At 36.7% G+C, this 107,538-nt stretch overlaps 7 protein-coding genes across 14 annotated transcripts; 4 read left to right on the top strand and 3 right to left on the bottom strand.

Annotated features, from left to right (window-relative positions):
• Positions 1–4,865: 4,865 nt before the first annotated feature.
• LOC124309020 (uncharacterized) lies at positions 4,866–12,667 on the top strand. The gene is made up of 4 exons (XM_046772238.1): positions 4,866–4,889; positions 8,081–8,316; positions 8,997–10,143; positions 12,365–12,667. Exons 2-4 carry the CDS (start codon positions 8,117–8,119, stop codon positions 12,665–12,667), a joined length of 1,650 nt encoding a protein of 549 aa, XP_046628194.1. The 5' UTR covers positions 4,866–4,889; positions 8,081–8,116.
• A 1,274-nt stretch (positions 12,668–13,941) lies between these two features.
• LOC124308955 (tyramine receptor 1-like) lies at positions 13,942–48,261 on the top strand. The gene is made up of 7 exons (XM_046772149.1): positions 13,942–14,341; positions 39,085–39,368; positions 40,114–40,251; positions 43,194–43,306; positions 44,058–44,391; positions 45,261–45,570; positions 46,617–48,261. Exons 2-7 carry the CDS (start codon positions 39,192–39,194, stop codon positions 46,790–46,792), a joined length of 1,248 nt encoding a protein of 415 aa, XP_046628105.1. The 5' UTR covers positions 13,942–14,341; positions 39,085–39,191; the 3' UTR covers positions 46,793–48,261.
• Positions 48,262–51,592: 3,331 nt separating this feature from the next.
• LOC124309361 (dedicator of cytokinesis protein 1) lies at positions 51,593–69,348 on the top strand. 7 transcript variants are annotated; one of them, XM_046772956.1, is made up of 23 exons: positions 51,593–51,756; positions 52,890–53,131; positions 53,249–53,994; positions 54,168–54,318; positions 54,473–54,643; positions 54,742–55,122; positions 55,215–55,430; positions 56,051–56,373; positions 56,739–57,087; positions 58,008–58,106; positions 58,412–58,602; positions 58,774–59,124; positions 59,391–59,667; positions 59,781–60,028; positions 60,371–60,502; positions 60,577–60,856; positions 60,951–61,174; positions 61,319–61,630; positions 61,749–62,058; positions 62,321–62,430; positions 63,003–63,128; positions 64,730–64,985; positions 65,465–69,348. In XM_046772956.1, exons 1-23 carry the CDS (start codon positions 51,714–51,716, stop codon positions 65,927–65,929), a joined length of 6,003 nt encoding a protein of 2,000 aa, XP_046628912.1. In that variant the 5' UTR covers positions 51,593–51,713; the 3' UTR covers positions 65,930–69,348. The 7 variants fall into 7 exon arrangements, with proteins under 7 accessions (XP_046628912.1, XP_046628911.1, XP_046628916.1 ...); XM_046772955.1 differs by having other exon boundaries at positions 54,165–54,318; XM_046772960.1 differs by lacking the exon at positions 65,465–69,348 and adding an exon at positions 64,186–64,215 and having other exon boundaries at positions 54,165–54,318; positions 64,730–64,865.
• LOC124309364 (protein ATP6V1FNB-like) lies at positions 66,496–68,136 on the bottom strand. The gene is made up of 3 exons (XM_046772966.1): positions 67,867–68,136; positions 67,507–67,664; positions 66,496–67,414 (listed from the first exon to the last, which is right to left on the bottom strand). The coding sequence occupies exons 1-3, from the start codon at positions 68,134–68,136 to the stop codon at positions 67,183–67,185; spliced, it is 660 nt and encodes a 219-aa protein (XP_046628922.1). The 3' UTR covers positions 66,496–67,182.
• On the bottom strand, positions 68,472–79,052 carry LOC124309363 (mitoferrin-1). 2 transcript variants are annotated; one of them, XM_046772965.1, is made up of 6 exons: positions 78,155–78,295; positions 77,906–78,084; positions 75,281–75,563; positions 74,797–75,021; positions 74,507–74,717; positions 68,472–72,961 (listed from the first exon to the last, which is right to left on the bottom strand). In XM_046772965.1, the coding sequence occupies exons 3-6, from the start codon at positions 75,555–75,557 to the stop codon at positions 72,769–72,771; spliced, it is 906 nt and encodes a 301-aa protein (XP_046628921.1). In that variant the 5' UTR covers positions 75,558–75,563; positions 77,906–78,084; positions 78,155–78,295; the 3' UTR covers positions 68,472–72,768. The 2 variants fall into 2 exon arrangements, with proteins under 2 accessions (XP_046628921.1, XP_046628920.1); XM_046772964.1 differs by lacking the exon at positions 77,906–78,084 and having other exon boundaries at positions 78,155–79,052.
• Positions 79,053–83,727: 4,675 nt separating this feature from the next.
• Positions 83,728–90,768, bottom strand: LOC124309362 (biorientation of chromosomes in cell division protein 1-like 1). The gene is made up of 3 exons (XM_046772963.1): positions 90,455–90,768; positions 86,172–90,022; positions 83,728–85,633 (listed from the first exon to the last, which is right to left on the bottom strand). Exons 1-3 carry the CDS (start codon positions 90,587–90,589, stop codon positions 85,531–85,533), a joined length of 4,089 nt encoding a protein of 1,362 aa, XP_046628919.1. The 5' UTR covers positions 90,590–90,768; the 3' UTR covers positions 83,728–85,530.
• An 893-nt stretch (positions 90,769–91,661) lies between these two features.
• On the top strand, positions 91,662–96,882 carry LOC124308977 (uncharacterized). Its single transcript, XM_046772177.1, has 8 exons — positions 91,662–91,816; positions 91,991–92,134; positions 92,657–93,282; positions 93,579–93,802; positions 94,150–94,291; positions 94,920–95,034; positions 95,681–96,154; positions 96,326–96,882. Exons 1-8 carry the CDS (start codon positions 91,806–91,808, stop codon positions 96,483–96,485), a joined length of 1,896 nt encoding a protein of 631 aa, XP_046628133.1. The 5' UTR covers positions 91,662–91,805; the 3' UTR covers positions 96,486–96,882.
• The last annotated feature ends 10,656 nt before the right edge of the window (positions 96,883–107,538 follow it).

Genomic DNA, 107,538 nt, shown 5'->3' with positions numbered 1-107,538 from the left:
ATCTTTCGTCGTTCAGAAAAGTGATTTAAATCTGTTCTGAGCGTCGTGCGGCATCAATTGTTTCCGAGCGATCGGAGTGAAGCTGCGTGCTTTCAGTATCGGTTCAACATCCAAACCGTGTCGTTCGTGTTGTGTCGCGTTGTTTGATCAGCGTATTTCCACCATACTCATCTGTGAATGATACACGAAGAGCAGAGCGTTTGTAGCATGAAGAAGAACCGAGTTGCTGAAATAAATCATCCCGCGAACGTTGAAGGTCAATTTCGTGTCCCGAGTTTTCATTGTTTTGTGTAACTTCGGATTGCAGCGATGTCTATTTTTTTCTCTGTGCGTCGAGCGTCCATTTTATTATTGTTTTGGCTGATCTTCGGCAAATGCGCAGTTGCATCGTTAGCAAGTTTATTCGGTCGTTTCAAACAGACAGCTACAGTACGAGAAGTGAGTGTAGAATCGAGTGTTAGTGAGGTGCGGATTTTTGGGTTATAAAAGGTTAGTGAAGGTCTGAATTATGTGAAAAGTGCGTCGCTTCGCCAATCAACCTGAGAGATGCTACAAGAACTGTTACGTGTGAAAGTTTGGAGCAGCCCAAAGTCGAGGTAACGATACTTACTTTAATTATCGATAGATAATTCAAGTTGGTGCATTTAAAGCCGAAATTTTGTTCTTGCATAACATGGAATGCATTAATATGAAACTAGACAACAGTGATAACTAATTTGAAGACTGAAAAAGCCGATTTACTAAATTAATTCAAGCGTTTTGTTTTCTTTTTCACAGATTTAAGCAGAGACTTCCGAGTAACTTTTCTATGTCTCGGCAACGTGGTGAGTTTGCACGTATTTAGGTTACGGGTATTTCCCTGGTATTTCCCTGTCACGTGGCGTGGCGGTAACAATTTTTACACAAATCATCGATTTCCTAGCTGCATGGATAGGTTCATTCGCTATCGCAACGTGCTTGACTTTCAGTCGAATAATTTTTTTTCACAATTAAATAACCGTAGCTTACTTGAAGTTAGAAATTTTACACGTTGCTAAAAGTGGAATGAGCATCGCGACAGGTATCCATCGCTTACTCGGCACTCGCGAGATCGAATTGCGTTTTGCAATTGATGTAATAATCTACGTTTGAATTTACCGATGATGTCGTTCAAGCGGTGGGTTCACCTGAGGTTTTAACGTATTCAATTATCCACATTATTGTTAAATCGATAAAATTCCAAAGTCTGGCACAACGTAACGTAATCAAATTGCATCTTGTATTACATGTCATTTTCAATCTTTCAACATTCAACAAGTATCGATCAAAGCTTTTCTTTCTTAGCTCGCTTAGAAAAATGCCAATTGGTATATAGGATGTTTTTAATCAATTTTACAAAAGGTTGATGTACCGATAGTCTGCCAACATTTGCTAAAATAATACATACGATATTAGGGTTGGCGGAAAACAACCGCAATGCTGTATTCTGAGTAGGCAGACTACGATACAAAAACATTTTGCTCCCAACAGGTAAACAACGAAAATGTAAGTCAGTGACCACGGCGCGAATGACGAAGAATGACGTGTGTTGGAAAGAATGGAGAATCGTTTAGATCGAATATAGGTAACCGGGCAGGTATAGGTGGACGTTTTGGGATCCGTCGCGGGCTTTATGCATGTGTGTGTGAGAGTCTCTCTTTTCCGTTGGGTGGTTTCGTTGGGAAACAGTGAAGGGTAGGAAGGTCGCGATGTACCGCGATGTTGCTAACTTTTGCAATCCACAGCGTCAAACGATCACAGAAATTTATTTCCCAAAAGATTCGGTATTCGAGTCGCTCGACCGATTTTAAGCATTTGAATATTAACTAGATTGAATTTTCCATTTCTTGTCACTCTTCAGACAATCTTCAATCGTTATTCAATACAATTATTCAGCCATTGCCGATCACTATTCCATTCAATTGATCTCTGTGATCGTCTGAATGGGCAAAACGCGTCTCTGGACCATCCATCGCGTTCCGTGGTACGCTGGATGGGGAGAGATTCTGAGCTCGAAGACTTCGCGTCGAAGAGGAACGCCGACCGTCACGCCACACAATAATGCATGCCTTCCAACCTCCTTCCCGATTTCGATTCGATTTGTAATCTGAGAACAACAATCCGCATAGCAATGTATCAAATTCAAAAAGATGCAGATGTGGATTGGGTTTCTACAGAATTTCTGGGACAAGTCTCAGATAATACAATTTTTTTGACGGTTTGATCTGTCGCGCCTTATTGCGCGTAGATTAATCACGAGAATTGGACGCTGCTTTTGGCGCGTCGATTTTACAAACAGTATACAAAAGAGTTACGCACTTTCGATGTGCTGATTTTTCGGCTCTTCGGTCAATTTTTTGACGAATAATAAAGTTTTCAAGTTCAACGCTGCCTTTTGCGCGTGGACTTGATACCTTTCAGTTATGAGAGAGAGCGCGGCCTTTGAAAACCGCCGCTCAACGCGCAGGAACAAAAATCTCGGTAGTGTACACTGATAGTAGAAAATCTTGGCGTACGTATCTTTGAAATAATATCTGACATTTACAGAAATAATCGTTTAACTGATCGCATTACTCTCTGTTTCAGGGCAACAAAATCAATTTTTTTTTAACAAATGCACTCAAAACTATAGAATGTTCAGTCGAAAATGATATTCACTTTGATAACTCAAAGCGGAAAGAGACGTCGATTCAAAAAATTTAGAATCTTCTTTCATTCATCCATACAATTAATAATCGAAGCAACGAATATTAAAGCGAATATCATGTTGGACTCGACCCATTTTTTCTCACTGTGTAAACTTATGTGATTGTGCTAACCATGCCTTAGTCTGTTTCAGCTAATAAAACTTTTTTTCTCTTTCAGGTAATCAAACTTTCTGTCTCTTTCAGCCAATCGAACTTTCTGTCTGTTTCAGCTAATCAAACCTTTTGTCTGTTTCAGCTAATCAAACTTTTTCAATGTTTCAGCTAGTCAAACTTTCTGTCTCTTTCAGCCAATCGAACTTTCTGTCTGTTTCAGCTAATCAAACCTTTTGTCTGTTTCAGCTAATCAAACTTTTTCAATGTTTCAGCTAGTCAAACTTTCCGTCTCTTTCAGTTAATCAAATCTTTTGTCCGTTTCAACTAATTAATTTGTCTCTTTATTCGTTGATTATATTTTTTACTCATCTAAGCTAAGTGTATTTTTGTCTGTGTCGGTATATGTCACTAATTATACTTTCATCTGTTTCAGGTAACCGAGTTTTATTGACTATACTGAAAAATTAACGTCAGTCATCTTGCTTCTACCGATGCATAGACTTAGCGATGTAGTTCAGAATCGTCATGATCAAAAAGTGCAGTAAAATTTATTCAGCTGTAGTTTTCTTACCATAATTAACATGTGAAAAAAAGTCATCTGCAATTTTTCGAAGAACGTAATATCGATCTTGCAACTATTCTCCGTGGAGTAGGCCTACCGGGGATACCACGTAAAAAAAAAACGCGCCGGGTGCTCTACCGCTTGCGGTGGTGTGGAAACGAGCGTAGGCGAACTTATTTTCACCGGTCAAATACTAAAATATCGTAGTTTTTTGAATGACAATTTTATTCGCGCGTAAGTTTAACTCATTATAGCGCTAATAAACATATGTACAGAAATTACATAAGGTACATATAGGAACAACTGTATATCTCCATCTCTTGTCGATCCGATGGAGTTGGATCGACATCGCTGACTTTGGCCCAAATGAATTTGCGTAGTTGAAAAGTATTCGGCGTCCATACGGGGTTGCACGAAAATTTCAGTCTGTTACCGTTCGTCATTTCATAGCTGCAACAATATTCGACTCTGCATTATCTGGGCACACACGGTGAGCGATGATAACATCAGTTCTTGTCGTCTTTACGTACCGACCGCCTGCCGGATTGATTTTCGCGTGCAAGTTGAAACTCAGAGGGCGTCGCTTGGCTATGAATTTATCTCGTTAATTTTCGATCACATAAACTCCGACAAGGCTATCAGTCTTTATGTATCTTCAGTCAAAAAATTCTGTAACGGTTTTACGAATTGAGAATGTAAGGAGTGTGCTGATTCGTGTTTTTTATAATTTTTATTATTTTTTTGCGAAAGGAGAGCAAACACTTTTCCGTTTTGTTAAAGACGATATCGTACATCGAAAAACATTTTAATATTGTGTGTTTTCTTAACGTAAAACATTTTGCGCTATTCAACGCAAAATCAATTTGTGAGGTTTACTCTAATTTTTTAGTTTTTTTAGTTTTAAACAAGGCTTTAACGTCAATTGATTCTTGCAGGAGCATTAAATTTTCGCAACGGTTGCAAGAAAATCTAGCAACAGCGATCGTAATGATAAAGAATAGCAACGAAAACTAGACTTTCCGGTAACGGCTAGAAAACTAATTTTCATTTTCTACCTAGAACAATATTTTTCGATTGCGGTAAAAAATGAAAATAATTAAGGACCGAACGGTAACCGGAAATAAAAATTTCTCTCCGTGAACTGGTTTTAATTACCGTTTTTAAAAATAGTCTAATTTCAAAGACGAATCACAGGCAAATATTAAGTAATGATGTATTAGACACGATTTTATAAGGACCAAAAAACAGCGTTGAGAACAAATTTTTGGACGAAAGATTTGCAAGGATCAAATATCAAACACGATAACGACATTGGAAGGTAATTAGAAGACAGAAAATATTTTTTAGCTTTATACGACGTTTTGGAGATAAAAAAATTGAATTTGATTTTTCAGGATAACACGAATGGGAGTGTAGAACATGGTTACTCGACGACCGACGATATATGGATATACAATTTGGAGGGATTGCTCTGAAGATACGTAGGGGATGCTAAAATTCTGAGGAAGGTAATTGCAGAAAACTATTTTACCGAATCTATAATATTTAACGTATATTTATGTGTTATCCAGCTACGCTGTGAAGCAGTTTGAAAATTCAGGCTTTGTAGAAATTGTGAAGCGTAAATTCTTACATGTCAAGAATGCAGTTATGTAGATAAAAAATAAATAGAGCATAAGGAATAGGTATAAACAATATTAGTAGGTGTCGTATATATTAAGGGGGAATTGAAAAACTCTGAAATGCTTCACTTTAATGTCAGAGACGTATTTTTTCTCCTACCGTTGAAAATATTTTTACAACTCCCAAGAGAATCGACTATATAAATAGATTAACCCTTCCAACGCGGGTGAATCGAGATTTTCGCCAAAGTAAAATCTAGAAAAACAATCTTCTTGTCCAATGCTTTTCGGGGTCACGAAAGTCGATTCTAACCTCACGGCAATGCCGTTGAGATGCAAAATAGAAAAGCCAACATTGTGATGTAACAAATATAACCGTGTTTTCGCTTTCACTACGTCATCGAGGGTAAATTAACACATGCGAAAAAACGATCATTTTTGCGATTACTCGATATTTGTAACAACTGCGATCAATCGGATAAAAAAGTTAAATCGCCCCTCATTTACTTCGGGTGTATAACAAAGGAAACAAACATCATTTCAGGGGGTTGATATTACCCGCAAAATAGGGCGGCATTCAAACGATGTAAAGAAAAAAAATTGCTACGATTGTTTTCACCCCTTCGACAGTCCCGCCAAGTTTAATTAAAATCGAACTTGCACTGCCTCCGTTAGTTGATTATTTCCATTGCGCACATTTACAGAATTTTCGAGGCTTCGGTAATTACTGTTCAACAACTTTTCACGTTAAATAATTGAACTCGAATTGTGATTAATTGACGAATTGTGTGAGTCGACGCGAAATTATTAACATTGCTCACTGATCTGTGTTTCAATTTTTTAAATGCCATATTTATATCATTGAGTTAGTGTGACGTGTGAGGAGCATGAAAAAAAAATATACAATATAAATACGTGACCTCCGTCGTATTCGTGGGGAGGGGAGGGGGGGGGGGGGGGGGGGGGATAAATTCGCATAAAAATTCAAAGCATACCGTCGGAAACGTATTCAGTTCAATTTACACTTTGCGAACACTCGAACATTGCATTCAATATTTATTCAAATGAGATTGAAAAACGTCAAGTATGGACATATATGTGTATAACGTTCATGAAAACTTACAACCCTTGAGTTATAAGAATTTCTCTAGAATTTTTAAGAGTGCAAAGCACTCACGAACAAAGCTATAATTATCATAATTTTACTAATCGAGTATCGAATCTTTGTAACGATGTTCAACTTCTTCAAAAACAGCGAATCACAGTGACATCTTGTTTAACTTACAGATCCGCGATTTTTTTACACGACATTTATCATATTAATCGGTTTAAATATTGTAATATATATGTGCAAAATATAACATAATATCTTCGGGAAAAGAAAACCCTGCCATGCGTATAATATGAACGTAATTTCATGCCGTTCGTCATCAAACACACGAAATATCTCCGCACGAGAAGTTACAAGCAAAAGTTTATCCTGGAGGCGGTGGCTTTGTAAATAATATGATTCGAAACTCTGGCGAACCGGTTAGTTTCTCAACCGTATGTAATCAATCGTTAATTTATCGTTTGAGAGACGCACCAGCTGTTGAGGCTTTTCGATATTCTCCTTAGTCAACTTCAAACTTGCCCTATCTTGTACATTCTAAATAATCTGCTTCAATTTATTTCTTTATACATATGTAAACTAGGGTGTTTCAAAAAAAAAAAATTGTCTTTTTTTCTTCTTTCAGACCTGGTCCGTTATTATTTTCCAATAAAATTCACTCGTTCAAAAATTATTCAACACGTAAAGGTATTTAAGGTCCTTAAATAACTTTTAAGCGAGTGAATTTATCAGAAAACAATACGAGACTTTTTTTGGTAGGAAGCAAGGAGCATCCAGCTGATTGCTTTTCATCTAAATGCATGCAATATGGGGTCAAAGTTTTCCTTTTACTATGAGCTTTCCTTACACCAAAACCATCAAACGAGTTTTCTCAACTTGAAAGAAATAACTTGTGCGAATGTTGACACTAGGTTATACAAACATATGTAAGTACATATATATACAGATTATTATGTTTACTCCTTCACTCTTCGACGTATGATAAAACCCATAGTTTGTTTGTGTGTGTGTGTGTGTGTGTGTGTACGCGAAAGAAGTAGCAGGAAAAAATACCGCTATTCAAAATATCATTTTAAATGCGGCAATCTCTTGTGTCGTAACTTTCGCACGGTCTGACAATGAATCGAAAGTTAAGAAAAGAGAGTAAAGGAAAAAAAAACCGTTCGGAAAATGTCCAGCAGTGTTAATTGTACAAATGATATATAGTGATACATACTATGTGACAATAGAATTCTAAAAAAAAAAAAAAGCCAAGGTGTCATCAAATTGGGAAATTTTTTTTTTTTTCTATAACGTTGTATTCGGATTCTAATTCTTCTATGCTTATTCCATTCGTGTTTATTATAATAATACAAGGGATTAGCCACTCGAGTAGTCATTGCGTAATCATAAAAAAAAACGTTTGCAATCAAACAGTAATTTTCCCAATTGTAATCATTTTCAATAATATCGTAGTTATTGTGATTACAGAAAAAAATAGAAATAATATTAATAATAATAACAACATGCACCAAAAATGTCTATAATATTTAGAGCATACAACGACCGAATTTGGAATAAAGACTGCTGTTAGCAAAGCATTTAATGTTCTCATTTCGCTTCCCGTTGTCAGCTAGACAAAAAGAGTATGCACTATACTTTGGTATACATTATTTGACGTTTAAAAAAAAAAAAAAGATCACCGATGATTACAGATGATTACATATAATTGCTTTTTTTGTAATCACGGCAGTCGTGAAATTTCTCTGTAGTCTGCACGTACTGAGTGAAATGTGCATATTTGAAAGGTGAAATCTTTTTAGTGTAGGTTTTAGGTTCTGGAAAACTTTGGAAACGTCGTGGAATTTTTTTTTCAAAAAATTTTCTGCCCCTCTGTCCTTGTTATAATCATTGGCGCAAAGGTCACTGCTGGATGTACGCATATTTACTTTATTCGAATCTTTTGACTCTCACATTCCTTCGTCAGGTTTTACAAGAGTCTGATACAACGGACTGCAGTTGCATGGAGTTGTACAGTAGAAACAGCCGGTATCGTCAGGCACCGCGGGCTCCAGTTCGCCGAGAACACCAAAGTCAGCCACGCATAAATAACAACTGCGCAAGGTGTCGGAAAAGGAAACCAGGAAACCCTAAAATCCCGCAGCACTGTCCCTCTTGTCTTTGTCCTCCCGACGTCGTCAGATCATCGTCCGGCGGAATGAGGTAACAACACCCGACTCAGAACTCTCCGAAGTCTCAGAGATGTCTGATATACATCCTATAATCCGAAAAGACGTCTTTAAACATTTTCATCAAAGAAATGGGCCAAAAGAACATATCGATAAAACGATGAATTTAACGTTATCCGACGTCTCTGAGCTGTCATGGAAAAGATATTTTTAAGACATCCAACCTTTGAATCCAACAGCTTATAAATAACACCCCTGTAGGCAGGAAAAAACTGAAAGTTATCGACAATATCTCCGGAATATGACCGACGTCTCATTTTATGACGGCCAATATATAGCTCGATGATGTCCAAAAGACGTTCTTGGTAACTTTTGGGCGTGAAAAATGAGGACGTTTATCATCTTCAGACAGCATAAAACTGAATGTCGACGAATTGATGCATGTATGATCTATTTGTCGACATGGAAAAGATAACTTGGATATCTTTAGTTCGACAAGATGTACATGAGGACTTTTAGATGTCAAAAATAAAAAAAAATAAAATGGGTTAAAAGACGTCATCTAGACGTGATCTTGACGATATTCAGTTTTGTTTCTACTGTTTGGTTAGACATTTCGTTTCGACACCTTTTCGACAACTTTCAGTTTCGTGCTGTCCAAACAGTGAATAACGATCATATCAATATCGTATACGAAAATTTGAAATTTCGCAGGGGAGTCGAAGACATGGACGAGGTCCTTGCGAGGTTCGAGGAACTTGCCCGTGACCCCCGGGAATTCGGAGGTCCTGTGATCCAGCAACCAAGCGGAAGACCGACGACCAACTCTGTGCAGGGTGTGAAAAACTGCGTCCGACTTCATCCGAAGAAGCCGATGAGTAGCCTGGCGGTTCGTCAACAGCGGAAAAGCGAGCAGGACCAGATGCTCAATGTCCTTTATCACGACCTGATGAGCTCGGGTTTGGCGAACGAGGAAACGACCCGGGCAGCCTGTGCCAAGTATCAAACTCCCATCAAGAGTCTCCGACAAAGGCCAAATCGTCGAGTGGAAAGGAGCAGAGTTGATCAGAGTAACCACGAGGTTACGGACCTGGACAGCGACGCCGTGCTTCGGTATTTCCGGGACTACAATACCCCGAAGGGACGATCAGTGGGAGTCTCGATCCAGAAGGAGGACGAGGTCGGGTCGAAGGAGATGGACCTTGAGGACGAGGAGCAGCAAAGGCAGTTGGAGAAGGACAATAGAGAGCTTAACGAGCTCAGCAAAGAAGTCCGCCAATTCGAGATGGAGAAGGGTGGTGATACACAGTGGGAGAAAAGACGTCCCGGTGAGGACGGAGACCAACTGAAACGTAGGGTTAGTTTTCTGCCGAGTAAACTTCCGGCCACAACGCAGAATTGCGAGGTCATCGGGAACCAGGACGCCAGGAGCAGGAGTCCTTCGGGCGATCATGGGGCTGATGGTGGTAACGTACAGCGCAAGTCGACGTCCTTGATTACTCAAGGCAACGACGAGGAATCAGGGGAGAATTTAATGGGCCCTGAGGATTACGGCAAGATCCAATCTCGAGAATCCAGCTTGTCCCGGGATCTCAAGGATATTTTATACCCTGATCCTACCTACGGTAGGTGCCTCGCAACTCCGACAACTCGGACCTCCAAGAACAACGATGGGCAGGTCATTGAGGCTAACGAAACTAGGACTGGTCTGTCTCAGAGCAACAAAACTACACCTGGGAATACAAAGAAGTTGGTCTATGCTGGGGGTGACCTTGACTTACATGCCAGCAAAAGCTACATCGTTGATCTGATCGACAGAGCTTTGAGCAGGGAACTCGGCACTGCTATCGAAGAGAGAAAGGTTTGTTGATCAATTTCGTCGTTGCGGATCAGGGATTTGGATTTTGACTACTGGTTGGGGTGGATTATCGTTGTAAACTGTCATGATGAAAAACTGGATTTGATTATACCAAATTTGATGCTACAATTGCTATAGATTAGAGTGGTTTTTAATTTTTTACTTGGTCGCTTTCCAAATTGATTCGAAATTAATAAATTGAAGTCCAAACCCTTGCGCAAGGGTTGTAAGGTTTGCTGTTTAAAATACACGCGTTTTTACTGCAGTTTCATTATATGAATATTTCGCCGCAGGAACAATTTGTTGCAAAAAAAAAATCGATCCTTTGAGAAATTGCAGTGAACACTGATTACTATGTTCAATAAAAATATCAGCATCGATTTTAGAGCATTTTATGTCTGCTGTACCCACCTCGAATGCGATTTTTTTTTTGGTGGTTTTTTTGTTGCAAATTTCACTAATTGAGACCTAATTTAACACATTCGAATTTAAAGACGTCGACAAAATCGTAATCTCTCTGAGGATATTGATATTGTTTAAATCGAACGAATCTCTATCAAGTTCAACTTGATCACCTTTGTGCAGTAGGGTAGCCTCGGACATTTGTTTTATAATTTTCTGTCTCGACGATTTTCTTTTTTTACGATAAACGATACAGCTACGATATATGTTCTAAACCTGATTTACATTCCCCACATAGTATAAATGACTAGCACCTCATTGAGCGGGGCGAGTTTCATTTGGATGCGAATATACAGCTTAAATAACATTCTCTGTATAATACAATTTACGCGAATCGCTAAAAAGTACACGAAGACAAATGAGGGTCGAAATAATACAGCGGGACTCGCTATAAATCTTATTACAATTGTGACACATGATGAATTTTCGCATTAACTGATACATTCCAGACGCGTGGTGGTAAATTCTCTTACGCGAGTTCTCTCTCTCTCCTCTTTCTTTCTCTCTCTCACTCTCTCTCTTCGTGTAAGTAAAAAAAAAAGGACTTCGCAAGAAACGGCTGTGACTACATGTTGCGTATGTATGTACATGTATATCAAGTACCGGACTTATCATCGTTGGAAACAACCAATGTGCTTCACAGTATTCACTCCTCCTCCTCCTCCTCCATATGATACATCGTAATTCTGGGAATATCTGGCTTAATTACATATTTCCCGAAACCGAAACGTGCGTACAATGAAAAACAGTCCGCTGGGTATCTTCAATCACCATTCGAACACGTCTATACAGGGTCTTTCCAAGTAAATATCGCAGTATGTTGGGTTGCTTAACAGTAAGGCGAACAAATATCGGTAAAACAGATCTACCGAATCGTTATCACTTTAGTCGAGACACACAATCAATCGAGGACTTTGAGTGTTTCAGTTAATTTTTTTTTATAGATTTTAGGTATGCATTTCTTACATCTTTTAGGGTAGATTTGTCCCATTAGATACTCATTTAAATGTATCAGGGATGCACAGAGTGCAAATTTAATAGAGTGTAAAACGGTGAAACTTCATCGCGCGTAAGGTTTCTTAGTTGAATATTTGTAGCATAGCATACGGATTTTTCCGTCACAATCTACTTGTAAGTGTCCACAAATTTTCATAGGATCTTTTCAACAGATTTATTTTGAAAGAAAACACATCATATTTTTCAATGATGACAAAAAATGAACCGTTTTTCAACATAAAATTTAAGGTATCTCACTGGTGAGAATTTCGACAAAGCTCTGTTCTATGTAAAAATTTCAGGCCAAGTGGTCAGACACTGTGGGAGAAACCTTGCACGCAAGTTTGAAAAATCAAAAGTAAAGAAAAATACGTTCAGACTTTAAATTGTCAAATAATTGCAGTACGCAGGCTCATCAAAATTAACGGTCTTCGACCCTCAAAAATTTGTTTAGAGCCAAAATCGATACGGGCTCATTCAGAGAAGGGATGAAAATGCAAAAAAAAAAAACTGAAATCCAATTTTTTTTTTTTTGCCATAAATGCCTCCTTAAACATGCGACCTACCGATAACTCGGTAGATCTGTTTTACCGATATTTGTTTCCCTCGGTGGTAGGCAACCCAACATACCGATGTGTTTATTCGCAAACACCCTGTAATGCTATATACAGCTCACACTATGCAAACACGCATGCAGACCAGACACGCCTAGATAAGATTAATTAAATCAAGCACTCTCTCGGGTTTATTAATTTGATCTGATTAGGTGGAAAGCGTCGCACGTCCGAGTCAGTCGGAGAAAGAAATTTGCGTTGAAATAGCGCGGGCTCTTCAGGGTGACTGCTGCAGTATAACTTACGCCCAAAATTGCAACGCGCCCGAATACGTAAGGCATCTGAAATTACTGCGGTGGGATTATCTTAACCACATTCAGGACGAGCTGAGGAAACTGCAAAACCTCGAAAGGATCTTGGATTCTTATTCGCCCAGACAATCGCTTCCTCTTTCACAGTCTTCTCAAGCCTCTTCTTCGACCGAACAAAAGAAACACCATCAAAACATTATATGATTCGTATGTCATTTTGTAAATCTTGTACGTTATAAAATTTATTTTTTATACGTATATCAAACCAGTTTTATGGTCGAACATATAGCGATGTATAAATTTATTACATTATAGACAAAAGTATCGGTCTGTTGACGTGTGTAATTGTATGGTTATAAATTCGGAATAGGAAAGGAAGGAGCTCAAAATTGATTTAATAGTTTTTTCTAATTCATTCAAACACAAAATTTACAGTTCAATCATTGTTGAGTGTTAAAATATCATGCTTGTATTATTGCAAGATTGTTTACACGTTCCATTCTTGTAAATGTTCAACGCGTAACGATCGATGTGATTTTCAGAAACGGAAAAAAACTCGTGAGAATTTTGACAGGTTGGTTAGTCAAAAATCGACACCTACTCAATTTCTGCAAAATCACCCCTTGACATGCATTAATGGCAGATAAAAAAAAAAAAACAAATAAATAAATAATACCTGTCGCTTAGTTTTTAGTCTGCTATAACGTATTAAAAAATAAATCAAATCTGAGATATCCCTTCCTTGTGATTGCGAAATTTCAAAAAATCTTGAAAATAAAACCCACCCTAATTTACACGTGAACCGCGATGCGAGCAGCAGCGTCATCACAATCGCGCAGATATATTCGTACCGTACGCGTAAAACGCAAGGCGAATAATGCCAGCCGGTCCACCAGGGGGTTGTTTCTGTCTTTCTGGGGGATGTTCAGTCGGCGCGTGACTCTCGCCGCGAGAGGACGTCACCGTTCTAAATCGATTCTTACCACGATCGTAACGTCGTTTTTTTTTTGAAATCGAGGCCACGCACCGTTTTCAAATATTCAAATTTTCACCCTCGAAGCCGAAAAAAATCCTCAAAATCAACTCTTCTTTTTTTTTTTTTTTCCTTGTATGTTTGCGCGCCTCTCCTTCCACTTTGCAAATTTAAAAAAGAACGATTATAACAGAAAATTCAGAGTAAACGAGAGGAAAAAAAAACGTAAAAAAAATCGAAAGAAAATCTTTTTGGAAAATCAACCCTCTCCCCCACCATGCATTTTTGAAAATACCTTAGGTTTTTTTGGTAACCTATCTCGTATCGTTCTCTCGACCGTTGAAAGATTAACTGAGAAAAATTAACGATAAATCGATGGGGTAAATTTATTTGCCATCGGGGGGTGAAATTTTGTAGGGCAGTGAATTTATGGTGTGATATACATACGTATACATATACATGTATATATATATATGTATATTTAACTAACCGTTCGTAAAAATATATCTTGATACTCGGCGTGTTTACCACATCGATTTCCACCACTGTTATTACAATTCGCTACCGAGTTTGAAAAGGGCTGAAAACATTACTCGTAGATATAATGCACGATCCATCGTGGGGGTGACTGGAAGGGATTTATCGGGTAGAGTTTGGATCGCATTCCCGCATTCGGTGTGTACCGATAATAAAGACGGTATATATCACTGATACATAGAAGATGCTCCGAGGGTTCAGCAGATCGTAAGTAAATCACAGCTGCCAAGAGCAGCCGAAAAACATCCTCGGTTATTATCCCGCGCTTCGGCTCCGATCAAAATGTTTCTGCATGCAAGGGCGAAAGAGATAACGGCGAAAAAATCCTCGACAGACTTTCGGATCGCGGGACGACGTGAATAATTTTTGTAAGTATATTTGTATATATATATATATATATATGTATATAATATACATATTAGGGTGAGCGAAAAAAACTAACCTGTCGAAAAAAAAATTCTCCCGCTTGGAAAGATTTTTAGATCAATTTTAAAAGGTGTCGCTGGCGATTTGAAATTTCTCATTTAAATAACGCGCAAAAAAAAATTTTTTTTTCATTAAAAATGCTGTAACTATTGAAGCGTTTGCCATAAAAAAAATTTTCAAGGCATACTCTTGTAGGGTGTTAAGTTTTCTGAAAAAAAGATTACCGAGTTGATTTTCTAGATTGAAAAATTCGGATACTTGCGGACCGTGAAAGTCGAAGAAAAGCAGAAATATGCAGTATAGCGTTAATACAAAATTATATATGTTTGGTAGAAAAGTTTTTTACAATCCAAACTGAAACTTATTTCTCGATCATTTTTAAGTTTTCGTTTCTTGCCGTCCAAAGATGTCGTGGGAAACAAATTTCGTTTCTCTACAATGTTATGGCAAAATTGGCAAAATTATTATTATAACGGTTTGGGTATTGTTCGTGTTGTATAAAAATATATGGCAGAAGTTACTGTTTAGGGTAATTGTAACTGTTAATATAGTAAATTTTCTGGTTATTGCAGAATTAAATTTGTTTTCGCAGTATAGTTTATTAAATTTTTTCTTAGCCAAACAAGTTCGTTGACAAATGAAATTCCTTGTTTACTTTGTCGTCGAAATTGATAGATAATATGTAAGTATGGTGGCAATTTTTTTTGACTCTTTTAATTCAAGAATTTAATGTACAAAACTTACAGGTGCTTAAGTGAGTTTCATTGTTACGTATCACTATTGGACAATGTGACGTAATTATACGTTAGTCTAAAACCGGGCATAACTCTTCTGATTTATGAAATTTTCAAAATCGAATAACAGTTTGCAATTACAAACGATCAATACGATCTTACGAAATATCTGATAAAAAGAAAGATCAAAAACGAATCCGATTATCGAAATACTTACAGGAAAATATCTTGACCGTGATTATAATGAAAAAAAAAAAACAAAACAAGAACAACGAGGCGTAGCAAATTTTCCACTTACAGGCATAAAACTGACTTTCATTTTGTATCCATAAACGATATCTACCGATTGTGGAAAAACTTGACAGTAATTAAGTATCAAATAATAAAAAAAAGTAGATATTTCGCTCTCTCGATTTACACACGCACCTTAAATTACATCCAATAATTATTATTATCTTTATCGAAAAAAAGAAAGGATAATTTACGAGGCCGGCGGGCATTTGACTTACAAATATTGCAAATAACGACCGGGGATCGTAATATCTCATTCCGTTATATCGGGTTTTAAGCTCCCCCAAGTTACACTTTCGAAACCCTGACAACGCTTTTTGCTTCTCGTATAATAAACGAGAAATGACAGTACGTTTCTATTGAACTGAAGCTTGCTCGACCGAAATTTTGGTGTCATTTTCTACACAGATTTTTTAACCGTGCACTGAGAAAAAAAAAAAAAAAGAAACGTCCTCGAAACGTGTGAAAAAAAGAAAATTGCACAACATTCAAAGGCGCGTAATTTATTACGGAATATATTGCAGTTACTTAGAAATTAAACTATAAATAACAGTTACAGAACTAATATTATATGTAAATTTGAATGATACTTGATAATCTTTCGTTAAATATCTCTATTTTTTTTTTACCGCAGGACAGAGAAGGAAAATTTTTTTGCTTACTCGGTCAATCGATTGTCATACGATGCGTAATAAATAAATTCATTAGAATGAAATTTGAGGTTGATTCGCCTCCGTATCGAAAATCGTATTACCAAAAGTATTTGGGATCAAGCATTCAGCCATAAAAGCTTACTACCCTCAATTTTTACATATATTTCGAGAAAATCCCATTTACGTTTTATATAGAAGTGGATTCTCATATACGATTCAAGTATGATTGTCGGGCATCGTCCCCCGCAATATTCTCTGACTCTCTCATACATGATTTCATTTGGTAGGAAAAATCGTGAAACGTATTTCCGTATATTATAAAATATCATCGTTATACAGTCGGTGCGAAAATTTTGATTGTCGCTGTAAAAACAAAAAAAAAAAAAAACATACCGCCGTATTCGTAATACCGTTTACCCAAATCCTTTATACAACAGTTTCTTAACAATATTATAATATAAAATTTAGAATAATTTTAAAACTTGGATACGAACATACTGCTAAATATTTCAATTATACAGAAGCTCGACTGGAATTTCAAATTTTTGTGAAAATTATTATGACAATTAATTCGTATTAACATTTTTCCGTCTGTTGGTGGATTTTTTTTTTTTATTTGTTTATTTATTTTTTTTTTCTGTTTCATCGACGTTTCACGGATCATTTTTTTCATCCATGAAATAAAATACATATTTTTTTAACGATTGAACTTTTACAGTAGTGAATGTATAGCGGAAAGCGTTTTAATACGATGAAAATTGAAGACGGTGATGCATCTCTGATATCGTAATAATGTTGTAGGCGAAATGGGTAAACTTTGCGCCCCATAACTTTGATAAATGAAGACACAGGAAACACCTTGGGACCTTGGCGCGATAAAGGATCGCGAATTTGACGTTATATCAATTTAGCGGTAACTGGCTGGTTTGTTTTCATAGAAAGTTGCACGCGCTTGGTTCTAGGATTACAGAACTCGAGAGGCAAGTTTCTACATTCCGAACTACTTAATCGAACTTTCAGATCGTGTATAAATTCTTTTTCTTTTTTCCCATTTTTACTTTCCATTCTTTTAGCGAAGAACGAAAAACGGCTGCAACGAGTCGGAAGTTCAGATTAGATTCGTCGATAAAAAGAGTAACTTCCTTATCACCGAGAGAAATTTCTTACAGTTATAGTGCCGCTGTTACGAAGTTCCGAAACATTGCGATTTTTCATCACGAGCGGAAAAATAAAGTTCTTTGTAGAAAATGAAAATTTGCGTCAGTCTTTATAAACGTATTCAGATGATCTAAAGGCGTTTTTTGCTGTTCTTTTTTTACAACTATATCTCAACTGTTGCGTATAAAAAAAAATTAATTTTCAAGCATTAAAAAATTCAGTGAACTAAAAGAAAAATATGTTATGTAGCAATTATGATTGAAAGAAATACAATATTGACAACTATAAATACACCGAAGAATAGTTACCATAATTTTTTGTAATTACAACAATTTCCGAACTTTTATTTCAATCGTCTTAATAGAATTCCAGTTTCTTTTAATTTTCTACCTTCGTGTCATGTCAAATTTTCTCTTCTCCCAAATTTTGGTCCCATGAAAATGTATTCATGTTGTTTAGGTTGTAGATTATACCTCACACAGAGAGAGAGAGAGAGAGAGAGAGAGAGAGATGTGAATACAATAGAATTGAATTGATTCGCCAAGAGGCAAGGGTCCCTGGTGGCCAGAGATGCGGAGTCGGATTCAGATTGATTCGTTGTATTACATTCTTGAATACATACAAGTCCTGAAAGCATACGTGCACAGTTGCATAGATATGTGAAAGATAAATGTGGAATTGTGAATTAAAAAAAATAAAACTGTAGGTATCGACGAATATTAAGTAGTAAATATTTGGATATTTATCCACTGTAGAAAACAATTGTTTAAGAAATGTGTGAAACAATCTTGAACAATATTGAAAGAATTTTATCAATGAAGAAAAATTTTTTATTTCGATCTCACACTGAGAAAAATTTCATTTGTTACAGCAAAGATTGTGGTAAAAAAAATGTAAATAGTCAAGGACTGAGCGGTAACCGGAACTAAAAATTTCTCTCGGTGAAATTTTTCTTTTTTTTTTTTTTTTTGTCACACTGGAACGAAAGATTTATTAGAAATTTTTTTCCACCTGAATTAAGAAATTGACAATCATTTATTAACATTCTTTTAAAACGTTGTCCGTTGAAAATATGTACAAAAGTGTTTAAACCTCGTGAGAAAGTAAAGAACGAATCAGACTTGATTCACTTTTTTCGACTCTTTCGCGTCGAGATATCAGATAAAGTTTTACCTCCACGAGACAATTTTTAAATAACAATGAAACTCGCTTCGCTTTATCTACACCGACGCGACACGATTCCTTAATTGTTTCTCGATGTTGTAATTCAGCCCGAAGTGTGGCTGATTTTCTTTGTGGATATCCCGAGGGACGGGAAAATAGAAATTAATTGGAAGATAGTGACAGAGGAAAGGCGTATCACGATACTTGGAAATTAAGTTAACCGAAGCGCGTGAGAGAACTACGAATCTCGATAGATTAGCTTCTCGGCTCCTACTTTTTTCCATCGATGATAAATACGCGACGAGCATCCATAAAATTATATTTCAAATTTCAATTAGCGTTAAAGAAAAATTAAATTCAAAACTCCGTAGTAATCAAGCTGATTCGATGCCCTTTTATTATACCATTATTGAATCGATTTGATTAAACGTTAAAAATCTGTACAGTTGTCAGTAATAATTAATCACTGTTTAAAGTTTATATAGTCTTCGATGTATTTGAGTGTATGGTTTAAAACGGAGCACTCTGTATATTTGCCTCTATTTGAAAATATCGCAGATAATTTTCTGCCCTAAAAAATAATAAAAAACTTTCACTGAAAATAAGCTAATCTAATTTCGCAATATATACGAGTAGGTATCTATATATCCACTTATGCATTATATATATGTTTTTTTCCCACCACTTGATAATCGCGTTCAAGGGTTTTAATTACCCCCCCATATACGTTGGATAAAAAGTAAAAATTTTTGTTTTTTTTTGGTAATTTATTTTTCTTTTCAAACGATTTTCTCTGTATCCACGCGCTGCAAGCTCGACTTATTTAAGTTATACCAGTTAGAAAAATGTGCGCGTTGGCTACTTGGGGAAAATAAATTCAATTAATGCTACCTGTGTGTGTGTGAAATTCTTTTCGCTCTCAAGCCACAACGCGTACAAGTTTCAGCCGCGTGCGGGAGGATTTAAAAAAAGGCCGTATATATTTTTTTTTTTTAGCTCTTCCTGTTTTTTTTTTTTTCTACCTGAAACAGTCTGCAGATATGTACATTATACACGCAATATATATGTATTACATGCATATACATTTATGCTAATCACATTGTTTTTATCGATAGCTTGATACTGCGAAACTTTTTCGTAGCTTTTTCAATTTTTTTTTCTTTTTTTTTTTTATTTTTCAAATTCTCTTCGCTTCTTACACTCGCTCCGTTCAGGGAAAATGTTAACGGTTTTTAAAGATAATCTAGCACCACTCTCGCAAGTATTAATTTTCTTCACCTTCTCGCGCTCTTAATTCTCTCTCTCTCTCGTTCTATGCCACTCAGAATCGTGGGAAAAAAAAAAGAAATTTTAGTAGCTAACCTGAACCAACCCTTTGAGACACACACAGTTATTGTGCGCCGAGTCTAATTTTATAACAAGATAATATTCCAGGGGTTTTTTTTTGGGACGCTTATTACGAATCTTAAATTGGATTTTGAAAATTTAAGATGGTGGAGTCAATATGGCGGACAAAAATTTCTAATTTGATCGAATAAGGTCTAAAAATTCTATGCAAGGGATTTCAGGGCCGCTGATTGGATTCACGATACTAAATTTTTTAAATCTGATTGCAGATTCGTAATCAGCGATCCCAAAAATTTCTGGACAGACTTTTTTATCCGGATTCGATCGTATTTGAAATTTTTGTTCGCCATATCGGATCTGCCATCTCGAATTTTTTATATCCGATTTCAGATGCGTAATCAGCTATCCCAAAAAACTTATAATTCATGTAAAACATGTATATAACTTTCTCGGAAATGAAATATTCCTTGAAATTTCACAATTTTTTTCATTCAACTTGTTTCTAACAATAATAATGTACATTATATCGCAATAATGACTCTCGAATATTGAAAAGGCATTAGTATACTGTCAGAAATAGGAAAAATCCGCAAAGAAACATGTTGAAAAGTTTTCTAAATACACAAAAAAATTGATATAAAGTTCTAGTAGCTTAAAGATGAGTTCGTTTAAATACATCGTCTGGTGTTGAAAGCTAAACAAAAAAAAAACCGACACTTGACAATTTTCTGTTGTTATTGTCTATAAACATCGACAAAATTCTTTTCTCAGATTAGATTCCAATCGTTTGTTTCTAAAAATTAATTTTCTATATTCGTGACGTACGGATTTCGCGATGATGAATCGTTATTTATTTTTATTTTTTGTTTCGTATTCAGTTCCTGCAGACGGAGAAAGAGAAACAAAAAAAAAAAAAAAAAAATACGGTCAACTTTTTTATATCCTCATCCGAGTGGAAGATTTGCAATCTGAAATCCGTATGTGAAATATTGTACAAACCGGAGAGATATGTATCGTAATTATCCATATTTCTCATTTTTCCCGTTTCACTGTGTCCTCATTTTACTCCTTTTTTTTGGTCCTGCGCCACTTGAATGCAAACGCACAGAGAGATAGAAAGAGAGAAAGAAAGAAAGAAAGAAATTAAACCTGCATAGCATAGTTTGTGATAAAACTTCGATTCAAACGGGTCGTCGAAGATGATAGTGAGAAAAAAAAAAAATAGAAATACCAATCGAACTATTCTTATCTTTAATTTCTTTCAGATTAATCCAAATTCGATGATTATATTTATCATATAATTTGTATCTGTTCCTATAATTTTTATAAAAAATTTCCATTCGAAAATACCGTTACGTGTTTTTTTGAATTTGAAATATTAATAAACATCTCCGAAATCCCAAAATAATCGCAGCATCGAGCGGCAGTTATCTCTCTCACCCATTATTTTTACAACATGCAATCGTAAAGCAGGAGCTTAAGTTCTTTATGGCTCTCTTATCCTTGCAGAAGCAATGTGTTCAGTAATATTGTAGACGTTACGTGTATTATGGGGCGTATGGAAGATCGTCGGAACTCGTCCGTGCATGTATAAAAATGTGATGGAAACACAACAGAAAACAAGCAACTCGGAATAAAGGTTCAAGCCAGAATGATTCGAACCCGAAACGAAAATCTTCATAGCAGCTGGTATACGAAAATTTTTGCACAAATGAAAAATGAGAATTGTTCAGTACAACAAAAAAAAACACATACACACACATTTTTTCTATGAAATTATTCGTAAAAAAAAATGTTGAAGTTTTCTCTGGATTTCAAAATTTTATTTATCTTATATATTTTTTTTTTATTCTTTTCTTTAATCTACGATCAACCAAAAATTCTTGAAAGAAATCCGAGCAATTTAATGAACAAGTTATGTATAGAAAGAATTTGGGAGTATTCTGAAAAATTTCACCGAGTTCTGGAAATTTGGAATTATTAGGATATACGTGAAAATTGCAGAAGACGTAAATAATTGAGAGAAATATATTCACCGGGGTTGTCTGCGTTATTTATTTATGTATTCTGGTAGCTTTATTCCGGTGGTTCATAAGCCCGAATCTCGAGTTTCTCTGACTCTTTTTTGCAAAAGGGATCTTCTTTTTCTATATGTAGTAAAGATGAAACGAGGTAGGTTACATTATAATATACCTCGTGTAAAAAAAAAATTTCAAAGAGGTTGCTTGGTTGGAAGTCAATGCATTTTGTTCATTTTATCACGATACAGTCGTACGTTTTTTCAGCTATCAAATTTATATATTCCAAGGATGTGAAAAAATATCTTTAAAAATATGAAAGCAGAAAATACTGAAGTCATACGTAAAAGTTGACGATATCGCTGTGATTTGCTTCGAATCATTTGAACATAAAAAAAAAATGGTTAGCATAGATTTTTAATTTCATATTTTATATAAAAAAAAATTTCACAACTTGCGAATAAAGACATTTGATAACACAATGAACAACCGTGAGAATATAACCATTTGGGGTGAACAATAATTTGCAATTTGACCCGTAATCCCCTGGGTTTTCACCATGTGCAGTGTTTCGACAGTATAATTGAACCGATTTCATTGCGTGCCCACGTAATCTCGTCCACGTGTTTCATTATCCATTGTGTGACTCTCGACGGCTTTCCCTTCGCGTGAATCATTCAAAACGTTGTTTTTTCTTTTTTTTTTTTTTTTTCTTTTCTTTTTCCCTCAAGTATATTCCACTCTTATTCCCACTTGGTTGTAAAGAATACGAATATTTTTTATTTCCAAGCATTCAAGTAAAGCACGTGATAATACCATGATAATTTTACGTATAACGTGGAAGGTAATTTTTTCGCTTTCGTAAATTCCTTTTCGCAAATAACGCAGTATGTTCGGTTGCCTGCCGCTAAGGGGACCAAATATCGGTAAAACAGACGTACCGAATTATCGGCAAGTAGCTCTTTTAAAGTTCACGCGAGTCAGATTGAACTACTCGTGTTGCCAAGTTGTGTGAATTTGGTCAAGCAGTTATTTCATTTTTTTGTAAACTATGCTGAAGCGTTCAGTGATTTCATTCCGGAGTCACGATAAAGTTGTTGTACGACTTGACTTGACCCAAGTGATCCTGACTCGGTAGTTCTGTTTTACCGATATTTATTACCCTCAGAAATAGGCAACCCAACATACCGCGGTGTTTACTTGGAAACACCCTGTAGAGCGGAGAAATTTCGTTTCGAAACTAATAACTTTTCGACACGAAAATACCACCGAGTGAAAAGTTTACGGAAGTCGGAAAAATCCGTCCCTTCGACCGATAAATACATGATACTTTCATTCTTTTATATTCCTTCGACACGGGGAGGATTAACTCATTCTTCTTGAGATCAATATCGTAGCTGTGAAAAGGCATTGAAAGTCTGTATATATTGAGTCTCATATATCAGTCTGCCAGTAAGGCGAGAGAGAAATAGAAACAGATAGAGATAAAGAGAAAGAAAAAAGAAAATAAATGAATAAATAAACCGAACGACGCTTGAAGCACAAAAAAAAAAAAAATTATCTCCTCGTCGTGACGATGGTATAAATTTTGGAAATTCACATGTGTGAGTAATAATAATCGAGTGGAGTGTTCTTGCATCCTATCTCTAAATCCCAACGGAGTTGTCGCGGCTACGCAAATAAAGAAAAAACAAAGCGTGTTGTGTAGAGCGAGCTAGAGGAGAGGGAGAGAGAGAGAGAGAGAGCTGTGTGTTGTTGGTTCATTTGTAGAAAACATGGGGAGGGGAATTAGGTGTGAAAAAGTCCTTTCCACGTCTCATTAACAGGAATGCGAAATTGTTGCGAGTCGGTTGGAAAGCGCAGAATATTCGGAGTTTCGTGTTATCTCGTATCCAATTCGTCGTCTGCCTCGGCTGCGGAGAGAAAGAATCGAGCGGAATTCTGGAGGGGGAAGAAGGAGGGCTTTTGCCACTTGAGAATATAACAGATCTGATGCTGTCAGGCCAAACCACCGGCAGGAAAATGGTGAAAACAGCATTTTCACCCTCAATTAGAAAACGAGTCTCCTTCTTCGCTCAGACGTGAATTACAATATTTATATATATATATATATATATATATATATACATTATATGTTTCAGTTTCATATATATATATATATATTATGTACAATTTTATTCTCCAAAGCTCTGTTCGGTTTAACAAGATTTGACTTTTCTCATTCATACTGCTTAAAAGACATTCATCATCTCATGAAATTAAAACCGAATCAGCTGAATATCGTGATTTCGGTGGAAATTTATTATATCCTTATTCGTAAAGAAGCTGCTTCGACTTATACCACGAGGAATCATCTATCTGGGAAATAAAAAGATACCACGAAATAGTAAGCGTCATATCAGATCACGCCAAATTGTGTTTCTGATCAGATTTCTAATATATATCTAATACAAAGATAATAACTCTTATCGTAGCTACTATATGTGATACGTCAACCCTTCCGCTTCAAACCGGGGTCGAAATGAGCTCACACCATCTGAGATCTAAAATAATCTGATTTTATTCAAGATACGCAATGAAATATTGTGAAAAATCGAAATTTGAACCCTTTCCGTTCGTTTGCTTATTTAATGTGGAAAGAAAAAGGGCGAGTTTGCTCGGTCGGTAAGGGTAGGAGTACTAAAAAACCTTAACCCGAAAATACCTTCAATAGAATGAAACGAGTATTTATCGCAGAGGACGGGACTCGAAAGTATGAGCGATTCATTCGAGTCTGAAAACAATCACTTCACGTGAGAGATTTGTTCGAGTGAATATCTAATCGTCGATAATTCAACAGCCGGGCGTCTATATATACAAGTACAGATATTTTGCGGCGGTATTAATTCGGGGTTCGCGTGAACTTCGCACGGTTAACTACAGGTTGTAACAGATCGTACAGAGCCAAATGAGCTTTGGCGGTAGGGTAACAAATACGGGTTCAGCTCCAGAGCCTCGTAACAACGTCGGAGTTTCCCCGAATCCGAGATAAGCGGTTATACGATCGGGCTGCATGTATAAAAAAAAATCCGTTGAGCCTCGCATTTGCCGATGTTACGAATACATGGGCTGCAGGATACATAGACGTAATTTGTACTCGACCACGATACCGTATATCTCCATACCGGGAGAATCTCGTGAAACTTGAAAATCAACCGCGCATGCGCGAGATTTATCGTCTCTTCGTTCCAGGCTGGCCAACCCGAGTTTTCAGCTGTCAAACTGTTTCTGCCGGCGATGCAGTTGATACGAATTTTCGAGGTTAGAATCTTAAATAATTGAGGTAGCGACTCGGAAAGGTTTGGGAAGCGTTTCTTGTCGGGTCGGAAAGTTGATTCTTCAAAGAACGGTCGGAATTCAATGCTTATCCTCTTTGAAAATTAAAACGTACACATTTTTCGTACGTTGGCCGGCCTGCATCGCGGACAAGAATATCGCTGCGGGAAGATTTCGCCGACCAATGAGATTTAATTATTTGACGCATGCGCGGTTGATTTTCAAGTTTCCAGAGATTTTCCCGGTATAGGCGTACGGGTGTTACACCTACACACATAGCCTGAATCTTTTTTGCCGAACCAATTCGAAACGGTATAATATAGGTTAAAAAAAAAAAAAAAAATACTATACCTCCAATAAATATAAAGGAGACTGCCATTTCCGAGAGTGGCTATTTGTTTAGATAAAATTTGTTGACTCAAGACACGTCGGGCAGCTTCTCAGACGCTGCCTGTGCCAGCCCCCTTTTAAAAGAGAAACACCTATTTCTTAGGCTTCAAACTCAACGTCTCGCGCATACCAAGAGGTTATGCTTCCAACTTCGATGGTTCGCCATCTGGATCTTTGTATATTCATCGTACGCACGAGGCTTACAGTTATTGTTCTTGAGGTGTAGATACTGACCCGTGTTTTTTCAAAATGTATAGGAAAAGTTTACGTAATCAGAGTTTGAGCAGAGGGTTAACTGCGAACACGGGGATAACCTCCATGCGGCTGATTCTGATCAAATATTGAGAAATTATGTTTGCGAAAGAGAAGTGACTTTAACCTGATTTTATTTGATTCTCAGGTTGTGTTGTCCTTCATTTCGCATTTGGACCGTGGGAACTCCAAAGAATTTCCGATACGATGTAGAGTCAACAGTGATGAACTGCTACTGCTTTTGGAGCTATTTCAACCATGCCAACTTCTTTGTAATCACAAGTTTGAGAGTCGGTCCAAGAAAATGTCACACTTGATGTATCGGATTATCAATCATCTCGCAAATACAAGACTGGATCAATGTATAGCCATTACATCCTTAAGGATCAGTCGCGTTGATAATCCGAGGCTATAAGAACATTATTGAGCATAGCTAAGAGGTGGGATTTTCTTTGCCTGCAGCTGGCTAACATCCGAGGTATCAATCGGAGCTTTTTACCCGCATCCAGTCGGGTGGGAAGGAGTTCTCAGGGGTCGCGGGAATAGCCAACCATAAGAAGGGATGACGGACCGTTCGGCGTTATTCGAAGGCGAAGAAAGCGATTTTTCTATTCGGCTTAAACGCGTCGGGGGAAAAGAGTCCTTACTTTTGCACTCGCTAATAATCGTGCCCAATTAAGGGTGGTGGTACAGCTTTGGCGGTACAAAATCATGCCTATTTTTAGGAGTGTTTTTTTTTTTTTTTTTTCTAACGAATACACTTGGAACAATTTGCGTTTCAAGGCTTTGTTACTTATAGTTTCAAGAATGTTTTGAAATTTTTTCATTGAAATTAATTAGAAAATGGTTCCTCGGTCAATTTTTATCCGATCTACTTGAAATTTTGACACAATCTTTGAAACTTGTTTGTCGATTCCAGCTCGGGCACTGAGAGAAATTTTTTGTTTAATTAGCAATGCTGCTGGATGAGTAGGTGCGTTATAATTTAGTGCGGAAATTGCGAACGTATCTTTCAAATTGCAGTGCTAACAATATTGCAACACAGGCTCATACGATGCAGCTGTTAATGCTCCCGTTCAAAATGACTGATCAAAGTGTGGTTTTACATCCATTCATACCCGGGTCCTCGGGTGAAACATTCCTACCGAACCCTGCGGTTGCAATAACGAAGGGAAACCGGCAGCCTCGAGAGAACAAGTAGCAAATACCGACGCACCCATGTTAGGACCTCCAATTTCACATATTAAAATCGCTCAGTACTCGAGCCAAGTTGCCCGAAACGGATCGAATTTCAGCTCGAGATCCGGGCAACAAGGTTGCTTCCAAAAGTTTCGAAATTGGACCGTTCTAATTTGATTCTGAATCCTTTCGATCCTTGGCCTGATGAGGTCCAAACTCGTTACATTGGATTCTCCTCTTTTTTGCATTAAGAATGAATGAGATGTAACGTCTGAATCAAGAGTTGGGATATTAAGAAAAAATTGGGTAAAAGAAATCTCGAGCGGTCAAGAGTCGAAATTTAGCGCCTACTTTAATCTACGGCTTTAAGATAGTTGAGTGGGTTCTACTTCCATGCAATATTAGACCCCAAGTTTGACGCTAAAAACGTCGAAAATTTCCATATTCACCAAATTTAGGCTCAAAGTAGGGTCTGTTTAGAACCTCCTATAATCCTGCAGAAGTAGTGCTGTTCAATGTAATTATAAGTTTTTGAACTTTGCATTCATATTAACTTGAAGCTACTCTCGTTAAAAGGTTTTTTGTGTTCGTAAGAACGTTGAATAGATACAGTCGAACTGCTTTGCTTGGTTTTCAAATGTTATTGAAAATTGTCAAAATTCTGTCTAAACGGTTCTTGGATTATTCAGTGTGAACACTCCAATGTTGCTGTAATAATACATCTATAGAGGAGGATACAATAAATTGAATAGCGTCAAAACAAGTTCAATCGTTTACTGAAAACTTTGAACTAGAGTTTGGTACTTTAATTTTCAGGAGTTGGAGGTTCAATTTAAGGTTTGTTCTTAAATTTTTAAGAGTTAAAGGGTCCTTGTTCCTTTTTCATGGTGATGGAAAGTATCGCGTGTTTTGAGCACAGTACAAAAGGTGTTCGCAAATAATTATATTTGTGCGTTATAACCATACTATGACGTACAATTCCACGAATGTTCTTCAGACAATTCGCAGGGATCTGAGAAATGAGCAAAATGAGTTTCCGGTAACAGCTAGATAACTAATTTTCATTTTCTACCTAGAACTATATTTTTCGATCGTGGTAAAACAATAAAAATAGTTAAGGACTGAGCGTTAACCGGAATTAAAAATTTCTCTCAGTGTAGAGTTTAATATTTATTTATATTCATTACTCTTCACAACTATCGGCCCAAATTTCGCATTTCTGGATATTTTTGAAACGTTTTTTCTTGGCAGACTCATTTATCTTTAAAACCGATCGTCGCATATCTCGCGAATAAAAAAAGTGATGTACCGAAAAAAAGTTTTTTTGCGCAGGAATTACGTATATATTGCAAATCTTTCGAGGCTGTGGAAATGGAAGTTTTACCTCGCCTCCAAGTTTTTTTCTTCCATTCGAGCCGCAGTCTAATCGTAAGACTCGACTTCTGTCGGGCATGATGCTTTTACCTCGATCTCTGTGCAGTTTTGCCAACTCTCCCCGAACAACTCGAAATAGGTCTGCGGTTCTCGGCAAGGGTGTCGGTTATGTGGCGGTTCGCAGATCTTTCTCCGTCTCTTGTTAAAGAACGCACGTCGAACCCTTTTCCAAGTTTTGTGTAAAGCCTAATTTCCGGCGGTCTTTTTTTTGCGGGCAATTTAGGCAGCTTCAACTTCTCGAATCCCTTTGAACAAGGATTGACGAATCGAAATAAGCTGCTCAGGACAAGTCGATTATCTTATTCCGCAGTCCGAAGTTGGGGTCGAAATTTCAGATCATCGATTCGAAGTTTGATATATGCGACATAATTGTTCCCTAGATTTAAGAAACGATTTGAAAAACTTCCGACGAATTTCAACTCTGGAATCTTGAACACAGTTGTATTTTATAACGACTTTTAGGAGATCGCGTAATTGGACCGTTTCTTGAACGGCAAAAAGGGTATCGTATTCTCCTCAGACAAATAACAAAATCTCGACTGGGGTTTAAAGTTTCGGGAATGTAGTTATTGAGATCCTTGATGAAAAGTTGAGAGTTTTCACGTGGGCGTTTATTCATAGGTCGGTAAATCTGGCGAACTGGATGGAAGGTATAAATTACGGAAGAGCCGGTTCAGCGGAAAATGTATCTCTAGAAAATTTCTTCGGTCCCTCAACGCAATCGTATTTTTGTAGAATTTCACACGATAAAAAGGGTTTGAACGAATGTATTAAAAATCTTCAATTCAGGCAATTTTATGGATTAAATCGTGATACGTGGAGAAGGTTATAAATTTTTTTTTAATGAGAATTTTATCGCGACAGTTCGATCAATTACGACGCGTTGAATTTTCCTTTTTCAACCAGATTCGGTTATGCTTGTTTTTTCGCGAGAACAGCTTTCTGGAAAATTGTTCGGCGATCGTTTTCCTAACGGATGGCGATCCACGCTCTTACCACACTCAACTGACGAAGGACAATTTATCATTTCCGCGTACATATTATACGACATCGGAATGAAAACGACGCTGTGGAATGTGTACAACAACAGTGATTAATTGTGGAAATACGAACGTATTGCGTGATTACCTTCCGAAACCGAGATTGTCATAATTTCAACTCACCGCGAAACGTTTGACTTTGGTTTATCAATCTTCCATGAGAAGATACGCGTATCCATGAAATTTAGATTTTTAAATTATCTACATCAAAACCGAACGAGATGTGAACTCGGATGTGAAGAATGTCCGACAAGTCGTACACTCTGAAAGAAATCGACAATTTCATCAAACATTTCTTACACCGAAAAACCGAAAGTTATTTTTCAACGCGTTTTGATTAAGGGGTTAATCGCTGTGTAAAAGTGGCGAACACCGACTACGATTACGTGGAGGATTACAAGGATTACAAGCATTACCAAACACTGCAAGGATTACACGTAGATAAAATGGATTGCTAAGATATTGCCGGGATTTCGAAGAGATTACAAGAATTACAAAAATTCTAAAGACAGCCAAGATTACAAATATTACCAAAAAGATCGCAAGGATTGCTTAAAAAATTGCTTAAAAAGATTGCAAGGATTACACGAATTGTAAAGAGATTACAATAATTACAAAAATTCCAGACACGGCAAAGATTATAAATATTACCAAAAAGATCGCAAAGATTACACCAAGATCACACGGATTGTAAAAAGATTACAAGAATTACAAAGGTTTCAGAGACAGAAAAGATTAGCAAAAGACTGCAAGGATTGTACGAAGATTCACGGATTGCCAAGAGATTACAAGTGATTACAAATATTACAATGATTTCAAGGATTGTGAAGATAGCAGGACGGATACAAAGAGAGTTGTAAGGTGACGAACGATTACGAGGGATTACAAGCGATTACAAAAATTACACGAAGCATCTGCATCAGATTACAAGAACGGTTACGCCCTTGGTCCTGATGTTACGCTGAAATTATTGTAATATCCTGATATCCTTGAGGTCTGTCGTGTGGATAAAATTGAACACGTGTTTGTCATATTTCGAAACGATACGGCAAACGGATGGTAAAAATTGTCCATCTCGCTCCTGCAGCCGTGTTTGGCAATCCGGTATTATTGCCTGAGGCAAGTCACGAAAGCTATGCGGGATTCGTTTGAGGAAGAATCGAGCGGCGAGGTGGAAATTTAAATTCGACGATTAGTCGTCGTAAAATGTGCCCGAAACGAGGACGGTAGTTTAAAGCATTAAATCCGGGTATCAAATTTCATTGGTAAGCCATAAGCGACAGGCGTGAAATCAAATTTAGCACAGAAATATCCCTGTTGGGGGTTTTTTCTTTTTTCTTGAAGGGTAAATTTTTTAACTTCCTTTCGAACTTCTGTAATGTGCTTCTGAAGTGCGTCGTTACAAATTTCTGGGTATATAGTCGACCTCATTTCTTTGTAAATGTATGGGACGTAGTACACTCAGGTTCAAAAATGGTTGAAACGAAAATGTGGCAAAGCAATTTGGTTCCAAACGCGTCACTGAAACTAATTTATTAACACTTGTAACTAAAAATGTCTCTTCACGATACCGGTACAAAATTTTGGAACCTGAAATTTAACTTGAAACATTCTCGTTACGTTGAAAAAATTTGAAAATTCATATTATTCTACCATTTTTTTTTTTTTTTTTTTTTTACCGAAAAATGTATATTCCTTGTTTCATTCTAGCGAGAAATAGCTGATTTTATTCGTCAAAATTGTTTTTTTTTTTCAATCACAAGTTTAACATCTGTAAATTATTAAGAACGCATCCGTCGTTTTTTTTTTTTTTTTTGCTGATTTCGTAATTGAATTTTTCGCAAATCGTCTGTGAGTTTTAGGTGTTAGATAGCAATAATTTGCATTCGCTTCTTGCTGATTCATCGCGACTTTATCGTCCCTGAATTATGACGCTTTTATGCGTACCGGATTTTCGTTTTTCTCATCCGACAAGCTGAGGGAAAAATCTGTCTGATTTTCAAACGATTTGTAGTACAGAAATAAATTCATGAGTCAAACGAGATGTATTTTTCGCTTATCAAATCGTATAAACTGCATGAATTTTTTCAGTGAAATCAAATTTCTGCAGTGTCTTCGTTGATAAAAACTGTTTTGCACTTGAGATTCGGTGTTTTAAACGTTTATGGCTCGTTACAGTGACTTTTGAAATTTCAAAATTACAACTCGGATAATTTCCTCTTGGGCTTCGAAAAATCAAGTTACGATAGAGCGAAGTAAAAAATCAGAATAACCATGATTCCGAACGTAAAAATATCGAAAATCGAAAACAAAGAAAGCTCAAAGTGGCGACGTTTCACCGAACCAGAAATCCACAGAGCTGAAAATCTTCGATCATTCAGAATTTCCATGTTTCAGATGTTGAAATTTTCTCATTTTTGCCCTTTCGGAACTTTGAGCTTCGGGATTCAGAACACTCGAAACGTTGATGTTTCGTGAGAGTAGAATTTTTTTTACCCTAACTTTAGCCTCCAAAAAATTCGTAATTACCCGCTTTCGAAACTTTTCAAATTCGGAATTTTCAACCCCTCAACCTATGATCCTCGGATTCTCTGCCAACGGCATCAATTCCACAGAATTTTCGGTGCTAGCGAAAGCGACAAAAGAACGAAACTTTTATGTGTTTTTTTTCCGAAAATAAAAACTCCAACGTCAAAATCTAGCCATGTACAATTTTTATTTCCGGTTACCGCTCAGTCCTTGACTATTATCATTTTTTACCAAGATCGACAAAATATTGTTCTAGGTAGAAAATGAAAATTAGTTATCTACCTGTTACCGGAAAATCTAGTATCCGTTACTATTCTTTCTCATTACGATTGCTGTTGCTATATTTTCTCGCAACCGTTGCGAAAATTTAACGCTCGTGCAATAATAAATTGACGTTAAAGCCTTGTTTAGCTAAAAAAGTAGAGTAAACTTCGCAAACTGATTTTGCGTTGCAATGACCAAAAAATGATCGACGATAGCGCAAAATGTTTACGCGTGCCTAGTTTTTCGTAACTCCAACAATATTCAAACAGTTTTTTTTTTCACCCAATTTTTCTCGTTACTATCGCAAATGAAATTCTTCTCAGCCTACACGTACAGAACAGGATTGCATCGCACAATCCTCGGATTACTCGCAGCTCCGAGTTACACTCTTTTCACCGCACGACTATGTAGAGCAGCATTACAATCACCCTCGTCCCCCTTGATGCATCTAAAGGGAATGGTAGCAGCAGACAACGAGGTAGACAGGCGTGTCATCCCCCAGAGGATTATTCCGACTGGATATCATTGCGGCGAAAAATTTTTTACCGTCCTCTTCACGTATATCCCGGCGAACGATATGCAATATTTTCTCCTTCCTCCCTCTTTTTTTTTTTCTCCGTCTTTGTCTCTTCGTTTCCTTATTTCTTTCTTCATTTTCGGCATGTGGCACCCTGATTTATACACGCTCAGGGTGAAACGTGTCGCGGACGGACGCGGGTATTAAATTCGAATCTAAGCCCCTTCTCTGCGGAGTACAAAGTCCTTTTCGTAATAGAAAAGCTCGAAATTTACGCCAGTCCTTTCTGCAAGCTCTTCTCCGCCATCGATCTCGATTTTACAATCGTGCGCGGATACGTGGATGAAAGAATATTTGATCGCTCAATTTTTCAAGGATTTTTTGTATCGGATTCAATGTCTGAACGGAGAACATGTAATTCTGAAATATCTACACTGTTTAAAGAAATTATCACTGAAATCAATCGACAAGTTAAACCGAATCTTCTTCGTGTAGAACGAATATTTAGACGCCTTCATTTTCAACGAAAATATCGAAAGTCATTATATGTATTATATCACACAAGACCGCATAGCGGTGCAAAAATTGAAATGCGGTAATGTTATGCGAAATAAAAATGGAAAAAATAGTTGACATTTTTTTTTATCTAATTATAAGAATCCGTTCGTTCTCAAAGTTATAAAAAAAAAAATAACGTAAACTTATAGTATTTTCAATCCACACGCAACTTATCAAAATTTGATTTGTTTAATAAATACCCATTAAATTAATTCGCTACGAAAATATTGAAATAAATTAAGAAACATGTTGTATTATTACAGTAAACAAGATGTTGAATAATAAGTGAAAATTTGTTTTTAACCCACTTTATTCGTAAACGCGTGTGTTTTTAAATTACCATAAATTTCGCAACGAAGGTACAACGAAATCCGTTAAAATTAGCACATCTTTTTAGCCAGTGCGTTTTATACGTACATGTATATATATATATAATACAAGTACAAGCGCGAGGTACGCAAGAAATTAATTTAATGAAATACCTGAAACTCGCGCATATATATGTAATAAAAAAAAAATATATATATATACATATTTCAACGACATGCTTCAGTGGCATAATAATTATAATCCGTGAATAGCAAAGGCAAGAGAATTTCAGCATCCCCGATAATTCGCGAGCGAAAAATATAGCAACCTGAACCGTTTTTTTTTTTTCTTGTTTTGCTTAATTTTTCTTTTTTCTCTTTCTTTCTATCCGTGCAATGAAAGTGCAATTTCATCAGTGAAATGGATACACGAGACGGCTAATTACAGTTAGCGAACAGCTACGAGAGCTTGTTTATTATTTCCTCATGTATCGGTGTGAAATTGAAAAGTCAATGACTTCGTAGGGGGTTTAAATAAGAGCGGCGAATTATTGGACGAACGATTTGAAGTGAAAATTTCGATTGAAAAAACTGAAAGTAACGAAGGAAATGTTTTATCAAATGTTGGGAATTTAATCTAGTTTAGAATAAAAATTAATTTCGATACACGAATTTTGTATTTTGAATAATTTCCGATTAATAAGAAAATTTCAGAGTGAAATTAGATTAAACGGTTATTTTCTTTTGTTGGAAAAAACGTAACACGTCAGTTTCGGTTTTATTGGATTAAATTAACTCACTTTGGCAAACGATAAAGTAATATTTTCAAAGTTATCAACGACCGAATGTTCTTTGTTCAAATGAATTTTCTGTTGCTAAGTATTTTTCAACAATTTTGAGGAGAGATTTTTCAGAAAAAAGTGTCACAACGTTCGTAGAAACCAGAACGGTATTTTGGATTTTAAGTAAAATATTCTATTTCCTCAGACATTTATTCTAAATAACAATGAAACAATTTTCAGTTTCGCATTTAAATCACTTTACATTAAAAATAATAATCAACCACAGGTGAACAGAAAAAAATGTTGTCGTTTTTTTTTTCGACTTTAAAATTTAAATAAATAAATTTTGATTCTATTAATCGAATAATATAACAATAATCTCCATACGTTACTTATAAAGTTTACCTTCGTCCCTTCGCGCAGTTATATAGAATCAAAATTTATTTATTCAAATATAAACTCAAAAAGAAAAATCCTGGACAATCCGTGACGAACTCTTGAAGCGAGAAGCGAATAATCGTTACACGAATGCAGAGCATGATTCGTATGCACGTGATGCATCTGTAATCAGTCGAATGCAGCCCCTCAGTTGCGGGGATGAATATGTTGAATAAAGCTCCATTCAAATGAATATGCTCTGCATCTACACATATGATTATTATTATCGGTACCAGTGTCGATGATATGTATATAATATATATACACGTATAGAAAGCTCGTACCGCGTATCTGCGTACAAGTCTGTTCACACATGCTCAACCAAACGCTTGAAAACTTCGCAGAATTTTTTCCGATCATTATCAATGCCGGTAAAATTATCACCCGATACCCGGGAACTTGTGCAGGAGATTTTGAATCTGTTTTGAAATATTTAATGGATTCGAATTTGAAACCGTTTTTTTTGTGTGATTTTTATTCGACAATTAATTTGAATCCGGAATCGATAACTTTTTGTCAATTTTGTTACCAGATAAACGGACATTGAGTATTTATCAAGCTGGTTTTGTAATTGTAAACTACGAAGATCTGTCCTGAAAAATGATAATAGAATATATTTGGATTGTAAAGAAATGTAGATATTGATACTTTGTTCACAAATGGCATGAAATTTTTTTTTTTAAATTTACTACTTCTATCAAATTTTCAACAAATTTTTAAGCGTTGTCTAAGTTTTTTGTTTTTTTAAGATAATTGATTTGAAGTATCGAATTTTGGCCATAACCAATCGACTTGTAAGATTGAAAGGTAGTAAAAGCTCGCTACGTGTTCGTCAATCTTTCATTCACTCTACTAGATACGCTGAGTTAAATTAAGTTGAAACAATACCGATCAGATGTTTAAAATCGATACAAATGTTCACCGATGATCGGCAATGAATTATCTATATCATGGAATAAACTCTTCGGGGTGGAAATGCGAAAAAAAAGTATGTATTCTTATTGTATAGAAAGTTGACTCAAATCTCGTATCACTTATATACATATATACATATAAAGGTTTATGAGTTGGAAACGTCACGTATAATGCACAAGAATAAAAAGTTGCGGAGTGAGTGTATCGCAGATATAAAAAAGTACATAGAAGTATCGACTATCGGATTCTCTTCGATTCCTAAGCCGTGTAGAAAGAATAACGAAACGAAAGAAGAAAGAGGGGGGGGGGGGGGGGGGGGAAACGGAAAGAAAAAAGAAAAGAAAAGTCAACACCCACTCAAAAATGTGTCGAAGCTACTTTGCCAGTATTGCCAAATCCCTGCAAAAGAGATGAGTCGAAGCAGTCAGCGAAAATGAAGACTCAATTTCGCCCGGCGTTGCCTCGGGCGCTGAAACTGTACGAGAGTCATCCGGTATTGACCCATCGGTGAATTTGCCATTCCTCGTCGCATATCCCAGGTCCTGCAGGATCCAGGCTACGAAGCCGAATGTTGTCAACGAACTTCGAGAGCCGGTTAACGGCCTCTCGGAACCCGCGAATATCACTCGAACATATCGGCACATCTTGTTCTTGAATCGAGCGTTATTAGCTCGGTCGGTAAAGGGGCTTCCTGCAGCAGAAATTATACGACGCTACAGCTGTAGCCGATTTTCTAGAAACCAACGCTGACGATGTGAAGTCAAGTAAGAAAGCTTGTGAATTTAGATACGGCACAACTATCACCGATGTACTTGAATTTGTTTGTTTATTCGACTACATGTTATTTTAGTTCAACGAGGGTTTAACATTAATTTATCGCTACGCCAACCGCGATAAAAAAGAATACTAACGAATTCTATATTTTCTGCCGTTACAGCTAATTTAAGTAGGTACGTACAAACCCGGTTTTGGATACAGATTCCTAAACCGAGTTCTTACCGACACTTAGCCAAGACACAAACCTTTTTCTAGAATTTTCGACGTTGGTTGATATTCTGACTCTGTTTTACTTCATCGATCGTCGGATCATTTGAGAAATGGGATTGTCTACCTATTCAGATACAAATCTAGTTTCCACTTTGTACCAAGAACAAAATTTTCCGTTTAATAACCCCGGTTATAGAAATTTCTCCCGGCAATGATGTAGACTCAAAAAACTGCCAGGGTTGAATTTACATTGCGGGGAAAAAACGTCGATGTTCAAACTGGTTTTATCCGTTATTGCAGCTTATATTTTCTTTCCTCCATTTCGATGGCAGAAAGAGGAGCTTTGAACTTCTTCGACAGTAACGTTTGTCACGATATTCCGTAAATCTGATCGAGATACCTTCTGTGTACACCTGATGTACATTAGAAATATATATATATATAGATACATGATGTACGGTGACGCTGTCGGTGTTGTACTTTCGTGTTGATATTCCCTCTGGATTCCCGTGTCATATCGTCGTAAGCCGCGTGACGGGTGTAAAATTCTCCTGGGAGTGTGCCGAGCAAGGCAAAAATACAAAGCAACGTATCCAAGTTACCCTGGATGTCGATCTAAGAATCGGGACAAAAATTTTCGCATTACAATTCTATTCGCGTATTTTCCAGTTTCACGGAAACAAAGCTGTTCGACAGATAGAAAAACCAACATTTTTCCTCGATCGAATTTTCCGGATTATATTCCTGCTCAGAATTTGTACAATTTTCCTGTTTGCACGCTTGATTTAGAGTCAACGACTGGGTCGTTGCCCTGCACGAATTGGACATTTAAAAACAGTCAGCATCAGAGTTAAGGGTTCATTCTTCCTGAATGAAGATTAAATTTCTGCAGGAGTTGAACTGCTGTGATGGTGGACGATATTTTTTCTGCCCGAGGTATCGAACGGGTATTAAAAATCATGCAATTCCCATGACGGGTCGAACCGCATCTCTACCTATAGGGCATTCCACGTAGAATAGACCAGGGTTTGACCCTTTTGTAAATTTGAATAAAAAACTTTTAGCATCTAATTTTGGAAATTTTTGTTTCAAGATCTCAAATAAGATTAGACTCAAAAGCCAACCGAGTCTGGGTCTACGATTAAAAATTTCTTCATCTGACAAAAATTGTATGATAATTTTTTCAAATTTTCTAATTTTACAAATATCATGAATGAAACAAATTTATTGAAAAACGAGTGAAGAAAAACTTTATTGCTTTTTAGTATCGGAACGACAATATGAAAAATTATAGACAAAATCCGAGAGGTCGAGGGCCAGGTCCTGGTCGATTTGGCACGGAATTCCCTATACGTGAAACTTGACGTTTTTTCGTACGTTCGCTTATAACTCCAAAACTGCCGAACAGATTTTGATTATTTTTCTTTCTGTGAATAGCTACAACGTCTGGCCAGGTTTTAGGCTACATTTCGTTACAACCAGATCAATAGTTTTGGGAGACAGAAAAACGATATTTCTAACGATAAGCCAAGTCTAAACGGTATGACACACTTGACTCTTAAAGACACAGGAAAATTATGTTGAAAACTTTTCAATGTCTCGATGACCTCTAGAAAAAAGTCCAATAATTTTGCCTGAAGAAGCAGTTAAAATTATTCACAGACTGCCAGTATCGTATAATGCGACTTTCAATTTGAGGATTTTTCTTTATCGCGGTGAAGTTTTACCGCAGCGCATAAACTTCCGGCGAAGTTTAAGTCTCGCAATTTTCTCTCTTCTTCTGAAAACCGCTGTCTTATAATCTTGCACGTAACCATTAAGGATAATTTTTCATTCAGTCTTTTCGAAACTGCAGTGGATCATATTCGTGTCGATATTTCGAACCGTTCGAATCCACGTAAAAGTCGTCTGTATCGATTAAAAAAGAAGGAAAAAAAGACAGCCTTTAAACAGAAATTTTCCTGTCAAGTCAAGTTTTTTCGGTAAATATGCTTTTTTTCTGTTTTACTCTGCGACGTGATGTGTGATTACTGTGAATGCACGTTTATCGGTTTACTAAACATAAAAAAAAATGTTCCAGTATAATTTAAACAAATTTTTCCAATGCTAATCTTTTAGTGATTCGTGATCCTCTTATTCGTCTTCTTCTTCTTCTTGTTTCTTCTTTCTTCTTATATCGGTAATTAGCGTAAAGAAAAACAAGCAAAAAAACTTCGTATAATTTAAAAAGAAATCATCATACGTAGAATGCAACTCAAAATCAGCCCTCATTTAAAACTGAACATCCTTACAAAAAGTTTCGCTTGATTTCCTTTTTTTTTTCTTTTTTTTTTTTTTTTTGCAGATATTTTGGAGGTGAATTTTATCACAAGAATTTTCGAGTAATAACGAGCGCTCTTTTCGTCATTCCAGATAATGAAGGAACCCTGAACGAGTTCCTGCAATCGCAGGAAATTCAACGCCGCCCGATAAAATTACGGGCTCCAGAAACGTGACGCGACCTACAGTTGAGATTTAAAATGGCAAGCCCGGCAGCAACGGCGGCCACATCCGGTTCCATCTGGACAACTGCAACCTACAGTACGAATAATAATTTCGTTCCAACTAGCGGGAAAAATCTCACGAACGAATACACGCCTCTTTGGACGGATTTGCTGCAGGCCGCTGTATTCTCCGTGCTCATATTTGTCACAATTGTAAGCTACGTGATTGAATTTAGGTGGAAAATACTGTTAAACCAACGAGCCATTGACTAATTTTTTTATTGACACTGCGTCTGGAAAATTCGTTTAAGAACTTGTCGATTATCTATGATTTTGTTCTGATTAATCGCGCAATTTCAACACTACCAGAGATTTTTGATTGATTTGACTGAAAAGTTTTTTGGGGCTGTTCGAGTTTTTTTTTTTTTTTTTTGGTCTTTTAATTATTTTGCCAGAATCAATTTACGAGACCGACAACTTGGATGAAAATATTTGGGAAACTTTGCTGGATGGGTTTTGCAAGAGGTATTTTGTGAAATAAATCTCTCGAGACGTCGATAAAGTTCCTTTATATCGTCGAACTCTGCTCTAGTACCAGAAAACTTTGCCGAAAATATTTGTCATCGGGAATCTGAAAGTGTTGCGAATTGCGTGAAGATAATTGGAGTGTAATCGGAACCGATCAAAGTTTTCGGAAGTTCATTTCTCACCGTTTGACACAAGAATTTAAAATCTTTTAGAATATTATTCGAAAATAGCCAAAACGTATATATTGCATAAATTTGAAACGTCTACCGAGGGTTTGATTTGAAATTTGGGCCTCGTGATAAAAAAGAAAACAAAAAAAAAAAACATTTTGTCGATTGTGGTAAAAAATGAAAATAGTTAAGGACCGCGCGGTAACAGGAACTAAAAATTTCTCTTAGCTTATGTTTATTTAATTTTTCACTTTTACAAGGTGGGAAACACTCTGGTTATTGCTGCCGTAATTACGACGAGACGTCTCAGGTCGGTTACAAATTGTTTTGTATCCAGCTTAGCAGCGGCCGATCTCTTAGTTGGATTAGCAGTTATGCCACCGGCCGTCTTGTTGCAGGTATGTAATAATTATTTGTACCCATAATTATTTGTTAATATGTACATACGTACCAAAGTGCGCAAGCCGAATGACCTTTTGGTCTGTAAAATTTTTTAATCTGATCGACTGGTTATCCGATGATCAAATTATCGTTTCGTTACGAATAATGAACGGATTATAACTTGAAAGACTTTGTCACAATTAAAACTTGTAATCCCTACGCCGGGATGGAATTGAGTTCTTGCAGGTCGGTTGTATCGCTTAAAAGTTATACAAGGTTTACCGGAATTTTCAGTAACTTCAAACCCTGTGTATATAGAAAATAATTTATACACCTTTAACTAAATGACAATCAATTTTCAACCAACTTTCCTCGCTCCTTTTCTTCTCGACGGATTCCGATATTACGAATTCGTATCTTCTTAATTGAAATTTTACATTAATTTGAATAATTTACAAAATCAATTACGTCGTCTACCGTTACCAATATTACCAAAAAAAAAAAATAAACAAGTCTTATTACTATCTTCGTGAAAAAAAAAGAAAGAAAAACAAGATAGCCATATATAAATATATCTCTTTTTGTTTTTAGTTGCAATCCGAAGGTTTACCTTTTACAAATTTTATCAATACGCACTGCATTTTTTACAATCAAGTATTATTGTAAATGAGGAAAAAATTCTCTGTTACGTACTCGCCGAAATTGGTTGAATTTTCAATCAATTCAATTTTCAAAGGTGACGAGAAACCTTTTACCCTACTTATATGTATATATAAGGGATTTGCAAGCGTTCGACTTTCAGTTCTCTCGCACTCCATAGAATTAGAATAGAAAAAAATAAATAAATAAATAAAATAAAGTACCGCCAGTTTTTACAACGAACTCGGATCCCTTAAGAGGGCTACAGGGATCCCCGTTCCCGGTTCAGTGTTTTTTTTTTTTTTAAACCACCCCATCAATTATGCTGACCTCTCTGGACGGGTATATGAGCGTTGTATTCGAGTGGAATACAAAGTTCCGTGTATAGGTGCGCTGTTAAACCGTATACGAGAAATTTTTTGGCTACAGAACTCACGGACGCGTCGTTAACTTACTCAAAATGAGCGACGAGCCTAAAAAGTAAAGCCCTCGAATCCGATTTAGGAATTTTGTATTTCATCGTTTTGTTTTTTTTTTTTTTTTTATTCTTTGGAGTAAAAATTCCATAACCGAATCCCAAAGTCGTTTGTTCAAAAAAACTTACCGTACAACCTAAGTTCAACGCTTAGAAATTTTGCAATCTACAAATTTCGTCGCCTAGATCCGATGACGTTGATCTGCAGTTGCGTTTCGAGTTTATCACTGTTCAAAGGTAGAATTTTGGGATACGCAGAAATTGTAATTTGATACAAAATTGCATGCGTTACACACGTCGCATAGATCGATTATACGCCGAATTGGCTGCGATTGAATGCATAATTTTATAGCCAGTGAGCTCGTCGATGATGGAAATAGTTTCTAATCGTAATTCAGTACGATTGAATTCACGATTCGTTTGTTATAATGAATACAGTTTGATTTAGAATATATTGTCCTGTAAAAGCATGGAATAAATATTTCAAAGTGTTCGTTATTTCCTTGCTGAATTTTATTGAGGTATGTACAAAACATCTCCGTGGAATTTTCCCAAGGGTATAATAAAATTATCATTAGCACTTAGGCCGGTATTCACAGACCGTTTCTAGATTCAAGACAGTCTTGATTCAGCTTCAGACGTAACTTGATTGCCGAAGTCGGACTTTTCTGAACACCGTCTTGCCCACAAAAACAGTATTAAACTCATCTCTAGACTTGAAACTTTAAATGCGTCGTGATTTACACTTGCGGTTCATTTCGTCGATAAATGAGTTTCAACTTTGTTTGTTTTTTTTTTTTTGGGGCAAATAATATTAGCAGAAAATAAGACGAATACCTGAAATGCTTCAACGAGTGCGAATAAATCGGTAGAAGTTAACGCGCTGAGAAATTTATCGAAATTTGTTGCCCACTTCGGAACTTTGTTTTATCTTACAATTATGGTCTTTGTTTTTCTCACTTCTCCAAACTTTCTTGAGTGCTAGAGTAGTTTGATACTAGACCGAACAGCCAGTGGATGTTCTAATTTAAGCAGTTAAAAAAGAAAAAAAAAAACAACTATAGAAACTGAGAAACAAAAATTAAATTTTAATCGTCTATTGCCTAACTTTCATCGGCAATTTTCAACCTCTGTAATTCTTTTCTTTTCTTTTCTTACTAGAAATGTATCACGAGCAATCTACCGATACTTGATCTTTTCAACGGAGATGCACAGAGCAACTGAATTACTGAATCATTGTGTTTCAAATTAACGCGAAGATCTTTCTACTTTTATAATATGCGATGTTAGAGGTTGGCGAATAAGAAACTTGACGCAAACCTCGATAAAAGTTGTATACTGAGTAGGCCAAGCGTAAAATATTGAACAAACATCGATGTGTAAAATGTAATCCAACTTCTAGCAAATTTCGGTAGAATGTATTCTGGATTGCATAAATGCAGGCGGATTTGGTTGTCATGTATTGTTAATTGTATAAATGCAGGCGGATTTGATTGAAATGTATTGTTAGTTGCATAAATGCAGGCGGATTCGGTTGAAATGCATTTTGAATTGCATAAATTTAGGTGGATGTGGTTGACATGTACTCTTGGTTTCCGATATGCAGACGGTTTTCGGTAAAATGTAACTAGAAGATGATAAATTACCTGTGTAACATTTCCATGAAATAAGCCGATACGTATAGTGGATTCGCGTGATCAAAGGTATGTTACTGAGTAGAATTTAGGGAGAACAGTGGAATCACGATTTTCCTCCGTGAGAGAATCGCAGCATCAAACGAAAGGCCGAAAGCCGCTCAGACTTGAAATTATTATCCCGTTACGTGTTTTCTGGCAATGCTTGCAGCTGAACGGAGGACACTGGGAACTGGGAGAAATCCTCTGCCATTCATGGGTCTCTCTAGACGTTCTTCTGTGCACCGCGAGCATTCTTTCCCTGTGCGCCATATCGATCGATAGGTAATTAATCACTTAGGACGTTGATTGGCCAGAAACCGTACTTCTCATTAATTTTATTCATTGAGTACTTACCAAATGATTATACTCGGAATTTACAAAGATCTGTTCACAAATACGAAAGTAGAAAATACTGGAATTTTAAACAGAAGCTTAAACATCGATACTTGATTTAGAATCGTTTTAAATATCGGACCTAAACGTGGAAACAAGCCATCTCGGCGCCTACAAACAGGCAACCGGATTTACAATCTTCTACCTCAAAACCGATGTTGTAACGCCCGGCTGCCTATCTGTAGGCACCAAAGTGCCTTGTTTTCTCGTTTAGACCCGGTATGTTAAAAATATTCGTTTCGATTTCAATACATGACAGCTAGTCTTCTTCAAAAGACTACTTCTAATATTGTAATGATATACCTAGACTATAATCAACAAATGGTAAATATTGAATCTAGTTGGTGAAAAAAAAAGACAATCCGTTTCAGTAACTTTGCAGAAAACAACCTTTCGAATAAAACGCCTCATTGTGGGGTAGAATCGAACAAATCTACTAGATTTAAAAAGTTTCAAAGGGATTTGAAACTGTGAATCCATATCTAAGCCTTTTGTTTGCGATTCCAGTAGGTATTGTCGTCGTATTTCTAAAGATTTCGCGACAGTACTAAACGTAATGAAATTAATCAAAGGGTATGAATTTTCAAGCAACATATATATTTCATCGAATGATATATATCACGAACATTGAATCTTGAAGGTACCTCGCAGTGACACAACCGCTGGTCTACAGCAGACGTCGAAGGAGCAAACGTCTCGCCGGCTCGATGATCATCGTCGTTTGGTTAATCGCTGGCGCTATAGCGAGCCTTCCGATGCTTGGATGCTTCCCCAACTCCCAGAGTATAGATAAAAAAATATGCTCATACAACATGGACACCTCTTACGTTATATTCTCCGCGATGGGTTCATTCTTTCTTCCTATGCTAGTCATGCTCTACGTTTACGCTAGGATATCATGCGTCATTGCCAGACGTCACAGACACCTCGAAACTACCAGCTCGGAACCGTTGAATAGACGAACTACTAATCAGGTATGGATTCGTGTAACGAAATAATGGCGCTGGTTTTCGTCATTTACAGCCTTAATAAAATTTTTACTTCAAGATTTTTCTGCTCGAACAGGTAATTTAAAAATCGTCTGATGACTTGGCAATTTTATCACGAGGTAGTCGCACACTGAGCATTTGTCATGCAGAAAAAGCAGTATATAAATATTCGTAAGACACGATCGTGTTTCTAGATATGAAAAATTAAAAAAAAATTACGGACAAGACAATTGTTTGGTCACGATGTTCAGTTTCATATATGCAGCCTTGAGATGGTGATAGAAATTTAGTAGAATCACCGAACGAATTCACTGATACAGATTTTTTTTTTTTTTTTTCGGCAACCGATTCGATACTTTTGTTAACGTCAGGAAAATATTGAATAATGAAACATTCGAAACGGTACAAGTGTGATTTAAAAAAAAACTTGGTGTCTCGATTAGTGGGATTGTATGAGACAAGATACGTCGCAGAGTTAAGACAAACGAATCAAAGTACCATATTTGTCAAGTTTCTAAAACGATTCGAAATCGAAAGTCAGTATCTGATTCAAGCTCTTGTTTACAATTTCAGCATTTTCCGCATGCTTATAATAATGAAGAGAAATAAACATTATCGTATAATACGGATCCCTAAATTTTTTGAATACCCAACGCCCGACTGCCTCCCAATAAAACGAACGAAGCGGTATTGATTCCTCTTCGATACATTCCGTTTGCCGTCGAATCGACGTCCTCTCAAGTCGCTGGACCGAGTGAAACACGGATGCATGGATTACGCCGGATCGAGTTAGCTTGACTTTTCATCACATTTCCGTCTTAAACGTTAAGATGAATTAATGTGTAATCTTGCAGAAAGAGCGTTCGCGGAGTGTGAAATCGAAGCGATCCGGCTGCTCTACGCCCCTCGAGAGTGGAGGCATCCCTTTCGATCAGATAGCCGACGAAGGGGAAGCTGAGAACTCCGGGAAAAGGATGACATTCAGGACTCATCAGCAGAGCTGCATCAACAGGGTGGCAAGAGAGACGAAAACTGCCGGGACATTGGCGGTTGTTGTGGGTGGTTTTGTCGCTTGCTGGCTTCCATTTTTCATTCTCTACCTTGCTACCCCATTCATGCCCACTAATCCACCCAACACCCTTATGCCGGCGCTTACATGGTTAGGTACGTGTACGAGTTTTACAAACATTCATTCATTTTATTCATGATTTTATTCATTGCAATCTGCGCTTCTCCAAATAATTGCTGCTAAATAACACTTTTCGTAATAGAATTGATCCATCAGGACGCGATCAATGTGTTTTGCATTATTATATTCCATCAAATTAGATTGAATTATCCTAAAATTTCTGAAGAAACAAATTTTCTGTAATTTCACGCTGAGAAAAATTTCATTTGTTACGGTAACTAGAAAAATTGCGTGAAACAAGTGTCGTTGAAAAAACTGTTTGATAATGTTGCTGGAATATTTTGATAAAATTTACTACACGTTTTATACTGATTTGGAATTTTCGAAAAAACTAGTAATTACCCCCCTTATAATTAATCTTTTCCAACTCTTGTTAGCCGTTTTGTTTTTCGATGAACGCTTTTTTTTCAACCAGATCCGAACTACAGATTTATGTCTGACCGGAAATCCAGGGAAATACCTGATACACGTCCGGATTTACCACTTTTTCGTTCGTTCGCACGTCATTTTTTCCATGCTCATCGTCAATCCCTGTGGGCTTCAACCGGGAGATTAACCTGTCGAAGAACATCAATAAAGCTTTAGCCCTCCAGTGCCATGTACCTACTAGGATCAATCGTTTCTTCTCGCGGTGTTCCGTTTCAAATAAAGATACTTGAAAAAGTTCTAAACCTCTTTAATAGTCACGCGATTTCGAAGTAAAGAAAATTTTGCTACTATTTATTAATCGATTAATCGTACATAAAAATTACTCTCAGAAACCTTCAGATATTATATATATGAAAAATCTGCGAGAAATTTGATTAATTCTGTTAATTTTCAAATACAGAAAGAAGATTGGAAAGAATATGAGTAAATTCCAGAGATTCGTTAGACTTTTACCTCGAATTACTCTATCATACTAATCAGTTGGAAGCTGTCTGCAAAAAATTACGAACTTGGAGCCTGTTAGATTTTCAATAAGAAGCGAAGTTCCAAAATGTGATATATTGAGGTGTTTCCGGTAATTCTTTGATTAAAGGGTGGATCAACTCGGCGATAAATCCGTTCATCTACGCCTTTTACTCGGCCGACTTCAGACTGGCTTTCTGGCGTTTGACTTGCCAAAAGTTGTGCAGAGGAAGAGCCGGACCGATTGTTCAACGCCGAGTAAAACCGCCAACGGCCGATGCAAGAACCGAAGCTTCGAGAACATAAAGTCGACGACGCGTGACGCGGACAAAGTGCAGGACAGGTCAATCTGGTTTGGGGTGAAATTAATAGTGTGACCTGATATATGGGTGTGCGGTTTGTGCGCGATGGGAATAGTGAAGGTGTCGCACAGTAGGTACTGTCATCAATTACTTTGACGTTCACGCGCTCTCTCATCGATAAAGGAAAAGTAAAAGCGGACCATCGACGCGTATACGTACATCCGTGCAGGTTGAGAAATCGCAGGGCGTAGATGATCCATAAAACGTTCGTAAGAAATATTGAAAAATGTTCCCCTCTGTGGCGAAAGGGCGTCAACGACATTAATTTTCATCGTGACGGTGCAAAAAGTGTCATGCAAACCCTGAAATGAAAAAAATAAATATAAAAGTATCGCCCCTCGTCTGTAACGGCGGCATCCAAAGGATTCAAAACTCTGGTTTACGATCAGTAGGGAAGTGAAACGTGCGATTTTTCGCGATCTGTGAAACTATTTAGTACGTTTAATAGACATTTTTGACTGTGACGTATATCCTAAATTGCATAAATGCAGGCGGATTTGGTTAAGCTGTATCCTGAGTTGCATAAATTCAGGCGGATTTGAGTGCGACGTGTTTCGAATTGCATAAATTCAGGCGGATTTCTGTGAAATGTATTCTTAGTTCCCTATATGGAGGCGAATTTCAGTAAAATGTATCTTGAATTGCATAAATGCAGGAGAATTTAGAAGATATTAAATTCCCCATGTAACGTTTCTACGAAATCAGCCCAAATGCACACACTGAAATGAAAAAATAATTATGAAAGTATCGCCCCTGGTCTGTAACGGCAGTATCTAAACGATTCAAAAATTTTATTTACGAGCAGCAGGGAAGTGAAACGAGCGATTTTTCGCGATCTGTGGAACGATTTATTACATAGCACCCATTTTTTCAATCGTTTTATTCCCCGCAGTTTATATAGCGTATATCAACTTGTAGTTGAATAGAACATATATGTAAGCTTGTAACAATCAACAAATAACGCCAATGCAGGAGTGATAAAAAAGTTTCAACGATTTTCAAATTCACTCGTGTTTTCTTACGGTGATTGAAAATTCCATAAAGACAATTAATAATTTTTCTAATTCCAAGAACTCATGTACTTAATGAGTCGCCGATATTTTTTTTTTTTTGACGTTATACCAGATCGACGTGCAAAATTGTACGAATATAGACGTGATCTTGTTATAATAGCGATGTCAATTGTGTAAAAACGGTAATAATAACAATAACAACTATTATTATAATTATAATAACGTGAAAATAACTTATTACCATAACATTATACTTTTAGCGTCGGATAAATTAGCCTCATCGTTGACGTTGTAGAGGTAATTTTCGTTAAAACTATCCATAACTTTTATCTAGTCAGAACTGTATGCTGTTAATTATCTCAAACTATTTAATCGAAATGAAGATTCTAGTTAAAATTGATTGATATTCTAATCATTCCGATCACCGTCCCCTTGGTCCTTTTTCCCGTTCGCCAACAAGTACAAACTTTATCACGTAGATTGTAGCGTATGAATGGAAAAAATCCGTTACCACATTATTATACTATCATCAAAATTACACAAGAAGACAAAGTTCACTCGATGTCAAAATACGGCTATTTCGCTAAAAGCTTGTATGTATGTATTGCTTCTTTATTATCTTCCATCAATTAGTTGCGTGGGATAAAGAAATTGCGGAGTAAATGAGAACAAAAAGTAAAAGAAAAAAAGAAAAAAGGAAAAAACGCAACAAACTCGTCTTGGTGAAGTAAACCATCGGGGAGCTCAGTCTGTAATTTATGTCACTAATGGCAAACGCTAATGAACGTCATTTTTACCAATTAAGGAAGTGGCTCTAAATGAAAAACATTCTTCGTGAAGGATGATCAAATTACGAACGTGGGTCCGGGCCAAACGTAGAATTCGGCTGTTTCAATGCTAGTCGCATCTCCGTGGAACTGTTTGCCGCAAATTTTCCGCAATAATACATTTTTAGAGATAAAAATTCAGTACCTAGTCCTTCGATGCCATCACCAATGATAACTTATACCATTAATTCGATATGTCTAATTGTCATATTCACTGATTTTAAACCGAAAAGTAATTATGTTTTTGCTGGCGTTTCATACATTTTCACACGCATGCAAGTATTGGGGGAATTTTTATGCAATTCATTAAATTTTCCCCGGTTACGTTCTATGGGAATATGAAATCTGGGATTAAATTCCTCCCGAGAATAAGGCTTGGTGCAAATTGTTCAGTTTAATATCAAAGGTGACCCCGTGAGGCGTGTCACCAGTTGCACGTAAGTTGGTGAAATGCTCGTTACGTACCAATGAGAAATTAGGTACCGGAACATTACGTGGTGATAGACCCCCATAACGAGGGTTTCGGGAGGTTATTATCTCTCGTGGATCGGGTTCTATAATATTAGATAGAACGCGTTGGTCGGAATGGTCCCTACGGGTAATGCGATGCTTTACGATTACATCAAATCTGCTAGCGGGATTGTACAGCTAGCTCTGTGTTTTGTGGTTCATAGGATAAATCGGCCGAACCGTCTGAATCAGAAATCAGGAAGCCAGTCGTCAACGTCTTATTGGACTCGCAATTGTGAATGTACATCAAAATATGAATTTCTGCATTTAGGACAGTGACCGGAGTATAAAATAAATTATAAAAATTGAATTGAAATTTGATAATAACGCATTTCAGCATGGGAAGAAAGAATTTGATAGTTTGTAAAAATTTTCTCTTTCTAAACAATATTAACAACTTATTCTTTCATTATATGCCATATCTTTTTTCTTTTTCTCTATTAGGCGTATCGATCTGTGTGTCCTATGCTTATTCTATCTACCCGACTACTTTCATGTTCGTTCGTGGTATCAGGAGCGCATCTGAACCGAGGAGGTCGCTTAAAAACGAGGACTGATTGATTTGTTGTTTGTGATGTTAATGCTGCGTGTCTGCATGCATTCCTGCTTGCTTAAAGGGGTGTGCGATATCGCTTGTTTACATGCTACTTTTGATTAGAATTAACCGAATCGGAGTAAAAGTTTCCAAGCTCTGAAAATTGAAAGAAAGAAATTGCTTCGATGCACTACATCGGCGTAATTTTGCGAGAGAAATCGATTGCGCACAATCCGAACACCCTGTAAAGCAACGCATTAAAATTTACAGACCAAATACGAAAAACAAATTTTTTAATATAATCTGCTGTGTGTTCTATTTCAGCGTAAAGTCCGTGATATCAGGAGAACATCCGAACCATGCATGCCTGCCTGAAAAGGCTTGCGATCGGTAGCTTACATGCTAGTTTTGTCCGAATCAAGCGAATCGTAGAAATTTCATCGTAAAACTGCTCTTCGTATCCAAGGAACATATGACTCTAGAAAGTAGCACGTAAACAGGGACTGATTGAGTACGATGCTTGCTTGCGATATCGATTGCCTGTGTCACTCGTATGAAATCTGACAAATTTTCCATCGGAATGCCCATAATTAGGTGCTTGTTTTAGTGTTTAAATTTGGTAGTCTCTGATTTGGTACTTTTGTAACTTATTGCTTGGTTGCCTGTAGTTAGGCGCTACATCAAAGCAGGTTGTCTTTAATTAGGCGCAGCACCACACAATATTCTATTCACTGTAATATTTCAATCACTGACTGCAACGAATTGAGACTACGTGAAATCAATTCCTTCCGAAAAAAATCCACCGATTCAGCATCATCGAAAATCAATTCTAACGTGTTTCAAGACTCGTCAAAGTTTAATACCAACCAGAAGAGGTTACCCTAAATATGTTTTCGATTTTTCCAAGAACTCAATGTTATATCTTGCATCTACAGTCAACGATGCAGAGTACGGGGAAATTAATTTTACCGTCTCTCAATGGCTTGAAATTTGGTGTGAAAGGGACTGCTCTTCCTGTTCCTTTCGAAAGTTCCTAATTTTGATGATGAATATGAAAAAAACCGTTATTCGAATCCAACGTGTACTTGGATCAAATGATATACCTTATCAAATATCGAATTAAAGATATCAGTCCGCTTTTTCATAACGCAACTATTTCGGTCTCGCATCTTTTCAGGGTACAATTAATGCAAAGAGCACATCGAATATTAACAAACTGTAGACGTCAATTTGTGACAATGCACAAGTGTACGCAACATTTTATCCGCTCTTTCAACCGGACTTCGACTGTCCAGATTAGATTAATACCATCGCATAAAATGTTTGTTCGAGAACACGCGTAACATTGCGCTTTGCCTTTCGCTCTGATGAGTCAGAATGAATGACGCCCTTTTCGATCTGCTTGCCTTACTTTAAATAGGTTCTTCTCACGTGTGACGTGAAGCCTGAATAAAGTATCTGATCTCGGAATGATCGAAGGTGTTGAATCGTTCACCTTCGTAATCATATGCAGCTGTAAATTTTTCAGGATGTTAAATTGTAGAGTAACTGATAACGAAAATCGAATCCTAATATTACATTTGAATTATAATTTTCTTAGGTCATTATATTTTGGACTTGTTCCAAAATACCAGCTCAACATGAAACCGATCACTAAGGCTTCGGAATCGTAATGAAAATAATAAGCATCACGCCTCCACAATTCTATGTGCTGAATAATAATTGAGTGATGATGATATGTAACCACCAACCATGCGCGTTGCCGATTTCCGTTTCCAATTAGCCAATTCCCTCGTAAGCTACGCCTGTGGATCCCTGGCATCCTGTTTCGTACCGGGGTGGGGGTACAGTTGTGTTAGATATTGCGATAAAATAACAACATCTCAGTTCGCACCTTATTTCTTTTTTTCTCCCCCCCGTTCATGTTAATTACTTAGGATGTAACTAGTGTACATAAATGTGTAAGGTGTATATTTTAAAATGACGTCAATATGGAGGAAAGTCAAGGATCTGCAGGGAATTGGTACTGTTTCAATTCTTATTCACCTTAATTTATCATACATATAGAAAATGACTGTTTAGCCTGTACTTTGCTGGGAAAAGCTTTCGTATCCTGGGAGGTGCCCAGTACGATGGAATGAATGAATGAATTTTTATTCGCATATTTAGCCTCGCGCATGAGTCAAAACGTGTTTCTTTTGTTTTTAAAAAATTTTCTTTTGTTCATTATTAATCTTAACGAACTCGCACGTATTTATTGAAATTCTATCGGCCGTCCTATGGACGTGGAACTACATTTCGTCTGTCATCTGATTATGAAACTTTACTACAATCAGTTTCCCCACTTGAGGTTTTTATCGTTTATACAACGTCGCAAATTTCGACCAACGTCGACATTAGACTAATTCATATTGATAATGCTCGCCTTTATTCGTCTGTCAACACGTGCAATGCTTGTTTATAAAAAAAATATTATGAATAATAATAACTTACACCTAAGTAAACATCTGTGTACTTTGCGTATTCATAAGCGGAATTGTACTTTAGTACCTAATTATTAATATTTACCAATCGCACTAATAATAAATTGCATTCCGCGTCCTTTTCATCGGACCCCTTAAACAAAATAGATGACGGACGAATCGAATCAAATTTTCACTTAACGAATGCACCTTGAGCGATTTATCTCAATGCACTCATTGTCGATCCTAAGATTCTAAAGACTGAAATTTCTCTCTGCGTTAAGATTAATATTTTCTCAACTTACTCACATATGTGTGTACAAATTTTGTACAAAAAAATGAAATTTCAGTACCCGTTGATTCGTTGAGCATTTATTGATCAAAATCATCAAACTTGCGTTCTTTTAAAATTTTTCAAGTCACGTCGCTTGAATCTTTTATTGAGTGAATGCAGATGATTGATTTCTCAAGTTTGAATTTTTATGAATTAGGAAATGCTTGTCAATACTTTCGATTCTCTGTTTTACGACTGTTCACAAATAATTTTAACCGATAGACAAAATTCATCATATTTACTCATTTTAAGTTATTACAGAGCACCAGAAATTCTTTCCTACAAAGTTTTTAATTACTCGATCTAAATATTAAATATAATGTTCAACATGATGGTATGATAATTACTATATACTTGTAGCTATCCATAATTTTGATGAAGATGGACCGTACCGGTTGCGGCTGACGGTTGGCGAAGTAGTTCAAATGTTACAAGAGTGTGACGAATGGTTTTACGGCTGTAGTAAATACAAAGGAAATAGCGGAATCTTTCCAAAGTCCTATGTGCACACATCAAAAATATCTAGCAGCACGGAGGCACTCACGCACGAAATTACCAGCGTACTTCGCGAATGGGGACATCACTGGAAGCATCTATACGTCGTTAGTATTGAACAGCCGTATAGTAATGTGGAATTTCGCAAACTGCATTAATTTTATATAAAGACAAGGAATATTTCTATTAATACTTGACGATAATTCTTCTATATCTATTTCCAGACACACTCGCCGCACTTTCGTACAATACAAGAGCAGATTCTTGAATTGATTGGATACAGAAGTAAAATCCTGAGCGCCACTTTAACTGTAGACGAGTTAAAAGACATGAAGAGGTTGGCAACTGCAAAAATAGACACAGGAAACCAGCTGCTGGGCTTGGATATGGTCGTTCGTGACGAACATGGAAACGTTTTAAATCCGGAACAGACCAGCACTATCCAACTTTATTACCACCATGAAACGGCCACTGAAAGAATAAGAAAGGCGACAATAAGTCTGAAAAAGAAACCAGTGAAGTCTCAGTTGCCTGTGTACTCGCACATATTTTTTGTAAGCGTTAGAAATTTTGTCTGCAAAATGGCAGAGGATGTAGAACTACTCTTGACGCTTTACGACGGCAAGGACATGAAGGCGATAACAGAAAATTACGTGGTTTGTTGGAGCCGTGAAGGATTGGCACGAGATATCGATCAATTGCACAATCTAAGAGTGCTTTTCACCGATCTAGGATCTCGTGATTTGTCAAGAGAAAAGGTTTACCTGGTTTGCTATGCTGTTCGCGTGGGAAGTATGTATGCCAAGGAAATAGATCATCGAAGATCCAGCATATTACAGCAAAATCAAAAGCAAAGGAGCTCTGAAAACATGAGACGGCCTTTCGGCGTTGCCGCAATGGATGTTACTTTATTCATTGCTGGAAAGCTAGAAGGCGATGTGGAAACGCATCACTTCATCCCCTTCTTGCAGTAAGTTAATGTTATTCCTCTGCAAATGGGACGCCTCGAGTTTCTCACATACCTGCCATTTAATAATGCAGGCAACTAAATCACACATTCATACAACCTGAATTCTGTCGATTGTATTCTGTTTCCCAAAGATAAGAAAGTTTTGTTGGCTTCTTCTTGTTTGGTTTCAGATGCTGTGAGAAAGAGAGTCTAGATGGTACATTACGAAAAATCCTTGGGCAGAAAGATACGAACAGTCAGAAGGGCAACGGCAACAGCTCAAATGCTGTAGGCGGTCAGGGCCTTTGGGTTAGCATAAAACTTTTGAGAGGTGACACTAAGCAGGTACGCAAACTTTTACGCATAGAGGGATCGTTTTGTAATTTATAATATCGGCAGAAACATTAAAATATCAAAAACAATGTAAAACCTACTTGTAAAGTCTTGAGAATCTAGCGACGATGTACCATAATGTCATTATGTTTGCCAATTATTACAGGTGCGTGAAGAAAATCCACACTTGGTACTTGGAAACGTGGCAATTGCTCGTAAAATGGGATTTCCAGAAGTTATTTTGCCGGGTGACGTCAGGAATGATTTATATCTTACTTTGAATTCAGGCGAATTCAGTAAAGGATCCAAATCTACTGACAAAAATGTGGAAGTAACGGTTAGTGTGGAGAAGTTTTTTTGTGGAAAAAAGTTCAGATTAACAATTTACAAAATTTTGGCAAAAGACAAGATACTTAAAACTTCCTATTTCTTTAGATAAAAGTCTGTAACGAACGAGGTGTAGCCATACCTGGTGTGATGACTTTGGGAGGAGGAGCCCCACCCATTGACGAGTATCGTAGCGTAATCTACTATCACGAAGACAAGCCAAAGTGGTTTGAAACGTTTAAAATCGCTGTACCCATAGATGAATTCAGACACGCTCACTTAAAGTTTACCTTCAAACATCGTAGTTCGAACGAAGCAAAAGACAGGTCAGAAAAGCCGTTTGCTCTGAGTTATGTAAAACTGATGCAGCGCAACGGCACTACTCTGCAAGACATTAAGCATGAGCTACTAGTCTATAAATTGGACCATAAAAAGTATGAAGAAACGGATGCGACTTATCTGAAATTACCATCGACGCAGGGAGAATTGGTAAGAACTAGATGATTCTAAACGTGACGAAAATTACCTCTATCGATGAGTAAATGTTGAAAAATCAATCCTCATGTCCATATAATCACCAGGAAGAATTGAATGCCGAAAAGAAGCTGACGCAAGGGCCGTTCACCCTTAGTTCAAAGGATAACTTCTCAATCTCAACCAATGTTTGTTCCACTAAACTAACGCAAAATGTCGATCTACTTGGTTTACTAAAGTGGGCATCGCGGCAGACAGACTTGAAAGAGTCTCTTACCGCTTTGATGAAAGTTGATGGTGAAGAAGTTGTAAAGTTCTTACAGGTAGCATTTTATAACATTTGTATAATTCTGCTACTCCTTCTGAATTCCAGTTTTTCTGGCATTTACCGAACTTGAACTGTGCCTGAATCTGCCACGTTCGTACCATCTTCGCATTATTATTTTGCCATGTAAAATTACACGAGCATGTGAAAAAATACTCCAAAATGGATCACTCTGCTCCGTTTCATTAATATTTCTTCAAACAGCGTAATTTTAATGAAAATACATTCGTTATCTTAACGATTGACTGATATTTGGATGGCCAACAGAAATAGCGTATTCAAAGATAAACAAGGAAAATATTGATATGTCTTTCTTGTATCAAAGTATTTGAGTATTTAGGTGCTTGTGCACTCAAATATTTCTCATTAGAATGACCTCATTCATTCAATTCCTGAGTTACGTTTTTCCTCTCGGTAAACTGTTGATCAATGATGAATTCGTGAATGAATCAATTTTGCCTATTTACGTCATCAAGTAGGAGAATTGATCTTTGAAACTTACACACATACGTGGCACATGATACACGTGATGACTCATGCGTCATCTCATGTTAGAAATTTGAATAAATTTTAAAACAACACAACATTAAAACAACAACAGTAATCTTCTACTTGCAGGATGTTTTAGATGCGCTGTTTAATATTTTAATGAGGAATTCGGACAGTGATGAGTACGACGACATGGTTTTTGGATGCCTGTTGTACATCATTGGGCTGGTTTCGGACAGAAAGTACCAGCACTTTCAACCAGTCCTTGACTTGTATATCTCTGAAAATTTCTCAGCAACTTTAGCTTACAAAAAGTTAATCACAGTATTGCGCAAGCGCATAGATAGTGCGACTAATAATGATGGTCAAGAACGAGATTTATTGCTTAAAACTATGAAAAGCTTGCAATACTGTTTAAGATTTGTTGTTAAATCACGACTTTTATTTGCTGAGTGAGTATCAGTATAATTTGTGTAATTTAAATTTCCAAAAAACACTAATCCAGAAGGAACTATAAGGAATTCTAGTTTCCTGTGACATTAAGAGCCGGCCTTTAATAAGAATTCATTGTATTTTTTGTTTTGTTTGATACTTAGTTTTCGTTCGCACGTAACGATAGTGCTGCTCACGATCAGCCGCATCTCGTTACCATGTAAATATAGTTTGACGATACACGAATGAGTTTTTATGTTCAGAGCTAAACGGTGCAAAAGATTGACACTCGCGATTTGAAATGTTGTTATAATCAAATTACTTTTTTGAAGAATGCAAGAAGTTTTCATACTAATAAAAATATATCTCACCTTTTCACTCAAAGGTTGAATCAAGACGAAGAAGAATTTTCTCAGTCATTGACGGAACTATTAAAATCAATAATCGATTTGATGAGTCACGAAACTGATGGAACACTCTTGGTCCAGGGTGCTTGTCTAAAGTATTTACCAACCACGATACCACACATTCTCCAAGTTTACAATAAAAAGCAGCTCAGCAATATATTGACTGATCTATTAGTCACCCTGCCACCCGGTAGACTGACGAAACAAAAAATGATGACGGTGAACGACATAGTTCACAGTCCGCTATTCTTGAGTCCTGAATGCAGAGCGATACTCCTGCCCACTATTACAATATTGGTCAGAAGTCTCTTAGAAGCGAAAGAAGAGGTAAGATTTTGCGAATTTAACCGTCATCGTATCGAACCACTCGTCTATTAGCACTGCCATGAAAATATATGATCCGAGCAAATAATTATTAATGGATTGTGAAAAATATATATCACTTGACGATAATATAACTGTCAATTTCTGCCATCGTACAATCACGTCAAATACACAAGGTGCAACTGAAATTGATAAAAATTATGTCTTGTACAAACATTCGGCATTCTAGCTCAACTCAAATAGCTTCGCTGATTGTGTATTAAGGAATGAGATAAATTTAATGTATCAATTGCAGAGTTGAGCTAGATCGCTCAATGTATAAAAATACGAATTCCATGTACCCTTGTCACAAATTTTTCATTTTCACATAGCTTATTTAATTAGTTACATGCATTTTGTAATCATTATATTGTAATCATTTAATGTGCTTGCCCTGCAGCCTGACACCCTTTCGCCACGCAGCTCTCTATGATATCTTCTACTGCCATGCTCGTCTATTCTATTGTACCACAATTGTATCTACAATATCTGTCTTAATACCGATTAACATTCATCATTATTCACCTCTGTTGTTAAAAGTGATCTTGTTGGTTAACAGTTACGAAATCACTACCATACCAGCATGTACCCAAGGTGGAGGTCTTGTGTGAATAACTTCCATCAGAGTACGCAGCATGATTTGTGGCACTTTCTTAATTCTTCAAGTATGTTGTCGTTCTCAATACATTGTTCAAACCATTCCTATGGCATGACTCTATTCGGATAGATGTATCCGTAATTAAATCCTTTTGAGTGAATAATTATTATTAGAAACGCGACTAATTTATTTATTATTACTGGTATTATCCACTGTCGAGTATCGACTAACACAGGGTTGTTTTATTTTCTGTGTTCGGTTTGGGTTTGGTTATTGGCGTGTAAAGGGACTGTCAGGCACGCCTGGAAAGAGCGTGGCGAAGGTAGCCAGGCTGCTCGGCGAGAACAGACATCGACTCAACCAGCACCGTGGCTACTCGGAAGAGGTAATTTATGAAGTACATGAGTGGCTCAGCTTGGAAACAAAAAAAAAATGCACTATTATTCGACGATGCAATATGTGCGGAATAATAGCATCACGTTCCTTTTTACACATATCAAAACTTGTGTGAGAAGAATGAACGTGCTTGAATTTTGTAATATCGGAAATAACGTTGATTTTGTACAGAAATTCAACTCACTGTTTAACTTCGAGTTACTTGAGCATCCACCTTCTAAGTACAATGAAAATTCTTTTCGTCACGATCCGAGTAAACAGATGCATGTGAGGTACAGATTTCGGTGATTTCAGGTGGAATTGTGCGTTAAGATCTTATCTGACATTCTCGAGTTGACATTTAGAAGCGACGTAGGCTCGACAGTCTCCGATGTGAAAGAAATAATGTTGACGGCGTTGAGAACTGTCATTCAAACGGTCATTTCAATGGACAGAGAAAATCCTCTCGTGGGAAATTTGGTATCCGTGATGCTGGCCATTTTCAGGTAGATCTGCTTTTAGCTAGTTCCGTCTAATTAGCATTTGAAATGGGAAATGCTCTGATTCAGTTTCACGTATTTTAGATATTTAAATTGCTGTTTCATTATATTTTCGTAAGTCTTCATCGAAGATGCAAAAGTATTATTGCAAATTTATCATTTTATTCTTGTTTACAGACAAATGACCGAACATCACTACGACATTTACATCAATCAATTTGGGACTCCGATCGATCTTCTGGATTTTCTCATGGAGATTTTACTGGTGTTCAAAGATCTTGTATCGAAAAGTGTATTTCCTAGCGACTGGTCCGAAATGATTATGCTTCAGAATAGTATAATTCTGAAATCATTGCGATTTTTTTCGAAAACAATAAGAGATTATTTCTTCAAGAACTTTGAGCAACAAGCTTGGTCAAACTTTTTTCACTGTGCGATTGCATTTCTTACGCAACCATCCCTTCAACTGGACACATTCAGTCCGACAAAACGCAATCGTATAGTTGTACGTTACAAAGACATGCGCAGGTATGTATTTATCTAATATTACTACTAAAATCGCTACACTATTTAATTCTGAATGGAACTTGTTCAAATTAAATAATATCAGTAGATGTTTATTTGACCATATGGTTCACTTTTAATTAAGAAAAAGAACCTTCAGAACATTCAACAGCGCTCATCCATTCTGATTACAATTCCATATGATTAATGGATGTTATAATAGATTTGAGACATTTGAATTCTAGATGTTTAACCCTGATGAAAAATGTTTTTCCATTTTCCTAACACAGGGAAACAGCGTTTGAAATTCGCTCGATGTGGTTCAACCTGGGACAACACAAAATCCTATTTATTCCTTCATTGGTTGGAGCAATATTAGAGATGACGTTGATTCCCGAAACGGAATTACGAATAGCTACTATTCCAATATTTTTCGACATGATGCAGTGCGAATTTTACAGTTCCCGAATAACCGAAGGTTACGGAGATACTAAACGTGATCCTGCGCATATAAAAGGAAATTTCTCGCAGTACGAAGACGAGATGATTGCAAAATTAGATATTTTGGTATGTGATATGATATTTCGAAACCAAAAATGCACGAGTCAACTTTTACTTGAATTTCGTATATGCATCTTGTGGAATTTACTAATATCTAATACTAGCGGATTATTATATAGGTAGAAGGTGGTAGAGGTGACGAACAGTTTCGTGTACTTTGGGTACAAAGGATGACCGCTCTCTGCAAAGATCATTCGACAATGCGCGAAATGGGTTTGCGATTTGTTGATATTGTTGCTCGATTGATGGAAAGACTGTTGCAATACAGAGATATCATTCATGCAGAATCTCAGGAACATCGGATGCTTTGTACAGTCAACCTTTTAGACTTTTACTCTGAGATCAATCGGAAGGAAATGTACATCAGGTATGTAAATTTCACTATCCAGATTCCAAAAACTTGTTAAGATACCAAATCTCTCAAATCAATTCTTCTCGAATCCGAAGTCATTCGAAGTTGGAATTGATCCGGTACACCCGTAGTGCACAATTTGGGTGGAACACATTTTGCTTTATGTAGAAGTTAGACTCGGTAATTTTTAACTGACAAATGTTCCAAATAATTTATAATTGTTGGTAAAGAGATTGGTAAAACTTCCCTTAAGGATAAGGTTTAGTTAAAAATTTCCATTCGAGAATCTATGACAATTATGATTAAACTTTATACAAATGTCTAACGAATAGTTTCTGTTTTGTAAATTACTACCAGGTACGTGAATAAACTTTGCGAATTACATTTGGACTGCGACAACTATACAGAAGCTGCGTATTCCCTGAAACTCTACAGTCAGTTACTCGATTGGAGTGACCAACCTCTGCCGCCTTTGTTACGTTCTCAGAGGTAATAAATCACTCTGATTACAAAGAAATTGTGAATCTTATCGCAGAAATTCATTAGTGTTTCAAATATTACAGGTATGATAATCGCCAGACGCATCGAGAATTGAAAGAAGCTCTCTATTACGATATTATTGACTATTTCGACAAAGGTAAAATGTGGGAGTGTGCTCTTGACGTCTGTAAAGAATTGGCAAAACAATACGAGGAAGAAACATTTGACTATTCCCAAATGTCAGTGTTATTGAAGAGAATGGCAAGCTTCTACGATTCCATTGTAAAACAGCTCAGACCGGAGCCGGAATACTTCAGAGTAGCTTATTATGGACGCGGTCATCCTCCATTTTTACAAAACAAGGTGATAATTGAATCATTTTTACCAATTCTAAAGTTTGAATCTTCAATGCACAAGAATCTCACTTCATCATTACCTAATTAATATTTATTTCAAGGTGTTTGTCTACCGTGGCAAGGAGTACGAACGGCTCAGCGATTTTTGTAGTAGAATTTTGAATCAACTGCCCAATGCCGAGCAAATGAACAAATTATCACCACCCGGCGACGACATACTCGAATCAGCTAGTCAATACGTTCAGATAAACAAAGTTGAACCTCTAATGAGTGAAAAAAAGCATCGTTTGAGTGGAAAACCAGTAACGGCTGAAGCGGTTCTTAGGTAAATCAAAGACTGACTTACCCTAACGATTATTGAATTAGATAAACTTGTAGAAATATTTATTCAATTTGAGTTTGTACTCAAATCTTCATGGCCATCCATGCACGCGACTCGATCTTATAAATAATTCATTCTGATCATTAGGCATCATCGAGTAAACAATGTTCAGCGGTTTCGATTCTCAAGACCAGCTCCGAGAAGAAATTCTACAATAACATCTTCGTCAACACCGTCAGAAAAAGATGCCAAAGATAAGGATAGCGGGAATAACGCTAACGAATTTGCCTCTTTGTGGCTCGAGAGGACAGTCCTAGTGACGAGCTATCCTCTGCCAGGAATATTACGATGGTTTCCAGTAACTTCGAGTAAAACATACCTTGTCAGTCCGTTGCAGAACGCTATTGAAACAATGGAAGCGACAAACAAGGATCTGAGGGACCTCATTATTCAATATAGGTACGCTACTCGTATTTGTTTGATAGCAAATTTGGAAACTACTTAGTTCCGTTTGTCAGTTCAGGTCTGACACAATTTAATAGTCGATACTTCAGAATTTCCTTAATGATATTTACAGAGCCGACAGTACCTTAACTCTGAATCCCCTAAGCATGAAACTAAATGGAGTACTAGATCCAGCGGTGATGGGAGGTGTCGACAACTACGAGAAGGCTTTTCTTAATCCCGAATACAGGGATTCCCATGCCGATCATAGTTCGGAACTATTGAAACTCGAGAGTCTTATAGCCGAGCAAATTCCCTTACTTGGCATAGGTCTGGAATTACACAAGGCCAGAGCACCAACTGAACTGGGACCTTTCCACCAGAAATTAGACCAGTGTTTTTCAGCTATGCGCGCCCACGTTGAGGGAAAATATGGAAAGAGAGTAAGTTGAATTCATGGCTAACGGTGGGAGAGCAGATTATCAGGCATCCGTAACATGCATCTATTGTAATTCTATTCTTCACCTGAGAGTAATGAATAATGGATTCATTGTTGATTTATAAACCGTTATGAATGATCTAAGAAACGCCATTTCCCATTTACCCGATGTGTGTATTGATCGAAGAGTTTTTATTTTAGTGAGCTGCAATATATTCTTCTTGAGAACTTTTTTTTAATAACAATTCATCCGTTTCTTTATACAGACATGTGATCTCCAAATTGAGACTATGACTCAGTCGGTAACAATGAGAAGACACCAAACTTTGAAAGGAGAAAATCATCGACTATCCGAAGCAAGTGTTATCAGCAACGAGTGAGTTTCGAAGCATATTTTCAAATCCATTCACTAGCTTACAATTTTTTTTGTTTACTCTGGACCTCAATGTTATCACTGACCAATGGTTTATGGGTTATCCACTAATCTCACTGCTACAAATGTTATTATATATCCTTTTTATCAAGGTATTTTTCATCAGATCCTTCATACACCGCAGATAGTTTTACGACTACTGGACAAGAATTTTTGCTTGCAATGATAGAGTTAAAAAAAAGTTTGAAAACCGTTCAAATACATTGTCGTTTAGTGATACAGTACATTCTCAATGAGTTTTTTCAAACTCAGGTCTTTAAGAGGAAATTTCAAGAAACAGAGAATTAACAAATACTTATCAATATTGTTTTTCGCTTAGTATTTGGCAGCGAGTTTCTCAATCAACTTGGCTTTAGGATATGTGAACATGCATATCGAGAGGCAGTTGTCTAGATTAAAAATTTATAATACTTGCGGAGAGTGTACTGTGAACGTTTACCTGAATGAGATTTGTTACTAGACTATTAGATAATAGATGTTTATATCCTTGTCATAAAAAACCTTTTGTAATTTAGTGGCGGAACTCGCTCCAGAGTATGTTCACTTACGAAATCACAAGTTCCAACACTCAAGTCATTCACATCGTTCAATTTTAACAACAGTTCACCAAACTCTGGTACCACGAACGTCAGTCTAACAAGGTAAAATCCTTTAACAATATAAAATTTGCCAATTTCACTGTCAGGAAAATTTTTTTAGAAGAGTAATCAACGAACATAATTCGTATCCTTCAACCTATTTGCAATCATCAACAAGCATCACAAAATTAGTTTCGGTTGAATATTTCTACAAGCAAATCAATGGTTTAAACTTATTCTAAATTTTCAATTTTTTCCTGACATCTGGAATGTTGAATATATTGTTAAATATCATAATACGTTTACATGAATTAATGCTTTACAACTTGAAACTAACCACTCGAAGGTTCATTACTACAAAGTAAAATCAATTGGGTGAAATCTGGTTGCAGGAATGTTGCTGAAGGTCCAGATAAAATCACGCACAACGTTCTCCTTTCCTTCCTCCGTACCTAACTTAATATTTTTAAGTGCATTTTCAGTTTTCGTCTATCCCACAACATCAATTTACCATTAATCAACAATACTTTCTTTCTGTATACTGCAATCAAACGTGGGAACACATTTTTTCGTAATAATAGATTCAATATCTTTGGGTAAAGAAGTTTCGGGCATGACGGTTTTTTTGTACTTTAATCAAATCTAAACAATTGCAACTACTGCATTCTTATACTATTCCAAAAGCTGATATTTATATTTCATAAGAGAAATTTCCGCTGCTCAATTATTGTTATATAATACTTGCTCAGTTGAAAAATGAATATGTGTTGTTATATATGTGTATATATATGCACAAGCGTGAATGCTTCGAGAGACAATAAAATTATTTGCCATTTTGCGCAAGTAAATTATCGGACTGAATAATTGTTTTAGAATTTTAAAGAATTTTAAACAAATTAACCTAAATTGGTATTCACGTCATTCTAATGTCACCAATATTCGTCTGAGATTGTGTTACATCTATTTTCATATTATCAAACATATAATTTATAATACCTTTTCCTCTTCTTTTTGTCTGTTTTATGTATTCGGCATTTCGCATTACTGGCAATCAGTTACCATTATTCCATTATGTTTAAATGTCTATAAAACATTATTTTTACCTGTTTTCCTAAAACAGAGCTCAGTGCCTCGACTAAGACGCTTTACGGTAAATAATAACATATTGCATGCAGCTAATTGATGGCATAAATCCATATTAACATTTTGATTAACAATTTAGAAGCACATACTGGGTAAAATCTTGTCTATTCGTTCTTTTCTCTCTTGTACTCCGCAATGAAATTCTGATTATGGAATTTGAGACTTAAGTTTGGCAACCACTAGGTGATCTAAATGTAAAACACGTGATTAAATGAAACGGTCGTTTGAAATTAAATATTGATTCAAATGATAAGAGCTCTATGCAAATTTGATAACGAACCTCATTTAGATGTGTTTTTATCGTTTCTGCTTTTGCTAAGATCATCATGTATTCTAGCGTATTAAATTCAGACTGCCTGCCATGCGACTTGAAAAGAATCAATCGGACAAAGACTTTCGATTTTACAGACCCGAATGCATGTAACAAGTTAATGCTGATGTTGGAAATTTAATTGACGCACTACTGAATATTTTTTCAATCTTATATTTGACGAGTAATTCCATTGTTTGAAAATTCACAGAAATACCTCAATTCGTTCCAACATCTTATCCTCGGCATCGCTCAAAGCATTGGCTAATTCAAATTCTGGATTAAGCAAGAAAAAAGATACGAAACGAAGAAGTTCCCGCAAGAGTGATTCGGCCGTCTCGCACAAGACCGATCAACCAACCAGTCAATGGTATACGATGCCTGATCTAGCTCAGACGCCTCCAACGAGTCTGCCTTCCTCCAATTCACAATCAACTATAACAACTGTTTTTGAGCTGAGGCAAGAGGTGAGTTCCAAGTATTCTTTACATATGGAATAAAGCGATAATTGGCAAATATATAAGCCAGGCTTGGCGTAACAAGGCTTGTAAAATTGGATGTAATTAAGTAATATACATGAATAAGATTTGTCAGAAAATTACTTGAATTCCTTCAGTTGAACAAGTTACTTTGATCGATACTGTGAAATATGAATTTTTTAACAATTGAACTCTAAATGGACAATTTAATTAACAGAACTGAAAGAGTCGTCGTGGAGTTTAAATTCACAAACTCTACTGCAAAAGGTAAACAATTTTACAGGACCAATCCTCAAGAAGTCTGGAGATAGATGTTTCAACAAAATTATTGTTAGTGGTTCATAAAAACTTGCTATTATCAGAAGGTATTCTTCCATGTATTCTGAAGACGCAGCAAGTCGATGAATCATTGTGGTGTTTAATTTTCAGTCGACATTAGACTAATATTGGATCTGCACGTATTACAGCTGACACCCAAACGACCGCTAAGATCTGAGGTAGAAAAAGAACGCAGAATGAGTAACCGCTGGTCTGGCCAGTCCCATCAGTATCTAAGAAACACCGGCAACGGATTGGATCCTAGCGGATTAGGCAAAGGCAACAGAGACAGTGTGGGAACTACGGACAGTACAGCTTCTGAGGACGATCCTCCACCACCGTTACCAATAAAAACACGCGAGGCTGATTATTGCAATTTACCCGACGACACGCTTATACGCAATAACAAATCCGAAATCACAAGCAATTCCAATCGGCAAAATAGTCAGAGAATTAGATGCAAACCTCCTGCACCTCCGGAACCAATTGTTAATCAATCGACTCCGCCCACTCCGCCACCTAAACCTAAACGGCCTGCGCACAGTATCCAAACAGTTGTGCTTTCGATGATGAGCACAGACATCAGCACCACCGACGATTCGTCAACCGCGTGACAGCGGTATGACTAAAGATGCTTAACGCTTTCAAATCTTGAATCCCTCTGGCATTCCTTAATTTAATTATGAATTTAGTTTGAAGGAAATTAGTTATACATTAGTAAAAGGTACCGTTGTAGCGTATCAAGATGGAAAGAGTTGAGAATAATTTAGCGTACTCGTCAAGCGGTTACCATTTCATCATCATACCAAAGAGATCGCGAATAATTTTAGAATTATTTAACTGTTCCAAACTGACCTGATCTATCGATAATAAATCACGTATTCCCTAGCTTATAACATAGATGCATAAACATATACATTTACATATATATATAAATATATGCATAAATACTATAAGTTACTACACAAATAGCATTTAAAATAAGAAATTTAACTACTAGTCCATAAATTATGCATATAAATGTTGAATAACCAAAATTTTATCACCATATACACATAGGTATACATAGATATATGTTTATATACATATATACATGCATATATATACAATTTTTAATAATAACACGCAAAAATAAGATATCACAAACAAGAATAGTGCCATTTTATTTTTTTAAGCTCAATGTAATGTATTTATGTAAACTATCAGTTAGGGACCAACCAATTAGTATTTTTATCACTTTTAACACTTTTATATCGAAGTCAGTCATTTCTCTGTTCACCATTACGCGTCACATTTTATACGTACGTACATACGTCACACACTGTGTTAAAACGAAGGAAAATCATATCAATCTTTATTCATTCGCCGAGTAGAAAATTATCGGATGCCGGCAAAGAAAGAGTTATTGCATTAAATACTTGTTCATATCGCTTTATTATTCGCCAAACGAACAAAAAACAAAAACCGACGCGGGATGACTTAGATTTTAGAATATTCTGTGCCAACCCAATAAAAGTTTGTTAAAACTTGTTCAATCAACGTACTTTGATTTGTTATAAAGAAAAACATTACTTCTTTAGACGCTAACCATGTCGGTAAGAAAATCTTCACAATTAGTAAGACTGTATCGAAGTAGCGAAATGCGAACTTATAAATTAAGAGATTTCTATTATATTTTTATTAGCCTTGTTAGTTCTCGTGCATTATTATTATTATTATTATTATTATTAATAATATGATTTTCGCGATAAACAATAAACTTGACGAATCATTGACATTAATAAAATAAACGGAATTTTTCATTTAATTCAATACCTTTAGCGGATGTCAATCTATCCGATCGAGTCCTATGTTTGAAAGTATTTTATCAGTACGTTAAAACGTCATTATAATTCTTTGGATTTCCAGTTTGGCAAATTTTATACCAATTTGGATCACGTTGCAGGCTCGAAGCGTTTCGACGGTAAAACGAAGCCTGAATTATTTGACGTTTACCCAATTTTGTAGCTTGCACGGGTGGGAAATCTTTAAAACGCCAACCGTAAACCCAGCTGCTACCATAAAGATAGTAATAACGATCTTCCAACATCTTTTCATACCTGAAAAATTTTAAATACCAAATAAACAAGATCAAAGCCAGCTAACAACGGTATTTTTTTTACGAATATTCTGTACTTTCGATATCTGTTACCTCTCGTTGAGATAATTCTTTCTCGCTTCATAACTGGGCATTCCTTTTTCGTATAACAAGTTCGATACGCTGGGCTCTATAGGTCTCATATAATCTAAATTCAATGCACCATCAATGGCGGGTCGCCAGTTCGGAGGTCCAGTAAACTTTTGCTGTTTCTAAGTTGGGAAAAAATTTCAATTCTTTACAGTTTCTAGTCAAGATTTTTACAATAATTTATTCATTAAACATGATGAATAACGCCAGTGAAAATTGATAGCCAGAAAATATAGAACTTTGTCATTCATTTCACTGTTATTAACGGTAGTTCATTTGATATTCAGAAAACCGGTATTAAAATAGATGTCAAAGGCAATTCACCTCGTTACGTTCGGCCTCAAGGCGTTTCCGACGCTTCTCTTCCTGTTCAGCTATTTGAGCCTTAGCTTTGCCGACCAACTTTTGGCTGCCTAAATTATCGATTAACCGTTGTTGGTTCTTCCTGAACCAATTAAGTCTGGATGAATTTTCTGTGTTTATTGCCTCAGTGAATAACAACTGACATCGCGTGTCGCATGCACTTGAATTTTTAACCATCTTTGTGAATTGAATATTATTATAAATATTACTTTTAAAAAATTTCACCAACATCGACGAAACATTACTAAGAAACAAATCACACTCTAATGACTCGAATCTGAATTCATGTCATCGTTTCATTGCATTGTCAGGTAACTCATTGATCGGCTAAATTTAATAAACGAGACACAAAGACTGAATAAAGTTCCCACATTTGCAGAGTAATTATAGTAACGGATAAAAACTGTTCGCAGCTTAAAACAGGTCAATAATATTAACGAAAACAAAGTTCAGCAGTTTACCTAATGTTTAATTAATGTATTTATGTATTTAGTCAAGTAGAATCATGAACCCCTTTTGATCTTTGATTACAATTTCAGTTCTGATATCTACTTTTTTTAAACGAGCTCTTGATAAGATAAAAAAAAAAAAAATACACAATTTATTACTTAAAACTGTCAATTACGGAGTACTAAGATGTAAAATTTGCAGAAAAAAAAACCATTGCATTTACTGCAAAAGATACTGAACGTCAAAAAATGTGGGATCGTTTCCTTATTCGATTGTGCGACTATTTTTTGATTTCATATCATGTCATGTTTGCGATGCTTAGTGAATACTTGAAAAATTATCTTTATAAAGATTACGAAAAAAACCTTTACGAATATTGGTTTGCTATTTTGTCTAATATAGACAAAAACACGTAATAATTTATTTTGAATTAGATACTTCAAAGTTGGAAAATTATCTAATATTGAAAACAAGTGTAGACTTGAGGAGTGAAGAAATAAAAATTAAGAATCGTATACAAATTGCTCCTTCAAAACGCTGTAATATGCGTGCAGTATCTTTTGGCTTTAGCAATACACCAGCGCATTGTTTTCATAATTATTGGAAGTATAAAAAGAAAACATGATGTTTTATTTCTCCTTGAGTCATTCTTTAATACGTATAATATTAAATATTTACATTATTATTACACTCCGCACTTTGCTCTTTTCCACGTTTCGGTGAATGAATGATGCTTGTTTATTATTCTGGTACAATATCAGTTCGTCCTCATTCTTACAGGGTAAAGTATCAGTGGGAGCATGCCTATATTTACATGATAAGTAGAATGAAAATTCGTCACCCATTTCAACATACTCACGGATGTATGTTGTAATGGTCTAATTTGAATTGCAATGAATAACGAGGAATCTATATAGAATGAAAAAATAAATTACCTAATACAAGTTAGTATTTATCATTTACCGTCAAAGATATTATTACTCCTATTACAAAGAAAAAAAAAAAAAAAAGAAACGAAATATGGCTTGATTAAGCGTGAGCTTTCACATGATATTACTCCCTCTTAAAGTCAACATCATATGTGTTTGACTCAGTTATCACAGCCATAGAAAGCAACGTTGGGGAAATTCTTTGTAGTAAAAAAAAAAAAAAAGGCTCTGATTTCCGGGGTCATATTTCGTCCATCACGATATTCACTAAAAAAAAAAAAAAAAAGAATTGTGCATTATCTCTTTTTGTGATTTTCAGTTAAAAACTTGGTAAAGCGTACGTCCTGAATCGACTTAGTATTAACATGATAGTAAATATTAAAATACTGAAATAAACCAAGCTTTCGTTTCAATTAGATGAATCATACAGTATCCGAGCCAGTGAAACCATGTTAAAGATATTATTCTTTGCGAGTACTTTTTCATCGTATCGGAATCTAAGTCTGTTTAAAACGAGCAACGTATAACCAAGTGGGTCAGAATCATACCGTACCCAATCGTAATGTACCACATTCTTCGTCAGTGATGTTTGGTGTTGAAAAAATAATGACCAAAGTCATCCCTAAATAGTTGAAATTGGAAAATTATACCGTAAATTTAATTTCCTTACGTATCTGTGCTGAGAATGGCATTAAAATTAGCTGTCTTGATTCTTTCAGTAAAATCTATTTGCTTAGTTCTGATTACTGCATGCTCCCCATCATAATTGATTTCTTAATCTAAACTTTTTATTGTACAGTTTCTTTCAAGGCTGTATTCCAAATGCAAGGTTGCTGAGAATTATGTATACCGCTACATAAAATAAGACGATGTTACGGAAAAATATAAGCAATATGTATCTGTGGTGAATGCCATTATTTCATAGAATGTAGTTGACTAGTGTAGCTGATGTTAGTTATCGAAATTATTTTATCGACTACCATCATTTGTGATTAACAAGTGGTGAAAATACTTGTGTTTTCTTTCTGACACTTATCGGTACTTACATTTCTTAAACCAAAGGAAAGTGCAGAGTATTCGAGCTCAACGCAATCTGTTCAACAACAAAAATATCTCACCTTTGTATTTGATGCTGTTATGTATGCTTTACGTTTAAAATTCGTCTACTTTTCTTTCTATCAATCTTTCCATTTTTCATATTTGTAACAATTTGCTTTTTATTCCAAACTTCTATAAGAGTATGGGAAAATGAATCAGGTAATAAAATTTTGAAATACGTAAGATTAGAGAAATTCAAAAGATGGTTTTTAATGTTAAATCGATGCTTTTTTCATGCACCACAATCCGCAGTCCTTAAGAATGAGATCGATTAATCTGTTCTAATTTACTAAAGTAACAAAATATACTCTGACCAATAAAAATGATATAATGTAGAGATTGATGGCGCATTAAATTGAACCAGAATACCCTGTACGTAATTTATCGCCGTGTTAACATGGAACGTAACTGTTTGAACGAAAAACAGGATTACGGTTCTTACAAACTGGAAAACAGCCATTAATACCCGATGCATATCGGTAAATTCTACTTATTGTTGTTGAAATTTCTTCATTAGCAAAATCTGTGATCCCTCCTGAAAAATTTGTTTCTTTTTTATTATCGATTTTCTTATGCGCTAATCCAAAGCTTGATGGGAGGATTAGTACTGTACAACAGGAAGAATCTAATACAGTACTGAAATACAGTAGGACATAAATTACCACATTTCCAAAGGAAATAAATGTATACTGTAAGTTAGGCCAGTGTACCTTAAGTATACTTCGTAATTAGGCAATTAAGTTATTTATATTTCTAACATTCACAAAATTTACATCATAATACTGTACAACGAATAGTGTCTAATATTTACAAGAATTAAATAATCAATAATCGTAGTGCCCAAGACCTTTTGAATTTATTCACATGTATCAACGGTATATCAGCGGCTTTCTATGTAAATTGACAATGAGCCTAGATTTTTCAATCGATGTCTCAGATTATCCTCTAATTTCTACATTTCAGTTATTTCGCTCTGTGATAAAAACAAATCTTTTACATGAAGTGTTAAGAAATCACAGAAATACAAACTTTCCCAGCTCGTTGAGAATATTCATTGGAAATTTGTACTATTTATATGCGAGAGGAGTATACGATGAACCTTCTTTCTCTATTAACATTAAGTAGAAATTCAATTACACTATGTCGAGAATTCAATTATTTGATCACAACTGAGCATTTCGAAAACAATTGGTTTCGACCGCATAGAAAATTTTTTATCTAGGGAAAAAAATCGATTATGAAGTTTGAACATGAGATCTTAAAACTAATTTTGCATAATAGTTTAGCAAAAAATTTCCACATTATCATGATTGATGCCCACTGCGGCAACTTTTTATTTACATAAAACTATAAGTCACGTTACATAATTATGACTGATGAAAAAATCTTAGACATCGATGGAAAAATTTTTTTTTATTTAATGTAAAAAGTCGCATTAATACTTCGGTACGCGTATGTAACTGCTGCGGCCGTTTAATTCAATTTACGAAATTTGTGTCAATGAAATCTCATGTTATGTGACACACAAATACATTTTATATCGGAGAAGGGAATTTAAATTTTTTTTACACAAGCACCTCACGCGCAGTCATAAAATGTCTCACATATTCCGTAAATACTGATGCGATGAAGCAAAGAAAAGTCAAGAAGAAAAAAAAAAAAACGAAAAAAAAAATACTTAAGATGATTCTTCTCAGTCGTTATTTCGTTAACAGTGGGTCTCTAACTATTAAATGCACTGTAAACTGAAATAGATTATTCCTGGGTACACGCAATTAGGCTACATTTGCACCAAATTTTATCGAATCATTACATGTATGACATTTGTGCCAAGACTATGTTAAAAGTATCAGAACTAAATGCACTTGGCAAAAGCGGTACGATACGTCTCAGAGCATTGATCATATTGTACAGATTAATAAATACTTTGTTCCAAATGTAGCCTTAAAAAATTTTTTGTTTAAATTTCTGTCACGAACCTCCAGAGCAACTTCAAGCCTTTATTAACGAAGCTTGAATTTTTAGAAACAAATCTAATTACTTTAAAATCTCTCTCCTAATTTCATTTGTCTGGCATTTAACGAGTCGTATTTTAGGTAAATAGGTAATGTGATAAAAAGTGCTCTCCAAAGTCATGCCGATTACTAAGTGGAAAACAGATAGATACCGTTTTGTCGAGCCAGTGACCTGCACTCGACTCTCTGTTTTGCTTTCTATCCTCTGCTTAAACACGTATTGTACATAATACATAATATCGTATCAACAGTTGGAATAACAAAATATCGTTCTAAAATCGATAATAATAAACTCTCGAAATGTATAAAGTCAGCAATTAAACTTTTCCAACGAAAGTTTCAATTTCAACGTGCGATCTGTGGGGGAATACCTAACTTCTAGTCACGTCTAGCAAAACTGGGCCGGGAGATTGATTATTGAAATATACGCTCGCTCCTTGAAAACTGCTGGGCCTTGTAGTCGAACTGTGCGATTGCGTCTGACTCTCCATACTTTCCACTTCGCCGTACAGACTCTGAACATCATCCTGCTTACCATGCAGCACGTACTTGAAAAACTCGTACCTGTAACGTTCATATAAAATTTTAACAAATCAATCACGATTGGTGCGTAACATTGAGACTATTATATAAAATATTCATGTATATTCACGTCTGAGATTCTACCATAGTGTTACCATGTGACTCGAGGAGTGGAAATATAGAAAAAAAATTCTGCATCACAGAAATAACATTTTTTTTCACACTTAGTTGTTTGTATTTAAAATTCATCGATTATTGAATTCAACCTTTGAACTCAAGTAGGACACAAATATCAGAATTTCTTACTCAACGTAACCGCAAGAGACAGTAAATTCATTGAGGAAGCTACTAACAATAACTCTTCTGAGAAATTTAAAACCCCGCTTTCTGGTAAAATCTCAGTAATAGCAACAAAAAAACACAAGACGATCTATTTTCCTCAGACAGGAGAAGTTGTGATTTAAATTTTAGATACGAGGATCTCTGAATGAAAGATGGGATTTATCAGCATGACTTGTAATTACAACAAATTAAAATAGTTGGCGATATCAGGCTCACCGATTGTCACACTTTATTACGACCATTAGTTTTTTTTTTTTTTTCAGTTTTCATGTTATTCCGAGTGGTACTTTAGAAAAAACTTTGAGTACCCATCTCTGACGTAACGAGTATTCAAGATAACAAAAAAAAACTGATTTATCAGTTGAAGATAAGAATATTGTGATTGCTCTAAGAACAGGTAGTCTGTGCGATGATATAGCCAAACGTGTAAAATAATGCGATGGCATAAAGGTGATAATGCCAGTCGATACTTCTTCGGTTGTCTTTGTTTTTTTTTCTCTTCCTTTTTGTAATGTAGTCAGAGGAACTATGCGTATTCAGCGACTCATTGAATATCCAAGCTGTATTACAGTTACATTAAATTCTTGTCACATATGATGAAATTCAGGTGAAAAAAAAAAAAAAAAATGTCATGGCACAACAGAACGCAATGCAGATATAGCTCGGCATTCAAATTTACCTGCCGCAAATAAAAGAGTTAAGCACTGATAAGTATTAAAACAACACCAGATAGCGTCAAATTGTATTAAAATATATCACTTGCCATCGCGGATTGACATTGAAGTCTTATTTCCAGTGTGTAAAAAAAAAGTAAAGCATGTACAATTGAAATTTCAAGATTTTGCACGTTTCCTGATTGACTAGATACACTGACCAGATACCGAATAGATCTGTGTCGCAATGAAACTATTAAGCAGATTGATATGAGTTAATTGCTTTTCGGTATAGTTTATCTCAGATTCAAATATGCTGTTCTTTATTTTTTTCTTTCTTTGCTCCAGAGCATGAAAAAAAATGTGCTCGATATTTGCATTCATGATTTCAGGTCAACGTTCTGTTATTTTACATTGAAAAGACAGAGAGCAATAGATCAAAGTGGACATTTACATACGATGATTTTCATTGCATATATTATCATAATCTGATTCGCTCAACTTTAAGATAAGGTTAAAAAAAAAAATGTAAGACAATTCATAGTTTCGACAACTTAAAGTAACGAGTAGAAAAAACGACAAGTTTTCTTACGTCGACCAACAAATAGCCGTTGCTGGCATTTGATAAAGTACGCGAGCGTTGAGACCCCTGAAGTAGCCTTGGAACCCGCCAAACTTGTAAACTGTTCTGAATGCATCTCGCATTCCTTCAACTTGAGCGCCACCTTGTTGCGTGTTCAATAACGTCTTACATACATCTAACGGCGTCGTAGCTGCAGCTGCGATCGCACCCGCCATAGCACCTGAAGTAAGTTAATTCTTATGAGACGGTGTTTTATATTTTTCTTGAATCGTAGAAATTACGACGCAACATCTCATTACCTGAAATCATATGAGCTCCAGGATTATAGATGTGATCGGGATTTGTCCAAGCTTGTGCATATTCGTAAGCAATGAAGTGAATACTCTGGAAAGGTACGTTCATTGCCAACTGGGTTGTATAACTTCGATAAAAAGCTCCAATTCCCTCAGTTTTATAAACATGCCGTAAGCATTCGATCACGTTTCTATGGGGCGAGTTGTACATTTGAAGTCGCTGTTTTACCACTGTAATGTTATCAGATTTACTGTTATCATTTTTTGAAACTACGACAAGACTTTTCTTCTTCTTCTTCTAATTTCTAGTTAATAATAAAATGTTTGAAAAGAAATTAAATTCTTTATCTTTCATCAGACACATCATTGAATGAAAATTGCAATTGTTAACAACTGAATAAGATGTACAGTACATTGAAGACCCCTCTATACCAATTAAGCGCAAATTTATGCAACAGACAATTGAAAGATTATTATCACGTCAATTTACCTTCTGCCGGATTCATGACTCCGTCGTGAAGAACTGTAGCAACGCAACCCGCGGCTCCGTAAACAAGATGATTGAATTGCGGAGGCAATCGTGGTCCTAGCATGTGATCTTTAAGCCACTCGTAACAGGAAAAATAAAGGGCGTGCGCAGGACCTGCCCCCACGACAACTGCTCCCATGCCTCTGATTGGCCTCAGAAGTCCTTCCTGTTTTACCATTCTGCTCAGAACCGCGCCAACTCCGCCACCTCCACCTGGGCCGGGTGTTAACGCTTGCATTCTTGTCTGAAAGAGGCAGATAATTTTCCAAGAATAGTTAAATTATTTTCGACAAATATACTCGTCTAAATTGTGCACTTATAATATGAACATGTCAATGTCCGCCAAGTGATCGGATTATAAAACAGCAATTTTCTAAGTGTACATGAATCGTGCAACAACAAGTGATGTATGTCGCTTGTGTAGATAAACACTACGATATGCCTCATCTGGAAAATAAACACATCGTCTGCCCTCCGTGTATAGATAGAAAAATATCTTGGTACACAGAAAAATTTGTATGGGGTTAGTAAAGCGATGGAAGTGACACATACTCAGAATGAAGCTTTGTGTATTGAAAAACGATGCCGGGTATTCGTGAGAGCTGAGATTCATACGTATGATAATTGAAGAATAAGAAAACACTCGTCAAGAGACAATCTGTCGAGTTGTATTCCAAGTCGTAGTCCGATAATGTTTATTTTTGCAGTATTGTGAAGATATCGCGCGTTCTATCTGTGAGTTTGATAGAATCCCCCAGCTCTTGTTTTCTTCCATTAGATTTTTTAATGCATGTAACAGCAGCTAACTAAACGATTCTCAAGCAGCTATTTGCTACAAATTTGTGTAATGTGATTCTGATATTTTTCACTTTTACCAATTTATGCATGAACGAGGATTTAAAGGTCACACTCATCATTCGAAAACAACTGTGTATTATTCTGATGAATAATGTATAAGGTAAAGCGGTCCGATTATTATCAATGCGTAATCGGTCTCCAGAGAATAGCGTTCACTTCCACTTGGGTAGTTGTTTTACTGACCGAAAGTTCAGAAAGTTTTCAGACGTTCGGAGACTTCCAAATTTTGAAATAAATCGATACTTGAAACCTCAATTTTCGCTGAGCAGTTGTTGAACCTGAATGATAACCGACATGCATATTATGATATCTAATTCATGAATATCACGATTCAATATGGTGTTTTTAGTGAAATGACGCAGCACGTGTGCTTTACACAAGTTGATGACTGGTTCTTTTCTTGACGTATATAACATGTCAAATGCACTGAAAGGGTCAACTCTTGAAATGGTGTAAATGATTAACCCAAAACTTCGCAGCAACTGCGTCACATTGAAATAACATATTGTAAATTTAATATTCTGTTCTCGAGGAAGCTCCGTTGAGCGCAAGGAAGTTGTTTATAAAGCAAAATTTCTGTTTTTCTCGAAAGTCAGAAATTGCTTAATGTTTGTAAATGACAATTTAAATAAAAGACGTAAATTTCTTATATTAATTGAAAACAGATAGAACATAACCAAAGTAACCCAATAAACGATTGTGAAACACCGCTGGTTACGTTATGACAGATATAAATTACATGTAAAAATTTCAAGTATCAGCCAAAAATTGAATGACAATAACGTCAAACTTAATTGCATAACTTTGATAATACTCCTGATTGAATAACATCCTGTAAAAATACTCTAATCATAGTTTCAGTGCTGAATGGAAAAAAAAAGGACAAAAATAGACTGGATCATGTTGGTTATGTAACACATCAGATAGCGTCAAGCAGAGCCCATTTTGACTAATTGATAGTCGGCAGGGAGTAGAAGGTAGAGGTATCCAAACAATTATAGCGTAGTAAATTCCAAAGCCTGAATCAAGATACTTAGTAAGTGAGATTATGCAACGATCGACCATCTGACAATTGAACTTGACCTAGGTATATTCATTGGACATCTGCATAGGTCGAACAATATATTTGCCAGTAAAAAGAGTGGTGAAACAATTGGTGGATATTAAAGAGTGGGGAGCATCCTTTTGTGTGGTGGGAAAAGAGAAGATAAGATATACCTAGCAGGATTGTATTTCCTATCTCAATCTGCTTATTGTGGCATTGTTTGTTTACCACAGTTATCCAATCTGTTAGAATTGACTGAAATCGAGGCTAGCCAACGTATCCAGTTACAAAGAGGAAGGCTAAGTCCAGTTGAAAATACAATTGCTTCGACACTTCCGTCAACACGAAAGCAGAACACTAACCCATGTGTCATTCTTATGAAAACTATCGATTTTAACGGAAGCACGGAAACCCATGTAACAATTGCTCGAAGACTCTGTGCAAAGATGTGTATAACGCCAAGGTGTCTCTCTTGAATTGGAAATAAGAGTTTATTTATAGAATATACGGAATGCCTGAAGAAGCGAGACAGAGAGAGAGAGAGAAAGGGGGGGTGGAGAGAGAGAGAGAGGACTAGTTGTCTCTCGGCACGACAGTAAATGAGTAAATGTGTAATTATGTAAGAAAACTGCTGCACAATGAGAAACGGAAGGAGATCTCGATAGATCTGGAATAGTTGGTACGTTTTAGACGTAGTTCCTCGATGGTAGAAATAGAAATTAATTTTCTCCCCACTTTGGCCAATTGTCGAATGACCCGATTAGACAGCAGAAAATCAAGAGATGCTCGGTGGCCTTGCAGTGTCACGCCGTATCGAGGATGCGAGACGATAGAAGACCAGATCCAGGAGTCGCCTAGCTGTCTGAATATAGTTAAAAGAAATAAATGAATCGATGGTTGGAGAGGATGTGATAGAGGCCGTATTCGTTTACCTTGACGCTGTCCAACGGGTACATTACGCAATGCTCCATAATGCCGGCGAGGGCACCCGCTGTCATGTGGACGGCGACGGAACCCGTTGGCAGGCTTTCGTATTCGTCGACATTCATTATTCACCGGCGACGAATGGTTAGGGGTTGAATAACGAGAAACGGTCGGTCCTCGAATCGCGCTGCTCGACGGTTTGGTAACGGTGTAAGAAGAGCAAGCAGCAGCGGCAACGTCAGAGTCAGAGGAAGAGAAATCACTCGGTATTTGCAGTCACTGCACTTACGCTCAACGATCACACTTTATTGGCGAATATCCGAGGAGCTTGATAGCCTCATCACTTCCCCTATCGCCGATAATTTCGACTTGCTCGGTTTTAAAGCGAGCTCGGCCTCCTCCGCACATGCACCATGCGGCCGCTCGCGTAGTCGTGTAGAAATGAGACGGTTAGTTGTGGTTGTGAAAACCAGACGGTCTCTTTCCACGGAGAAGCCCCGAGTCCCCCACCTCGGTACGGTTTAATCGCTGTATTTTATGCTAGTTGAAAAATGACGCGGACGGGTTAGGATCGCAACGGTCAATTAACATTGAATTAAACATATTCGAACCCTCGGATACTGTGACCTTTTCGCATTTCATTAAGATAACTGCGTTCCTATAGCTGCATACTATGTTAGCTAGGTTAGAATTTCTCCGTGAATACGCGCATGCGCAGAGTTCATTTTCGAGCATAACGCTCTACCGCCATTACGTAGCCAATGACACCACGTGGTCGGTGTCGGGGACGGGTTGGCAAATTGTGTAGAATGAAGTTATCCGCATATCACAGATATGGTTACGATCGTTCGATGAAAAAAATTATTAAACATATGTTAATGAAGTGAACCTTGTCGAATAATTCTGTTCAACAACATCTTTTGAACACAAATTAACAAACTTCGACACTCGCATTCGAAACGATAAAGCTTAATTAAAACCAGATTGAAGTTAGTAAATAAATGTAACAAAATATTGAAACTAATATCATTGTTTTACTCAATTTGAAACGATCCTACAACAGCGATATAATGATTCTTCCTAAAAATCAATCGTTACGTTAACGTTACGAACTTCACTCTCCTCAATCAAAGATGTTGTCGTGAAATTTTTAGATAAAATTCGTTGAACTATGATAATTTCGTTCGCAGATGCATACTTTATCCTTCCCAAATTACAAGGACAGATTTGAAATAAGAAGAATATTTTCACGTCAATCCAAATACAACAAGCCTATAATTTATCGTACCTAATTGCCACACTGTAATATTCCGCATGCATCGATTTTTTCGACTAATAACTGAACAGCTGCAAGCGAAATCGATTTGAGATCTAACGTTTCGTAGAGATTTCAATTACAAACTATATAATTTTGTAAGTTACTGTGACCGCTCTGAAACAGTAACGATTAGAGCCCAGATAAATATTCATTCAAAATTACGAAATATATACGTATAATACAGACTTAAAAAACTAGAATATGGAAAAAATATGAAAAATCGAAACTGTATTTTCTGCCTCCAAACATTATACTTTTTGTAGCAAAACAAATGAGGAATGAAAATGATTTAAATAAAAAATATGTATTTGCATGATAATCCAGGCCGTAGTAATAATGGTTAAAAATTACAAGCGCCATAATAAACTACATGTGGGGATACCTATGTATAATATATACACAAGCTGAGATTTGTGATGACAAATGTTATTTTTTCACTGTCGAGAGATGATGTATTCGTTAAATTCAACCGCATCATCCTAGATTGCACCTTTGGAACCTCGCATTCTGTAATTTTTTCTGCATACGATACTTCGAACGTATTAAGATAGCGCGTTTGATATGTATATTTGCAGATTCCACACAAACATGAAATAAAACACACGTTGAAACTGACCAACGCGTGCTTTTACGCGTCAGTTAATTCTGACGTAAAATACAGATCAATATTTTTCATCCAACCGTTCGATGTTCATTGAAATACGAGCGTTCCGTACAATGGGAATATTGATCTACTAATACAATCAGATGTTCACATAGAAAGCGTAAACGGCAACATTCGTCGATCGCGAATATTGTATAAGCACGGGCCAGCGTTCTATTTATAGATCTGCATATGTATCTATGCTTAAAAAAAAAAAAAAAAACATGCACCGCAGCGCATGTGTGTGTAAAATTTACCGCGCAACACTTTTCCCGTAAATTTTTTTCGTACGGAGCTTGTTTATCTCGATTCATGATCCTTTTGGACTGCACACAAGCCCGAAGAATATGCATCTTGAATCAGAATGACACGCTGTTGTACTGCATATAATACTAAATTTACTCTATGGCCTTCGGAAGAAAAGGCTATATAATTTAGCCGATAACACTGGTCAACAAAGATTCAATTTTTATGTGCAATATGAAAATTTTTCACCGTTTATATTAGGAACAAGGTTTAATATAATAGAAATGATGTTAAAATATTTTTGATACGAATAGTTTTATTGTAATATGAGTTTTTTTTTCTGTTTTAGTGTTTCTAAAAATACAGTTTTTATTAACAAAAATATGTTGCAACGCAACAGATACTAGGAACTCACATTCTGTCACATTTTTTTTATGCTACCAATTTCTTCGTCGAGTTTTCAAAGTAATTTCACTTCTTGACATTATTCAAGAATCACTTGACATGTAACTCGGCAAACACAAAACACAACCCCTCTACTGAATAACTAAGATAAAAAAAAAGATAGATAAATGTTTAAAAATTAGTAAGCACGTTCCGTTCCCTGTTACAAAATTTTGTTGACCAGTGTAATTGAAAATAATGCAAACTCATTGTTCCGTTAGTCATTAGTGGACGCTTTTAAACATACACGCGTCACGAGATAATTGTACATTGCGTATAATGAAAACACACGCTTATATCTGCATGTACCTAATCCTACAACGTATACCGGCGTGCATATAATGCAAAAACGTTAGGTAGATAACGCTCTGTAACAACTAGTGTATCAGGAGTCTTGTAATACACTGCAGTACATTTTCATGTACAATAAAGCGGTTACAATATTTGTGTATTAATATTACATTCACATATCACGTGTAGTGTATTTAAAATGCATTTAAGTTAACCTCCGTGACAATCATCCAAGGTCACACAAGAGTATACGGTGTAAGCGGCCTCATTCGATTCATTCCCAGGGATTGCTGTCGTATTATCAACGTACAATTGAGGAATTCCCCAAATTTATTATACCGTTATAGGATGATTTTTGATTGTTTTTTTTTTTGTTTTTGTTTGTTTCCTAACTTCATCACCCAGTGTTGACAACTCACAGTGGCTACAACTGATATTATCAAGTGAAATTATAATACGGAAATGTCTTTTAATAAACCATGGTGATTATGTTATTTGTACGTATGACGCTTATGTAAGATTTCGAGTGTATTTGATACGGCGACAAGCCGCTTTATTCAATCCTCACAGATGTAAACGAAAATCTAGGCTCTACTACGTAATATCTTCGTAGTAGAGAAGGAACTTTCTTCGGTCGGAATTTCTCGGTATAAGTTAGGTGTTATACCTGCGAGGATGAAAAAAGGCAAAAACAAACTTCTCAGAATTGATTATCGAACATGACCTTTAAAATCCTGTTAATCTATAAAAAGAGTGAAGTTTGGCAACGGTTGATTTTTAGGAAAAATCATTATTTCACAAATGTAGGATCGTATCAAATTGAGTAATCTATAATTTTTCAAAAGCAATGTGTATTCAGATATTGGAAGTTAAACTAATATCAAAGTCGTTCTATATTTTCAATACTATCATTTTAGTTTCAATATTACTAACTAAAATTAAACTTACTAACTTCAATCTAGTAGAATTTAAAGAATGAATTTTGAGAAAGAAATTTGGAGATATCAAATTCGCTGAGAGTCAGTCACGATCCGAATAAAAATTACACGTATTTTTCAAGTCGATCAAATTTATGACAGTAACAGAATGGAATGTCTGACAATAGGTATATTACACAGTAAAAATAATAATGTCACCTATTTCTGTACAATATACGACGTCGATTAAAGGATGATGAAACAATTTTAATGCATCAAACTACGTCCTGTAGATTACGGTAATTTCTTGGTGCATTGATTGACGTCGCTTTCGCCGAATTACAACAGATTGCGGGGATTTAAGGAAAACCGGAAATGGGAGTTACTGACGGTTATTACTGTAGATTTTTCGCATTCTCGTTGGATATATTCAAAAGTATTACGTACAACGTATGAATGAAATGCACTATCAACTGAAAATATACGATTACGCAATATTTGTTGAATTATGTATAATTTGTTGAATTTCTTGTTTATCGGTATGGATCGACGTGTAGTTGTTTACGTACAACAATATAGCACAACGACGTATCCTGTTATTAACTACATCCAAATAGGAAGTGGCAATTTCATCGTTATCGTAAACTTCTCTCTATTATATACATACATACACACACACACACACACACACACACACACACACACACACACACACACACCTTTACCGCAATCGGCAGTAAACGTATTACATTTATATATTGCAGTTCGTAAGCTACTGAAAGCAACGTATCACTATGATTCAATTAAAGATTATGTACTTGAGCAGAGGTTGCGAAAGGTTAACATTAAAAGTATCATTATGGTTGGTAGTTTGCTGCCAAGTTATACTCTACACTGCGCCTGTAAGTCCAATGACCTTACCTTTTGCGGTCGATTTCAAGAATCGAGTTCATTATCTTTTCAGAGTATACAATTTTATACAATTTTTTTATAAACTGTTTTACCTACCGAGGGACACAGACGACTAATATTGCCGAAGAAAGTATCATTGTTTAGAATTTAGATTATATATAACAGTGTTGCAAATCGCGTTGGCTCGCAAAATTATTGCCCCCCGTGATCATTGACCAACATAAAAGTTGAGTAAATTTTCCGACATTTTCTAAATATTTACTTTATTTTTTACAAAAATATACACAAATTTATTGTTTGCCAATTTTGTGCATACTTGCGATTTTTTTTTCCTCTCTTTTCTGCTTGAAAGTCTCGCTTGCTGAAAAAACAATTTTTAACAGATATTTCATACAAAGTAGAGTTATAATTTTAAAGAATTTTTTCGTCATCGACGATATCAAGTGTTTACACCCGTGTTGCAAATCTAGACGGTGCACCAGTTTTTTTTTTTTTTTTTTGTTTTCAGAATTTTTATACAAATATTATTCTTCTTATAAGCCGTGACCTGGTTTGTCCAATTTGTCGGCAACATTTTCTATTTATTTGTACCACATAATGATCGCTAAAAACCTACACTCCTCATTAAGTTCTTTCATGCAATTGTAGGAACAGCATTATCATTTGCGGTTGTCTGCAGAGAAAAATTCTCTGTAATGTAAGTAGTTCAACGAAACAGATCTGCCATAGTTGCTTCACAAGAAAATACGGTTATCAGCGGGTGAATGGGGTTTGGGAAATCAGGAGAAAATTATAAATTAATCTTCCAAATACGATTATTAGTTATTTATATAAAATGCAATAATCATACAACAGCAGTAAGTAATCCATATAACGCCTAATATTCGAATATTCGCTAAATACGTTACAAAGAACTTGATTTGCCCGTTGTTATAATTTTTGCCTATGAAATTTTCCAATAAATAAACTCTCTAGTAGTCAAGAACCATTGCTAATAATAGCTCTTTTCTTTTACATTGTTTGTATAAACACATGGATATGTATACGTGTATATACATATATGACATACCTATAACTGTGATGATTTATACATATGCATATATATATATATATATATATATGTATGTATGTATAAATATATGTACATATAAGTATATACATTCATGCACACACACACACACACACTTAAGTATACAATGTATGTACAATGTTGTTTTACATGCATTAGTTATTTACAATGAAAAGGCCTTTAGTGAAGGAATATCAAACTTGGAACTTTCAATGCAAAACGATTAAGTAGTGTTCGATAATTCTGAAAAAAAAAAAGTTATATTTAATTGCTATGAAATTTTAGTAACAAGAATAATGATTTAAATACATTTTAATTACATTTGAAGATTCATTAAAATGAATCCATTTCAATGTTATTATTGCATCTCTAGATTTTTATATGATAAATTATGAATAAATTTTCTCAGTCTAATCTGTTCTATTTTTATTTTTAATATTAAATCGTGAATCATATATGTACAATAAAGTTAGAGTATCGGGCAAAGCTTGAAGAATCAAGCATTATGCAGAAAATTCAAAATTTATCAAGTTCGGGATTTCTTCTTTTTTTCTTTATCAGAGCGTTCAATTTTTCGAACTATCGATACAAAGAACAAATTGAAGACAATCTGATCACCTTGGGATCAATATAATTTCTGAGGACAATGTAACTTATTTCAGAGAGTTGAATATCAACTGACAACGATTATTACACGAGATTAGAAATAGTACCTCAATGGTTATCTCAAAGCGTACTTTTGGTAGTTATGTATTATTTTTGTGGTCAATATGTAAAAAAAAAAAGAGGAAAGAAAAATGTGGCTTCAAGAAGACTAATAACGAACTATGTTACACTTGGATCAAGATTTAAATGGAAAGATATTTGAAATTGACAAGGTTTCCAGCATCCTTGGAAAATTTGACCACCTCAGAAAATTTCGTAGAATTCTGAATAAATATTGGATTGTCGACTTGATTGTACAAGCAGAGATTATAGATTCGAAGAACAAAAATAAGAATATCAATCAGGTTTTCTAGTATTGAATGTTCACTTTGCCACAGACGAATTATTAATATTAAAAGTTTGGATGCGTTGAAGAATTTAAAAACGTCCATACACCGGATGACCGATTATAGTGACTCATTTTCGAAATGATTTGAATCGCTTCAATGGTAAGCCACTCAACTGATGTTGACAAAAAGATAGTAAGTAATTTTACCAATTGAATGATATCGACGATAATTTCACTTATCATCCGTACTCATTCATGTGAAGTAGAATAGAGTAAATCGTGTTGTAAGAATTAAAAGAAAATCAATAGAATGAAACGTGATCTATAAGCTGTAAATTTGCGTAAAATAATTGAGGCGCAACACAAATGATTCTAAAAATAGCACAAAGTGGGTAGTAGTTTTATCAAGATGTGGCTTTTAGAAATGAAAATGAAGGACACCCAGGACAGTTTCAACCACTCTGTCTTTTCGCTTTGATATTGAATTTTGTACTCTATCCTTGAGTATTGCGTTTCATTAACATCTGACACTAAGTGCTATAAAAGAATGCTATGCCTGGTTGGTTCTTCTACTTCGCCTGGACGAGCTGGAGAAAAAAGGCCTGGGCTTGTAAAGGTCGTCACTTGAGTAACGTTGACTGCTTCTCTGCCGGCTGCAATCATCCAAATCACACTATTTTCAATTACCTATCTATGATTTAATTTTCAGAGGATACTGAGTAATGGGGATTGATTAAAAAAATGTTCGCAGTAATGATAAAAAAATTTAAAAAAAACCCAATTGTTGACCAAGAAAATCGAATTCAATGTACACAACTCTAAATTTCACAAGTATCTATCAGTTTCGAAAGATCACTGTACGAATGGCGGCAATATCAATACAGATTTGTTGTTGAGATTGAAGTTAGCGATGCCAAGTATATAAATTTATTTGAATTTTTATCTTGCTTTGACAGTGTTTTGATAAAAAAAAGTAGGCTATATTTTTGTCTCGTTTAGACCCAAATAGATTAATCAGGCCACTTTACATTGATATGAATGATCATTTTTGAAGAGATTAATTCTTTGCTGTTAACACAAAACACTCTACCGAATAAACTAATGTAAGAATATTATTGAAGATATGTTGGCAAGTTCGAAAGGTATACAAAAAGTTCCTTTGGTGATTTTCTGTGAAACATTTTACGTTACCTTTTGTCCTCTTTTAGGAGATGAAGCAAATTCTTCTCACTAGTGGCAGACACGTCGCTTTCCGGGCTCAAAGGCATAACAAAGTTCTCTCCATTGGGTAAATTTTGGATCGCGCATATGTTAGCGACAGCTCTATGTTTCTTAGGACGGCCCAGCTTTCGTTTTTTATAAGGACTCGACTCGACCTCTGGCGTCGATTCTTTTATCGTCTGACGAATGTTGTTATTATTCGAACTATTCAATATAATATCCATCAAAGGACTCGTCGATTGTTTCCGCTTTGGCATGGGCGGCGCCATTGTCTTAGGCAATGACGAAACGATTTGACCTCCTAGACTTTCTAAAATCTTTTCAAGAGACTCTGTAGAATTTTGTTGACCTGTACTATCTTCTAGGGCCTCAAACTCGACGGATTTCAAAAATTTTGAAAATCTCACAGCTCTCTCGTTGTCGGCTTCAAAGTACAAACAATGATTATGTTCGTCGTCCGCCGTTGATAATGCAACTTTATCAGTAGTGTCAGCATTTAATTTGTTATATACATTTGAGGACATTGGTTCTTCAGATGCTCTGACACCTAAACGATCATCATCGCCTTTTTGTTCGTCATGTATTATTGATTTCACTGAATCTTCTACTTTGTCTTTTTTGGATTCCACACTCTGCAAGACCTTTGCTTCGGCTTCAAATGTATATTTCATCTCCATTAGATTGTTCGCTAATGCATCATTAATTGTCCTGTCAAAAGCAGCTTTCGTAATGCTGGACCTCTTATTCCCCGAGTTGATTACTGTAGTTTCGGATTTAGATCCTGTTTCACTCTGTTTTGGTACATCGGCAACATCGTGTACAGTTGCGACGGATGCTTTATTTTGGACACTTGTCATGGATGCCATTGAATCGTTACTATTTTCCACCTGCGTTTTTAATTCTGTTAATTTTCTGTCCGATATCATATCTTCTAACGAACGTCTAATCGATTTCTCCATTTCCGACAACGTGGATTGCTTTTCCAAAACATTCGCCAAATTTTCTTCAGGATTAAAGACTAGCGGATTTTCTAAACTGGATATAGATTGTCGTTCAAGACTGATGTTTATTTCTTTCATCGAAAGATCCGGATAAGGTTCTTCATAGTCGTCGTCGGTGACCTCTATAATTTGAACCCTCTCATCGTCCGGAAGCATAGGAGACTCTTTGTCTTTATCAGTTGCCGGCAATGCTGTAGGCTTATCAGAATGATTAGCCATCTGAAATTTCTCTTTAGCTGCTTCGTATTCTTTCATTCTCTGTTTCTCCATTTTCTTTCTGATTTTCATCAGTTTTTTTGCTTCTTGAAAGTTCTTTGCAAACTTTGGTTTCTTCACCTTGAAGTCATTCGGATTTGGTGCAGAGATATCCGTTTGTAACGGACGTTTTTTCAATGGTAAACTCAGTTCGGCATGCCCTAGTTCTACTCTTTTAGGCATCAAATCTGATTCGATGTAATAGTCGGGTTGGCTAGTTTCATTCTCGTTTGTTATTTTAATCGTCAAAGGTTTCACTCTATTTACGCTTTCCTTATCCTTTTCCATTGATTCAATCGGGGACATGATTTCATCGCTCGGTGAAATATCTACACTATCGGATGTTTCGCTGCTAGAATTGCTCGTCCCGCCCGATTCTTTAGTCAAGCTGCTAGAACCTGTTCTACCCGAATTGGCAATGGAGCTTGAGCTACTCTTCTGCGAATTTTTGCTACTCGATCCATTTGAGCCGTCTCGGTCAGTCGAGCGTCGCTCACTTGGATTCTTCCTCAAACTGAAATGATCGTCTTTTGCTTTTGTTTTCTTATCATTTTTCCTCTTTCGTTCTTTGTTCTGGGAATCGACCTTCGAGTCTTTCTTCGCTTCCAATCGATCATTCTTCTCACAATCTTTACTCTGTGGTTCAGTTTTCAAATCTTTTTTTGTCTCCAATTTCGAATCTCTCCTTGCATCAGATCGCTCATTTCGCTCCAAATCTTTCGTTTGAATATCATTTTTACCTTCTTTCTTTGCCTCAGACTTGTCGCTCTTTTCTGTCGAATCACTTTTTGCATTACTGTAACTTTTACTTCGGCTCTCTTTGCCATCTTTAGACTGCCATTTGTCATCACGCTTCCCTTTGTCCTTTGTTTCGCTTTTAGGGTCTTTGAGTTCGTTGCCTTTGCTCGACGATTTGCTGTCTGTTTTAACGACTGACTTGTCATCATTTTTACTTGCTTTGTCCTCGTGACGACTAGAGTTTTTGGCAGAAGAGCTCCTTGAATCTCGTCGATCTCTTGATGAGTCTTTTCTGTCTCTAGAATCTCTAGTTGATTTAGACTCTTTGGGATCTTTAGCCAGTTTCTCCTTTTCGGTCAACTCTTTTTTCTCTCTTAATTCTCGAATTTTTTCTTTATAAATATCTTTCAAATCCTTTCCAACGCTTTCCTTTTTGTCTGAATCCTTTTTCTCTTCTTTGAGCTTCTCTGCCTCTTTGCCCTTCTCTAAATTCTCTTTGGGTTTTTCAAAACTGTCACGGCTTTTGTCAGACTTTTCCTTGTATTTATCTTTCGAATATTTATCGGTTTTTTCATGCTTAGAACTGCTGTGTGAAGTCTGTTTCTTTCTGTGATCCTTGTCTCGGTCCTTATAAGATTTCAATTCCTTGATATCGTCCTTATCTTTGCTAGACTTTGTCTTTTTAGCATCGCTGTCTTTATATTTATCTTTGGAGTCATTTTTATCCTTGACTCCAGCATCAGTGGAATCTATCGAGGCTTTAATACTTTTTGAATCCTTGCAATCTCGAAGTTCCAGCGACGTTTCCTTACTTTGAATAATTTCCAATAAATTTCTTCCATCCTTGCTGTTACCTTTATTTGATTCAATATCTCGAATTGCTTTGAAATTATCTTTGCTACTTCTAATGTGAACAGATTCCACCGACTTTCCTTTGTTGCTCTCCTCCTTCGAAGCTTCGGGTAACATTGGCGTCGTTGCATGATTGGACAAACCGAAATCAGTGACTATTGACAGTCGAGAATCTGAGGAAACCTTACTTAGTTGAGAGTCGTGATTACTAAAGTCCAAGTTATCTCTTGAAAAATCATTGGAAAAATCTGGGCTTCGTGATCTATGGCTTGTAAGTTCTGAAATACCCGACAAATGTGAATCATTAGATTCATTAAAATTCATTATATCTATCGGTTCAAACATCGGACTGTCCTCTTCTTCCTCTTCAGGTTTATCATCCGATTTTCCAGAAATGTTCAAATTCGAAGAAAAGAGATTTTTGTTAGAATTCTTCGTAGTACCATCGGATTGATCATTTAAATTTTCAGATTGTCTGTTCGTCGAGTTACAATCGTTTGCCGATTTATCGTTGCTATTTTCGTTACTCTGAATATTTATTTCTGTTTTATTTGCATCTTTCGGTGGTAAATGATCGTTGCTTACAACAGTCGCAGTCAAGTTCGCATCCACAGATTCGAGTGAAACATCTTTCAAGCTGTTCTTGTCCGACTCTGGTGAAACAGGATCCAAATCTTTAGGTAGCAAATCCTTGAGGCTTTTTGTACCATTTTTTTCACGTTCTTTGGGTCGTTCAATCCCAAGAAATTTATGCACCACATCTTCAATTTGCGACATAAATACCGAATAGACTTTTGGGTTAACAACTTGATCGACGATGCGTTCTACTCCAACATCCAAGTAGGCCGCGTCGTGTATGTGCTTTCGTAAGTTTTCTCGCAGTTGATTTTTGTTCATGTCCGGCTTCCATATTTGCTTGCACAGAAATGTATTGACGGAACTTTCGACCCTGGTACGCAAGTTTTGATACGCTGGCTGTAAAAAAGTTAATTGACATTTATTATTCATGCTCCATGACAAGTTTTTGTACGAGGTAGCAGATTGACTACGAATAACAGAGAACGTGACATCTTAACAAGCCAACGAGGTGCAGCGATTCTGCAATTCTTTAATCTGACATACATAATCATTAATTAGGTGTTCGGCATCTATTTACAAAATTAAGTCCAATTTATTTGAAGATATTGCAAACGATGCAACAGGCCAAACGCATTTTTGTCCGCTGTAAATTCGCCATCATATCTTTTTGAGTGATTGAGTAAACCGAGTGAAAGATAACAATTAAAAATTGTAGATGATTGATGTTGAATCTGTATAATAACTCGCTGTTCACCTTGGTCAAGACTCAGTGAATATGGGAATGCATTTTGCTGGGGATGTACTTTATCGTAGAATCAAGCAACGAACCTTTGTGTCAACATCAGCGATGCATTCCTTCCGGAACTGATCGAAAATTCCTTGCGATTTAACTTCCCCAACTATGTGATCAACCAAGCGCGGATCTCCGGCCAAAAGAGTGCTGCCAATATCCACCGCCTCCATCGTCACCTTCCTAATCGGTCAACTGTTCGAACAAGCTTTTTACCCTTTTATTAACCTCGGTAAATCACCGTCCACTCGACCGTGTCACAACAATTCAACAGTCTGTCGCCATATTTATTTATAATGATAAAGTACGGCATGGAACGCAACGCATGCGTAAAGTTCGCCAAGTTCCATGATTTAAAAAGAACTTAGAAGAGGTACCGCTGATGCTGATCCTTCAGCTGAAACTACGCCTACGTCCCAAAGGGAGCAACACTTTCGTATTCCTTATGATGGTGATGCGTGTCGGTAACCGATCCGCATTTACCGTCCGGCAGCACTCGGTAATCAAGTGCGCATTTATCATAGCGAATGGCCACTGCAGTTGTTGAAAGCGAACAAGTAACGTGAAAATCTTTATGATTTATTCAACAGATGAATAACATTGTATTGTTAATGATTGCTATGCTTTCTTAATATGAATTTTTTTGAGCCCTTGATTAAAGATTTATAAGCAGATAAAAAAACATGTGTGTGGTAATCACGCGCAATAGAAGTGAAACTTCTGAAATCTATGAGTGATTTACCGTGAGTTACAAAAAAAAAAAGCCTCTTTGATTAGCTTATATTTAAACAATGAGGCTGAGAGAATGAGAAAGAGAAGAGAAGAATTACACAAATGAGGATAGGAAAAATTAGCGATTTTCAGTTTTTATTTGAAATATTAAAAATGCAATTTATAAGTTTTTGTGTTAGGGCACAAAAGAGTGGGGGTACCAAGATCCACTCAAAGGAAAGAGACCGATGATAGGTGTATGTTGGGGGTTTCAAAACATAGCATTTCATAACATTCTGTAGTTACCTAAAGAAGTTTCACTTCAAAATTATAACGCAGATGTTTACAAACCCATAAACTTGTGATCAGCTGCCTGTAAAACAGTGCAACCAGTCGAAGTAGACCTTTGGTTAAAATATTGGAATACTACGTTTCGCGGTAAAGCTTATGCCGAAATAGCGTCTTGTCATTGGTTAGCCAAGGATCAAAACAATCGGGTACCGGCTCTTTTCAAAGTGACCAATCTGAAATTGGCGAGACAGAGCTCAGCAGGTATTCTGTTTGGTTTTCGCACTAATAACTGCCTGTGACGAGACGAGTATGTGAACGTAATCGTGCTCGAGTGAAATTATTGTTTTTAGTGTTAGATGCGGTCCAAAACGGACTTTAGACGTGAAAATGAGTTGCAGGTATGTGCGTGAAGAGAGCCGATTAATGATTCAATACACTCGCGACGGTTTATGTGTGAGAATTGATCTTAGAAAATTAGTGGATGACATTTGTTTCAACGTCGGAATATGTGACTATTAGGCGTAGGTTTTTGATCGACTTTGATGAAATGATTATTTAGTTTCTTTTTTCAGGACGGAAGTTTGGAACATTTTATATCTTCCAGACGAAATTTTAATGAAAATTATTTCAAGCTTAAATATCCGAGAGAGGTTGCCTCTGGCATATTCCTGTAGGAGACTTCATACACTTGTGTTGAATGACAAACGGGCGTTGAGGTGAGTAAAATGTGCATGCAATTTTTGCTACAGAATATTTTTTCATACATCAGTTGTACGTTTATTTGCGTACCTGAATCGGTCGTCATTACTCTAAGGGGATGCTATGGTCGATTTCAACGTTGAGGTACATACCTCCAAATATCAAAGCCCACGTATCTCAAACGCGAAAAAGGGCTTAATGGCTCCATTCTGTACGCAATTCTGAACACAAACACTTCAATACATTTTCATTTGACACAGAAATTAAGAAATGGCATGATTTCTACGAATTTGCTATCACGATTTTCCATGAAATTTCTTTATTTTTGTTTCAAGTGAAAATGTGTTGGAGTGTTTTTGTTCAGAATTGTGTGTAGAATGGGGCTGTCGAGGCCTCTTGCACATTTGAGATTCATGGATTTCGATATTTGGCCATACATACGTTTAATGTGTTTAATCTCTAAGATGTAAATATTACATAATAAGAAGGTATGAGTTTTGTGTGAATGTGAGTTTTAAAAGATTTTTTTTTATTTTCAGGAATTTAGACTTCTCCAAAGATGGATATCTCACAACAGAATCAGATGTGAACTCATATGTCTTCGACAAACAGATATGTCAACATATACGGCGCTTGAATGTTGCAGGCATGTACTGCCCAGAGCCAGAGGAGATATTGAAAAGTATCTCCGAGGCAAAAAATCTCATCGAACTCGACATGTCAACTGTTCAATTTCAAGATTGCAAGCAATTTTTCAATCTGTTGCACTCTTTAGAGAGGCTGAAAAAATTATCTATCATTTGGCCGACTGAATGTAAAAACGAAATACTGTATCACGTAATATTGGTAGAATCATTAAGAAGACTTACCCACTTGTCCATAAGATTGTGCAATGTAAATGACAAGTGGCACCTCATCAGGTCGTTCAACGGAATAATTCATTTGGAAGAACTCCGTTTGGTGCAGACATACTTTACTTTAGACTCTGAATGTCGATGTATTTGGCTAAGAATACCAAAAATCATGCACAAACTCCGATTAATAGCATGTATTGGATGTGATACGGATTATCTCGAACAAATCATCTTAGATATGGTGCCAAACCCTGAACGATGGATCAGAATTAGTAAAGGTGATTTCGGAAACACGCGTTACTTTCACTACGGTACGTATCCAAATTACTGTACTTGATGTACGACAAGAGCTATCTTGAAAACTCATTTGAAATCTCGGCAATCGTTCTCCGAACTGCAGGAAAAGTACAATCAATTCAATCGAAATTTCAAAGGAGAGGGGTTCAGGATTGATCCAAGATTATTTGAATATTGCACATTCATAATTAAATTTATTGTAAAGTACAAACTTGTTTTTGATATGTGATCTACCAATTTGGCAAATAGGCCAACACATACTCACATACTCATGATCCGATTCTATTGAATGACTTTTCGTTTTTCACAGAAAATGACATTAAAATTTCCAAGTACCTAAGCGAAAACATTATTCACACTGCTTCTGCTTGGGAAACTGTGCAAACGATGTCGAAAGTTGAAAAGTGCATAAGTTTTGAAACCATACTGGAGGAATTGATGAGGATTTCCAAACATAAAATCTTGAACAGGAACTGCTTTCTGTCTAAAAATAACGGTCCAGATCAGTTCTTGCCAAGAATTCAGGATGTAAAGGTAAAGTTATAAGTTTCGGACTCGTTGAAAATAAACCTTGTCAATTAATTACAAAAAGTAGTGCAAATGAATCAAAGGCTTAATGATGACTGATAGAGATGTCCAGTAAAATTTGTGTAATCCAATCTATTGCGTGAAAAACTCTAATCAACAGCACAAAAATATTTATTATTCGCATTTTGAGTAATTTTTTTCAATCACAATGAAACCTCTGCTACTTTGGCTGTAACAGATATTATTTTTACTTGCATTGACAAGCAAAATCATTATTTTCATCCATCATCTCTTGAATCACTTTATTTTTTTCGTACTATGATTTGGTAATTGAAACCTTCTAAACATTACAGCTCTTGCTTGAAAATCCAAGCCAACCAATTTATTACATGAACGTGAACCAGAGCATAGAGCAGAATTCCCAGCTGTATTTGGTATTATTAATGTTTCCAAGTTTGACGGAACTTGTTTTGTCCAACATAATAATAAGTAATCGTAAGTAGCTCACTTCCATTGTGCGAATAATTATATTTAAATATTTACATGGCTTTTTTCAAACTGAATTTTAAGTACTCTTTGTTATATTCGAAAATACTCCAATGATGATACACTTCAATTACAGGAGCCTGGTAATTTGTCAAATTGAAAATGCTCCTTCTCAACTAGTTGAAATGAATTGAAAGATTGAGTCACGTTTGATCTATCAACGTAAAGATAAAGATTCAAAGATACTTCACTTATTGACCGCTGAAATTTATCTCCTGATTCTTTTACAGTGACTTAAATGATAAATTTCACTAGTATTCGCATCCATTTTTTATGCTTTTCTGCATAGACTTCACTTTCAGTCACGTGATTCAGTTTGTCAGAATATATTGGAATGGAATATAAAAAAATTATACAACAAAGGAAAAAAAGCGTGCCACTGATAGTGGCTTCTGTGACTGAATGGGTTAAATGGTCTGAAAAGTTCTGAGTGTTGTGACCATGCCATTGTTAACTTTAGCTAGTGCTATGATACTTGAAAACTTGACTTAGAGAAATAATATTCTCCTTTTCTTATAATTTATTTTCATGTCATCATGGTCGACTTTGGGGTCCTTATCAAAATTGATGATAACAGGTATGAAGCGAAAATATAAAGATTCTGAGGACGAGGATTTAGAACCAGAAACTTCATGTTTCCATGCAATAGTGGAAAATACTCCAAATGTAAAAGCATTGACGATAAATGCTGGGTAATTAATGTTGACTAAACAGATAATTTAAGGTAGTAGCAGTAGCCAATGTTACCATGAATAACACTTCTCGACTCTCATGAATTTTGACGTTTTCGATATTTGCATTTTTATTCTGTACACGAGCGTTAGTTGAATTCGTGAACTAAATATCAAAGGGTGAAAAGGTATTTTTTGAAACTGTACTACAAAGCTGATTCCAATAATAATGTTAGATCATTTTCAACTGCGCTCAAATTTATAGGGGAAACACTGTTTTGAGATCTTAGATTAGAATGGATTAGTAAAATATTAGCGTGAAATCTACATCATTTGAACTCCACAATCATTTTGGGCAATGGTTGCATATCAGTATAAATTCTGTCTTATGTCAAACGAAATTAGAATTATTAGAGATGAAGTATGATTTAACTTTCGTCAAAGTCCTAGATAAAAAAAATGCAGTTTGCGAAAGTCATTTATACATGTGGCAAAAAATCGCTGATTCTGATCCTGCAAATAGGGAACATGGCGCATTTATCGTGTGTACTCAACAATTCTCACTTTTATTATCATTTTGATTGTAGTCTACATTGTAATTTGGTACCTATATAAAATAAACGTGAAATACATGAGAACATTTCACTAATATATGTTATAATTTCAGAATACTAGAGGACGCACAATTGTGGGATCTGGCCGCGCTTCGCATGATCGCAGGTTGGAGACACCTTACAAGTTTGCACCTGGTGAAAATCCCGATCAAAAATGGTCATTTCCTCGTGGAAATAGCCGCACAGTGTAAAAATTTAGAGAAATTAAGGCTAGTAAATTTGGGGCCGCAACCAACCTGCTGTTACACAAAAGAGTTGATGCAAATGCTGACATTTTGCCACAACTTGAAAGACTTCTCGATTGAACAGAGCAACTTGTGTCAAATACCTCGTTTATTCGAAACTCTCTCCAAAAATCTCAAGCTCAGAAGAGTTTGTCTCAAAAGCTTGGGCAGATCAAGAAAGTCACCAAACTTGATACCTTTCATTGAAAAGTTAATACGATGTCGTGAACTGGTATTGTTTGTGTGCCAATATAAAGGGTTGGCTGATGATGCTTGTGATGAATTGAAATCGACTTTACAGAGGTGATGACAACAATTTTTTGGACATTTGATACAATTCAAATACTCTGTTTGATACATTTTTTTAAATTTATTAATTTATTTGACGGGACAAGTCCAATTATCAATGTTAAAGTTATGGGCTTGAATAATATGTGGTATATTTATGAACTAATATTATCCTTTTTTTTACAGTTTAAAGGTTGAATTAAGTCGCCCGAGTTTCCAGTTTGATGTCATTAAATGCAGCGGTCCTGGCAAAAATCACGTTCTCAACTTTGATCTTCATCACTGTCACAAAGATTTACTACTTCCGTTCACCTATGTCGACTCGCTATACCGCCTAAATAGTTGAAGGAATTCTTAATTATATATCTTTATTATTATTTGTCATTAGTTGTCAGGAAAAAAATGTACCAATCATTTTTGGATGTTGTATAGTAAATGAGAGGTACTTATCAATTTATTGATTGCCAAAATAACATCTTAACTTTATATCCATTTCATAACTGTGTTTTTTTCCGTTATCTTAAAATTTTCTCTATTCTTTTTTTTCTTTCTAATTGCAAAAATCATGATCAATTTCTTTGTTAATCTACAAGAAAGGCTTCTTTACATTTCTCAGAAGTTACCTAGCGTATCGGATTTAAACCTGTTCACTTTAAAATGAAAATATTGACTCAGAGTGCCTTTATTTAAGTGAAAAAATACTTATTCGACGGTTTTGAGATATTTTGGGCATGTTTCAGGAATTGAATTTTTTCTTCCAATTTTGCGTATTTCTTGAAATGTGAGAATAATTCTACAAAATAAATAGCGGTAATCAATTTTTCAGGATATTTTACTCCTATTTCGTATCCTTGACAACTATTTAATATGCTGTGTATCTCGGAAAAATCGTAAAAAACGAAAATCAAAATTGTACACTATAGTGTGCACAAAAAAAAAAAAAAAAACGAATCTGTCAACATTGTGACCGATCAGGTTGGTAAGTGTAGGGCACTGCTGAGCGACCGTCACGTATTGCGCAATTTTTAGACGGGAGATGTAACAAGTGACGCTACACCGACACTGTTGCTAGTCGGTGGCGTGATGAGCTTCCGAGAAGTGCAAAAAAAAGTACGCCACGGCGGGGGGAGGATTGCAGTCGCCGGCCTTCTCAGCGCAGCGACCAGGCTCTACCCCTAAATTAAATCCGCGGATCGCGTTCGATGGTTAATCATGCAGCGAACCCCAAAGATCACGGAGCCCGGCAAATAGAAAGATTGGCATTGGAGAGTCCATCACTGCTACAAGGTACGTTTGGTTCTCTTTGTGTGATCGTATCAAACCTGATGAAAGATTCGAATCGCGATCAAAACCAGGTTCTGACTGCTACTTTTCGCGGGGCGAAACAGGCCTGATTAGCTGTCGTGACACTTCTAAATGGTCGTTTAATGGCCTAGATATTGCACAGGATGATCCATTTATTAACGAGACTCATTTCGATCAACCTCACGTAATATACTCATCCGTCTGATTCAACTACGAACGTATTTCGTTTGGAGTTGGCCGTGATTGTTAGCATTGTTTGCAAGATGTATACAATGTTGGTTTGATAGGTAGTTCGAAAATAGCAAAATACAATGTATCGTTCGGATTTAGCTGGCAACAAATCGTCTCGTGTTATTTGTCGTTTAATTCATCATTCTGATATGTGCAAGAAAAATCTAAAAAGCGTCATTCTCATTTTTTCTCAATATGGCTGCTCCGAATTGAGCGGCAAGTCGAGAAAAAAAACACTGCACAGTAGCATCGCGGATGGGTTCAATTTCCGCCAATCAGAAACCGGCGGGAGGAGGCAACTCTCCGATTGGTCTGATATTCAAATATTTCTACTTCTCGATTCGTCAGCGTCAACCGTCACCGAATTCTCGGAACAAGCAGTTGCTACGCGAGCTTCGAATTTTCTGAGACTTCTATTCGCAGTCGCAGTTGAGTGAGTGTCAGTCCAACATTTGCTTGCATTAAAAGAATTGCTACGATCTACGAAATAATGTAGTGGCGAATGACGAATGACGATATAACAACTATGGTAAATATTCGTTGTAATTCGCGTATGTGAGTGAAAAAAAGTTTTGGTGTCAGTTGTTACGAATTGCATTTATTATCGAGTCAGACAATTTTGACGTCCGTGTTCATCTGGGATGGTAAGTTTATCAAAATATCGTTTAAAAGCAGAGTTGTGGTGTAGGTTGTGAGATTTTCTTCGAATTACTCCGTAGGTTCAGTTTTATTACGGAATTTTATGGCAAGCCGATTCGCGATCCATTGTTTTACATCGTGTACTGTCGCGGAGGATAGTTATCAGACATCAGTCGGAAAATAGCAAAATACAGTGATAATTTTCTAGTTGACAGTTTGATCGATATAATTAACGACAACTCAATTTATCGTTCGGATATATCAAGAAAAATGTAAAAAGCGTCATTCACATTTTTTCTCAATATGGCTGCGCCCGATTTGAGCGGCAAGTCGAGAAAAAAAAACACAGTGCGGTACATTGCGGCAGGGTTCAATTTCCGCCAATCAGAAACCGGCGGGAGAAGGCGGGTCTCCGATTGGTCCGATACTCAAATATTTCTACTTCTCAATTCGTCAGCGTCAACCGTCACCGAATTCTCAGAACAGACAGTTGCTACGCGAGCTTCGAATTTTCTGGGACTTCTATTCGCAGTCGCCGTTGAGTGAGTTTCAATCCAACATTTGTTTGCATGAAGAGAATTGCTACGATCTACGTAGTAATCGAGTGGCGAATTACCAATCACGATATTAAGAATGAAGTGAATATTCGTTGCAATTTGCGTACGTGAGTGAGAAAGAGTGTTGGCGTCGGTTGTTACGAATAGCGGTTATCATCGAGTAAGACTATTTTGACGCCTGTATTCATTGGTGATGGCATAAGTTTATCAGAATATTGTTTGAAAGTAGAATTGTGGTGTAGGCTGCGAGATTTTCTTCGAATTTGGAAATAGGTTCAGTTTTCTTTCAAAATTTTATGGCCAGTCGATTCGCGATCCACTGTTTTACAGCGTGTACTGTGGTGGAGAAAAAAATTTATCAGACGAGTGTTTGGATGCTTCGAGCCAATTTTCCGTACTTTTCCACGCCTTGTTGAATAATGCAACCTGTAATTACGATGTAGTGTTCACCTGAGATGGAAAGCGATCGCACATCGTTCATCCCTCGCATTATTATTATGTTTTTATTTGAATTTGTAGAGAATTTTACGACGCGGTGTACCCATTGACATTGGAGATTCAGTACACTAACAAAATCTTGTTCCAACTTACAGAGACGACCTGCAGCTACAACAGCAGTCATGGTTTGAACTGGACAGAATTGTATTCATTCATCAGACGAGCATACAGAACAAACGTCGAAGGTGTACCGAATGCCTCTCCGTGAAGATAAACAGGTACGTCACCCATATGATTCTTTCTTGCCGGTTATATTTTCATGGCCGAATGATACCGTTTTTCTTATGGATTTTTATGGCCAGTCGATGTTGCGGAGACAAAGTTTTATCAGACAACTGTTCGGATACCTCGAGCTAATTTTTCCGTACCTTTGCACGCCTTGTTGAATAATGCAACCTGAAATTACAATGTAGTGTTCACCTGAAATGGAAAGCGATCGCACATCGTTCATCCCTCACATTATCATTATATTTTTGTTTGAATTTGTAGAGAATTTTACGACGCGGTCCACCCATTGACATCGGAGATTCAATAAACTAACGGAATCTTGTTCCAACTGACAGAGACGACCTGCAGTTACATCAGCAGTCTTGGTTTAAACTGGACAGAATTGTATTCATTCATCAGACGAACATACAGAACAAACGTCGAAGGTGTTCCGAATGCCTCTCCATGAAGATGAACAGGTACGTCATCGATATGATTCTTACTTGCCAGGTATCTTTTCAACGTCTACTGATTTCGTTTCTCTTACGGAATTTTATGGCCTGTCGATCTTGCAGAAAAAAAAAAATTATCAGACAACTGTTCGGATATGTCGCGCTAGTTTTTCGTATCTTTTCACCCGCCGTTAAATGATGCAACCTGAAATTACAATGTAGTGTTTACCTGAAATGGAGATCGATCGAACATTATTTGTTCCGCTCGTATAGCATTCTAGTTTCGTTTATATTCGGGGTGAATTTTACAACGCGGTGTATCGGTTGAGGTTTCAGATCGAATACACTAATCAAATATTGTCAAAACTTACAGACACGACATGCAGTTATATCCTCAGTCATGGTCATAAATGGACAGAATTGTATTCCTTCATCGGACGAGCATACGAAACGAACGTCCTAGTTGCGCCGAATGCCTCTCCATGAGGATAAACAGGTACGTCATCGATATGATTCTGACTTGCCAGGTATCTTTTCATCGTCTACTGATTTCGTTTCTCTTACGGAATTTTATGGCCTGTCGATGTTGCAGAGAAAAAAAAATTATCGGACAACTGTTCGGATATGTCGAGCTAGTTTTTCGTATCTTTTCACGCGCTGTTAAATAATGCAACCTGAAATTACAATGTAGTGTTTATCTGAAATGGAAACCGATCGCACATAATTCATTCTGTTCATACAGCATTCTAGTTTTGTTTATATTCCCGGTGAATTTTACATCGTTACAACATGAGGGTATCCATTGATGTTGTAGATTGAATACACTAACAAAGTTTCGTTCCAACTTACAGAACCGACCTGCAGTTATATCGTCAGTCATTGTCATAAACGGACCGAATTGTTTTCCTTCATCAGACGAGCATACAGAACAAACGTCGAAGGTGCACAGACTGCTTCTCCACGAGGATAAGCAGGTACGTTTTCGATTTGATTCTTGCCGGCTATATTTTCATGGTCGACTGATACCGATTTTCTTACGGATTTTCATGGCCAGTCGATGTTGCCGACAAAATATTATCAGACAACTGTTCGGATACCTCGAGCAAGTTTTTCGTACCTTTTCACGCTTCGATGAATAATGCACCCTGAAACTACGGTGTAGGATTTATCTGAGATGGAAAGCGATCGCACATCATTCATCCCTCACTTTATCATTATATTTTTGTTTCAATTTGTAGTGAATTTTACGATGCGGTGTACTCGTTGATGATGCAGTTTGAATACACTTACAAAATATCGCACCGAATTACGGAATTCAACTGCAGTTATAACGTCAGTCATGGTTATAAATGGACTGAATTGCGTTCCTTGATCGAACGAACATACAGAAGGAACGTCGCTGCTGCACCGACTGATTCTTTATGGGGAAATATAGGTACGCTATCGTTACGATTTTTACTTACCAGCTGTCTATTCATAATCTCCTCACTCCGTTCTGAACTACATCTGATTTTCAATTCTGTGTACTTACGCGTGCTTCTGTCTTTCATTTGTACACTCTGCAGATCATTCTTTCAAAGTTACAATTATTTTTGATACACGCAGCGGCGCGGCGTGTGCTTACATAAAATCCGAATTTATCGTGTGATTTAACATGCGTATTCTCTTACACTTCAGCGCAACGAGCACGCATGCAATCCTGAAGCTGTCCAATAAGATGATGCGAAAATAACGCACGTCGAAGTGCAAAGGGGCCTGTGACGGGTAAGAGAAATATCTATCCTTGAGTTACTATTCAAGCAAAAGAAACGCATCGAATTACGTTAAAATATGTAACACCAACGATATGCCTATTTGAAGCAATAATGTAAAATAATTAATTTGCTTTGACCGTGCCGATACCTGTTGAACAAACTTCGATAGATGAAATGAGCAAAAGATATGGATTGACTTTTCAGTTCAACTACGAGAAGCCTCGAGGAATTGAGCAAAAGGAAAAACGTGACGTTGACACATTTGATGACTGTTGGAATTTGCTGGGGACACTGCGCCATGGCTCGGAAGCAGAGACATCCGAGTAACCCCTGGAATAATCGGAAACGTCCGTGAGTCGCACGCGTTTGGGTTTGGTTGTTTCTTCCCTGGTGTCCCTTTGTCAGGTGGCGTGGCGGTAAAAATTGTCACACAAAATGTTCGCTTAGCTGCACGGATAGGCTCATTCGCTAAGGCAGCGGAGCTCATCCGTCAATCGAATCATTTCCTTGTAATCTTATCGAGCAATGTCCAAGTATTGTCACAACCGTTGCCCGCTGCCTGAAGCGGAATGAGCATCGCGACAGGGAACCCCCGCTTACTCGACACTTGCAAAACCAAAATTAGATTGACTTTTGAAATTATTCGAGGTATTGTCGTTTAAGCGGTGGATTTACCTGAGGTTTGATTATTTCTCAACGATTCTGTAATCGATTAAACTCCTAAAGTCTGGCACAAGTTAACGCAGTTCAATTGCATGCTTTTATTCGAGTTACTTTCCGTTTTACATCAGCCAGCACGAATTGAACAATTGCAGGTTTAGCTCGCTTAGAAAGATGCTGTTAAGCATCATATAGGATGTCTAACCCGTTTTATTTTCTTGTCGTTTTTGTACCACGAGCCCTCCAGCAATCGCAACACTACTCAGTGTAAGAGTAGCTGGCGGGTGGCGGTACAGGAACAGATTTCTCCCTACAGGTACACGACGAACAAGTAAGTCACTCACACAACCACGAGGCGATTGGAGAAGAATGATTGTGTTGGAAAGAGTGTGACAATCGTTAGCTCGTATATAGGTATTGAATCGGGCAGGTAGGGAGGGGAATGCAATGGGATCGGTTGTTCATGATTGTGAGTGCGAGTGTCCGTCTCTCCTTTTTTTATTTGTTTTTTCTTTTATTTTCTATATTTCGAAAACTCCGTTGGGTGGTTCGAAGATACAGGGAATCAGGCGAGGGTAGGCAGGTCGCGATGTACCGGAAGTGACTAACTTTTGTACATTCCACAGCGTCAGGCGATTGCAGAATTATTGTTCAGTCGTGGTAACTTTTGATGATGCTGAAATTCGCGTGTTCTCCCGACGTCTTGACTTTGCCGGTTCCTCCGAATGCCACTTTCTGTAATCGCCTGAATGGGCTGAACGCGTCTCTGAATCATCCACGCGTTTCGTGGTGCGCTGGATGAGAAGAGATGCTGAGCCCGAAGACGTCGCGTCGAAGAGGACCGCCGACCGTCACGCCAGACAATGCATGCTGTTCATCCTCCCCCAACCCCCTGCCCGGACTTGATTTCGTATCTGAGAAAAAGAATCAGCATCGCAATGTGTCGGAATTGTAAAGACGCTGATGCGGATTTTCTTTCTAAAGGATTATGCGACAAGTCCAGTTACTCTAAGTTGTGCCTTCTTCCGAATCAATCGATCGCGCCTTTTAGCGCGTCGATTTCGCGAACGCTATCAACAATTCTAACGTGAATTTTTTTTTTTTTTTTTTTGTTCTTAACCCGTGTGCAAGTTAGACATCGCTGCCTTTTGCGCGCTGACTTGACACACCCTCTGACTCTGAGAAAAAACGCGGCATCTTCCGATCCACGGGAATGAAAATCCTGAATGTGGAAATGACGATGATGATTATGCAAAGCATTTTTACGGTCGATAATTTTCTATTTCTCCTATATAATGTGACGGTAAAGTCATTTTTTTTTCCCCCCCCCTTATTGTGCTAATAACACTTTTTGTCTGTTGCAGCTATAATTTCATACTTTTTTTCAGGTCACTTAATCTTATCCTACTTATACTAAAATTATGAAACAAACAAACTGGCAAACAGACGTTACAACAAGTTTCCGCAAACTGCTTATTCGTTTTACAAATACTTTTCTAGTATCGAATAATGCAATTTGCAAGAAATCTTGGAAAAATCACTCTTTTGAGGATTACGTTTTGTTTTCAGTCAAATTGTGAATCATTTTTCAATACAACGTGCATTTCTCTGTTGCAGGTGAATCGATCCGGTTTCATTGACGTCACTGGTTGCGAAAACGGAAATAATCTTATTTTGAAGAAAATATTTGCTGCAATGGTTCTTGGTCCGATAATCGATTGTCCAAAGAAGAATATTCTTTTGCAATCGAAACAATCTGCCAAAAACTATTGCATTAAATATTTTCTTCGAGCCTTTCTTCAGATAGATTTTTCTGTTTCAGGTCGGTCAATCTGGTTTTCTTGAGAAACGACGTAGGCACACGAACGGCTACTTTATCGAAACAAAAACGATAGGTGAGCAGACGAACGGATTTTTAATGATTAATTATCCACCTAGGAAATCAATATTACGACTCAGAAGTACTACACGCAAATACGATTGACTTGCGTTAAATGTTTGAATACATGTTTCCATTCATTTTCATTACAGTTCACTGCTTTTGACGTGATCCATGCTCATGCCGAAACGAACGTTGGAGAAACCGCTACGAGATGAGTGCAGCAGCTTGGAAATTGAGAAATTTCTTCTCACGTGATTGCTCAAAGTCGAATCAAGGTTTATCTGAACAGAGCGACATCGCACGTTATTTATTCCTCACGATATCATAAGGTTTTTGTTTGAATTTGTGCTGAATTGGTCAGTGCAGTGTTCTCACTGATTATAGATATTTAATGTACTAGCGAAATATTATACGAACTTGCAGAAATCAACTGCAGTAGTATCGTCAGGCAGTGTAAGAAATGAACCAAATTGCGTTCCATGACCAGGCGAGCACACAGAACGAACGTTGCAGCTGTACCGACTGCTTCTTCATGAGGAAGAACCAGGTACGTTGTCGAATCTGTCAACATTGTGACCGATCAGGTTGGTAAGTGTAGGGCACTGCTGAGCGACCGTCACGTATTGCGCAATTTTTAGACGGGAGATGTAACAAGTGACGCTACACCGACACTGTTGCTAGTCGGTGGCGTGATGAGCTTCCGAGAAGTGCAAAAAAAAGTACGCCACGGCGGGGGGAGGATTGCAGTCGCCGGCCTTCTCAGCGCAGCGACCAGGCTCTACCCCTAAATTAAATCCGCGGATCGCGTTCGATGGTTAATCATGCAGCGAACCCCAAAGATCACGGAGCCCGGCAAATAGAAAGATTGGCATTGGAGAGTCCATCACTGCTACAAGGTACGTTTGGTTCTCTTTGTGTGATCGTATCAAACCTGATGAAAGATTCGAATCGCGATCAAAACCAGGTTCTGACTGCTACTTTTCGCGGGGCGAAACAGGCCTGATTAGCTGTCGTGACACTTCTAAATGGTCGTTTAATGGCCTAGATATTGCACAGGATGATCCATTTATTAACGAGACTCATTTCGATCAACCTCACGTAATATACTCATCCGTCTGATTCAACTACGAACGTATTTCGTTTGGAGTTGGCCGTGATTGTTAGCATTGTTTGCAAGATGTATACAATGTTGGTTTGATAGGTAGTTCGAAAATAGCAAAATACAATGTATCGTTCGGATTTAGCTGGCAACAAATCGTCTCGTGTTATTTGTCGTTTAATTCATCATTCTGATATGTGCAAGAAAAATCTAAAAAGCGTCATTCTCATTTTTTCTCAATATGGCTGCTCCGAATTGAGCGGCAAGTCGAGAAAAAAAACACTGCACAGTAGCATCGCGGATGGGTTCAATTTCCGCCAATCAGAAACCGGCGGGAGGAGGCAACTCTCCGATTGGTCTGATATTCAAATATTTCTACTTCTCGATTCGTCAGCGTCAACCGTCACCGAATTCTCGGAACAAGCAGTTGCTACGCGAGCTTCGAATTTTCTGAGACTTCTATTCGCAGTCGCAGTTGAGTGAGTGTCAGTCCAACATTTGCTTGCATTAAAAGAATTGCTACGATCTACGAAATAATGTAGTGGCGAATGACGAATGACGATATAACAACTATGGTAAATATTCGTTGTAATTCGCGTATGTGAGTGAAAAAAAGTTTTGGTGTCAGTTGTTACGAATTGCATTTATTATCGAGTCAGACAATTTTGACGTCTGTGTTCATCTGGGATGGTAAGTTTATCAAAATATCGTTTAAAAGCAGAGTTGTGGTGTAGGTTGTGAGATTTTCTTCGAATTACTCCGTAGGTTCAGTTTTATTACGGAATTTTATGGCAAGCCGATTCGCGATCCATTGTTTTACATCGTGTACTGTCGCGGAGGATAGTTATCAGACATCAGTCGGAAAATAGCAAAATACAGTGATAATTTTCTAGTTGACAGTTTGATCGATATAATTAACGACAACTCAATTTATCGTTCGGATATATCAAGAAAAATGTAAAAAGCGTCATTCACATTTTTTCTCAATATGGCTGCGCCCGATTTGAGCGGCAAGTCGAGAAAAAAAAACACAGTGCGGTACATTGCGGCAGGGTTCAATTTCCGCCAATCAGAAACCGGCGGGAGAAGGCGGGTCTCCGATTGGTCCGATACTCAAATATTTCTACTTCTCAATTCGTCAGCGTCAACCGTCACCGAATTCTCAGAACAGACAGTTGCTACGCGAGCTTCGAATTTTCTGGGACTTCTATTCGCAATCGCCGTTGAGTGAGTTTCAATCCAACATTTGTTTGCATGAAGAGAATTGCTACGATCTACGTAGTAATCGAGTGGCGAATTACCAATCACGATATTAAGAATGAAGTGAATATTCGTTGCAATTTGCGTACGTGAGTGAGAAAGAGTGTTGGCGTCGGTTGTTACGAATAGCGGTTATCATCGAGTAAGACTATTTTGACGCCTGTATTCATTGGTGATGGCATAAGTTTATCAGAATATTGTTTGAAAGTAGAATTGTGGTGTAGGCTGCGAGATTTTCTTCGGATTTGGAAATAGGTTTAGTTTTCTTTCAAAATTTTATGGCCAGTCGATTCGCGATCCACTGTTTTACAGCGTGTACTGTGGTGGAGAAAAAAATTTATCAGACGAGTGTTTGGATGCTTCGAGCCAATTTTCCGTACTTTTCCACGCCTTGTTGAATAATGCAACCTGTAATTACGATGTAGTGTTCACCTGAGATGGAAAGCGATCGCACATCGTTCATCCCTCGCATTATTATTATGTTTTTATTTGAATTTGTAGAGAATTTTACGACGCGGTGTACCCATTGACATTGGAGATTCAGTACACTAACAAAATCTTGTTCCAACTTACAGACACGACCTGCAGCTACAACAGCAGTCATGGTTTGAACTGGACAGAATTGTATTCATTCATCAGACGAGCATACAGAACAAACGTCGAAGATGTACCGAATGCCTCTCCGTGAAGATAAACAGGTACGTCACCCATATGATTCTTTCTTGCCGGTTATATTTTCATGGCCGAATGATACCGTTTTTCTTATGGATTTTTATGGCCAGTCGATGTTGCGGAGACAAAGTTTTATCAGACAACTGTTCGGATACCTCGAGCTAATTTTTCCGTACCTTTGCA

This window comes from Neodiprion virginianus, chromosome 7 (genome assembly GCF_021901495.1).
Source record: "Neodiprion virginianus isolate iyNeoVirg1 chromosome 7, iyNeoVirg1.1, whole genome shotgun sequence".
Lineage (NCBI taxonomy): Eukaryota > Metazoa > Arthropoda > Insecta > Hymenoptera > Diprionidae > Neodiprion > Neodiprion virginianus.
The sequence above is the reverse complement of the archived record's forward strand: the minus strand, read 5'-3'. Positions and strand labels throughout refer to the sequence as shown.

Excerpts from the sequence above, each read along its gene's own strand:
- LOC124309020 (XM_046772238.1), top strand. The coding sequence starts at position 8,117 with ATGGAGTTGTACAGTAGAAACAGCCGGTATCGTCAGGCACCGCGGGCT. Across the intron at positions 8,317-8,996 it reads TCATCGTCCGGCGGAATGAG|GGGAGTCGAAGACATGGACG; the intron begins GTAACAACACCC and ends GAAATTTCGCAG. Across the intron at positions 10,144-12,364 it reads CTGCTATCGAAGAGAGAAAG|GTGGAAAGCGTCGCACGTCC; the intron begins GTTTGTTGATCA and ends TGATCTGATTAG.
- LOC124308955 (XM_046772149.1), top strand. The coding sequence starts at position 39,192 with ATGGCAAGCCCGGCAGCAACGGCGGCCACATCCGGTTCCATCTGGACA. Across the intron at positions 39,369-40,113 it reads TGCTCATATTTGTCACAATT|GTGGGAAACACTCTGGTTAT; the intron begins GTAAGCTACGTG and ends CACTTTTACAAG. Across the intron at positions 43,307-44,057 it reads TGCGCCATATCGATCGATAG|GTACCTCGCAGTGACACAAC; the intron begins GTAATTAATCAC and ends TGAATCTTGAAG.
- LOC124309361 (XM_046772955.1), top strand. The coding sequence starts at position 51,714 with ATGACGTCAATATGGAGGAAAGTCAAGGATCTGCAGGGAATTG. Across the intron at positions 58,107-58,411 it reads ACCGTGGCTACTCGGAAGAG|GTGGAATTGTGCGTTAAGAT; the intron begins GTAATTTATGAA and ends CGGTGATTTCAG. Across the intron at positions 60,029-60,370 it reads CGGAAGGAAATGTACATCAG|GTACGTGAATAAACTTTGCG; the intron begins GTATGTAAATTT and ends AATTACTACCAG.
- LOC124309364 (XM_046772966.1), bottom strand. The coding sequence starts at position 68,136 with ATGTTGGTGAAATTTTTTAAAAGTAATATTTATAATAATATTCAATTC. Across the intron at positions 67,665-67,866 it reads TTGAGGCCGAACGTAACGAG|AAACAGCAAAAGTTTACTGG; the intron begins GTGAATTGCCTT and ends TTCCCAACTTAG. Across the intron at positions 67,415-67,506 it reads AAGAATTATCTCAACGAGAG|GTATGAAAAGATGTTGGAAG; the intron begins GTAACAGATATC and ends AAAATTTTTCAG.
- LOC124309363 (XM_046772964.1), bottom strand. The coding sequence starts at position 78,271 with ATGAATGTCGACGAATACGAAAGCCTGCCAACGGGTTCCGTCGCCGTC. Across the intron at positions 74,718-74,796 it reads TGGAGCTCATATGATTTCAG|GTGCTATGGCGGGTGCGATC; the intron begins GTAATGAGATGT and ends AACTTACTTCAG. Across the intron at positions 72,962-74,506 it reads ACGGCTATTTGTTGGTCGAC|GTACGAGTTTTTCAAGTACG; the intron begins GTAAGAAAACTT and ends TGAACGTTACAG.
- LOC124309362 (XM_046772963.1), bottom strand. The coding sequence starts at position 90,589 with ATGGAGGCGGTGGATATTGGCAGCACTCTTTTGGCCGGAGATCCGCGC. Across the intron at positions 90,023-90,454 it reads TCGCTGATGTTGACACAAAG|CCAGCGTATCAAAACTTGCG; the intron begins GTTCGTTGCTTG and ends ACTTTTTTACAG. Across the intron at positions 85,634-86,171 it reads CTCCTAAAAGAGGACAAAAG|CCGGCAGAGAAGCAGTCAAC; the intron begins GTAACGTAAAAT and ends GGATGATTGCAG.
- LOC124308977 (XM_046772177.1), top strand. Across the intron at positions 92,135-92,656 it reads AATGACAAACGGGCGTTGAG|GAATTTAGACTTCTCCAAAG; the intron begins GTGAGTAAAATG and ends TTTTATTTTCAG. Across the intron at positions 93,283-93,578 it reads CACGCGTTACTTTCACTACG|AAAATGACATTAAAATTTCC; the intron begins GTACGTATCCAA and ends CGTTTTTCACAG.